This window comes from Ranitomeya variabilis, chromosome 2, assembly GCF_051348905.1.
Source record: "Ranitomeya variabilis isolate aRanVar5 chromosome 2, aRanVar5.hap1, whole genome shotgun sequence".
NCBI classification, from domain to species: domain Eukaryota; kingdom Metazoa; phylum Chordata; class Amphibia; order Anura; family Dendrobatidae; genus Ranitomeya; species Ranitomeya variabilis.
The window spans coordinates 255539530-255661763 of NC_135233.1; the positions used below are offsets into that span (position 1 = coordinate 255539530).

The 122234-nt window shown below is 46.8% G+C and overlaps 2 protein-coding genes across 7 annotated transcripts; one reads left to right on the plus strand and one right to left on the minus strand.

Annotated features, from left to right (window-relative positions):
* Positions 1-35981: 35981 nt before the first annotated feature.
* FAM78A (family with sequence similarity 78 member A) lies at positions 35982-116799 on the plus strand. Of its 6 annotated transcripts, XM_077284689.1 has the most exons (4): positions 35986-36177; positions 85791-85827; positions 110537-111019; positions 114793-116799. In XM_077284689.1, the coding sequence occupies exons 3-4, from the start codon at positions 110592-110594 to the stop codon at positions 115319-115321; spliced, it is 957 nt and encodes a 318-aa protein (XP_077140804.1). In that variant the 5' UTR covers positions 35986-36177; positions 85791-85827; positions 110537-110591; the 3' UTR covers positions 115322-116799. The 6 variants fall into 6 exon arrangements, with proteins under 6 accessions (XP_077140809.1, XP_077140810.1, XP_077140808.1 ...); XM_077284694.1 differs by lacking the exon at positions 110537-111019 and having other exon boundaries at positions 35982-36163; XM_077284695.1 differs by lacking the exon at positions 110537-111019 and having other exon boundaries at positions 35983-36177; positions 85791-85831.
* PLPP7 (phospholipid phosphatase 7 (inactive)) lies at positions 56213-87634 on the minus strand. Its single transcript, XM_077284696.1, has 2 exons — positions 87085-87634; positions 56213-56823 (listed from the first exon to the last, which is right to left on the minus strand). Exons 1-2 carry the CDS (start codon positions 87557-87559, stop codon positions 56459-56461), a joined length of 840 nt encoding a protein of 279 aa, XP_077140811.1. The 5' UTR covers positions 87560-87634; the 3' UTR covers positions 56213-56458.
* Positions 116800-122234: the final 5435 nt, after the last annotated feature.

Sequence of the window (122234 nt, forward strand, 5' to 3'; positions counted from 1 at the left end):
AGTTGACATACAGACAAGGACCGTCATTTCATTCGCTCAGGCATGCACTTTGTTTGACTATATACGCGCACACCCTTTCCACTACATGCAGCTGCAAAGCTACGCACATAGTGTCATACACGCTTTCAATGACAATGACTGGCAGGACGAATTACTGAGCAAGTTGAATACAGGCACTCAGACTAAGGGTCTGGTCTCGGAGTACTATACATTCCTCCGTCCTTTGTTACAGTATGATACCGTAGGGGTGGGAATTACAAAATGGCAGGTGGATGATGTCTCCTTTACACCATCTCTTATCTTGCGGGCATTACAGAAAGCACTCAAATATATACCTTCTGTCTCTTATTGGGAAATGGCGTTACAGATCCTGCACAAGACCTATGTTTCACCAAAACGTAGTTATCTGATGGGGAATCTGGCGAGCCCGGCCTGTTCTAGATGTGGGGAACCTGAAGCGGACCATTATCACTGCTTTTGGGCTTGTCCACAAATTCAATTGTTCTGGCAACGTATATATACCTTCGTGTCGACGCACACCTCATATAACATCACACTTACTCCAGCCTGGGCTCTCTTTGGTCATATTACGGATAGTGATGTCCATATACCATACCATGGTAAAAAATTCCTTTTTATTATCTCAGCTGCAGCTCGTAAGACAGTTCTGCAAAACTGGTTAGCGCCTAAAGTGCCCACACTGCGACTTTTCCTGGAGAAACTTGCTTTTCTGTTTAGAATGGATTGGATAGACGCTTCCCTCCAAAAGGAGAGGAGGACTCAAACATTCTTTGACACATGGGAACCATTTATAGCGATCCTTCCGACTCACACTAAGCAAGGAATTAGAGATTGTTTTAAGATGACTACTTGGTTCTTGGAACAAACAATAGCAGGTCGTCCGCCTCTGTGAGGATGACTCGCGGATTGGGGCATATAAACCCGAGGATGTGGGAGTGGAAGCCGTGTGCTCTCCCCCCTTCCCCCTCCCTTCATTTCCCCAGAAGTTTCCCCCCCCTCCCTCCCCTCCCTCCATTTTCCTAAGTATTTTCCTCATACTTCTCTGTCTTTCTGCCCATTCTGGCATAACGTCAAAATATGGCAACGATAGTTAATAAAGACCAACAACAGACCTTTTAGATTAGCCATTCTACTTATTTGTTATGTCTATGTAAATTATTTTATTTACTTATTTCGTATTGCTCGAAATGTGACGTAACATTGTCTGATTGATACAAGAATGTGCAGATTTTATATTTGTATTGTCAAAAAAAAAAAAAGTTTAATAAAAACATTATTGAAAAAAAAAAAAAAAATACCATCCTGAAATTACTTTAAGACTCTAGTATTAACTCATAACATCAGAGTGGCAATTTCAGATCACAAGAGCTTTCCAGACACAGAAACGAAACTACAGCTGTGAACTGGAACAAAATGCAAAAACAAACAAGGACTAAGTCCAACTTAGCTGGGAGTTGTCTAGCAGCAGGAACATGCACAGAAAGGCTTCTGATTACAATGTTGACCGGCATGGAAGTGACAGAGGAGCAAGGCTAAATAGCGACTCCCACATCCTGATGGAAACAGGTGAACAGAGAGGATGATGCACACCAGTTCAATTCCACCAGTGGCCACCGGGGGAGCCCAAAATCCAATTTCACAACAGCCATGCATACAAGATGGGACGGGGGGAGCAGAGCCATGCATACAAGATGGGAAGGGGGGAGCAGAGCCATGCATACAAGATGGGACGGCGGAGCAGAGCCATGCATACAAGATGGGATGGGGGGGAGCTGAGCCATGCATACAAGATGGGATGGGGGGAGGAGAGCCATACATACAAGATGGGACAGGGGGAGCCGAGCCATGCATATAAGATGGGACGGGGAGCCATGCAGACAAAATGGGACAGGGGAGCCATGTATACAAAATGGAACAGGGGAGCCATGCATACAAGATGGGACAGGGGGAGCAGAGCCATGCATACAAGATGGGATGGCGGGAGCAGAGCCATACATACAAGATGGGACAGAGGGAGCAGAGCCATGCATACAAGATGGGATGGGGGGAGCAGAGCCATGCATACAAGATGGGACAGGGGGAGCAGAGCCATGCATACAAGATGGGATGGCGGGAGCAGAGCCATGCATACAAGATGGGACAGAGGGAGCAGAGCCATGCATACAAGATGGGAAGGGGAGAGCAGAGCCTTGCATACAAGATGGGACAGGGGAAGCCGAGCCATGCATACAAGATGGGATGGGGGGGAGCTGAGCCATGCATACAAGATGGGATGGGGGGAGGAGAGCCATACATACAAGATGGGACAGGGGGAGCCGAGCCATGTATACAAGATGGGACAGGGGAGCCATGCATACAAGATGGGATGGGGGGAGCAGAGCCATACATGCAAGATGGGACAGGGGGAGCAGAGCCATGCATACAAGATGGGACCGGGAAGCTGTTGTGGATTCTGTTGGTGGGCTCCCTCTGGTGGTTACTGCTGGTACTGGGTGACTTTGGTGGGTTGCGGCCTTTGGTTTCCACCTGTCCATCAGAGGCTGGGTGTTTCCTATTTTACCTGGCCTTTCTGTCATTTCCCTTGCCGGCTATCAATGTGTTCAGATGTGCTCTGTTTGGTTCCTGCCTACCTGCTCCCAGATCTTTCAGGATAAGCTAAGTGCTGATTTTCAGTTGTTTGGTTTTTGGTCCAGCTTGCTTAGAATGTCTCTATGCTAGCTGGTTGCTCTAGTGGACTGAGGTTCTCCCCATGTGCCATGAGTTGGCACATGGGTTCTTGTAATCTCAGGATGGTTTTTTTGATTAGGGTTTTTTGCTGACCGCTCAGTCCCCTTTTGTATCATTCTGCTTTCTAGTTTTTAGCGGGCCTCTATTTGCTAAAGCTATATACATCATCTCTATGTGTGTGCCTTCCTCTCATTTCACCGTCAATACATGTGGGGGGCAACTATACCTTTGGGGTTAATTCCTCTGGAGGCAAGTGAGGTCTTGTTTTCTCTGCAGTACTAGTTAGCTCTTAGGCTGGTGCGTGGCGTCTAGAACCAACGTAGGCACGCTCCCTGGCTATCTCTAGTTGCGTTTGTCAGGCGTAGGGCAGCGGTCAGCCCAGGTTCCATCACCCTAGAGCTCGTCCGATATTTTGTTATACTTTGCTTGTCCTGTGCTATCCCTAGCCATTGGGGATTCATGACAGGAAGCAGAGCCATGCATACAAGATGGGACGGGGGAGCAGAGCCATGCATACAAGATGGGAAGGGGGGAGCAGAGCCATGCATACAAGATGGGACGGGGGGAGCAGAGCCATGCATACAAGATGGGACAGGGGTAGCAGAGCCATGCATACAGGATGGCAAGGGGGGAGCAGAGCTATGCATATAAGATGGGATGGGGGGAGCAGAGCCATGCATACAAGATGGGAAGGGGGGAGCAGAGCCATACATACAAGATGGGACAGGGGGAGCCGAGTCATGTATACAAGATGGGACAGGGGAGCCATGCATACAAGATGGGACGGGAGCCATGCATACAAGATGGGATGGGGGAGCAGAGCCATGCATGCAAGATGGGACAGGGGGAGCACAGCCATGCATACAAGATGGGACAGGGGGAACAGAGCCATGCATACAAGATGGGACGAGGGGAGCAGAGCCATGCATACAAGATGGGAAGGGGGGAGCAGAGCCATGCATACAAGATGGTACGGGGGAGCAGAGCCATGCATACAAGATGGTACGGGGGAGCAGAGCCATGCATACAAGATGGGACAGGGGGAGCAGAGCCATGCATACAAGATGGGAAGGGGGGAGCAGAGCCATGCATACAAGATGGGACGGGGGGAGCAGAGCCATGCATACAAGATGGGAAGGGGGGAGCAGAGCCATGCATACAAGATGGGACAGGGGAGCACAGCCATTCATACAAGATGGGAAGGGGGGAGCAGAGCCATGCATACAAGATGGGATGGGGAGCCATGCATACAAGATGGGATGGGGAGCCATGCATACAAAATGGGACAGGGGAGCCATGTATACAAAATGGGACAGGGGAGCCATGCATACAAGATGGGATGGGGGGAGCAGAGCCATGCATACAAGATGGGACAGGGGGAGCAGAGCGATGCATACAAGATGGGATGGGGAGCAGAGCCATGCATACAAGATGGGACGGGAGAAGCAGAGCCATGCATACAAGATGGGACAGGGATCCATGCATACAAGTTGGAACGGGGAGCCATGCATACAAGATGGGACAGGGGAGCCATGCATACAAGATGGGACAGGGGAGCCATGCATACAAGATGGGACAGGGGAGCCATGCATGCAAGATGGAATGGGGAGAGGAGAGCCATGCATGCAAGATGGGACGGGGAGCAGAGCCATGCATACAAGATGGGACAGGGGAGCCATACATACAAGATGGGATGGGGGAGCCATGCATGCAAGATGGAATGGAGAGAGGAGAGCCATGCATGCAAGATGGGACGGGGGAGCAGAGCCATGCATGCAAGATGGGACGGGGGAGCAGAGCCATGCATACAAGATGGGACGGGGGAGCAGAGCCATGCATACAAGATGGGACGGGAGGAGCAGAGCCATGCATACAAGATGGGACGGGGGAGGAGAGCCATGCATACAAGATGGGACGGGGGGAGCAGAGCCATGCATACAAGATGGGACAGGGGGAGCAGAGCCATGCATACAAGATGGGACGGGGGAGGAGAGCCATGCATACAAGATGGGACGGGGGGAGCAGAGCCATGCATACAGGATGGGACGGCGGGAGCCGAGCCATGCATACAAGATGGGACAGGTGTCACGGGGAAACTAGGTGAGCAAGAGCTAATAACCCGGGCCCCTGCAATTTCCCTCAGATTAGGGAAATCCTGACTGACCCTCTACCTAGAGTTTACACTGATGGTGTGCATGTCTAGGCCTCGACCCTCGCCCTGTCTCCTGTTTCAACCCTAGGCTGACACCAACTGCCCACCACCCAGTGAAGAGGTAATACACCAATACCCACAGTTAGCACAGACAAGGATAAAGGAAAATATACACCACGCCGCAGTCACTCAGGAATACACTATAAATGTGCAGGGCAAAATAAATACAAATATAGGAAGGAGTAAATAAGACTAAGGAAAATACACCACCAGCAACGAATCTCCAACAACCAGCTCTCCACTCTGGACCAAGATAACAACGCACAAGACAGAAGCTATAATCGGCGACGCCCAATGATCCGGAGAACTATTTAAAGGCCATGGGCATGGCCCAGCTTCCAATCCGAGGATCAGGTAAATTAACCCTGGAACAGCTGGACAAAACCTAGCCGACGCCAATGAGCAAATAGTGGTCAAAAGCAGAATTACCGCTGTCTGTCGAACGACCTGGTCTGAACAGCGTCCGACATGACAGTACCCCGCCTTCTACGAGGGACCCCAGGGCCCTCACGGCTTATAGGACCCGGCTGGACCCAGGACCTCTCCTCAGGCCCATAACCATGCCAGTGTACCAAGTACTGTAAAGTGCGACGCACTACACGAGAGTCAACCACCTTGGAGACTTCAAACTCCAAATTACCATCCACCAAGACTGGAGGTGGCATAGGCGCCGCGTCCACAGAACCCACCACCTTCTTTAGAAGAGACCTGTGGAACACGTTGTGTATCTTATACACTGTAGGGAGCTCCAATCGGTACGCTACTGGGTTAATGACGGCGGTGACCCTAAATGGACCAATAAACCGTGGACCCAATTTAAGGGATGGTATTTTGAGTCTTATGTTTTTTGTGGATAACCACACCCAGTCATCCACACTCAGGTCCGGACCTGGCACACGCCTACTGTCAGCCACACGTTTGTACCTAGCACCCACACTCAACAGGCACTGTTTAACTCTCCTCCAGACTGATGATAATTGTGCTCCTAACAGATCCTCCTCCGGAACGCCGGAAGAGCCCCTCTGAAACGCCGGAAGAGCCCCTCTGACTCAAGGTACAAAATTGAGGATGTAGCCCGTACGCACAAAAAAACGGAGACTCCCCAGACGACTCCTGCCGGTGATTATTGATGGCAAACTCAGCCAAAGGAAGAAAGGTAGACCACTCCTCCTGGTTATCAGAGACAAAGCAGCGTAAGTACTGTTCCAAATTTTGGTTCATACGCTCAGTCTGACCATTTGACTGAGGATGGAACGCCGAAGAATGAGACAACTTGATCCCCAGCCGTGAGCAAAATGCTCTCCAAAATTTTGCCACAAACTGAGACCCCCTATCAGACACGATGTCAGACGGAACCCCATGAAGTCTGACCACCTCCTGCACAAATACCTGAGCCAGAGTCTTAGCGTTAGGCAACGAAGGCAAAGGCACAAAGTGCGACATTTTTGAAAACTGCTCAACAATCACCAAGATGACCGTGTTCCCAGCTGATGAGGGCAAATCAGTGATGAAATCCATGGAGATTTCCGTCCATGGCTTACTAGGTACTTCAAGAGGAAGTAGTGTGCCAACAGGACGGGAGCGGGGCGTCTTAGCCCTAGCGCACGTGGTACAAGCTGACACGTATGAGACCACATCCTGTCGGATCTTGGGCCACCAAAACCGACGTACCTCTAACCCCTGGGTGGCCAGCCAGGACAGCATCATGATGCTCCGCCAAAACCTTTAGGCGGAGATGAAGCGGTACAAAAGATTTGTTGATGGGAAGCTCAGATGGTACCTCCTCCTGGGCCTCGGCAATCTCAGCCTCAACCTCGGTAGTGAGAGCCGAAACCACAACACCCTTTTGGAGGATGGGTACTGGATCCTCCCAAGGTTCACCCCCCGGAAAACACCTGGACAGAGCATCCGCCTTAGTGTTTTTAGACCCCGGTCTGTAAGTGACAACAAAATTGAACCACGTGAAAAACAATGCCCAGCGAGCCTGCCTGGGGGACAGACGCTTGGCTGACTCCAAATACAGCAGATTCTTATGATCGGTAATAACAGTAACCTGATGTACCGACCCCTCCAAGAAGTGTCGCCATTCTGCAAAGGCCAACTTGATTGCCAACAACTCCCTGTTGCCGATATCGTAGTTACGTTCGGCGGATGACAGTTTCTTGGAGAAATAGGCGCACGGACGCAAATCACTCAAGGATGAGCCTTGTGACAGCACCGCCCCCACACCAACCTCAGACGCATCGACTTCCACAACAAAGGGTTTTGATACGTCTGGCTGCACAAGAATGGGGGCTGAAACAAAACTGTTCTTAAGAAATTCAAATGCGCGCACAGCAGCCTCAGGCCAAACGGAAAAATTGGTACCCTTTTTAGTCATGTCAGTTAGCGGTTTAGCAATGATGGAAAAATCCTTGATAAATTTTCTATAGTAGTTAGAAAACCCAAGAAACCGCTGAAGTGCTTTCAGGTTATCAGGACGTTCCCAGTGCAGCACCGCTTGCATCTTAGCGGCGTCCATTTTAAAACCAGAAGCAGACACAGTATAACCCAAGAAAGGCAACTCTTCAACAGAAAATACACATTTCTCAAGTTTAGCATACAGCTTATTCTCTCTGAGAAGCTGTAACACCTGCCTGACATGATCTAAATGAGCATCACGGTCGCAAGAATATATGAGGATGTCATCTAGGTATACGATAACGAATTTCCCCAAAACATGCGAGAACACATCATTGATGAAATGTTGGAACACTGCAGGTGCGTTAGTCAACCCAAAAGGCATCACCAAATTTTCAAAATGACCCTCAGGGGTATTAAAAGCCGTCTTCCACTCATCACCTTGACGGACTCTTATGAGGTTGTACGCCCCCCTGAGGTCAAGCTTGATAAACCACTTAGCACCCGCCACCTGGTTGAACAAATCTGGTATCAGTGGCATCGGGTATGGATCACGAATCGTAATCTGGTTCAACTCCCTGAAGTCAAACACGGGCGTAATCCGCCATCTTTCTTCTTCACGAAGAAGAACCCTGCTGCCACCGGCGAGGATGACGGCCTGATGTGCCCTTTGCTCAAGCTTTCAGCAATATAATCTTTTAACGCTTGTCTCTCCGGACCGGAGATGTTAAACATCCTTGCTTTAGGCAACTTGGCCCCAGGTTTAAACCTGATAGAACAGTCATAGGGACGATGTGGCGGCAACTCTGAGCAACCCTTTTCAGAGAACACATCCACAAAAATCCAGAAGTGACTCCGGAACGCTTGAAGTCACCGCAGCCACACATGTGGCCAGGCAATTCTCCTGGCAGAACTCGCTCCACTGAATTATGTCCTGAGTTTTCCAGTCAATTACCGGGTTGTGCATGGACAACCAAGGAAAACCCAAAACCACCTGAGCAGGAAGATTCCTGAGCACCTTACATGTAACCCGCTCGGAATGTAGAACCCCAATGTGGAGTTTCACCTCAGCCACAAATTCAGTAATCTCCCCCTGAGAGAGAGGAGCAGCATTGATGGTGACCACACGGATAGGATGAGACAGTTTTTCAATCCTAAAACTTGCTGTGCGCGCAAACTCCTCATCAATGAGATTTGTGGCTGAACCACTATCCACAAATACAGTACCGTATTTTCCGGCGTATAAGACGACTTTTTAACCCCTAAAAATTGTCCCAAAAGTCGGGGGTCATCTTATACGCCAGGTACGGCATGTGCAGGGAGCGATCCTGGATGTTCCCAGGGTCTGAAGGAGAGGAAACTCTCCTTCAGGCCCTGGGATCCATATTCATGTAAAAAATAAAGAATAAAAATAAAAAATATGTATATATGCAGCGCCCCAGAGTCCTGGTCGTTGCAGTACTGTGGCTCCGCCACTAAGGGGAGCTATGGTACGTCTGATGGCACTGAAGGAGTTCATCTGATCAGGTATCACAGACACCAATACATTTCACAGTCGGGCCTCCGGGGGGAGCTAAGGGTTCTATTCACTAGGCCACTCCCCACCATAGTGGGTAAACTGGGGGTCAGGCAGGAAGTTAGATCAGAAAGCTGACTGGGTTGGAACCAGGCAACACCTTGTGGCAGAGGGTGTTGTGGGGGAAGATACAGTAGGGTCTCTGTCAGGGGTGGGATCCTGACAGAGGCTTGGCAACTTGAGCGAACGTAACGGGACCGTGCCTGCTCAGGATAGCGGCGGTGCCCAAGGAAGGACGAGAAGCGAGATAGATTGTGCTGAGTGAGAAACGAGATCAAGGCAATAAGGAGAATACCAGTAGGGGTCGTGCCGTAAGACCGAGGCAACACCCTACTGAGGCGCACTACCGGTGGCCGGAACGCCGAGGGAGTATTACAACATCCAGCTTCAAGCGATACTCTAAACAGCGGCAGGACAGTCAGTCTAAGGCTGGCTGTCTCACTTAAATCACCTATGCAGTCTTGGGGGGCAACTTGTGGAGAGGGGCGACTCTAGGGTCCCGGAAGAGCTCCGAGCCTACCCGTCAAACGGGTGCCGTCCCAACCGTAACATCAGGGAGGGACGGAGGATTAGCAGAACATCATCTAATCGAGTTGTGAGGGAACTTAAGAAACAGACACAACAGTTGTGGGGACTTTCCGTAAGCACAGCAGGGAAGGACCGCAACACATAGCGCTAGAAGGAAGGCACAGATTTCCACCTGCTAAGAGAACTCTGGAGGTGCCATTGGACCGGCCGGACTTGCGCAGCCTGGTTATCCAGATTCTGGACTGAGGACCCAGAGATCTTCAGTAAAGAGGTAAAGAGACTGCAACCTGGTGTTCTCGTTATTTACTGCACCGCACCACTACAGCCTCACCACCACCATCATCCGTCACATCATTCACTGTGCGCCCCTCGGCAGGGTCACGGATCGGGCCTAGCCACCGTGACAACCCCAGAGCAGAGACTCAGAGGCCCGGTACCGGGTACCCCTCGGCCCTGCGGCAGTGGGGGCGCTACATATACTCATCCCTCCGAGGAGCCTGGCTGTCACCGCTGCAAGCGTCTGCCTCCGTTCCTAAGAATTGCAGAGCGTGAAGGACCTTCGATGACGTCCTGGTCAGGTGACCGGTCACATGAGCGGTCACGGACCAATCACAGGACTGCGACGTCATCGAGGGTCCTTCATGCTCTGCAATTCTTAGGAACGGAGGCAGACGCTTGCAGCGGTGACAGCCAGGCTTCTCGGAGGGATGAGTATATACATATTTTGTATTTTCATTCTTTATTTTTAACATGAATATGGATCCCAGGGCCTGAAGCACAGTTTCCTCTCCTTCAGACCCTGGGAACCACACGCCGTATAAGATGACTGGGCGTATAAGATGACCCCCGTCTTATACAGCGGGCATATCCCAAATTCCATATTTTATATGGAAAAGTTGGGGGTCGTCTTATACGCCCAGTCGTCTTATACACCAGAAAATACGGTAATTGGCAGCTCACTGCCAGCGATAAAAACCTTAGCAGGGAGCATGCATTGAGAAACCACCATGGAGGATATACATAAGCTCAGATTGGTCTCCTCCACACCACCTGAGCTTAGAAGTTTTCCGCCGTTGCGTTTTTCTTAGACAGCAGAGGACAGATGTTAATAAAATGACCAGTTTTACCACAGTAAAAACAGGCTCCCTGCTTCCTGAGCTCAGGAGCTCGATTCTTAACATGTGATACCCCTGCGATTTGCATAGGTTCCGTGGGCTCACCTGCAGCAACCTCACGTGAACCCAAACCCTCTTCCATAGGCGGTGTCTCATGCTCCCCCTGACGCAAACGGCGATCAATGCGGACAACCAGACTCATAGCGGAATCTAGAGAAGCAGGAGTCTCGTACATCAGAAGGGCTTTTTTAACCCTTCCAGAAACCCCATGAATAAACTGACTCCGCAATGCTGGATCATTCCATTGTGTATCGATCGCCCAGCGACGAAATTCAGAACAGTAATCCTCTGCAACTCGCTCCCCCTGGCGAATAGTGCGTATCTTAGATTCTGCTATAGCCATTCTGTCAGGTTCATCGTAGATTTTCCCAAGAGAAGAGAAAAAACACTCCAAAAAAACGCCCTTGCTTGGGGATCCCCGCTTAACAATGACAACACCAGGCCCACACACTGAGCCTCATTACCCGAGGAGATCGGGCGCATACGGAAATATAGTTTGCAAGCTTCACGAAAAGAAACAAATTTACTGCGTTCCCCAGCAAATTTTTCAGGCAAAGAGAATTTAGGCTCAGCAACTCTTCCTGTCGCTCCAGCTTGCACATTAGATACTGCTAGTCCCTGTTGCTGAACTGCCCCCCTCAACTCAGTGACCCGTAGGGACAGCGCCTCCAACTGGCGGGTTATGGAAGTCATGGGATCCATGACAAGAGAAAAAAAAAAAAAGAGAAACCCCTTTTTTTTTTTTTTGTTGTTGGGCCGATTATAATGTCACGAGGAAACTAGTTGAGCAAGAGCTAATAACCCGGGCCCCTGCAATTTCCCTCAGACTAGCGAAATCCTGACTGACCCTCTACCTAGAGTTTACACTGATGGTGTGCATGTCTAGGCCTCGACCCTCGCCCTGTCTCCTGTTTCAACCCTAGGCTGACACCAACCGCCCACCACCCAGTGAAGAGGTAATACACCAATACCCACAGTTAGCACAGACAAGGATAAAGGAAAATATACACCACGCCACAGTCACTCAGGAATACACTATAAATGTGCAGGGCAAAATAAATACAAATATAGGAAGGAGTAAGTCTACGTTCACATTAGCGTTTGGCGCCGCAGCGTCGGGCGCCGCAGCGTCGGGCGCCGCAGCGTCGCCGCATGCGTCATGCGCCCCTATATTTAACATGGGGGCGCATGGACATGCGTTGTGTTGCGTTGTGCGACGCATGCGTTTTTTTGGCCGCAAGCGTTGGGCGCAGAGAACACAGCAAGTTGCATTTTTTTTGCGTCCAACTTTCGGCGAAAAAGGACGCATGCGTCGCAAAACGCAGCGTTTTAGCGTGCGTTTTGTTGCGTTTTTGTTTGCGTTGTGCGTTGCGTCGCCGACGCAGCGGCGCACAACGTAAATGTGAACGTAGCCTAAATAAGACTAAGGAAAATGCACCACCAGCAACGAATCTCCAACAACCAGCTCTCCACTCTGGACCGATATAACAACGCACAAGACAGAAGCTATAATCGGCGACGCCCAATGATCCGGAGAACTATTTAAAGGCCATGGGCATGGCTCAGCTTCCAATCCGAGGATCAGGTAAATTAACCCTGGAACAGCTGGACAAAACCTAGCCGACGCCAATGAGCAAATAGTGGTCAAAAGCGGAATTACCGCTGTCTGTCGAACGACCTGGTCTGAACAGCGTCCGACATTTCAACAGGGGAGCCATGCATACAAGATGGGACGGGGAGCCATGCATACAAGATGGAACGGGGAGGCCATACATACAAGATGGGATGGGGGAGCAGAGCCAAGCATACAAGATGGGACGGGGGGAGCCGAGCCATGCATACAAGATGGGACCGAGGAAGCCATGCATACAAGATGGGACAGGGGAGCCATGCATACAAGTTGGGACAGGGGAGCCATGCATACAAGATGGGACAGGGGAGTCACGCATACAAGGATGGGAGGGGGGAGCCGAGCCATGCATACAAGATGGGAGGGGGGGAGCCATGCATACAAGATGGGACAGGGGAGCCATGCATACAAGATGGGACAGGGGAGCCGAGCCATGCATACAAGATGGGATGGGGGAGCCATGCATACAAGATGGAACGGGGGAGCTGAGCCTTGCATACAAGATGGGACAGGGGAGCCATGCATACAAGATGGGACAGGGGGAGCCGAGCCATGCATACAAGATGGGAGGGGGGGGAGCAGAGCCATGCATACAAGATGGCGGGCATGTATGAAGAAGCAATATGGGACAATGAGGGCATGTATGAGGAAACAGTACAGGGGAATGGGGGCATATCTGAGGAAACAGTATGGGGGAATGGGGGGCATATATGAGGAAACAGAATGGGGGGCATATATGAGGAAACAGTATGGGGATGGGTGCAGACAGTATGAGGAGCGAATGGGGGAATGTATGTGGACACAGTATGAGTAGCGATGTGAAAAATGTATGTGGTTCAGGGAATGAGGGAGATGGGATGTGTGCAGACACAGAATGTGGAGTCGGGGGGTATGTGTGAGCGGGCAGTATAGAAAGTGAGGGGGTAAATATATGAGGAGACAGTATGGTGAACAGGGGGATGTGAGAGGAGACAGTATGAGGAGGGAGGGGAAGTGTGAGGAGACAGTATGGGGGGAGAAAAGTGAGTGGGCACAGAATAGAAACTGAGTAGTGGGGGTGTAGCATGGAGGGACAATGTAAGGGCACAGCCAGGAGGGGACAGTATACCAAGGAGGGGGAGTGTGATGATAGAGTACAGTATAGAAACTGAGCCCTATAGGGGGGACACAGTGTGAGAGGACAGTGTGAAGAGGGGGCCGGTATGGAAAGGAGAGGTCAGTGTGAAGAGCATGTACCATAAGAGGGACAGTGTGGGGGTCCTATTTTGTGCAGACAGTATAGTGAGGGGCAGTTTTTTATTCCGGAGCATTTTAATGACACTTGTATCTTTAACCCCTTAATCCCATATGACGTACTATCCCGTCAAGGTGACCTGGGACTTAATTCCCAGTGACGGGATAGTACGTCATATGCGATCGGCCGCGCTCACGGGGGGAGCGGTCGGGAGTCAGCTATCGCAGCTGACCGGTCACGGACCGCCACCGGCACATTAACCCCCGGCACACTGCGATCAAACATGATCGCAGTGTACCGGCGGTAAAGGGAAGCATCGCGCAGGGAGGGGGCTCCCTGCGTACTTCCCTGAGACGATCGGTACAGGGTGATGTACTCACCTTGTACCGAGCGTCTCCTCCCTGCAGTCCCCGGATCCAAAATGGCCGCGGGGCTGCATCCGGGTCCTGCAGGGAGTACTTCCGGGTGCAGACCAGGCTCTGGTAAGCCTGCACTGCTGTATGTCAGAGTGCTGTGCAAACTGTCAGATCGGAGATCTGTGATGTCCCCCCCGGGACAAAGTAAAAAAGTTAAAAAATAAAATTTCCACATGTGTAAAAAAAAAAAAAAAAAAATCCTAAATAAAAAAATATATATATATATTATTCCCATAAATACATTTCTTTAAAAAAAAAAAAACAATAAAAGTACACATATTTAATATCGCCGCATCCGTATCGACCCAACCTATAAAAAACTGTCCCACTAGTTAACCTCTTCAGTGAACACCGTAAGAAAAAAAAAAAGAGCCAAAAAACAACGCTTTATTATCATACCGCCAAACAAAAAAGTGGAATAACACGTGATCAAAAAGACAGATATAAATAGCCATGGTACCGCTGAAAACGTCATCTTGTCCCGCAAAAAACGAGCCGCCATACAGTATCATGAGCAAAAAAATAAAAAAGTTATAGTCCTCAGAATAAAACGATGCCAAAATAATTATTTTTTTCTATAAAATAGCTTTATATAAATGAGGTATCGCTGTAATCGTACTGACCCTAAGAATAAAACTGCTTTATCAATTTTACCAAACGTGGAATGGTATAAACGCCTCCTCCAAAAGAAATTCATGAATAGCTGGTTTTTGGTCATTCTGCCTCACAAAAATCGGAATAAAAAGTGATCAAAAACTGTCATGTGTCCGAAAATGTTACCAATAAAAATGTCAACTAGTCCCGCAAAAATCAAGACCTCACATGACTCTGTGGACCAAAATATGGAAAAATTATAGGTCTCAAAATGTGGAGACGCAAAAACTTTTTTGCTATAAAAAGCGTCTTTTAGTGTGTGACAGCTGCCAATCATAAAAATCCGATATAAAAACGCTATAAAAGTAAATCAAAACCCCCTTCATCATCCCCTTAGTTAGGGAAAAATAATAAAATTAAAAAAATGTATTTATTTCCATTAGGGCTAGGGTTAGGGCTAGGGTTAGGGCTAGGGTTAGGGCTAGGGTTAGGGTTAGGGCTAGGGTTAGGGCTAGGGTTAGGGTTGGAACTAAAGTTAGGGTTAGGGTTGCGGCTAAAGTTAGGGTTAGGGTTGCGGCTAAAGTTAGGGTTAGGGTTGCAGCTAAAGTTAGGGTTAGGGTTGGGGCTAAAGTTAGGGTTAGGGTTTGGATTACATTTACGGTTGGGATTAGGGTTGGGATTAGAATTAGGGGTGTGTCAGGGTTAGGGGTGTGGTTAGGGTTACCGTTGGGATTAGGGTTAGGGGTGTGTTTGGATTAGGGTTTCAGGTAGAATTGGGGAGTTTCCACTGTTCAGGCACATCAGGGGCTCTCCAAACGCGACATGGCATCCGATCTCAATTCCAGCCAATTCTGCGTTGAAAAAGTAAAACAGTGCTCCTTCCCTTCCGAGCTCTCCCGTGTGCCCAAACAGGGCTTTACCCCAACATATGGGGTATCAGCGTACTCGGGACAAATTGGACAACTTTTGAGGTCCACGTTCTCTTGTTATCCTTGGTAAAATAAAAATTTGGGGGGCTAAAAATCATTTTTGTGGGAAAAAAAAGGATTTTTTATTTTCACGGCTCTGCGTTGTAAACTGTAGTGAAACACTTGGGGGTTCAAAGTTCTCACAACACATCTAGATAAGTTCCTTATGAGGTCTAGTTTCCAATATGGGGTCACTTGTGGGGGGTTTCTACTGTTTGGGTACATCAGGGGCTCTGCAAATGCAATGTAACGCCAGCAGACCAATCCATCTAAGTCTGCTTTCCAAATGGCGCTCCTTCCCTTCCGAGCTCTGCCATGCACCCAAACAGTGGTTCCCCCCCACATATGGGGTATCAGCGTACTCAGGACAATTTGGACAACAACTTTTGGGGTCCAATTTTTCCTGTTACCCTTGTGAAAACACAAAACTGGGGGCTAAAAAATAATTTTTGTGAAAAAAAAAGAATTTTTATTTTCACGGCTCTGCGTTATAAACTGTAGTGAAACACTTGGGGGTTCAAAGCTCTCAAAACACATCTAGATAAGTTCCTTAGGGGGTCTACTTTCCAAAATGGTGTCACTTGTGGGGGGTTTTAATGTTTAGGCACATCAGGGGCTCTCCAAACGCAACATGGCGTCCCATCTTAATTCCAGTCAATTTTGCATTGAAAAGTAAAATGGCGCTCCTTCCATTCTGAGCTCTGCTATGCGCCCAAACAGTGGTTTACCCCCACATATTGGGTATCGTCGTACTCAGGACAAATTGCACAACAACTTTTGTGGTCTAATTTCTTCTCTTACCCTTGGGAAAATAAAAAATTGGGGGCGAAAAGATCATTTTTGTGAAAAAATATGATTTTTTATTTGTACGGCTCTGCACTATAAACTTCTGTGAAGCACTTGTTGGGTCAAAGTGCTCACCACACATCTAGATAAGTTCCTTAAGGAGTCTACTTTCCAAAATGGTGTCACTTGTGGGGGGTTTCAATGTTTAGGCACATCAGGGGCTCTCCAAACACAACATGGCGTCCCATCTCAATTCCAGTCAATTTTGCATTGAAAAGTCAAATGGCGCTCCTTTCCTTCCGAGCTCTGCCATGCGCCCAAACAGTGGTTTACCCCCACATATGGGGTATCAGCGTACTCAGGACAAATTGTACAACAACTTTTGGGGTCCATTTTCTCCTGTTACCCTTGGTAAAATAAAACAAATTGGAGCTGAAATAAATTTTATGTGAAAAAAAGTTAAATGTTCATTTTTATTTAAACATTCCAAAAATTCCTGTGAAACACATGAAGGGTTAATAAACTTCTTGAATGTGGTTTTGAGCACCTTGAGGGGTGCAGTTTTTAGAATGGTGTCACACTTGGGTATTTTCTATCATATAGACCCCTCAAAATGACTTCAAATGAGATGTGGTCCCTAAAAAAAAATGGTGTTGTAAAAATGAGAAATTTCTGGTCAACTTTTAACCCTTATAACTCCCTAACAAAAAAAAAATTTGGTTCCAAAATTGTGCTGATGTAAAGTAGACATGTGGGAAATGTTACATATTAAGTATTTTGCGTGATATATCTCTGTGATTTAAGGGCATAAAAATTAAAATTTGGAAAATTGCAAAATTTTCAAAATTTTCGCCAAATTTCCGTTTTTTTCACAAATAAACGCAAGTTATATCAAAAAAATGTTACCACTAACATGAAGTACAATATCTCACGAGAAAACAATGTCAGAATCGCCAAGATCCGTTGAAGCGTTCCAGAGTTATAACCTCATAAAGGGACAGTGGTCAGAATTGTAAAAATTGGCCCGGTCATTAACGTGCAAACCACCCTCGGGGCTTAAGGGGTTAAGGGCATGATGTGGAAATTTTCTGCAAAAAAGCGGAGAAGATGGAAGTCTGCAGAGACGGCTGTGGATGAGAAAACTCATCTGGACAAGATGAAGAAAAGAAGGTGAACAGCTGCAGAGACGACGTCATCTATAAGGTACCTAGATATAAATGTTATTTCTGATACTAACTAACTCTCATGTTTTATTTATGTTAGGAACATTAAAGGGAATGTCCAGGTTTGTAATGCGTCTGCAGTCATTCTTTGTGACTGCAGACTTCTGAGTTCTCACAGTGCGCACTGCACACTGTCAGGATTCTCTCGTGCTGGCGATTTGCATACATGCGGTCACGTGCTGACTAGACATGTGTGGCCTCACTCAATGAAAATGAACTGAGCGAAGCCGGGCATGTCTGGTCGGAATGTGTGGTCAGAAGTATACAAATCACATGCTTGTGCTGACATGACTGTCCACCGGCCAGGGAGAATCCTAAAAGTGTGCAGTGCATTTGTTGTGAGAATTCAGAAGCTGCAATGTCAGGATTCAGCTCTGCAGGTTCCAGTAGTCGTCACATGGACACGTCACTCACATGTGATTTTCACACTTATGGTCCTGTGACAATGAGCTTCTCTTCAGCTTCTCTCAGTTTTTCATTGAACATTGAGAGCATTAGGGAGAGGAGCTCGTGGGTACATGACTGAGTGTGCAAATCACATATGTCCTGGGGGGAGGGCACCAAAATGAATTCTTGCCCCGGGTGCCAGAAACCCTAGGTACACCTCTGCCGGTATGCTACTGCGAGCGGTGATTACGGGGTCCGGTGGAGGGATGTCTGTGCACAGGCAGTGAGGCAGGGACTGAGGGTGTGCACAGAGAGAGAATGGAGACCCGGAGACTGCCCGTCCCAGTCTACGCCGTAGCCTGGAGCCCTCATTATCGTAGGAATATGTCAGGTAATAAGTTGTTTTTCTAAAGCTTTATAGTGTAGTTTTAGGTCAGAGAGGGATGGATAGGGATGAGCTAGCAAGGTGCAGGGACAGGGAGTGATGGCTACTTGCGGACATGTGCGGCACTTGCGGTTTTGCACTTGCGGTGAGACAAAAACACTGCTAGCAGCGTTTTTTTTCCATTGCTGCAAATTCTGCATTTTCCACATGTCCGCAAGTCACATAGGGAATGAATGAGGCCGAACGCAGTGTTGCCGTAAGTGATCCATTACACGGCAGATGCGGAAAAACTGCCAGATCTGCTGCAAAAGGCGACTTTCACATCAGTGATTTTTGCCAACGTCACTGCCGATAGTGTCATACTCAACAATGGGGGAAGCAGCAATAAAAGTGCCTAGGACAGCAGAAACTCTAAATACGGCCCTGCCTGAAGGGGAAAATTAAGGGGTTATTACTGACAGAAGTGAGGTATTATTTTAAGGGCTCCTTTTCACTTGCGAGACATACGTCTGAGTCTTGCAGGTTAAAACCCTCCTCTGGGGCCGGCACTCCAGAGCGGAGCGTGCGGCCGCATAGCAATACATGGAGCTGCACGCTCCGCTCCCAAGTGCCGGTGCCAGAGGAGGGTTTTAACCTGCGAGACTCGGCTGTATGTCTCGCAAGTGAAAAGGAGCCCTAAAAGTGAGAGCGGCATAGGAGAAACCATGTCCTGACGTGACTATACCTCTGCCCACTTTCTGAGTTAAATCAACAGTAGTCTCTACACAGGCACCACGTGAGTCAGTGTATTACAATCTGGGCTGGTGTGTTCAGTTTTGGTGCATTTGTATTAGGCTGCCGTCACACTTGCAGTATTTGGTCAGTATTTTACATCAGTATTTGTAAGCTAAAACCAGGAGTGGGTGATAAATACAGAAGTGGTGCATATGTTTCTATTATACTTTTCCTCTACTTGTTCCACTCCTGGTTTTGACTTACAAATACTGATGTAAAATACTGACCAAATACTGCTAGTGTGACGGCAGCCTTAATAGTTTAATGTTTTTCTTTTAGTATTAATGCTGATTTTAGTTAAAACTGTAACTCTTACTACACAGTGTAGAGGACTGAAAATCTCCATTTTTATTACTGTGTTACTGTAGAACAGGGGTCCCCAACCTTTCTCACCTTGAGAGCCACATCCAGCTCTCGCCCCCTCACAGTAGTGACACCCAGAGCCCGTATTACTGGTATAATGACAGCCCACAGAAATTTTTTTACTAGAGTATAAAACATGATTAGGATGAGACTGTATTTAGAAAATCACACTTAAAATTATGATCCCAGGGATAGCCCAACTTCAATCATTGTACAAATGTAACCAAGAACTCAAGTCACGATATCAACAATATATCATCACGATATCATAATCTTGCGACATATCAAATTAAAGCCTGTACCATTCTAAACAAACGGTGCTTCTCCCATCTCTTTATCTTATTCCTAACCCGAGATATGTTAAAAAATTAACATCATACAAGCAGAAAATTCAGACTTTTTCAAACTTTAGAAATCTATAAAAAAATTAACTAATGAAGATAAAAATGCAAAAAATGTTTGTATTCAAGTTTGCCTTTGCGACGCAAACATGACTTCTCTGCATAAGTAGCAAAAACTATACGCTTTGTTAATTCCAGAACAAGGCATATCTGAAAACACATATAGAAACATGTCACTAAGCTAAGAAATCCTAAAACTGTATACCTTACACAGAGAGCATTTATAAACATAGGTGGATTTGAATGAAATTGAAAGCTTGCTATACAATCCTCCAGAACTCTCCAGATCTGACTTCAGATCGGTTCTCTGTTATCAGCCGCCATTGTATCGCACAGGTAGGAGCATATTACTTTTTTTTTTCTAAAAATGCTCTGAAGTAAAAGGTAAGAAGCCCCTTATAATCTGCAATCTACAGTCTAGGATTGCGCCATTACAGATTTGGTTTTACAGTCTCTAAGTGTTTGGAAGATGTGTTTTTTTTAAATACTTTGTGGAGAAAATGTATCTTCACCTTTATGCCAGAAAACTGGTGTAAAAAAATCCCCCAAATTCCTCACAAGTGGCATTTGCAACAAATTGTGCAACTTTTTGCCCCAACTTTTGACACTTTTTCATAAAGTCCCATAACTAAAATCTACCTATAGATTTCATTCTCTGGCACAAGGGGCGGCCAAAAGCTGAGTCGGATTTATAATGAAGAGTGCGACCATTAATAAATTTGGCGCCTCAGACCAGCATACCAGAGGATCAAGAGTGCAAAACCTGATCATTTTCCCCCATGTGTTCCATTTTCTGAGATTCATAACTTATTATTTTTTCCATTGGTTTAGGTACCGCATACGGGTGCTTGTTCGTCATATGCCAAGGTGTAGGGTTTTTTTATATTTATTTTGGAGTTCATACATTTTGATCACTTTTTTAAGCATTTTGGGGGGAATTGTGTCTACTGAACTACTCCAATTCTAGAGTTTTTCTCCATTATTCACCTTATGGGAAAAGTGTTTAGATTGGGATATTTTTCAATTTTATATTTTATTTTTAGTCCTTTTGTCACCTTTTGTCATGATAGTTTGTTATATGTCACCTCTTGTCCTGATAGTTTGTTTCAGTGGAGATATATGATGCTAGAATTTTTTTTAAAGGGTGCACTCCCTTTTCAGCCTGAAGATGGTGGAAGCGAGTAAAATGAGAGCCATAAAACATATGCATATGGCGCCACCTTTTGGCTACTAGTGGAAATAAAACATTCACTGCATAATAAAGTTTAGAATTGAGAGTCCTCAGTGGTTGATACCTTTTAATGGCTAACTGAAAAGATGGTAACAAATTGCAAGCTTTCGAGACTACTCTGGTCTCTTCATCAGGCATAGACTAATACAAATTCTGAAGAATCACATATTTATGCACAACATAGCACAGAAAAAAAAAAAAAACACGGATAAGACAGGTGGCATGAAGCAGAATAACCATGAGTGATTAACAGTTATGTCCATAAATGTTGAGCCAGTTCTTAGATAAGGAATGTTTTATTGTCCTGTGATTGGGGTCTCTGTTGTGATGACCCCTCATAGTCTGGGGGGCAAGTTCCTTAGTTGATGTAAAAAGACATAAATCCATGTGACACATTCATTCCACCACTAAGACAGTCAAAGGTCGCCATCAGTTTATATTCCCAGACTCTTCTGTCTCTCTGAGCTTTGAAGTTACCTTTCAACACAAGTAATTTCATGTCCATAATGCTATGATTTGGGAGACAGAAATGTATTGCCACAGGTAGATCCATTCTTTTTTCTCTTATTGTATGGCTGTGAGAATTCATTCTTGTTCTCAGTTTCTGCCCTGTCTCCCCTACATATAGACCCCCAGTTGGACATTTAGTACAAATAATTAGGTACACCACATTAGAAGTGATGCAGCTGAATGTACCTGGTATCTTGTAGTCCTGATGTGAATTGGGGATCTTTATCTTGTCCGTGGTCATTATAAATGGACAGGTTTTACATTTTTTCTGATTGCAGGGAAAGGTTCCTGCAGCTGTTGGAGAGGACAGGGAGCTCTTGACAATGATGCTTCTTAGATTTGGGGGCTGTCTAAAACACAGTAATGGGGTGTCTGGAAAAATGGATTGTAATCGGGCATCTTTTTACAGTAAAGGTTGTAATTTCCGTGCAGCTCCCCTTAGCGCCTCCAGATTTGGATTGTAGGTAACTACTAGAGGTACCCGATTGTTTTCTTCTTTAGCTTTGTAATGTAGCAGGTGATTCCTTGATATTCTGGTGGCTCTTGTAATCTGGTTTTCAATTGTTCTTGGATGGTAGCCCTGATTCAAAAAGGTCTTTCTGAGGCGACCAAGGTGTTCATCCCTATCCATTGGGTTGGAACATATACGATTGTATCTGATGGCTTGGCTGTAGACAATGGAGTTTTTTATGTGTTTTGGATGGAAACTGTCCCATTTAAGCACCTTGGAGAAAGGAGAAAATAACCGGGTGCCTCTAGTAGTTACCTACAATCCAAATCTGGAGGTGCTAAGGGGAGCTGCATGGAAATTACAACCTTTACTACAAAAAGATGCCCGATTACAATCCATTTTTCCAGACCCCCCATTACTGTGTTTTAGACAGCCCCCAAATCTAAGAAGCATCAATGTCAAGAGCTCCCTGTCCTCTCCAACAGCTGCAGGTACCTTTCCCTGCAATCAGAAAAAATGTAAAACCTGTCCATTTATAATGACCACGGACAAGATAAAGATCCCCAATTCACATCAGGACTACAAGATACCAGGTACTTTCAGCTGCATCACATCTAATGTGGTGTACCTAATTATTTGTACTAAATGTCCAACTGGGGGTCTGTATGTGGGGGAGACAGGGCAAAAGCTTAGAACAAGAATGAATTCTCACAGCCATACAATAAGAGAAAAAAGAATGGATCTACCTGTGGCAATACATTTTTGTCTCCCCGATCATAGCATTATGGACATGAAATTACTAGTATTAAAAGGTAACTTCAAAACTCAGAGAGACGGAAGAGTCTGGGAATATAAACTGATGGCGACCTTTGACTGTCTTAGTGGTGGAATGAATGTGTCACATGGATTTATGTCTTTTTACATCAACTAAGGAACTTGCCCCTCAGACCATGTGGGGTCATTGTAGCGCCCCCACTGCCGCTGGGCCGAGGGGTACCCGGTACCGGGCCACTGAGTCTCTGTTCTGGGGTTATCACGGTGGCTAGACCCGGTCCGTGACCCTGCTGAGGGGCGTGCAATGAAGGTGGAGGTATGGCGATGATGTTATGATGTGGTGCAGGTCGCAGTAAATAACGAGGACACCAGGTTGCAGTCTCTTTACCTCTTTACTGAAGGCTTCGAGTTAGCCAATCCAGAGCACTGTTAACCGGGCTGTCTGAGACCGGCCGGTCCAAAGGCACATTAGAAGTTCCCTTGACAGGTGAGAATCAGCGTCTACCTGCTAGCGCCTATGTGTTGTAGTCCTTCCCTGCTGAGCACCCCGGGATAGTCCTCGCAACTGATTCTGTCTGCCTCCGATGTTCGTTCTCTCTCCGTCCCCCAGATGATATGGCAGGACGCACCCGTATGACGGGGTAGGCCTGGAGTTCTTCCGGGACTCTAGAGTCGCCCCTCTCCCACAGCTGCCTCCGTTGTCTGCTTAGGTGTTTAAGTGAGACAGCCAACCTATAATTGGCTGTCCTGCCGTGGTTTGAAGTAATGCTTAAAGTCTCTTACTTTCTCGGCGTTCCGGCCACCGACTGTTTGCGCCTCAGAAGGATGTTGCCTCGATCTTTCAGCACGACTCCTTCTGGTCCTATTGCCTCTTTGCTGTATTCCCGTTGCTCACTTGTTGCGTTGTTCTCTCTTAGGAGTCTGCCAGGATCCCATCCCTGACAGGTCCTCTCTCTAGCTCTTCCCAGTTACTTCTCTCTGTCTTGTTGTCCAACCCCCAGTTTTACCAGAGTGTGAGGAGTGGCCTACTAGATAGAACCACCCCCCCTGGTGGCCGGAGTGTGAAGTGTAGTGTGTGATACCTGGTCAAGTGAACTCCCTTAGTGCAATCAGACGCAACATCACTCCCCTTAGCGGCAGGGCGACGTTACTGCAACGACCAGGACTCTGGGACGCTGCACTCCCCCCCGGCTAAATCCAGTACTCCCGGACTGGGAAAATAAGAACAACAATACATGTTAACAGAAAACACACAAAATTTTGAAACATCATAAACAATTAAACATAACAGTGCTTCCCTTTATGGGAGGTGAGGACTCTTGAACGTTGCAAAAGTTAGGTCATGCACAGTTTATGACTCTCAGTTCAGTGGTTGAAACAGCGGGGACCCCGGGTAAACAAAGGGGTCCCCTTTTAGAAGTTTTTTGGAGTAATTCACTGTCCATTACTCCGTTGTCCATTTTAAAACCTGTAACAAAAGATATGCACACAAACAATTGTTAACTAAATAGCAGCCCTCACTAATACCTCCAAGTTTTGTAGCGGAGGGGAGTTTGATTCTGAGTGCTGCGCGTAGACCTTCGCAGCGCAGGGGTTGCTACTGGCCTAACAGGGCCCACTATGCTTGCTACCGCTGGTGTAGTGCACTGCCTTCTAGCTACACTTCTAGTGAGTCTGGGTAGCACTGGCAGGCTGGAGCTCTCAGGGCTGCTGCTAGCAACAGTGGGTACGGCAGGCTCACCGATAGCAGAGGGAGGATTTGCCAGTTCAACGGTCGGCACGGCATCTTCAGGTAGGGCTTGTTGAGGCTGTGGGGCCGGATGATCTGGTACCACCATTGGTTCTGGTGGGTTCGGCTGGTGGAACGTTAGAACAGGTACCACGATGGCCTGATTTATCTGAGTCCAGGACTGGGGAAAGTCACCAAGGACAGTGTGGATCATCTTCTCCTTCTCTACAGGTGGGGAGGTTCCTGGATCCATCTCCCTCACTCTCAGCTTATCAGGGCAGGCTTTAAGGTGATCCCTGGATATCACCGTCGAGGTCTCCCCTCCATCCTTGCTGATGAGGCAAACCTTCGTGTTGTCAAAATCGGATGGCAGGACGGTATACGGTTCCGCTTCCCATTGGTCGTCGAGTTTGTGTAGCCTCCTCTTTCGTTTGAGTACGTGCTCACCAGGTGGCAAAGGAATTGCAGGGGCATGCTGGTTGTAGTCCCTTTCCTGTTTTTGCCTGGCCAGAGCAAGGCTTCTTTCCACGCATTCTTGTACCTTGCGGTACCTTTGCCGCCTCTTGGTATCCCAATCGGCATCCGGCGATGTATCTTCGGGGGTTAGGACCCCCATGTCCAGATCAACGGGTAACTTGGTAGACCTTCCTCGCATCAGGTACGCTGGAGTGCAGTTGGTGGAATTTACTGGGATGTGATTATATATGTCCACCAAGTCAGGCAACTTCGTTGGCCACAGGCTCCGTTCCTCTACGGGCAAGGTCTTTAGTAAGTCGATCACCACCTGGTTCATCTTTTCGCACATCCCATTGGTTTGGGGATCATGAGTAAGACTTCATAGTTGAAATGCGTTGATCCTCCTCACTGGTGTGCCAGGTGTTTGCTATGTAAAGATTTTTCATTTTGAAGAACTATTTATCGGTTTAGTTGTCTAATAAAGTCTCACAAAGTTTGAACTGCCTCCACCTCCAGCTGGATCATTTCTCTTTTTGTCTTCATTGGTTTGGGGATGGTACGGTGTGGTTCTGATCTTCTTACACCCGTACAGTTGGCAGAACTCTTGGAACACCTCCGCTTCGAATGCTGGTCCCTGATCGGTCAGTACCTTCTACGGGTAGCCATGGGGCCTACAAAAGTACTGCTGGAAAGCCTTGGCGGCTGTCCTGGCCGTTAGATCCTTGACAGGCACAACCACCAAAAATCTGGAGTAGTGATCCACGATAGTAAGAGCGTAGACATAGCCTGACCGGCTAGGTGTCAGCTTCACATGGTCCAGCGCGACCAGTTCGAGCGGCCGCCTGGTGATGATAGGCTGCAAGGGAGCCCGTTGGCTGCCACGGTCCCTCCTGCGTAGGCTACATGGACCGCACTCTCGACACCACTTCTCAATGGCTCTCTTCATGCCCATCCAATAGAACCTCCCTCGGAGTAGCCTCTCCAGCTTCTTCCATCCGAAGTGTCCGGCTCAATCGTGGTAGGCTCCCAGAACCATGGGCGCATCTTGCCTTGGCACTACTATCTGCCATACCAATTCGTGAGTACGTGGGTCGATGCTTCTCCGGCACAGCTTGCCATCATGGATAAACAGTTTGCTTCTCCCCTTCCACAGCTGTTGGGTCTCCTGTGGATCATCTGGGCCGGGATGCAACCCTGCCTGCGTCAAGAGCTCTTTCACCCGACGGACCGCGGGGTCATCATCCTGGGTCTCCGCCCATCCGAGGTGGGGCAGGGGATTCAGCATGGCATCCGGTTGATTCTTGTGCCTGTTCTTCACATGATGGGAGTTCTGCGTGGCTTTGGGGCGATGGAATGCAGGCAGCTCCACCTCTTCAAGTGCCTCCGGGTCTTCTCCCGTTTCTTGCAAATTGGGCATTCGGGACAGGGCATCGGCATTTGCATTCTTGCGTCCTGCCCGGTACTTGATGGTGAAGTCGTAGTTGGACAGTCGGGCCATCCACCGCTGTTCCAAGGCCCCGAGTTTGGCGGTATCCAGATGCGTTAGCGGATTGTTATCCGTGAAGACGGTGAATCTCGCTGAGGCCAGGTAGTGTTTGAACCTCTCTGTCACTGCCCAGACGATGGCAAGGAATTCCAGCTTAAAGGAACTGTAGTTGTCAGGGTTCCTTTCCGTGGGACGAAGCTTCCTGCTGGCGTAAGCGATTACCCTCTCCTGGCCTTTCTGGACCTGGGACAGCACGGCCCCCAATCCTACATTGCTGGCATCCGTGTACAGCACAAATGGTTGGTCGTATTCGGGGTAGGCCAGTACCTCTTCTCCCGTCAGTGCCGACTTTAAGCAAGTGAAGGATCCCTCCAGCCCCTCGTTCCAATCAAATGGGGTGTTCCTCCCCTTGGTCTTCTTCGATTGGCCCACCAACAGGTCTTGCAAGGGCGCGGCCTTCTTGGTGAAGTCCTTAATGAACCTCCGGTAATAGCCTACCAGCCCGAGGAACTGCCGGACTTCGTGGAGGTTGCTGGGCTTTGGCCAGTCCTGGATCACCGTGACCTTGTCGGGGTCTGGGGCCACTCCTTCGGCGCTCACCACATGGCCCAGGTACTGCACTTTAGGTTTCAGCATATGACATTTGGACGGTTTCACCTTTAAGCCAAAGTTGGACAGGGCTTCAAACACCTCAGCCAGGTGCTTCAGATGGTCTTCGTAGGTCTTGGAGAAGACAATGACATCATCCAAATACAGCAGTACGGTTTCAAAGTTCTTGTGCCCCAGGCAGCACTCCATCATCCTCTGGAACGTCCCCGGGGCATTGCACAATCCGAAGGGCATGTAGTTAAATTTGCAGAGACCCATCGGTGTCGTGAAGGCCGTCTTCTCTTTGTCCGCCTCCGCCACGGGAACCGGCCAGTACCCACTGGTGAGATCTAAGGTAGAGAAGTAGTTAGCAGATTTTAAGGCAGCCAGAGACTCCTCTATCCTGGGCAGTGGGTATGCGTCCTTATGTGTAATGCGATTCAACTGCCTGTAATCAACACACATCCTCATTGTACCATCTTTTTTTTTAACAAGGACTAATGGAGCTGCCCAGGGGCTACAACTGTCTCTCACCACCCCAGCCTCCTTCATTTCTCGCAACATGTCCTTGGCACACTGGTAATGGGCTGGGGGTACAGGGCGATATCTCTCTTTTATGGGTCGGTGATCTCCCGTGGGGATGTGATGTTGGATCCCTTTCACCTGTCCAAAATCTAAGGGGTGTTTGCTGAATACCTGCTCGTACTCGTGAACCACCCTGTAGGCCCCCTGTTTCTGATGGGATGGGGTAGAGTCAGTGCCCACATGCAATTCCCGACACCAATCTTTCGAGTGCCCTGCAGAACCGTTGTCCTCCGCCACGTTTGACGGGACCAAGGGTTCAGGTGTCTGTATCACACTATTATTGACAGCGAACAGTTTGGCGAGCGTGGCATACTTGGTGAGGTGAACCTCTTCCTCCCCACAATTGAGGACACGTACGGGCACCCTCCCCGGGCGGACGTCGACCACCCCCCGGGCTGTCAGGATAGTAGGCCTATTGTCTGAATATACGGGTTCTACCAAGGCCTGGTAGTCCTTACCCCTGAGGCCTATGGCTGCCCGACACCATATTAACATCTCACTCCTGGGGGGTATCGCGATGGGGTTTGAATCACTCACAGTGACACGACCAATCTCACCACCAGTCAGCTCTACCTGCTGTCTCTGCATCAGAGCTCTGATTTCTTTTTGCAGGGCGCGTTGTTCACTGTGGCCAGCGGTTTCTGCTACCTGTTGCAACAAAACAATAACTTCTGCAAGACAATTTTCTATAACATTAGTACCGATAGTCATCATGGGATTACATTCTCGTCGATCAATATCAACAATCACAATCCCTTGGGCTTTCAATTCCACCCGCCCCACCTTGATGGTGACCTCTTTATACCCCACTTGTGGCAACGGCTGACCATTACTGGCTATTATGGTGAAATCGTCATCGGGGCCACGAGTAATATCGGTGTCCTCCTAATACCGTTTATAAAGCACGTAAGGCATAGTCATCACCTGAGAACCGGTGTCCAGCAAAGCGTTCATGGGGATACCGTCAACCACTACAGGAAGAACTGGTCACCCTCCAATGCATTTGGCTCTCCAATGCTGCGGGCCTGACCGTCCTACTCCTGGGGGTTGGCCCTTTGCCCCAGGGGTTGCTCGTTTAAAGGACAGTACCTTGCAAGGTGGCCCACCTGATGACAGCGGCGGCAGATGGGTCGTCCGTCCCGATGGAAGCGATCGTCGTCCCGGCCTCTGGTCGGCGGAGTCCTCCTCTGTCGCATCCAAGGGACATCCTCTGGTCTGGAGGCCAGCTGGATCTTCTCCTTGGGGGCCTCCTGTAGGGACTGCACCGTCCGGGCCAGGGCAGCAACGCTCTTGGTCAGCTCCTGCATCTGGAGGCGAAGTCCTGCAGGGGAGTCGTCCTCTAGGCTCTGGGCATCGGCCTCGGCGGCGACTGGGGCATCCGACGCCACCTCCTGGTGGTATGTGAGAGCGGGACACCTGGGAGGCGCTGCACGGCTGGGCTGTCGCTCCTGCAACGCCTGGATAGCTTTATCCTTTAATTGCACAAAAGTCAAGTCTGGATTTTGCATGGCCAGGAAGTGCAATTGGCCCCGTTGGTGACTGCACAGGAGCCCCTCAATGAACCGCTCCTTCAGGAGTTTATCCTCATCCTGCATGCTGTCGGGATCACTCTGCTTAATAGCCCGCAGCGCCTCCTGGAGATTAAGGGCATAGTCCCGTAAGCTATCCTGCGGTCTCTGTTTGCATCCATAGAAAGTCAGTTTAATTTCTGTAGCAGTGCGGGTATCGAAGGTGGCTTTAAGCTTTGCAAAAACCTGCTGTGCAGTTCCCTTATCCGCGGCGGGCCAGGACTTCACTTCTCTCAGAGCCGCCCCGAAGAGTTGGCCGATTATCATATGGACCTTCTGAGGCTCCGTCAGGGGATAGAACTCGAGCAGGCTGCAGATTCCCTCTTTAAAATCATTTAATGTGTGCGACTCCCCGGAGTATCGCGGGAGCCAGGCCGCTCCGGGCAGGTACGGCATAGAGAAGGGCATTATGGCCTTTGTGTTAGTGGCAGTGTCCGACTGGCTGATGGGGGCAGCGGGCTCCGTGGCCACCAGTGGTGGTATTAGGGCCGCGGCTACGTCCGCTACGGGGACCGGAGCTGCCTCTGCGTTCACGGCTGCGACCGCCGCCTCCGCTTCCCCTGACTCAGACATGGCTGTCCCTTCCTCCCACTAACCTGCTGGAGGTCGGAGTTCCTCTTCCGGGGTTGGCACCTTACCGCGCTTTCTCGTTCCGCGCTTCTTTTTGACCGGTTCCGCCCACGAAGCTAAGGCTCCTCCCTCCGTGCGCGGCGATGGCAAATTGTGGCGGGAACTCTTGGTGCAATAACAATGCACAGTCTTTGCAATAAAAGTCACAGTCCAAGCACAACAAATCACAGTTCCAAGGCACACATGACCTGATTCCTCAGGCTGAAGTAGATCCTGTTCGTGACGCCAAATTGTAGCGCCCCCACTGCCGCAGGGCCGAGGGGTACCCGGTACCGGGCCTCTGAGTCTCTGTTCTGGGGTTGTCATGGTGGCTAGACCCGGTCCGTGACCCTGCTGAGGGGCGTGCAATGAAGGTGGAGGTATGGCGATGATGTTATGATGTGGTGCAGGTCGCAGTAAATAACGAGGACACCAGGTTGCAGTCTCTTTACCTCTTTACTGAAGGCTTCGAGTTAGCCAATCCAGAGCACTGTTAACCGGGCTGTCTGAGACCGGCCGGTCCAAAGGCACATTAGAAGTTCCCTTGACAGGTGAGAATCAGCGTCTACCTGCTAGCGCCTCTGTGTTGTAGTCCTTCCCTGCTGAGCACCTCGGGATAGTCCTCGCAACTGATTCTGTCTGCCTCCGATGTTCGTTCTCTCTCCGTCCCCCAGATGATATGGCAGGACGCACCCGTATGACGGGGTAGGCCTGGAGTTCTTCCGGGACTCTAGAGTCGCCCCTCTCCCACAGCTGCCTCCGTTGTCTGCTTAGGTGTTTAAGTGAGACAGCCAACCTATAATTGGCTGTCCTGCCGTGGTTTGAAGTAATGCTTAAAGTCTCTTACTTTCTCGGCGTTCCGGCCACCGACTGTTTGCGCCTCAGAAGGATGTTGCCTCGATCTTTCAGCACGACTCCTTCTGGTCCTATTGCCTCTTTGCTGTATTCCCGTTGCTCACTTGTTGCGTTGTTCTCTCTTAGGAGTCTGCCAGGATCCCATCCCTGACAGGTCCTCTCTCTAGCTCTTCCCAGTTACTTCTCTCTGTCTTGTTGTCCAACCCCCAGTTTTACCAGAGTGTGAGGAGTGGCCTACTACAGAGGTCCCCAACCGCCGGTCCGCGGACCAGGACCGGGCCGTTGGGGTTTTTCAGCCGGTCCGCGGCGCCCCTGTTCAGCGGTCACGTGGGACCGCTCATTAGAGAAATGAATAGGCGGCTCCACCTCCCATAGGGGCGGAGCCGCATAATTCATTTCTCTAATCAGCGGTGCCGGTGACCGCTGACAGAGGAAGAGGCTGCGGCACCGAAGACCAGCTGTCCGGAGGAAGGAGCGGGACGCCGGGAGCAGGTAAGTATCGCATATTTACCTGTCCTCGTTCCACACGCCGGGCGCTGTCTCCATCTTCCCGGCGTCTCTCCGCACTGACTGCAGGCAGAGGGCGCGATGACGCATATAGTGTGCGCGCCGCCCTCTGCCTGATCAGTCAGTGCAGAGAGACGCCGGGAAGATGGCGCCGAGGAGCTGCAAGCAAGACAGGTGAGTATGTGTTTTATTATTTTTATTGCAGCAGCAGCAGCACAGCTATGGGGCAATAATGGACGGTGCAGAGCACTATATGGCACAGCTATGGGGCAATAATGGTGCAGAGCACTATATGGCACAGCTATGGGGCAATAATGGTGCAGAGCACTATATGGCACAGCTATGGGGCAATAATGGTGCAGAGCACTGTATGGCACAGCTATGGGGCAATAATGGACGGTGCAGAGCACTATATGGCACAGCTATGGGGCAATAATGGTGCAGAGCACTGTATGGCACAGCTATGGGGCAATAATGGTGCAGAGCACTGTATGGCACAGCTATGGGGCAATGGTGCAGAGCACTATATGGCACAGCTATGGGGCAATAATGGTGCAGAGCACTGTATGGCACAGCTATGGGGCAATAATGGTGCAGAGCACTGTATGGCACAGCTATGGGGCAATGGTGCAGAGCACTATATGGCACAGCTATGGGGCAATGGTGCAGAGCACTATATGGCACAGCTATGGGGCAATAATAAACGGTGCAGAGCACTATATGGCACAGCTATGGGGCAATAATGGTGCAGAGCACTGTATGGCACAGCTATGGGGCAATAATGGTGCAGAGCACTGTATGGCACAGCTATGGGGCAATAATGGTGCAGAGCACTATACGGCACAGCTATGGGGCAATAATGGTGCAGAGCACTGTATGGCACAGCTATGGGGCAATTATGAACGGTGCAGAGCACTATATGGCACAGCTATGGGGCAATTATGAACGGTGCAGAGCACTATATGGCACAGCTATGGGGCAATTATGAACGGTGCAGAGCACTGTATGGCACAGCTATGGGGCAATAATAAACGGTGCAGAGCACTGTATGGCACAGCTATGGGGCAATAATAAACAGTGCAGAGCACTGTATGGCACAGCTATGGGGCAATAATAAACGGTGCAGAGCACTGTATGGCACAGCTATGGGGCAATAATGGTGCAGAGCACTATATGGCACAGCTATGGGGCAATAATGGTGCAGAGCACCAGGGAAACAAGCATGGTGCTCCCACTCATTCTGAACCTATGGTAAGTTGAATCACATTCTCATTATAAATGTCATAATTATATGATAAGTATGCACTAAGCTCCATCCCTCCATAACCCCACCCCCATATGACCAAAGCCCCGCCCCTGCCCCACCCCCACCGGGCCATGGAAAACTGGTCTTGCTTAAAGGGAACCTGTCACCCCGTTTTTTCGGTATGAGATAAAAATACCGTTAAATAGGGCCTGAGCTGAGCATTACAATAGTGTAGTTTGTGTACCCTAATTCCCCACCTATGCTGCCGAAATACGTTACCGAAGTAGTCGTTTTCGCCTGTCAATCAGGCTGGTCAGGTCAGATGGGTGTGGTGTCCTCCCCCAGATCTTGCGTAGTTTTCCGTTGGTGGCGTAGTGGTGTGCGCATGTCCAAGTCCCGAATCCTCTGCCAGGGGTGTAAAAACAACAGCGATGTCCGTTATTCCATTGGTGGTCGGTGGGCGCGGCCATCTTGCTTTGGCCGCAGAAGCGGCGCTCTACTGACCGCGGCTTCAGGAAAATGGCCGCGGGCATCCGCGCGTGCGCAGATGGCTATCGCGGCGGCCATTTTCGTGAAGCAGAATTCGCATCTCAGCTTCACGAAAATGGCCGCCGCGATAGCCATCTGCGCACGCGCGGATGCCCGCGGCCATTTTCCTGAAGCCGCGGTCAGTAGAGCGCCGCTTCTGCGGCCAAAGCAAGATGGCCGCGCCCACCGACCACCAATGGAATAACGGACATCGCTGTTGTTTTTACACCCCTGGCAGAGGATTCGGGACTTGGACATGCGCACACCACTACGCCACCAACGGAAAACTACGCAAGATCTGGGGGAAGACACCACACCCATCTGACCTGACCAGCCTGATTGACAGGCGAAAACGACTACTTCGGTAACGTATTTCGGCAGCATAGGTGGGGAATTAGGGTACACAAACTACACTATTGTAATGCTCAGCTCAGGCCCTATTTAACGGTATTTTTATCTCATACCGAAAAAACGGGGTGACAGGTTCCCTTTAAAGCCGGTCCCTGGTGCAAAAAAGGTTGGGGACCTCTGGCCTACTAGATAGAACCACCACCCCTGGTGGCCGGAGTGTGAAGTGTAGTGTGTGATACCTGGTCAAGTGAACTCCCTTAGTGCAATCAGACGTAACATCACTCCCCTTAGCGGCAGGGCGACGTTACTGCAACGACCAGGACTCTGGGGCGCTGCACTATCACAACAGAGATCCCAATCAGAGGACAATAAAACATTCCTTATCTAAGAACTGGCCCAATATTTATGGACATAACTGTTAATCACTCATGGTAATTCTGCTTCATGCCACCTGTCTTATCCGTGTTTTTTCTTTTTTTTTCTGTGCTATGTTGTGCATAAATATGTGATTCTTCAGAATTTGTATCAGTCCAGCCTGATGAAGAGACCAGAGTAGTCTCGAAAGCTTGCAATTTGTTACCATCTTTTCAGTTAGCCATTAAAAGGTATCAACCACTGAGGACTCTCAATTCTAAACATTTTTCTATCTACTGGCTAACTCGGTACCAAGATATATATCTTTCCTGTATAATAATAAAGTTAAACCTTACTCGAAATGTCTATTTCCTGGTGTAATATACAGTAGACGTGTGATGTGTGCAATATCCGGTATATTGTGCATATATGGGTTTATTATTGCTAATAATGCCATTACTTGTAATGGGCTTACGATACGGCGCTGCTCTGAGGCTGTTTTGATATATTACAGGATTGCTATTTAGGTAATACCCACTCTGTAAGTGTAGGTTTACCCCTGTAGTAACCTGTCTATTCCAGACCTTTCCACTAGAGAGACTAGTGCCCCTTACCATAAAGTTTCATTACTGTGAGACCATGCAGGGAAGGTGGCGAGACGTCATCTCGTCTGTGACACCACTTACATATAAGGGAGCCTGTGGGATTACCCTCCCTGACACCATTGCTACAAGTGTAAGGCAATGTTCACAAGTTGTGTTTTTGATGATAATAAAGATTAATGCAAGGAAAAATCTGATCCAACTTCATCAAGTTTTGGCACAAAAAGGCTGCAAGGCCCAATGCCTGCGTTTTTTGCAGTGATTTTGCAGCATTTTCTCACCACTCATTGATTTCAATGGGTGAAAAACGCTGAAAAAACGTTGAATGAAGTGACACAATCCATTCTGCTAAACATCAGGTTTTACACAAAATAGTGAGGACAGAAAACAAACTGTGCGCATGAGATTTCTGAACTTAGGAATAGATACACGGCTCAGCAGACAGTATCACACAGGATAGGATTAGATACATGGCTCACCAGACAGTATCACACAGGATAGGATTAGATACAAGGCTCAGCAGACAGTATCACACAGGATAGGATTAGATACACTGCTCAGCAGACAGTATCACACAGGATAGGATTAGATACACTGCTCAGCAGACAGTATCACACAGGATAGGATTAGATACACTGCTCAGCAGACAGTATCACACAGGATAGGATTAGATACACAGCTCACCAGACAGTATCACACAGGATAGGATTAGATACACTGCTCACCAGACAGTATCACACAGGATAGGATTAGATACACAGCTCACCAGACCTGTTACTCTTCTCTTTGGGATCATACGGAATTTGTAATGGGGCTACTAACGCTGCATGAGCTGGAAATGGAGACTCTGCCTCCTGTGATGACTCTGACACAGTTCCCTAATGCACCTGCAGCAGTATGTTGCACTATATGACACTACTATGTAGGTGATTGTGATGGTTTTATATTAGCTCTGTATGACACTACTATGGTGGTGTTTAGCTGTGTTATTTGTGCTCCACTGTGATGGTGATACACTTTCCATTGCGCCTCATCCACCCCACATATTTATAATGTAAGGCCACTTCCCCATGGACAGCACTAGCGGCAGTGGCCTGGTAATTTGTACATTTTGTGACGTCATCTCCAGCAATCAGACATCTGCGAGAAATCACAATGCTAGCTTAGAGAAGTGTCTCTCAATCACCTGCACTACCACTGACCACCACTGCTAATGACAATATTTTACATATACTGTAACACAACAGCGCCCCCTTCTTATTACTTGGCTTTTTCTATTTTTCTATTTAACATTTTAAATAGTTTTCACATTTGTTTGACCTCACTAGCTATCATCCATTCCAGATATCGGAGGTCACGGGGAAGGGGCATTATATACATGTACAACCAAAGCTTTGGACTCGCAAATAATTTATCATTTAATTATCTGCCCAGCAACCAAATAAGCCGCTTGCGGGCAGAAAGCGAGGTTGGCGGCAGCGCCATATGTCAGGGTTTGCAATCCTGCTTCTCTCTGTAACTGTAAGCTGCTTACTGGTTCATGATCAAGAAGGGGTTAAATGTGCGACCTCTGAAATCATTTGTACCCATCAGGGTCATGTCAGAATCACTGGAAAAGGAAAACCTGCAATTCTCCCATTTATCTTGTGTATCAATTATGTACCACTTTGACTACATCTGCTTGCGTCAGTGAATAGGAACAATCTTGTTTAAACCCTTTACTGGCGGCTCGGGGATTGTTCCACTGTGGAGTTGTGGAGCCCAGGAGGTGCTAAAGGGCATCCTATGATGTCACAGGGCATCCTGTGATGTCACAATACTGATTTATGTGATGACGGAATTTGTATGTCAGGACACAAAGGCGGGACGTCACATGAACACTGGTTATTTCATATCATCATGAATTCCCCCACCAAGAACATAATCACCCAAGGTTAATATCAGCAGGTAAAGGACTCTGTGCTCAGGAGAAGGGATATTAGAATGTGAAAGCATGGCTGACAGCAGTACTGACAGGTAGATAGATACACTACATGGAGAAAAGTATGTGCCCCCGCCACCTCCATCAGCTTTTCTATCCTCCCATTATACATCCATAAACATTAGTATGCCTCGTCCATCAGACGTCAGATAGAGAAGTGCGATCCGTCACTGCACAGAACACGTTTCCTCCAGAGTCCAGTGATGGCGACTAGGGTTGAGCGAAACGGATCGGTCATTTTCATAAGTCGCCGACTTTTGGCAAAGTCGGCGTCTCATGAAACCCGACCCGATCCCTGTGTGGGGTCGGCCATGCGGTACGCGACTTTCGCGCCAAAGTCGCGTTTCAATGACGCTAAAAGCGCCATTTCTCAGCCAATGAAGGTGGACGCAGAGTGTGGGCAGCGTGATGACATAGATATCAGTCCCCACCATCTTAGAGAAGGGCATTGCAGTGATTGGCTTGCTTTCTGCGGCGTCACAGGGGCTATAAAGGGGCGTTCCCGCCGACCGCCATCTTACTGCTGCTGATCTGAGCATAGGGAGAGGTTGCTGCCGCTTCTTCAGAAGCAGGGAGAGCGTTAGGCAGGGTAAATAAACCCCAAACCGCTTGTGCTGTAGCGATTCCCACTGTCCAACACCACCTTTTGTTTGCAGGGACAGTGGAAGCTACATTTTTTTTCCCTCAGCGCTGTAGCTCATTGGGCTGCCCTAGAAGGCTCCCTGATAGCTGTATTGCTGTGTGTACGCCGCTGTGTAAACCAACTGCTTTTTTCAAAGCACAAATCCTGTTGTTCCTTCCTTTCTGCACAGCTATCTTGTTTGTTTGTCCACACTTTTGTGTGCAGCAGTCCTTTTTATAGCTGCCTGCCATACTTTTCTGAGATTACTGCAGGGAGATAAAGATTGGCAAGTCTGCCTCTGTGCCAGTGCTGTGTGTGGCATCTGTCTCTCATTGTGTGCCACAGAAAACCTAGTGTGTAATACTGGGCCATTTTTTTTTTTTTTAATTCTCCCTGAAAAAAAAAATAAATAGTGGGAGATAAAGATTGGCAAGTCTGCCTCTGTGCCAGTGCTGTGTGTGGCATCTGTCTCTCATTGTGTGCCACAGAAAACCTAGTGTGTAATACTGGGCCATTTTTTTTTTGTTTAATTCTCCCTGAAAAAAAAAAAAAAAATAGTGGGAGATAAAGATTGGCAAGTCTGCCTCTGTGCCAGTGCTGTGTGTGGCATCTGTCTCTCATTGTGTGCCACAGAAAACCTAGTGTGTAATACTGGGCCATTTTTTTTAAATTCTCCCTGAAAAAAAAATAAATAAATAGTGGGAGATAAAGATTGGCAAGTCTGCCTCTGTGCCAGTGCTGTGTGTGGCATCTGTATCTCATTGTGTACCACAGAAAACCTAGTGTGTAATACTGGGCCATTTTTTTTTTTTTAATTCTCCCTGAAAAAAAATAAATAAGTAGTGGGAGATAAAGATTAGCAAGTCTGCCTCTGTGCCAGTGCTGTGTGTAGCATCTGTCTCTCATTGTGTGCCACAGAAAACCTAGTGTGTAATACTGGGCCATTTTTTTTTTAATTCTCCCTGAAAAAAAAAAAATAAATAGTGGGAGATAAAGATTGGCAAGTCTGCCTCTGTGCCAGTGCTGTGTGTGGCATCTGTCTCTCATTGTGTGCCACAGAAAACCTAGTGTGTAATACTGGGCCCTTTTTTTTTTTTATTTTTTTTAATTCTCCCTGAAAAAAAAAAATAGTGGGAGATAAAGATTGGCAAGTCTGCCTCTGTGCCAGTGCTGTGTGTGGCATCTGTCTCTCATTGTGTGCCACAGAAAACCTAGTGTGTAATACTGGGCCATTTTTTTTTTTTTTTTTAATTCTCCCTGAAAAAAAAAAAAAAATAGTGGGAGATTAAGATTGTCATTTCTGCTTGAGTGCCGGTCCTGTGTGTGCCATCTGTCTCAAATTATTGGGGCACAGAAAACCTAGTGTGTCATACTGTTAATTTTTTTTTTTTTTTTTAAATTCTCCCTGAAAACAAAAAATAGTGGGAGATTAAGATTGGCATTTCTGCTTGAGTGCCGGTCCTGTGTGTGCCATCTGTCTCAAATTATTGGGGCACAGAAAACCTAGTGTGTCATACTGTTAATTTTTTTGTTTTTTTTTAAATTCTCCCTGAAAACAAAAAATAGTGGGAGATTAAGATTGGGATTTCTGCTTGAGTGCCGGTCCTGTGTGTGCCATCTGTCTCAAATTATTGGGGCACAGAAAACCTAGTGTGTAACATTGGGCCTGATTTTCCTTTCAGTGTCAGCCACCTATAAAGGTATATATAAATCCTACAGAAGTTTGAGTTCACCTTATAAGTTGTTTTACAGTAACAAATACCGTTACTTTGGTTACGTTTTGCAAACAATGAGGAAGTCTGGTGGAAGAGGTCGTGGCCGTGGGCGGTCATTGTCAGCTGGTAATGATGGTAGTGGTGGTGGAGCATCAGGTGGTCGTGGTAAAAGCAGTACAGCACCTAAGTCTCGAGTTGTTGAGCTAGGTTCATCGTCTGGCTACACAAGGCCTCGAACGCTCCCTTTTCTGGGAGTCGGAAAACCGCTTTTAAAGCCGGAGCAGCAAGAACAAGTTTTGGCTTTCCTTGCTGACTCAGCCTCTAGCTCTTTTGCCTCCTCTTCGGAAAGTGCTAAATGTAAAAGCAGCGCGTCGTTAGTGGATGTTCACGGTCAGGGACAAGTCGCTTCCTTGTCTTCTTCACCCAGAACAAGAGAGAAGGATGCGTCGGGAGACACAACGGGTTACTCCATGGAGCTCTTTACACATACCGTTCCTGGGTTAGACAGTGAAACAGTTAACAGGCCATGCCCATTAGAAGTTGAATCGGACATGGAGTGCACTGATGCACAGCCACAGCCAGATTACTATGCTGTTCCTTTGACTCAGACCAGAATATTGCCCTCGCAGTGTACTGAGCCAGAATCAAACCCAGCTGAGACTATGGTGCCCCGTCACGAACGCTATACCACCGGCTTACACGGTGACACAGACGAAGTTGCACACGAGATAGAAGAGGAGGTCATAGATGACCCAGTTGTTGACCCCGATTGGCAGCCATTGGGGGAACAGGGTGCAGGCGGCAGTAGTTCTGAAGTGGAGGAGGAGGAGGAGCCGCAGCAGGCATCAACATCACAACAGGTTCCATCTGCCGGGCCCGTATCTGGCCAAAAACGCGTGGCAAAACCAAAACCAGTTGGAGGACAGCTGTCATGAATCCCAATGGCTAGGGATAGCAAGGGACAAGCAAAGTAATACAAAATATCGGACGAGCTCTAGGGTGATGGAACCTGGGCTGACCGCTGCCCTACGCCTGACAAACGCAACTAGAGATAGCCAGGGAGCGTGCCTACGTTGGTTCTAGACGCCACGCACCAGCCTAAGAGCTAACTAGTACTGCAGAGAAAATAAAGACCTCACTTGCCTCCAGAGGAATGAACCCCAAAAGGTATAGTTGCCCCCCACATGTATTGACGGTGAAATGAGAGGAAGGCACACACATAGAGATGATATATATAGGTTCAGCAAATTGAGGCCTGCTGTAAACTAGAAAGCAGAACGATACAAAAGGGGTCTGAGCGGTCAGCAAAAAACCCTAATCAAAAAACCATCCTGAGATTACAAGAACCCATGTGCCAACTCATGGCACATGGGGAGAACCTCAGTCCACTAGAGCTACCAGCTAGCATAGAGACATAATAAGCAAGCTGGACAAAAAAAACAACAACTGAAAATCAGCACTTAGCTTATCCTGAAAGATCTGGGAGCAGGTAGGCAGGAACCAAACAGAGCACATCTGAATACATTGATAGCCGGCAAGGGAATGACAGAAAGGCCAGGTAAAATAGGAAACATCCAGCCTCTGATGGACAGGTGGAAACCAAAGGCCGCAACCCACCAAAGCCACCCAGTACCAGCAGTAACCACCAGAGGGAGCCCATAAACAGAATCCACAACAGTACCCCCCCCTTGAGGAGGGGTCACCGAACCCTCACGAGAACCCCCAGGGCGATCAGGGTGAGCTCTATGGAAGGTGCGGACCAAATCAGTCGCATGAACATCGGAGGCGACCACCCAGGAATTATCCTCCTGACCATAACCCTTCCACTTAACCAAATACTGGAGTTTGCGTCTGGAAACACGAGAATCCAAGATCTTCTCAACAACATACTCCAATTCTCCCTCCACCAGCACCGGAGCAGGAGGCTCAACCGAAGGAAAAACGGGCACCTCATACCTCCGCAACAACGACCGATGGAACACATCATGAATAGCAAACGATGCTGGGAGATCCAAACGAAAAGATACAGGGTTAAGAATCTCCGAGATCCTATAAGGACCGATGAACCGAGGCTTGAACTTAGGAGAAGAGACCTTCATAGGGACAAAACGAGAAGACAACCACACCAAATCACCAACAAGAAGTCGGGGACCCACGCGGCGACGGCGATTAGCAAACTGCTGAGTCTTCTCCTGAGATAACTTCAAATTGTCCACCACCTGGTTCCAAATCTGATGCAGCCTGTCCACCACCACGTCCACTCCAGGACAATCCGAAGACTCCACCTGACCAGAGGAAAAACGAGGATGAAACCCCGAATTACAAATAAAAGGAGAGACCAACATGGCAGAACTAGCCCGATTATTAAGAGCAAATTCGGCCAGTGGCAAAAAAGCAACCCAGTCATCTTGATCAGCAGAAACAAAACACCTCAAATAAGTTTCCAAGGTCTGATTAGTTCGCTCCGTCTGGCCATTCGTCTGAGGATGGAATGCAGACGAGAAAGACAAATCAATGCCCATCTTGGCACAAAACGTCCGCCAAAATCTAGACACAAACTGGGATCCCCTGTCAGAAACGATATTCTCCGGAATCCCATGCAAACGAACCACGTTCTGAAAAAATAAAGGGACCAACTCAGAGGAGGAAGGCAACTTAGGCAAGGGCACCAAATGAACCATCTTAGAAAAGCGGTCACACACAACCCAGATAACGGACATTTTCTGTGAAACCGGGAGATCAGAAATAAAATCCATGGAAATGTGCGTCCAAGGCCTCTTCGGGATGGGCAAGGATAACAACAACCCACTGGCCCGAGAACAGCAAGGCTTAGCTCGAGCACACACTTCACAAGACTGCACAAAGGTACGCACATCCCTAGACAAGGAAGGCCACCAAAAAGACCTGGCCACCAAGTCTCTAGTACCAACTATTCCAGGATGACCAGCCAACACAGAAGAATGGACCTCGAAGATGACTCTACTGGTCCAATCATCCGGAACAAACAGTCTTTCTGGTGGACAACGATCCGGTTTATCCACCTGAAACTCCTGCAATGCACGTCGCAAGTCTGGGGATACGGCGGACAATATTACCCCATCCCTAAGGATACCAGTAGGCCCAGAGTCTCCAGGAGAGTCAGGCACAAAACTCCTGGAAAGAGCATCTGCCTTCACATTCTTTGAACCTGGCAGGTATGAAACCACGAAATTGAAACGAGAAAAAAACAACGACCAACGAGCCTGTCTAGGATTCAAACGCCTGGCAGACTCAAGGTAAATGAGATTCTTGTGATCAGTCAAGACCACCACACGATGTTTAGCACCCTCAAGCCAATGACGCCACTCCTCAAATGCCCACTTCATGGCCAAAAGCTCCCGATTACCCACATCATAATTGCGCTCGGCGGGCGAGAATTTTCTAGAGAAGAATGCACATGGCTTCATCACCGAGCCATTAGAACTTCTCTGTGACAAAACCGCCCCCGCTCCAATCTCGGAAGCATCAACCTCAACCTGAAAAGGAAGTGAAACATCTGGTTGACACAACACAGGAGCAGAAGAAAACCGGCGCTTAAGTTCCTGAAAGGCCTCCACGGCCGCAGGAGACCAATCAGCAACATCAGCACCCTTTTTAGTCAAATCAGTCAAAGGTTTAACAATACTGGAAAAATTAGCAATGAACCGACGATAAAAATTAGCAAACCCCAAGAACTTCTGAAGGCTCTTAACAGATGTAGGTTGTGTCCAGTCACAAATCGCCTGAACCTTGACGGGATCCATCTCAATAGTAGAAGGAGAAAAAATGTACCCCAAAAAAGAAATCTTCTGGACTCCGAAGAGACACTTTGAGCCCTTCACAAACAGAGAATTGGCCCGCAGAACCTGAAACACCTTCCTGACCTGTAGAACATGAGACTCCCAGTCATCAGAAAACACCAAAATATCATCCAAATACACAATCATAAACTTATCCAGATATTCACGGAAAATATTGTGCATAAAGGACTGAAAGACTGACGGAGCATTGGAGAGTCCAAAAGGCATTACCAAATACTCAAAATGGCCCTCAGGCGTATTAAATGCGGTTTTCCACTCATCACCCTGTTTTATCCGCACCAGATTATACGCACCGCGAAGATCTATCTTAGTGAACCACCTAGCCCCCTTAATGCGAGCAAACAAATCAGTCAATAATGGCAATGGATACTGATACTTGACTGTAATCTTATTCAGAAGGCGATAATCTATACAAGGCCTCAGGGAACCATCTTTTTTTGCCACGAAAAAAAAACCTGCTCCCAGAGGGGACGAAGATGGACGAATATGTCCCTTTTCCAAGGACTCCTTAATATAATTCCACATAGCAGTATGCTCTGGCAGTGACAGATTAAATAAACGACCCTTAGGGAACTTACTGCCAGGAATCAATTCTATAGCACAGTCACAATCTCTATGCGGAGGGAGCGAATTGAGCTTAGGCTCCTCAAAAACATCCCTATAGTCAGACAAAAACGCAGGGATCTCAGAAGGAGTAGATGAAGCGATTGAAATCGGAGGTGCATAATCATGAACCCCCTGACATCCCCAGCTTAACACAGACATTGTTTTCCAGTCCAGGACAGGATTATGAGTTTGTAACCATGGCAGACCAAGCACTAGTACATCATGTAAATTATACAGTACAAGGAAGCGAATCACCTCCTGATGAACGGGAGTCATGCGCATGGTCACTTGTGTCCAATACTGCGGTTTATTCATAGCCAATGGTGTAGAGTCAATTCCCTTCAGAGGAATAGGAACTTCCAGAGGTTCCAGACTAAAACCGCAGCGTTTAGCAAATGACCAATCCATAAGACTCAGGGCAGCGCCCGAATCCACATAGGCATCGACGGAAATGGAAGACAGTGAAAAAATCAGAGTCACAGACAAAATGAACTTAGGCTGCAGAGTACCAATGGCAAAAGATTTATCAACCCTTTTTGTGCGTTTAGAGCATGCTGATATAACATGAGCTGAATCACCACAATAAAAACACAATCCATTTTTCCGCCTATAATTTTGCCGTTCACTTCTGGACTGAATTCTATCACATTGCATAGTCTCAGGTGCCTGTTCAAAAGACACCGCCAACTGGTGCACGGGTTTGCGCTCCCGTAAACGCCGATCAATCTGAATGGCCATAGCCATCGACTCATTCAGACCTGTAGGCGTAGGGAACCCCACCATAATATCCTTAATGGCCTCGGAAAGACCATTTCTGAAGTTTGCAGCCAGGGCGCACTCATTCCACTGAGTAAGCACTGACCATTTCCGAAATTTTTGAAAATCAATTTCCGCTTCATCATACCCCTGAGAGAGGGCTAATAAAGCCTTTTCAGCCTGAATCTCCAGGTTGGGTTCCTCATAGAGCAATCCCAATGCCAGAAAAAACGCATCCACATTGAGCAATGCAGGATCCCCTGGTGCCAATGCAAATGCCCAATTCTGAGGGTCGCCTCGCAGGAAAGATATTACAATCTTGACCTGTTGAGCAGGGTCTCCAGAGGAGCGAGATTTTAAAGAAAGAAACAATTTACAATTGTTCCTGAAATTCAGGAAGGTAGATCTATCTCCAGAAAAGAACTCTGGAATAGGAATTCTAGGTTCAGACATGGGAGTGTGAACAACAAAATCCTGTATGTTTTGAACTTTTGCCGCGAGATTACTCAGGCTGGAAGCCAAACTCTGGACATCCATGTTAAACAGCTAATATCAGAGCCATTCAAGGGTTAAGAGGAGGTAAGAAGCAGCTAGACAGCAATTAAGGGCTAGGCAGCAAAACTCTGAAGGAAAAAAAAATAAAAAAAAATTTTTTTCCCTTAAACACTTCTTTTTCTCCTGCTTCAGCCCAAACAATTAACACTTTGTGGGCCGGCTATACTGTCATGAATCCCAATGGCTAGGGATAGCAAGGGACAAGCAAAGTAATACAAAATATCGGACGAGCTCTAGGGTGATGGAACCTGGGCTGACCGCTGCCCTACGCCTGACAAACGCAACTAGAGATAGCCAGGGAGCGTGCCTACGTTGGTTCTAGACGCCACGCACCAGCCTAAGAGCTAACTAGTACTGCAGAGAAAATAAAGACCTCACTTGCCTCCAGAGGAATGAACCCCAAAAGGTATAGTTGCCCCCCACATGTATTGACGGTGAAATGAGAGGAAGGCACACACATAGAGATGATATATATAGGTTCAGCAAATTGAGGCCCGCTGTAAACTAGAAAGCTGAACGATACAAAAGGGGTCTGAGCGGTCAGCAAAAAACCCTAATCAAAAAAACATCCTGAGATTACAAGAACCCATGTGCCAACTCATGGCACATGGGGAGAACCTCAGTCCACTAGAGCTACCAGCTAGCATAGAGACATAATAAGCAAGCTGGACAAAAAAAACAACAACTGAAAATCAGCACTTAGCTTATCCTGAAAGATCTGGGAGCAGGTAGGCAGGAACCAAACAGAGCACATCTGAATACATTGATAGCCGGCAAGGGAATGACAGAAAGGCCAGGTAAAATAGGAAACACCCAGCCTCTGATGGACAGGTGGAAACCAAAGGCCGCAACCCACCAAAGTCACCCAGTACCAGCAGTAACCACCAGAGGGAGCCCACAAACAGAATCCACAACAGACAGCGTGGCCATCCGGTTAAAGAAGCTCAGTCTGCAATGCCTGAAAAGGTATCCGATAGTAGAAAGAGTGCAGTCTGGCATTTTTTTAAACAACATCCAAATGATCAGCGCAAAGTCATCTGTCAAAAATGTTCAACTACCTTAAGCAGAGGTCAGAATCTTAAAAGTCTAAATACAAGTTGCATGCATAGACATTTAACCACCATGCATTTGCAAGCCTGGACTAACTACCAAACGTGCGTAAAGGTTGCAGCACCCTCGGCCAATGAAGCTAGTCAGCAACGCTGCATCCCTTCCCTCACTGTAAGCCCACCATTTCCCGCACCACCTGCAGTATCTGTGCAGCTTTTGTCTCCAGGCCAAATCAGTCAGGGAATCACCAGGTTCGTAGTAGGAAACACTGCATGTAGGGCACCGGCAAGAATACCATCTCCAACCCTCTCTCAGTCTGCCATGTCCACCGGCACCACCGCTAGTGCCACGATCTCCAGCTCTCCAGTCCAGCTCACCCTACATGAGACTCTTGTTAGGAAAAGGAAGTACTCATCCTCGCATCCGCGTACACAGGGTTTGAACGCCCACATTGCTAGACTAATCTCATTAGAGATGATGCCCTACCGGTTAGTTGAAAGCGAAGCTTTCAAAGCGCTGATGGACTATGCTGTACCACGCTATGAGCTACCCAGTCGACACTTCTTTTCTAGAAAAGCCATCCCAGCCCTCCAACAGCATGTTAAGGACCGCATCGTCCATGCACTCAGGCAGTCTGTGACTACAAAGGTGCACCTGACAACAGATGCATGGACCAGTAGGCATGGCCAGGGACATTACGTGTCCATCACGGCACACTGGGTGAATGTGGTGGATGCAGGGTCCACAGGGGACAGCAATATTGGGACAGTTCTGCCTAGCCCACGGTCAAGGAAACAGTTGGCTGTAGGCGTTCGCCCCCCCTCCTCCTCTTCCTCCTCCTCCTGCAGAAGCGAGAGCTCGTCCACAGACCGCAGTCGCACATCCACTCCATCCGCAGCTGCCACTGTTGCACACCAGGTGTGCCATTATGGGACAGCTAGTGGCAAGCGTCAGCAGGCTGTATTGGCAATGAAGTGTTTGGGCGACAACAGACACACCGCGAAAGTTCTGTCCGAGTTCTTGCAGAAAGAAACTCATTCATGGCTGGGCACTGTACATCTTGAGGCAGGCAAGGTAGTGAGTGATAACGGAAGGAATTTCATGGCTGCCATAGCCCTTTCCCAACTGAAACACATTCCTTGCCTGGCTCACACCTTAAATCTGGTGGTGCAGTGCTTCCTGAAAAGTTATCCTCAAAGTGCGCAGACTTTGCTCGCATATCCGCCGTTCGCCCGTACACTCCAGCTGTATGCAGAACTATCAGCGGTCTTTGAACCTTCCCCAGCATCGCCTAATCATCGACGTTGCAACAAGGTGGAACTCCACACTGCACATGCTTCAGAGACTGTGTGAACAGAGGCGTGCTGTTATGTATTTGTGGGAGGATACACGGGCAGGCAGTTGAATGGCAGACATGGAGTTGTCAGGTGTGCAGTGGTCGAAGCTACAAGACCTGTGTCAAGTCCTTCAGTGTTTTGAGGAATGCACACGACTGGTTTGTGCAGACAACGCCATAATAAGCATGATCATCCCCCTAATGCGTCTGCTGATGCAAAGTTTGACGCACATAAAGGAGCAGGCGTCTGCAGCCGAGGAAGAGGAAAGCCTTGATGACAGTCAGCCATTGTCTGGTCAGGGCCGTGTAGAGGACGCGGTAGCGGGCGAAGAGGAGGAGGAGGACGAGGAGGATGATGGGGATGAGTACTTTTTTAATGAGGAAGCTTCTCCTGGGCCAACAGAAATTAGTGGCGTTGCAAGGCCGGGTTCTGTTTTTTTAAGGGAGACAACAAGTGACGTAGATTTGCCTGTAACTGCCCCTCAAACCAGCACAACCGCAGATTTGACAACTGGAATTTTGGCCCACATGGCGGATTATGCCTTACGTATCCTCAAAAGGGACCCACGCATTATTAAAATGATGACCGATGACGATTACTGGTTGGCCTGCATCCTGTTCTCCTCCTCCTTGGTGTTCTCCTCCTCCTTGGTGTTCTCCTCCAGGTTTCCTTGTCTGAGCTTCAACCTTCAGGCTCTCATTAAGTATTTTTAAATGTAACACTACAGTTGCCATACTACTTGGGTTGGGGCCTAGTAACGGTGTTCTCCTCCTCCTTGGTGTTCTCCTCCTCCTTGGTGTTCTCCTCCAGGTTTCCTTGTCTGAGCTTCAACCTTCAGGCTCTCATTAAGTATTTTTAAATGTAACACTACAGTTGCCATACTACTTGGGTTGGGGCCTAGTAACGGTCTTCTCCTCCTCCTTGGTGTTCTCCTCCTCCTTGGTGTTCTCCTCCAGGTTTCCTTGTCTGAGCTTCAACCTTCAGGCTCTCATTAAGTATTTTTAAATGTAACACTACAGTTGCCATACTGCTTGGGTTGGGGCCTAGTAACGGTGTTCTCCTCCTCCTTGGTGTTCTCCTCCAGGTTTCTTTGTCTGAGCTTCAACCTTCAGGCTCTCATTAAGTATTTGTTGGTAAAAATTGGTGGTTGGGGCCTACTAACGGTGTGTGCCGCTCCCTGGTGTTGTCCTCCACTGTATAAAGCTGAGCTTCAACCTTCTGGCTCTCATTAAGTATTTGTTGGTAAAAATTGGTGGATGGGGCCTACTAACGGTATGTGCCGCTCCCTGGTGTTGTCCTCCACTGTATAAATCTGAGCTTCAACCTTCAGGCTCTCATTAAGTAGTTGTTTTTAAAAATTGGTGGTTGGGGCCCTACTAACGGTGTCTGCCGCTCCCTGGTGTTGTCCTCCACTGTATAAAGCTGAGCTTCAACCTTTTGGCTTTCGGCCTATAGTAGCAGATATTAAACTGCATTTGGCCTTCAACTTTGGTTGGGCCCTACTAACGGTGTCTGCCGCTCCCTGGTGTTGTCCTCCACTGTATAAAGCTGAGCTTCAACCTTTTGGCTTTTGGCCTATAGTAGCAGATATTAAACTGCATTTGGCCTTCAACTTTGGTTGGGCCCTACTAACGGTGTGTGCCGCTCCCTGGTGTTGTCCTCCACTGTATAAAGCTGAGCTTCAACCTTCTGGCTCTCATTAAGTATTTGTTAGTAAAAATTGGTGGTTGGGGCCCTACTAACGGTGTCTGCCGCTCCCTGGTGTTGTCCTCCACTGTATAAAGCTGAGCTTCAACCTTTTGGCTTTCGGCCTATAGTAGCAGATATTAAACTGCATTTGGCCTTCAACTTTGGTTGGGCCCTACTAACGGTGTGTGCCGCTCCCTGGTGTTGTCCTCCACTGTATAAAGCTGAGCTTCAACCTTCTGGCTCTCATTAAGTATTTGTTGGTAAAAATTGGTGGTTGGGGCCTACTAACGGCGTGTGCCGCTCCCTGGTGTTGTCCTCCACTGTATAAATCTGAGCTTCAACCTTCAGGCTCTCATTAAGTAGTTGTTTTTAAAAATTGGTGGTTGGGGCCCTTCTAACGGTGTCTGCCGCTCCCTGGTGTTGTCCTCCACTGTATAAAGCTGAGCTTCAACCTTTTGGCTTTCGGCCTATAGTAGCAGATATTAAACTGCATTTGGCCTTCAACTTTGGTTGGGCCCTACTAACGGTGTCTGCCGCTCCCTGGTGTTGTCCTCCACTGTATAAATCTGAGCTTCAACCTTCAGGCTCTCATTAAGTAGTTGTTTTTAAAAATTGGTGGTTGGTGCCTACCAGGGCCGGACTGGCCATAGGGCACTTCTGGCAAATGCCAGAAGGGCCGGTGCCAGTGGTGGGCCGCTCAATCCGCCGCCCCCGCCGTCGCATTCAACTATACCGGCGTATAGACGCCGGTACAGTTGAATGCAATGATGGAGGAGAGAGCGTCTGCAGACGCTCCTCTCCCATCATTCCCCGCTCTGCCTCTGACACTGCGGGTGCGCGATGATGTCATATCATCGCGCACCTGCTGTGTCCCGGGCAGACTGCAGCTGCTGAGACAGGAGCAGGAACCAGGAAGCAACGCTGGGCACGAGGAGAGGTGAGGAGAGTTTTTTTTTTTCTGGACTGTGGGGCCATTCTCGGAGGAGGTGAGGGGAGGAAGAGAAGAGATGTGGGCTGTATATAGTTCTCTGTGGGCTGTGCTCTGTGCTGTATACTGCTGTGGGCTGTATATAGTTCTCTGTGGGCTGTGCTCTGTGCTGTATACTGCTGTGGGCTGTATATAGTTCTCTGTGGGCTGTGCTCTGTGCTGTATACTACTGTGGGCTGTATATAGTTCTCTGTGGGCTGTGCTCTGTGCTGTATACTACTGTGGGCTGTATATAGTTCTCTGTGGGCTGTGCTCTGTGCTGTATACTACTGTGGGCTGTATATAGTCCTCTGTGGGCTGTGCTCTGTGCTGTATACTGCTGTGGGCTGTATATAGTTCTCTGTGGGCTGTGCTCTGTGCTGTATACTACTGTGGGCTGTATATAGTTCTCTGTGGGCTGTGCTCTGTGCTGTATACTGCTGTGGGCTGTATATAGCTCTCTGTGGGCTGTGCTCTGTGCTGTATACTACTGTGGGCTGTATAGTTCTCTGTGGGCTGTGCTCTGTGCTGTATACTACTGTGGGCTGTATATAGTTCTCTGTGGGCTGTGCTCTGTGCTGTATACTGCTGTGGGCTGTATATAGTTCTCTGTGGGCTGTGCTCTGTGCTGTATACTGCTGTGGGCTGTATATAGTTCTCTGTGGGCTGTGCTCTGTGCTGTATACTGCTGTGGGCTGTATATAGCTCTCTGTGGGCTGTGCTCTGTGCTGTATGCTACTGTGGGCTGTATATAGTTCTCTGTGGGCTGTGCTCTGTGCTGTATACTGCTGTGGGCTGTATATAGCTCTCTGTGGGCTGTGCTCTGTGCTGTATGCTACTGTGGGCTGTATATAGTTCTCTGTGGGCTGTGCTCTGTGCTGTATACTGCTGTGGGCTGTATATAGCTCTCTGTGGGCTGTGCTCTGTGCTGTATACTACTGTGTGCTCTGTGCTATATATAGTTCTCTGTGGGCTGTGCTCTGTGCTGTATACTGCTGTGGGCTGTATATAGTTCTCTGTGGGCTGTGCTCTGTGCTGTATACTGCTGTGGGCTGTATATAGTTCTCTGTGGGCTGTGCTCTGTGCTGTATACTACTGTGGGCTGTATATAGCTCTCTGTGGGCTGTGCTCTGTGCTGTATACTACTGTGGGCTGTATATAGTTCTCTGTGGGCTGTGCTCTGTGCTGTATACTGCTGTGGGCTGTATATAGCTCTCTGTGGGCTGTGCTCTGTGCTGTATACTACTGTGTGCTCTGTGCTATATATAGTTCTCTGTGGGCTGTGCTCTGTGCTGTATACTGCTGTGGGCTGTATATAGTTCTCTGTGGGCTGTGCTCTGTGCTGTATACTGCTGTGGGCTGTATATAGCTCTCTGTGGGCTGTGCTCTGTGCTGTATACTACTGTGTGCTCTGTGCTATATATAGTTCTCTGTGGGCTGTGCTCTGTGCTGTATACTGCTGTGGGCTGTATATAGTTCTCTGTGGGCTGTGCTCTGTGCTGTATACTGCTGTGGACTGTATATAGTTCTCTGTGGGCTGTGCTCTGTGCTGTATACTACTGTGGGCTGTATATAGCTCTCTGTGGGCTGTGCTCTGTGCTGTATACTACTGTGGGCTGTATATAGTTATCTGTGGGCTGTGCTCTGCTGTATGCTACTGTGGGCTGTATATAGTTCTCTGGGCTGTGCTCTGTGCTGTATATAGTTCTCTGTGGGCTGTGCTCTGTGCTGTATACTACTGTGGGCTGTATATAGTTATCTGTGGGCTGTGCTCTGTGCTGTATGCTACTGTGGGCTGTATATAGTTCTCTGTGGGCTGTGCTCTGTGCTGTATATAGTTCTCAGTGGGCTGTGCTCTGTGCTGTATACTACTGTGGGCTGTATATAGTTATCTGTGGGCTGTGCTCTGTGCTGTATGCTACTGTGGGCTGTATATAGTTCTCTGTGGGCTGTGCTCTGTGCTGTATATAGTTCTCTGTGGGCTGTGCTCTGTGCTGTATACTACTGTGGGCTGTATATAGTTCTCTGTGGGCTGTGCTCTGTGCTGTATACTACTGTGTGCTGTATATAGTTCTCTGGGCTGTGCTGTATATAGTACTCTGTGGGCTGTGCTCTGTGCTGTATACTACTGTGTGCTGTATATAGTTCTCTGTGGGCTGTGCTCTGTGCTGTATACTACTGTGTGCTGTATATAGTTCTCTGTGGGCTGTGCTGTATATAGTACTCTGTGGGCTGTGCTGTATATAGTACTCTGTGGGCTGTGCTGTATATAGTACTCTGTGGGCTGTGCTGTATATAGTACTCTGTGGGCTGTGCTGTATATAGTACTCTGTGGGCTGTGCTGTATATAGTACACTCTGGGCTGTGCTGTATATAGTACTCTCTGTGCTGTGCTTTATATAGTACTCTGGGCTGTGCTGTATATAGTACTCTGGGCTGTGCTTTATATAGTTCTCTGTGGGCTGTGCTTTATATAGTTCTCTGTGGGCTGTGCTGTATATAGTTCTCTGTGGGCTGTGCTGTATATAGTTCTCTGTGGGCTGTGCTGTATATAGTACTCTGTGGGCTGTGCTGTATATAGTACTCTCTGGGCTGTGCTGTATATAGTACTCTCTGGGCTGTGCTTTATATAGTACTCTGGGCTGTGCTGTATATAGTACTCTGGGCTGTGCTTTATATAGTTCTCTGTGGGCTGTGCTGTATATAGTTCTCTGTGGGCTGTGCTGTATATAGTTCTCTGTGGGCTGTGCTGTATATATTACTTTGTGGGCTGTGCTGTATATATTACTTTGTGGGCTGTGCTGTATATATTACTCTGTGGGCTGTGCTGTATACTACTGTGTGGACTGTGCTGTATACTTCTACGTGGGCTGTGCTGTATACTACTGTGTGGTCTGTGCTGTATACTACTGTGTGGTCTGTGCTGAATACTGCTGTGTGGGCTGTGTTATCTACTACGCGAGCTGTGCTATAGTATGCAGGCTGTGCTGTATACTATGCGGTTTGTGCTATATAATATGCGGGCTTTGCTATATACTATGGGGAGTATATTATATTCTATGGGGGAGGCCATGTTATGTACTATGTGGCTGTGTTATATACTATTGTGGGGGTATATTATATTCTATGGGGGAGGCTGCGTTATATACTATGGGGGGCTGCATTATATTCTATGGGGGGCTACATTATATATTATGGGGAGGTGGGCTGTATTATATTCTATGGGGGTTACATACTCTGGGGTGGCTGCATTATACTCTGGGGTGGCTGCATTATACTCTGGGGTGGCTGCATTATACTCTGGGGTGGCTGCATTATACTCTGGGGTGGCTGCATTATACTATATGTGGGCTGCATTATACTGTATCGAGGACTATGGGGAATACGTTATACTATATGAAGAACTATGGGGTGCATTATACTATGGGAAGTGAATTGTACTACATGGATGACTGTGGCGGTGCATTATACTATATGGAGCACTATGAGGATTGTATTATGCTATATGGAGGACTATGAGGAGTGTATTATACTATGTGGAGGACTGAGCAGTGTATTTTAATATATGGAGGACTATAGGGAGTGTATTATACTATATGGAGGACTATGGAGCACATTATAATATATGGAGGACTATGGGGTGTATTTTACTAAACAAGTAAAATGCTGCATATTCGGATTGTTTTTGCTGGAACAAAAAGCCTTGTTGTCAGCAGCACATTGCCAGTGTTAACTGTAGATGTGCTGCTGAAAACATGATACTGTATGGTGATCTATTAGTGATCGTTCTGTCTCATCATTATTCCTCAGCTGGTGGAAAGAGGCCGGGAAACAAGCGTTGAACAACTTCAGTATTGTCGATCAAACTCGTTTAGCGGCCTAAACTCAGCGCACGTAAATACAACAGAAAGGCTTCTGTGTGATGTGCAATATGTTAGCATTTGGGGACCCATTTTAAACTTTACCTAGGGCCCCACTTTGCCTAAAACCGGCCCTGCCTACAAGTGTACAAAGATATTATACAGTCACCATGTGACAAGTGGGCCTGTGTAACTTCAAATGCCAGGGCTGAATTTTAGTCCCAGTCCGGCCCTGGTGCCTACTAATGGTGTGTGCCGCTCCATGGTGTTGTCCTCCACTGTATAAAGCTGAGCTTCAATCTTAAAGCTCTCGTTAAGTAGTTGTTTTTAAAATGTGTGGTTGGGCCCTTAAAACGGTGTCTGACGCTACTGGGTTTTCTCCTGTTTTGTTGTCCCGACCTTCAATGTTCAGGCTTTCGGCTTACATTTTAAATAATTAAACTGCAGTTGGCCTACTACTTTGGTTGGGCCTAGTAACGGTGTGTGCCGCACCTTGGTGTTGTCCTGTGTTATTTTCATGACCTTTAATCTTCAGGCTTTCGGCCTTCATTTGTAATATTAAACTGCATAGGGCCTACTAGTGTGGTTCGGCCCTACTACTCCACTGAACTAAGCAATGCCACCTGGTTAGTCCTGTTACCAATTTTGACCTGCATTTTACCCACTTTATTATTTGGGCCTATATCAGTGTTTCCGCCTCATCCTGCCCATTGCCCAGCCGGTGCTAGATGAGTCTTATGGTACTTTGACCCAGACCACTACATTCCCCTTGCACGCTACACAGCCACAATCTGACCCTGCTGAAAGTCAGGTTCCCCTTCCCGCATACTATACCACCTTACACAGGGACAAAGAGGAAGGTGCAGATGAAAGTGCAGGTTTCTTCAACAGGTAGGGGGGCATACTCGTTGGCGACGTCACAGGCACAGGGCCCCTCAGAGTACGCAAAAGTGTCGCTGCCGGTGGGAGGCGCCCCCGCCGTGCAAACACACCACCGTACTTTGAGGGGCCTGTGCCAGTGCCAATGCGAACGAGTGGGCCTCCCTGCTTGCTCAGGATCACAGCACTTGCAAAGTTGAAATACTTACCTCTCACTGCTCCACCGCCGTGACGTACTCCACGTATCCTGGGGCCAATAAAACCTTGAACCAGCCCTACTCCCCACAACTTTTGCCAAATGACCCCCAATTTCCAATGCCCAACTATTATTATAAAGTTAATTAAGATTGACAAGCTTCAGAAACAAGAATGGATGTTTTTGGCATTAAAATGGGCACGGTAGGTGTTTTCCTGGCCTCCAGTCACTGCCGACTATGGTTCCCCATTGACTTGCATTGGGTTTCATGTTTCGGTCGATCCCCAACTTTTCGCGATAATCGGCCGACTTCACTCGACTCGACTTTGGACAATGTCGGGTTTCGCAAAACCCGACTCGATCTTAAAAAAATGAAAGTCGCTCAACCCTAATGGCGACTTTACACCACTTCATCCGACACTTTGCATTGTGCTTGGTGATGTACGGCTGCATGCAGCTACTCGGCCATGAAGCTCCCAGCGGGGGCGCAGTGTTTGTGCTGTTATACCAGAGGAGGTCTGGGATCTATAGTTATGGGGTCAGCAGAGCGGTGGTGACTTCTGCCCCCTGCTCCTCAGCACTCGGCCCCTGCTCTGTAATTTTATGTGGTCTGCACTTCGTGGCTGAGTTACTGCGGTTCTTTACACTTCTTAATAATTTCCCTCACAGGTGATGGGTAAGATTCAGGAAGAAGAAATGTCAGGAATGGACTTGTTACCCTAATGTGTTCCTATTACAGCACCGCGCTGGGGTCTGTGAGCTCTGCACCACCAGCCGTTCTGTCATGTTAGTAAAGGGAGACAGCATGGCGGGGGGCAAGAGGTGATACACCTGGGCTGATTGGTCCGGATGTTATACACCGGGGGTGACGGGGCCGGATGTTATACACCTGGGGTGATGGGTCCGGATGTTATACACCGGGGGTGACGAGGCTGGATGTTATACAGCGGGGGGGGGGGGGGGTGACGGGGACGGATGTTATACACAGGGGGTGACAGGGACGGATGTTATACACTGGGGGTGACGGGGCTGGATGTTATACACCGGGGGTGACAGGGGCAGATGTTATACATGGGGTGACGGGGCCGGATGTTATACATAGGGGGTGACGGGCCTGGATGTTATACACCTGGGGTGATGGGTCCGGATGTTATACACCTGGGGTGATGGGTGCGGAAGTTATACACCGGGGGTGACAAGGCCGGATGTTATACACCGGGGGGGTGACGGGGACGGATGTTATACACAGGGGGTGACGGGGCCGGATGTTATACACTGGGGGTGACGGGGCCGAATGTTATACACCGGGGGTGACAGGGGCGGATGTTATACACGGGGTGATGGGGCCGGATGTTATACACAGGGGGTGACGGGCCTGGATGTTATACACCGGGGGTGACGGGCGGATGTTATACACGGGGTGACGGGGCCAGATGTTATACACAAGGGGTGATGGGCCTGGATGTTATACACCTGGGGTGATGGGTCCGGATGTTATACACCGGGAGTGACGAGGCCGGATGTTATACACCGGGGGGTGACGGGGATGGATGTTATACACTGGGGGGTGACAGGGCCGGATGTTATACACCGGGGGTGACAGGGGCGGATGTTATACACGGGGTGACGGGGCCAGATGTTATACACAGGGGGTGACGGGCCTGGGTTTTATACACCGGGGGTGACGGGGCCGGATGTTATACACTGGGGGGGGGGGGGGACGGGGACGGATGTTATACACTGGGGGTGACAGGGCCGGATGTCATACTTTGGGGGACATAGATATAAATAGATATGACATATTGGATAGTTTTTCCTTCTGTTTTATTCCCTTCCATTAGATGATGTATAGTAGTTTTGGATGATGGGGGTTGTCTTACACCATCTAGCATATATAAATGTAGACTGTCACAGACTGTCTTGGTGCGTGGTACATGCCTGGTGGATGGGGCAGGTCTTAGTTCACCATACATTTTATTCCTACATGCCCCACAAACATAGATCCATCTGGGGCGGTGTGTTATGGTTACTTTGGGTCAAAAAACATCAGAACTGGATATCTGGAGATGAATTAAGACAGCCAAGACATTTAATCGCTTCTATTCCAAGACAGAAAATATAACGTCACCCCAAGTCCTTGTAGACTTATTTGTCATGAAGTCCAATGTCTCTATGTTCACCATAACGAGGACAACATCTGACAAGTACTTGATGAGAGCCAAAGTATCTCCACAAAGTTAAACTGCAGAAGACCGATGACAAATCCGCCCATGACATCACTGATGTGGTGCCGGCCAATCATAATACGAGAAAGTCCAACGATAAAGGCCCAGAGGACCAGGAGAATCCGCAGAGGGATGGCAAGAACTAGATGGTTGAGGAAGAACTTGGAGACCATGGTGGCTCGACTAGCGTGTCCAGCTGGGAAGGCATAGACATCAAGAACCAGGTAATCCAAGATACCAGGCGTCACCTCGTACGGGCCACGACGTTTCATCAACTTCTGTAGTCCTGCTACGGTGAGGATGTCAAGAAGAAGCGCTGCCGGAAAAAAGGAGAATATGATTAATGCTGACCTCTATAGATCCATATACAGTATACATGTATAATAATTTTATTTATTTAGCACCAACATATTCCGCAGCACTTTACAATTAAGCGAGGACACGTACAGACAATAAAGACAATAGGAAGTAACACATTTCACCAGTCACAGGAGAAGTGAGGGCCCTGCTGCTTACAAGCTATAAGGATATGGGAAGACACAATAGGTAGAACGTGCTGTTATGTTCTGTCCGCCATCATTATAATAAATAAGGGTTTTCATATAAAGCTGTATGATCCGGTCATCAGCCAGGATCTAAGTGCAGTTACCGTGTGCTATTAGGTGCATGAAGGATGTGAAGACAGATAAGTAGGAGGGAGCAGATTAAGATTAACCCCTTTATGGCCTTGGACATATAGATACGTCCAAGGTTGTATCCCTGCATTTTATGCGGGCTTCGGCGCTGAGCCTACATCTTTCCCGGACATGACAGATGATTTAATCATCTGTTATGTGTATCTAACAGCCGTGGTTGGAATCACCATCCACCCGCGGCTGTTAAAATGTTAAATGCCGCTGTCAATCTCTGACAGCGACATTTAACACGCACTAACCATAAGCACCAATCGGCGCCACTGTCACACAATCGCAGGGCACCAATGGGTTGCCATGACAGCCGGGGTTTTGCAAAAGACCCCCATACCTGTCACTAATCACCTATGAGCGCTGGTCAGTGGAGATCATGATTTATGCTATGCAGCTCTGTTATGTATAGCATAGCCGATCAACTGATCGCAGCATCAAGTCAAGTAAAAAAAAATGTTTTAAAACAATATTTCAAAAATTAAAAAAACATAAAAGTTCAAATCACTCCCCTTGTGCCCTATTCAAAATATTAAAGTAATAAAAAAAATACATAGTATTGCTGCATTCAGAAATGTCCACTCTATCAAAATAGAAGGTAAATTAATCTAATCAGTAAATGGGGTAATGAGAAAAAGAATCAAACCACCAGAATTACGTTTTTTGGTCACCAGAACATTGCAATGAAATGCAATAATGGACGATCAAAACATTGTATCTATCCCAAAATGGTATCAATAAAAACGTCAGCTCGGCACGCAAAAAATAAGCCCTCACCCAGCCCCAGGTCACTGGTCTCAGAAGATGGGACTTTTTTTTTTTTTCTTACAAACTGTGGATTTTTTTTGTCACCACTTAAATAAAAAAAGAACCTATACCTGTTTGTTATCTACTGTACATGCACGTACTGACCTGCAGAATCATAATGGCAGCTCAGTTTTAGCATTTAGTCAACATGGTGAATAAAAAACCCTAAAAACAATTGTGGGATTGCACTTTTTTTGAAAATTCACCACACTTAGAATTTTTTCCCCATTTTACAGTATACTGTGTGGTAAAATCAATGATATCATTCAAAAATACAGCTCGTCCCGCACAAAAAGCCCTCACATGGCTATATTGATGGAAAAATAAAAAGTTATGGCTCTGGGAAGAAGGGAGCAAAAAACGGAAACACAAAAGCGGAAAACCGCCTGGCTTGAAAAGTAATAGTAAAATTACTTTATAAGAGTTCAATCAAAATATCAAACCACAAATACACCCCTAAAGAAGTACCATAGGGTGCCAGGAAATATATAAATGGTTAAGTGCCGCAGTATGTGCAAACCAAAGCTGAGAAATAGCACCAAAAACCAAGAATAATAAAAATATATAAATTTTATTGCATCACATTAAGACATAATTAAAATAGAAAAATACAAAAATACAGGAAAATGATTAAAATAATTAAATTACTTTATAAGAGTTGCAAAGTTGTGAGATATGCTCTTCTGTGACCCTGACGAATATTATTTTATTTTGAGGTGCGGCCTAATTCGAACTTCTGCTATGGCGCCCCATGATTTCTATGTACGCCCCTGGGCTCTGGTTACAATGTGTCATCAGTGCAGGTAACATGTATCTGCTGATTTCCCCTCTTCTGTGCACTCTGCCTCACATACCGGACATCATCTATGTGCTCTTAGTGAACACTTTGTCTTGTGATTCAGCAGCAGAAAATTTTGAGGGTGTCAGCACTTTAGGCGCTCAACCCCCCAAAAATAGCTGCAAGTGGTGCAGTCACTCACAGATCTCCTAATCCCACTCCTGATCTGCTGTAACCCAAATAACCAGGATCAGGGGAGGTTGTTGGGGGTTTCGCCGTCATCATCGCAGCCTGAGCTTGTGCAGTGAACTGCTGGATGTGATGGTATAAACAGAGGCGCCCTGACATGACGATGAGTCTGCTCACTGTCACACGGGGGGATGTCGCAGCTCAGGACGGAATGTTCTACAAAACAAGAGCTGTTGAAAAAGGGGGCTGCTGAAGAAAGAGGAACACAATGTATATGCATAGGATCCAGCTGTGCAGGGACCCTCTACTCATGGGGCACCTGTCACTAGAGCAGCAAAGGATCCTTCGGGATTACAAACTTTTGTTTTAAGTTCTTTTCCTTTTTCAAAACCTCTGCTTGCTGTCAGTGAAAGGGGACATTCTTGTTTACACCCAGAGGCTTTATCATATTCTCTGATCTATCAGCGTGATCTATTTCATGTGTTTATTTCTGTTAATGTTGATGACTATGGCTTACAGCCAATGAAAACCCAAAAGTCATTATCTCAGTAAATTAGAATAATTAACAAAAACACCTGCAAAGGCTTCCTAAACGTTTAAAAAAGATCCCTTAGTCCCTTAGAGTTGCATCCAAAGAACACCATACCTACTGTGAAGCATGGGGGTGGCAACATCATGCTTTGGGGCTGTTTCTCTGCAAAGGGACCAGGACGACTGATCACTGCTCTAGAGGAGATCTGCATGGAAGAATTGACCAACATACCACCAACAGTGTGTGCCAACCTTATGAAGACTTACAAAAAAACTTTTGACCTCTGTCATTGCCAACAAAGAATATATAACAAAATATTACGATAAACTTTTGTTAATGACCAAATACTTATTTTCCACCATAATTTGCAAAATAAATCTTGCCAAATCAGGCAAGGTGATTTTCTGGATTTGTTTTCTCATTTTGACTCTCATAGTTGTGGTCTACCTATGGTGTCAATTACTGTCCTCTCTCATCTTTTTAAGTGGGAGAACTTGCACAATTGGTGGCTGACTAAATACTTTTTTTCCCCACTGTATCTAAACAATTTATAGAACTGTTATATGAGCACTTTAGTTACTCTATACAAGTATACATTTTGTGTCCACTGGCTCTGGGGAAGTGTCTTGTTCTGTGTCTAGGTGGTAGGCTCGCATATAGTGTAGACATGACTGTTGTGCCGCTCTGCTGCGATGTCACAGACACCAGGATGATGTAATTGCAGGATGCTGACATAAAGGGGCAAGGCAGATTTACAGCTTATGCTGGATTCACACTAAACATATGAAAAATCATTCCGAGTCTCCCTGCCGAGAGTCGCACGAGTGTAATGCGAGTACAATCCGATTTTTCACACCTAGCATTCGATTTACATGCGAATGCAAAGTGATTGCTGTCCGACTGCAATGCGATTTTAACATGAGCTTTTTACATACAGAAATTCTCTATGTTATTTACACATTGTTTTCAAAGGAAATATTCTTCCAAACACGCACACATATATATATATATATATATATATATATATATATACATATATATATATATATATATATATATACAGTGTGTCCATAAAGTCATGGTGCACTTTTGACCAGTCACTAGAAAGCAACAAAAAAAAACAATAGAAATTTGAAATCTGCTTGAAATAAAAGAAAAACTCTCCCAGTTTCATACCTATTCAGTGCAGTTCGATGTGGGCTCCATTTGTTGCCCTACACACATCCAAACGATAGCATAAGCTTGTGGTTGCATGATGTCACAGACCTGGCAGTGTATTAATCAGAGTTCTGTTTATCAGGGGTTAATCTGACTGGGGGCTCAGCAACAGCTTAAATGAGTTTGTGTTGTTTGATTGGTTCTTGTTACCTCTCCTAATGAACAGGTCTGATATGATTAGAGGAGAGAAAGGGCACCTAAATGTAAACTATAAAAGTGCACCATGACTTTACGGACAATCTGTATATACTAGCTGAAGAGCCCAGCGTTGCCCGGTCATAGTAACTAACTGTGATTAGTTATAGCACCTCACTTCTCTCATTTTCCCATCACACCTCTAATTTTCCCCCCTCACAGCTCTCATTTTCCCCTCATTCCTCTCATTTTCCCTTTCACATCTCTCATTTTCCCCGTCACATCTCATTTTCCTCTCACATCTCTAATTTTCCCCTCACTCCTCTCATTTTCCCACTCACACCTCTCATTTCCCCCCTCACACCTCTCATATTCCCCTCACTCTCATTTTCCCCTCACACCTCTCATTTTCCCCCTCACTCCTCTCATTTCCCCCCAACACCTGTCATTTTGACCTCACACCTGTCATTTTCCAATTACTCCAGTATTTTCCCCTCACTCTTCTCATTTTGCAGTCACACTTCTTCATTTTCACCTCACATCTCTCATTTTCACCTCACACCTCTCGTTTTCCCCTCAGTATATACCTGTATGTCATCTCCCCTGTATATAGTATATACCAGTATATACCAGTATGTCATCTCCTGTATATAGTATATACCTGTATGTCATCTCATCCTGTATATAGTATATACCTCTATGTCATCTCCCCTGTATATAGTATATACCTATATATCATCTCCTGTGCATAGTATATACCTGTATGTCATCTCCTCCTGTATATAGTATATAGCTGTATGTCATCTCCTTCTGTACATAGTATGTATGTCATCTCCTCCATTATATAGTATATACCTGTATGTCATCTCCTCCTGTATGCAGTATATACCTGTGTTATCTCCTCCTGTATATAGTATATACCTGTATGTCATCTCCTTCTGTATATAGTATATACCTGTATGTCATCTCCTTTATATAGTATATACCTGTGTGTCATCTCTTCCTGTATATAGTATATAGCTGTATGTCATCTCCTCCCCCCATTTTCCCCCTCACATCTCTCATTTTCCCCTCACTCCTCTCATTTTCCCACTCACACCTTTCATTTTCCTCTCACTCCTTTCATTTTCCCCCTCACACCTCTCATATTCCCCTCACTCCTCTCATTTTCTCCCTCACACCTCTCATTTTCCCCCTCACTCCTCTAATTTTCCCCCAACACCTGTCATTTTGACCTCACACCTGTCATTTTCCAATTACTCCAGTATTTTCCCCTCACTCCTCTCATTTTGCAGTCAAACTTCTTCATTTTTACCTCACACGAGAGAGAGAGAGAGAGAGAGAGAGAGAGAGAGAGAGAGAGAGAGAGAGAGAGAGAGAGAAGGTCGGGTTTCACAAAACCCACCTCGATCCTAAAAAAGCTATGGCAGCCATTGGGGTTGGAAGAACAAGGTGGCTACTATTGACTGGCCAGCTCAGTCCCCGGACCTCAATCCAATTGAAAATTTGTGGCACAAGGTATCATTAGAGATATCTAGAAAACAGCCAAGGAACAAGAGTGAGTTGATTGAGGCTCTGATACAGGCCTGGAACCACATCATCACTCATGAACATCTGCAGAAGCTTGTTCACTCAATGCCACAGAGATGCAAGCTGGTGCTCAAGAGCAAAGGCTGGCCAATAAAGTATTAGAAGCTAAAGATGCACTCAAAAGGCCCTTTTCAGCACTCTGAATTAAATAAAAAATAATAAATCTTAAAAAGTAAAATTTAAGTCTGTGTGAACTTGAATTGGAAGTTAATGAACTTAGAAACCTGTTCACCATTCTACACACTGTACTGGTGTAGGTATGGTTATGCTGTAAAAAAAAATATCAAAAATGCACATACCATAACAATTTATACACTTGGGACATTCAAAAATGAGTATGGCATACAATGAGGGATTACAAAAACATATATGTTCCACCAGTTTCACTGTAGAGATTCAGAAGTATGAAACATATAGTTTTCTTCACGCCTATGCAGGACTTTTGAACACCATTGTATGTCATATCCCCTGTATATAGTATATACCTGTATGTCATCTCATCCTGTATATAGTATATAGCTGTATGTCATCTCCTTCTGTACATAGTATATACCTGTATGTCATTTCCTCCTTTATATAGTATATACCTGTATGTCATCTCCTCCGGTATATAGTATATACCTGTATGTCATCTCCCCTGTATATGGTATATACCTATATGTCATTTCCGCTGTATATAGTGTATACCTTTATGTCATCTCCTCCTGTATATAGTATATACCTGTATGTCATCTCCTCCTGTATGTAGTATATACCTGTGTCATCTGCTCCTGTATATAGTATATACCTGTATGTCATCTCCTGTATATAGTATGTAACTGTATGTCATCTCCTCCTTTATATAGTATATACCTGCGTGTCATATCTTCCTGTATATAGTATATAGCTGTATGTCATCTCCTCCCCCCATTTTCCCCCTCACATCTCTCATTTTCCCCTCACTCCTCTCATTTTCCCACTCACACCTCTCATTTTCCTCTCACTCCTTTCATTTTACCCCTCACACTTCTCATATTCCCCTCACTCCTCTCATTTTTCCCCTCACACCTCTCATTTTCCCCCTCACTCCTCTCATTTTCCCCCCAACACCTGTCATTTTGACCTCACACCTGTCATTTTCCAATTACTCCAGTATTTTCCCCTCACTTCTCTCATTTTGCAGTCACACTTCTTCATTTTCACCTCACACCTCTCATTTTCCCCTCAGTATATACCTGTATGCCATCTCCCCTGCATATAGTATATACCTGTATGCCATCTCCTGTATATAGTATATACCTGTATGTCATATCCCCTGTATATAGTATATACCTGTATGTCATCTCATCCTATATATACTATATACCTGTATGTCATCTCCTCCTGTATATCGTATATAGCTGTATGTCATCTCACCTGTATATAGTATATACCTGTATGTCATATCCCCTGTATATAGTATATACCTGTATGTCATCTCATCCTGTATATAGTATATAGCTGTATGTCATCTCCTTCTGTACATAGTATATACCTGTATGTCATTTCCTCCTTTATATAGTATATACCTGTATGTCATCTCCTCCGGTATATAGTATATACCTGTATGTCATCTCCCCTGTATATGGTATATACCTATATGTCATTTCCGCTGTATATAGTGTATACCTTTATGTCATCTCCTCCTGTATATAGTATATACCTGTATGTCATCTCCTCCTGTATGTAGTATATACCTGTGTCATCTGCTCCTGTATATAGTATATACCTGTATGTCATCTCCTGTATATAGTATGTAACTGTATGTCATCTCCTCCTTTATATAGTATATACCTGCGTGTCATATCTTCCTGTATATAGTATATAGCTGTATGTCATCTCCTCCCCCCATTTTCCCCCTCACATCTCTCATTTTCCCCTCACTCCTCTCATTTTCCCACTCACACCTCTCATTTTCCTCTCACTCCTTTCATTTTACCCCTCACACTTCTCATATTCCCCTCACTCCTCTCATTTTTCCCCTCACACCTCTCATTTTCCCCCTCACTCCTCTCATTTTCCCCCCAACACCTGTCATTTTGACCTCACACCTGTCATTTTCCAATTACTCCAGTATTTTCCCCTCACTTCTCTCATTTTGCAGTCACACTTCTTCATTTTCACCTCACACCTCTCATTTTCCCCTCAGTATATACCTGTATGCCATCTCCCCTGCATATAGTATATACCTGTATGCCATCTCCTGTATATAGTATATACCTGTATGTCATATCCCCTGTATATAGTATATACCTGTATGTCATCTCATCCTATATATACTATATACCTGTATGTCATCTCCTCCTGTATATCGTATATAGCTGTATGTCATCTCACCTGTATATAGTATATACCTGTATGTCATATCCCCTGTATATAGTATATACCTGTATGTCATCTCATCCTGTATATAGTATATAGCTGTATGTCATCTCCTTCTGTACATAGTATATACCTGTATGTCATTTCCTCCTTTATATAGTATATACCTGTATGTCATCTCCTCCGGTATATAGTATATACCTGTATGTCATCTCCCCTGTATATGGTATATACCTATATGTCATTTCCGCTGTATATAGTGTATACCTTTATGTCATCTCCTCCTGTATATAGTATATACCTGTATGTCATCTCCTCCTGTATGTAGTATATACCTGTGTCATCTGCTCCTGTATATAGTATATACCTGTATGTCATCTCCTGTATATAGTATGTAACTGTATGTCATCTCCTCCTTTATATAGTATATACCTGCGTGTCATATCTTCCTGTATATAGTATATAGCTGTATGTCATCTCCTCCCCCCATTTTCCCCCTCACATCTCTCATTTTCCCCTCACTCCTCTCATTTTCCCACTCACACCTCTCATTTTCCTCTCACTCCTTTCATTTTACCCCTCACACTTCTCATATTCCCCTCACTCCTCTCATTTTTCCCCTCACACCTCTCATTTTCCCCCTCACTCCTCTCATTTTCCCCCCAACACCTGTCATTTTGACCTCACACCTGTCATTTTCCAATTACTCCAGTATTTTCCCCTCACTTCTCTCATTTTGCAGTCACACTTCTTCATTTTCACCTCACACCTCTCATTTTCCCCTCAGTATATACCTGTATGCCATCTCCCCTGCATATAGTATATACCTGTATGCCATCTCCTGTATATAGTATATACCTGTATGTCATATCCCCTGTATATAGTATATACCTGTATGTCATCTCATCCTATATATACTATATACCTGTATGTCATCTCCTCCTGTATATCGTATATAGCTGTATGTCATCTCACCTGTATATAGTATATACCTGTATGTCATATCCCCTGTATATAGTATATACCTGTATGTCATCCTGTATATAGTATAGAGCTGTATGTCATCTCCTGTATATACTATATACCTGCATTAGGAAAACGGTCAGCATGCACATCAAAATATAGCATACATTGATTCACAAAGCCACGAAATTTGTCGAAATCACCATTAAATCTGAATGGGGGCAGCTTAGGTGGGCTAGCTGGTGGCGGTTGCCCAGAGGGAAAAGTCGCTTGTGCTGATATTTGCGTGCTTATGTCCTGAAAAGCCCGTCCATACTGGGACTCTATGCCAGCAAGTTTGTTTTCCTGGGCTGCCATGCGGGTGCTTAAGTCCTGCAAAGTCTGTCCAAACTATTGCTGATTGTGTTCAAAGCTTACAAACTTCTTTTGCAGACCTTCCACATCTTTCTGCAGTGATCTAATTATGGAAAACACCTGCTCTAGTCTGCTTTCTGCAGTCATTGTTCCAGCAGTCTCCTTTTTTTTTTAGGCTAGAGTATCCTGTAATAATTATAGGGGATAACTCAGGAGACTCTTTGCGTGGAACAAGACAACTACAGGACACAGTTTTATAAGTGGTAAAGTCTATATTATCACACGGTGATTGAAACTGGTGCAGAGAGAAACTCAAGTCCACAACACTTGGAGTAAATATTAAATGCAGCTTAGCAGTCTATAGGAAACTTCAGAGGAAAATGCAATCACGCAGAAAGTCTATGAAGCACAATTATTCTTGAGGATACTTGACACAAATAAGTCCTTGCTTAGTCCAAAATACAGATAGATATGCTTATAAGGCAGTTCAAATAATATCTTAGCTCAACAAGGGAGGCCTGGGTAATAGTCTCAGGTTCTTGCAGAGCAGAAACAGCTTACATGTCCAGCAAATGCAGATGGAAGTAAATACGAGCAGCAGATGAAGGAGGATTACTGGAACTTTTGTATGCAGCAGGAACTCAGAGCAGAGTAGCAGGATAACCCCACAGGTTCACAGGAGCAGGTATATAGCCAGGGAGTCACCAGAGGTCAGGAGCTGGATGAAAGGCAGAATACTCTAGCACAGACTGAAGGCTGAGGTGGAGTTTTATAGCAGGAAGACACAGTGCACACGAGACCAAAGACGCCATCTTGGAAAAGGGCAGTAATGCACAAAAGGTAATAAAAAAATGTTCAGAGTCCTGACATTACTCCCTCCTTAGAAGCGACCTCAGGACGATCCTGGACCTGGTTTCTCAGGGAATCTCTGATGAAAACGAGAAATCTTCTGTTGGGCATTGATGTTTTCCACAGGTTCCCAAGAGTCTTCCTCAGGGGGATATCCCTGCCATCTTATCAGATATTGGAGCCGATTCCGGCAAATCCTGGAATCAACAATTTCCTCCACCACAAATTGTTCTTGCCCATCAATCACCACAGGCTGTGGAGGTGGCACAACAGGTCCCTGGAAGGTATTACGAGATACAGGCTTTAGTAAAGATACATGAAAAACTGGGTGTACCTTCATAGTCCTAGGCAGCTTCAGCCGGCAGGCCACAGAGCTCACAATACCGTTGATCTTGAAAGGGCCAATGAATTTCTGTCCCAAGTTTTTGTGAACTTTTAACTTCAGATTCTTAGTTGCTAACCACACGAAATCTCCTACCTTGAACATGGGTGCAGGTTTACGGAATCTGTCAGCAGATCTCTTATAACGTTCTTGAGCTGTGGTCAGGGATTCCTTCAGAACCTCCAGATTTTGCCTCATCGCAGTCAGCCTTTCCTCCACTGCCGGAACCGGAGAATTAATTGGAGACCTAGGTAAGATACACGGATGATAACCCAGATTGGCAAAGAAAGGTGTAAATTTAGTGGAGGCGCTCTGAGAATTGTTATATGAAAATTCGGCTAACGGCAGCAACTCCAACCAATCAACCTGGAGATGGCTGACATAGCATCTTAGATATTGTTCCAGCATCTGGTTGGTACGCTCAGTCTGACCATTTGTCTGGGGATGGTAAGCGGAAGAGAGACAGACATTAATATTGAGTGCAGAGCAAAACCCCTTCCAGAATCTTGAAGTGAACTGCACTCCACGGTCAGAGATGATCTCATCTGGAACCCCATGCAACCGAAAGACATTCTGTATAACCAAGTTCACTGTATCTTTAGCTGAGGGGAGGCCGGTGCATGGAACAAAATGAGCATCTTTAGTCAGGCGATCAACTACCACCATGATTTATTCATGTCCCCCGATGTAGGCAGCTCCACAATAAAGTCCATTGATATAGACCCCCAAGGGCGGGACGGAACAGGTAATGGTTGTAGAAGACCCGTATGTGCCACATGAGGAGTCTTGTAAGGAGCACATACCTCGCAAGAGAGAACATAGTCCTTGGTATCCTTCAGGCAAGTTGGCCACCAGAAGAATCGGCTCAGGAACTCTTGTGTCTTCTGTACCCCCCTGTGACCAGCCAACTTGGAGTCATGTACCAACTTGAGGATTTGCAGACGGACGACCTCAGGGACGTAGATACGTCGATCTCTGAACCACATGCCACCCTTAAAGACAAGATTAATATCCACAGGTGGGTTGGTCAGAAATACATCACCGTCATAGGCCTCCCTGCACTCCTTCCACAAGTCCTGATTGTGGATAACTCCGATGAAATTGGCATCAGATAGAATGGTCTTGGACGGGGCTCCAGGTACGGAATCCACAGCATGGATTCGGGATAAAGCATCGGCCTTCCCATTACGAGAACCTGGACGGTATGAGATAACAAAGTTAAATTGATTTAAAAATAAGTTCCAACGAGCCTGACGAGGAGAAAGACATCTAGCGGATCTAAGGAACTCTAAATTGCGATGGTCAGTTAGCACTATGATCTGTTGTGCAGCTCCTTGCAGATGATGCCTCCATTCTTTGAAAGCCGCAATAATAGCCAGCAATTCCTTGTCTCCCACGTCGTAATTCTTCTCTGCTGAGGTTAGTCTATGGGAAAAGAAAGCACAAGGATGTAGCAGACCCTTCTCTCCAGTTCTTTGGGAGAGAATAGCCCCCAAAGCATTATCAGAAGTGTCCACCTCCACAATGAAAGAAAGTGTTGGATCTGGGTGTATCAACAGCGGTGCTGATGTGAAACAGATCTTAAGCCGATCAAAAGCTTCTTGAGCCTGTGATGACCACTTAAAGGGCTTTTCCTTCCTTGTCAAGGAAGCAATGGGACGGACAATATCACAAAAATTTCGAATGAAGCGTCTGTAGAAATTTGCAAAACCAATAAATGTTGGACCTCCTTAACATTCTTGGGTACCGGCCAGTCAAGGATAGCCTGAATCTTACCAGATTCCATGTTCAGCTCCTGGGGAGAGAAGATATAACCTAAAAACTGTATCTCAGAATGATGGAACTCGCATTTCTCCGGCTTAATATACAGATGGTTCTCTTTCAGACGTCTTAAAACAGTTTTGACATGTTCTTCATGTTCCTGTAGAGAGTCAGAAAAGATTAGTATATCGTCCAAATAGATCACTACAAACTGGTCCAACAAATCTCTGAAAATGTCGTTTGCAAGGTGTCGAAACGTTGCAGGGGCGTTACAAAGCCCGAAGGGCATCACAAGAGATTCAAAGTGTCCATACCGGCATCTGAATGCTGTCTTCCACTCATCCCCTGGACGAATACGCACCAAATTATAAGCCCCACGAAGATCCAGTTTACAGAACACCTTAGCATGGTGGACTCTTTCCAGTAATTCGGAAATCAGAGGCAAAGGGTAACGGTTTCGTACGGTTACCTTATTGAGTTCCCGATAGTCAACACAGGGTCTCAGGGTCCCATCCTTCTTCTTTACAAAAAAGATAGGTGCCCCTGCTGGTGAGGAAGAAGGACGTATGAAGCCTTTGGCCAGATTTTCATCAATATACTCCTTTAAGGCTTGAAGCTCAGGTGCCGCCAAAAGGTATACGTTACCAAAAGGAATAGCTGCCCCAGGAAGCAACTCAATGGGACAATCATAATGCTTGTGTGGAGGAAGCTGATCTGCATTCTTCTTGTCACAGATGTCAGAGAACTCTTTATATGCTGGAGGTAAAGAAAATACCTGTACATGTGGTTCCGTAGCCGTGGACTCAGGGACAGCTTCTGTTAATGCTGAGTTGCTCCTTGTTGGAAAGATAATCTCCTTGGTCTCCCAGTTGATAATTGGGTTCTGAGAACGCAACCAAGGAATGCCTAAAATCACAGGAAAATGAGAAGAAATTAGCAAGAAAGAAAGTTGCTCCTGATGATTAGGCTCCAACAAAATTTCAAGGGGTACGGTCTCCTGATCCACAGGCCCAGAGATTAAAGGTGACACATCCACTGTTTCCATGGTAATTGGAGAGGCTCTTTGCTGAATTTCAATACCATGTTCCTTGGCAAATGCGATATCCATGAAATTGCCTCCTGCACCAGAGTCAATCATAGCTGCACTTGAAATCCACTGTCCTGAACACAGGATCTTAATAGGGAGAGAACAGTGAGAGTTCTTTTCCTTAAGCTCCTTGGGGGGTGAAGTCATAGAAAGTGAATGGAATACAGCGTTTAAAGGCAGGCTACATTCAGAGATGTCAGATTCATCATCACAGTTGTCATACTCCCCTACTGCTGCTAGCATCTTGTTAGGCCGTCTAGGACACTTAGGACAATTGATCAAGAAGTGGTCAGACTGGCCGCAGTAGAAACATAGACTTTCACGAAGGCGATGCTCCCGGCACTCATTGATCTCGCGCCTCTGAACGGAATCAATTTGTATGGGCACCTCCTCCACCTCCCGAGATGTTTTACCTGCAGGCTCTTTGGAAGGAAGGGAAAAGTTAGAAATACGGTTATATGCAGCAAACTTCTCCTGGCTATGCTCAGTAAGGCGAATGTCAATGTGCACACAATGCTGTATAAATGTCTCTAGCTCTTGTGGTGACTCAGAGCGAGCTAGTTTATCTTTTACAATACTAGACAGACCCCTTTTAAAAATAGGCAATTGTGCATAACTGTCCCAATTGGTATCTACCGCTAATCTCTTGAATTCAGTAGCATACTCAATAACAGTACGTTTTGCCTGGCGTAAAGACAATAAAGCAGATTCAGCGGTTGCACGGCGATTAGGATCATCAAACATTAATGCCATAGCGACCAAGAAATCATCCAAGTTATTTAACCGTGGGTCACGAGACTCAATCATCGGATTCGCTTAGGCGAGCGCTCGTGCGGTCAGCAGCATTATTACACACAATACTTTGGATCTATCATTAGGAAAACGGTCAGCATGCACCTCAAAATATAGCATACATTGATTCACAAAGCCACGAAATTTGTTGCGATCACCATTAAATCTGAATGGGGGCAACTTAGGTGGGCTAGCTGGTGGCGGTTGACCAGAGGTAAAAGCCGCTTGTGCAGCTATTTGCGTGCTTATGTCCTGAAAAGCCCTTCCATACTGGGACTCTATGCCAGCAAGTTTGTTTTCCTTGGCTGCCTGCATATGGTATATACCTATGTGTCAGTTACGCTGTATATAGTATATACCTTTATGTCATCTCCTCCTGTATATAGTATATATCTGTATGTCATCACCTCCTGTATGTAGTATATACCTGTGTCATCTCCCCTGTATATAGTATATACCTGTATGTCATCTCCTGTATATAGTATATACCTGTAGGTCATCTCCTCTTGTATATAGTATATAGCTGTATGTCATCTCCTTCTGTACATAGTATATACCTGTATGTCATCTCCTCCTGTATGTATTATATGCCTGTGTCATCTCCCGTGTATATAGTATATACCTGTATGTCATCTCCTGTATATAGTATATTCCTGTATGTCATCTCCTTCTGTACATAGTATATACCTGTATGTCATCTCCTCATTTATATAGTATATACCTGTATGTCATCTCCTCCGGTGTATAGTATATACCTGTATGTCATCTACCCTGTATATGGTATATACCAATATGCAATTTCCGCTGTATATAGTATATACCTTTATGTCATCTCCTCCTGTATATGGCACATACCTGTATGTCTTCTCCTCCTGTATATATATATACCTGTGTCATCTCCTCCTGTATATAGTGTATACCTGTATGTCATCTCTTCTTGTATGTAGTATATACCTGTATGTCAGCTCCTCCTGTATATGGTATATACCTGTGTGTCATCTCCTCTTGTATATTGTATATACCTGTGTGTCATCTCCTCCTGTATATAGTATATACCTGTGTCATCTCCTCCTGTATGTAGTTTATACCTGTATGTCAGCGCCTCCTGTATTTAGTATATACCTGTATGTCATCTCCCCTGTATATAGTATATACCTGTGTGTCATCTCCTCCTGTATATATTATGTACGTATATGCCATCGTCTCCTGTATATAGTATATACCTGTATGTCATCTCCCCCTGTGTATAGTGTATACCTGTATGTCATCTCCTCCTGTATATAGTATATAGCTGTATGTCATCTCCTCCTGTATATAGTGCATACCTGTATGTCATCTCCGCTGTATATAGTATATACCTGTGTGTCATCTCCCCTGTATATAGTATATATCTGTGTGTAATCTCCTCCTGTATTAGACCTCATTCACACGTTATTTGGTCAGTATTTTTACCTCAGTATTTGTAAGCTAAACCTTGGAGTAAAACAGTCAGAGGAAAAGTATATTAGAAACGTGTCACCACTTCTGTATTTTTCTCCCACTGGTGGTTTTGGCTTTTAAATACTGAGATAAAATACTGACCAAATGCTGAACGTGTGAATGTGGCCTTATACACCGCCTCCACCTGCAGCGCCTCACTCTTCTCTATACACAGCCTCATACTGCACAGCACCTCACTTCTCTCATTTTCCCCCTGACAACTCTAATTTTCCCCCTCACATCTCTATCCATGAGGCTCCTCCCTTTCCCTTGATGCCATGCCTCACAGAAGCAACTTAATTCTAGACAGGATGGAGCTAGATGTCTGCTATGTGGAGCGGGTGCGGCTATGTGGAGTGGGCGTGGTGTGATATATACGCACACACATACACTCAACTTTTATATATATATATATATATATTATATATATATATATATATATATATAATAGATAGATAGATAGATAGATAGATAGATAGATAGATAGATAGATAGATAGATAGATAGATAGATAGATAGAATAACGGCCGGCAATTCATCTACCGCACGTACAGTAAAATCACACTGAAAGGCAGGTACGGACTGGGGCTGAAATTCAGTGCTGGCATTTGGAATCACACAGGCTCATGTTGTCCCCGTCCCCATGAACCAGATGGGATATATCACTAATTTTACACTGGATGGAGGAAAGGAAGATTTACTACAAAACCAATATTTCTAGTGATACCCGTGGCCTGCTGGGGAAAGTGACGGAGTCAGCGACTTTCTGCTCCATCACAACTCTTAATAGTATGGGTATCTTCAGAACACCAATTCTGTTAACAATGTAGCAGACAAGGCGGCCCATGACCGGACAGGCCCTTCTGGCATTTGCCAGAATTGCCAGATGGCCAGTCCGGTCCTGCTGACAGGTTAGAATAGAATAGATAGAATAGATATATACACATAGAATACATAGATATATAGATGTCAGTGACGCACACACACACACACACACATATACAGTATATGTCCAAGAACATGCGCACCCCCGCAGAAACCTTGCACACCTAGACTCACAAACGCTCTCTGACTCTATCCTACCGCTGGCATCCATATCCTCACTCCACGACACAGACACTGCCACAGCTTTCTACAATGCCACTCTCGCATCAGCTATTGACACGGTCGCCCCTCTTGTTCATGGCAGAGTGCGACGTATCAATAGACAATCCTGGCACAATAACACCACTAAAAGGCTCCGGCAACTGTCCAGGGTTGCATTGGAAGAAAACACATTCGCAAGACAACTTCACTGCATTCAAACAGGCAACACTCGCTTTAAGGCTATGTGCACACGTCAAGATTTTCTGCAGAATTTTCCTGAACAAAATCGGACTTTTTCTGCAGGAAATCCGCATGCATTTTTTTTTTACGGTTATTTTTTGCGCGTTTTTGATGCGTTTTTTGCTCGTTTTTTTCCAGAGCTTCCCAATGCATTAAATAGCGGGAAAAACGCAAAAAAACCCAGCAAACTTAATGAACATGCTGCGATTTTTACCGCGATGCGTTTTTTTTCGCGGAAGAAACGCATCATGTGCACAAAAATTGCAGAATGCATTAAAAATGATGGGATGCTTATGTATGCGTTTTTAAAGTGTTTTTACCGCGGAAAACGGCCAAAAAACGCAAAAAATCCTGAACATGTGCACATCGCCTTAAATCGGCTCTCACCTCTGCTAAACAGGCCTACTTCACAACCCTCGTATCCCCCGATCTTCCAACCCCAAACAGTTATTCAAAACCTTTAACTCCCTCCTCCGCCCCCACTGCCCCTTCCAACCTCCCTCATCTCTGCTGAGGACTTTGCCACACACTTTAAAACTAAGATGGACCAAACAAGGCAAGTCTTCATTGTTCAACCACAACCCCTTTGTATACCAGACCCAGGGCCGTATTTAGAGTTTCTGCTGCCCTAGGCACTTTTAGCGCTGCCTCCCCCTTTGGTGAGTATGACACTATCGGCAGTGACTTTGGCAAGAATCGCTGATGTGAAAGTCGCCTTTTGCAGCAGATCCAGCAGTTTTTCTGCATGTGCCGCATAACGGATCACTTACGGCAACACTGCGTTCGGCCTCAATCATTCCCTATGGGATTTGCGGCACTTGCCATGATCTGGCGAATGCGGTACCATACTGCCCAACTTTTGAAGAAGGGAAGGAGGTATAAAGTTTGCGGCGCGCGTAGTGCGCCGCGGCAAATTTTAGGCCATGCCTCTGACCACACTGATTTCACAACTAGTCACACCCATATCCACGTCCCAACCACAGACATTTAGCACTGCTGATCACACTGTTTTATATACAATAATTATAAACAAAAAAAAATATGGCCACACAGTGCTCCATACTGTATAATGGCCACACATGATGCTCCATACTGTATAATGGCCACACATGATGCTCAATACTGTATAACGGCCACCACACATGATGCTCCATACTGTATAATGGCCACACACAGTTCTCCATACTGTATAATGGCCTCACATGATGCTCAATACTGTATAATGGCCACACATGATGCTCCATAGTGTATAATGGCCACACATGATGCTCCATAATGTATAATGGCCACACAGTGCTCCATACTGTATAACGGCCACACAGTTCTCCATACTGTATAATGATCCCACATGATGCTCAATACTGTATAATGGCCACACATGATGCTCCATACTGTATAACGGACACACATGATGCTCCATAGTGTATAATGGCCATTGGCCACACATGATGCTCCATACTGTATAACGGCCACACATGATGCTCCATACTGTATAATGGCCACACATGATGCTCAATACTGTATAATGGCCACACACAGTTCTCCATACTGTATAATGATCCCACATGATGCTCAATACTGTATAATGACCCCCCCCCCTCCTGTATGCATGGCTCATCTCCCTCCCATCCCGTATGCATGGCTCATATTCCCCCTCCTGTATGCATGGCTCATATTCCCCCCCTGTATGCATGGCTCATAATCCCCCCCTGTATGCATGGCTCATATTCCCCTCCTGAATGCATGGCTCATATTCCCCCCCTGTATGCATGGCTCATATTCCCCCCCTGTATGCATGGCTCATATTCCCCCCCTGTATGCATGGCTCATATTCCCCCTCCTGTATGCATGGCTCATATTCCCCCCCCCCTGTATGCATGGCTCATAATCCCCCCCTGTATGCATGGCTCATATTCCCCCCTGTATGCATGGCTCATATTCCCCCCCCTGTGTGCATGGCTCATATTCCCCCCCCTGTATGCATGGCTCATATTCCCCCCCCTGTGTTATGACCCCAATGGCAGAGGGTCTCAGGAATAAATACCAAGTCTGCAAACACAAAAACCAGCTCATAGGGCAGTGGTAACTGGCTGACCATATATCTAATCCTAGCACCACAAATAGAAGTAGCCGGGGAACGTGCCTACGTTGGTTCTAGACGTCTTGCGCCAGCCGGAGAACTAACTAACCCTAGAAGGGAAAAGAAAGATCTTTCTTGCCTCCAGAGAAAAGACCCCAAAAGTTGGATACAAGCCCCCAACAAATAATAACGGTGAGGTAAGAGGAAAAGACAAACATAAGAATGAGCTAGGTATTTAGCAAAGAGAGGCCCACTAGCTAATAGCAGAATATAGTAAGATGACTTATATGGTCAGCAAAAACCCTATTAAAATATCCACGCTGGATATTCAAGAACCCCCGAACCGTCTAACGGCCGGGGGGAGAACACCAGCCCCCTAGAGCTTCCAGCAAGGTCAGAAATCACATTTAGTACAAGCTGGACAAAAATAGTAGCAAAGCAAGTAACTCAAAAAACAAAGAAGCAAGACTTAGCTTAATTTTGCAAGAGCCAGGACCAGCAGACAGGAGCAACAGAAGGATCTGATTACAACGATGCCAGGCACTGGACTAAGGATCCAGGAAGTTAATATAGCGACACCCCTGGACTAACGACCCAGGTGAGTGCCAAACAGAAAAAAAGACAATCCCAGAGTCATACCACTAGTGACCACAAGAGGGAGCCAAAAAGTCTAATTCACAACAGTACCCCCCCCTTAAGGAGGGGTCACCGAACTCTCACCAAGACCACCAGGGCGATCAGGATGAGCAGCGTGAAAGGCACGAACTAAATCGGCCGCATGCACATCAGAGGCAACCACGCAGGAATTATCCTCCTGACCATAGCCCTTCCACTTGACCAGATACTGAAGCCTCCGCCTGGAGAGACGAGAATCCAAGATCTTCTCCACCACGTACTCCAACTCACCCTCAACCAACACCGGAGCAGGAGGCTCAACAGAAGGAACCACAGGTACAACGTACCGCCGCAACAAAGACCTATGGAACACGTTGTGAATGGCAAACGACACAGGAAGATCCAAGCGAAAGGACACAGGATTAAGGATTTCCAATATCTTGTAAGGACCGATGAAGCGAGGCTTAAATTTTGGAGAGGAGACCTTCATAGGAACAAATCGAGAAGACAGCCATACCAAATCCCCAACACGAAGTCGGGGACCCACACTGCGGCGGCGGTTGGCAAAACGCTGAGCCTTCTCTTGTGACAACTTTAAGTTGTCCACCACATGATTCCAGATCTGCTGCAACCTATCCACCACAGAATCCACCCCAGGACAGTCAGAAGGCTCCACATGTCCCGAGGAAAAACGAGGATGGAAACCAGAGTTGCAGAAAAATGGCGAAACCAATGTAGCGGAACTAGCCCGATTATTAAGGGCAAACTCAGCCAACGGCAAGAAGGTCACCCAATCATCCTGATCCGCAGAAACAAAACACCTCAAATAAGCCTCCAGAGTCTGATTAGTTCGCTCCGTTTGTCCATTAGTCTGAGGATGAAAGGCAGACGAAAACGACTACTCAATGCCCATCCTAGCACAAAAGGATCGCCAGAACCTGGAAACAAACTGGGATCCTCTGTCAGACACAATATTCTCAGGAATGCCGTGTAAACGAACCACATTCTGAAAGAACACAGGAACCAGATCGGAAGAGGAAGGCAGCTTAGGCAAAGGTACCAAATGGACCATCTTAGAAAAGCGATCACATACCACCCAGATGACAGACATGCCCTGAGACACCGGGAGATCTGAAATGAAATCCATGGAAATGTGTGTCCAAGGCCTCTTCGGGACAGGCAAGGGCAAGAGCAACCCGCTGGCACGCGAACAGCAAGGCTTAGCTCGAGCACAAGTCCCACAGGACTGCACAAACGACCGCACATCCCGTGACAAGGAAGGCCACCAAAAGGACCTAGCCACCAGATCTCTGGTGCCAAAAATTCACGGATGCCCTGCCAACACCGAGGAATGAACCTCGGAAATGACTCTGCTGGTCCACTTATCAGGAACAAACAGTCTGTCAGGTGGACAAGAGTCAGGTCTACCAGCCTGAAATCTCTGCAACACACGTCGCAAATCCGGAGAAATGGCTGACAAGATAACTCCCTCTTTAAGAATACCAACTGGTTCTGCGACTCCCGGAGAGTCAGGCACAAAGCTCCTTGAAAGAGCATCAGCCTTCACATTCTTTGAACCTGGTAAATACGAGACCACAAAGTCAAAACGGGAGAAAAACAATGACCAGCGGGCCTGTCTAGGATTCAGGCGTTTAGCAGACTCGAGATACATCAAATTTTTGTGATCAGTCAAGACCACCACACGATGCTTAGCACCCTCGAGCCAATGACGCCACTCCTCAAATGCCCACTTCATGGCCAACAACTCCCGATTGCCAACATCATAATTCCGCTCAGCAGGCGAAAACTTCCTCGAGAAAAAGGCACAAGGTCTCATCACAGAGCAACCAGGGCCTCTCTGCGACAAAACGGCCCCTGCCCCAATCTCAGAAGCATTCACTTCAACCTGAAAGGGAAGTGAGACATCAGGCTGGCACAAAACAGGCGCCGAAGTAAACCGGCGCTTCAACTCCTGGAAAGCCTCCACGGCTGCAGGAGCCCAGTTAGCAACATCAGAACCTTTCTTGGTCATATCCGTCAAAGGTTTAGCAATGCTAGAAAAATTAGCAATAAAACGACGGTAGAAGTTAGCAAAACCCAAGAACTTCTGAAGACTCTTAACTGACGTGGGTTGAGTCCAATCATGAATAGCACGAACCTTGACTGGGTCCATCTCCACCGTAGAAGGGGAAAAAATAAACCCCAAAAAGGGAACCTTCTGTATTCCAAAGAGACACTTTGAGCCCTTAACAAATAAAGCATTCTCACGCAAAACCTGAAACACCATCCTGACCTGCTCTACATGCGAGTCCCAGTCATCAGAAAAAAACAGAATATCATCCAGATAAACGATCATAAATTTATCCAGATACTTCCGGAAAATATCATGCATAAAGGACTGAAACACTGAAGGAGCATTAGAGAGCCCAAAAGGCATCACCAAGTACTCAAAATGACCTTCGGGCGTATTAAACGCGGTTTTCCGTTCATCTCCTCGCTTAATGCGCACAAGGTTGTACGCACCACGAAGATCTATCTTGGTGAACCACTTGGCACCTTTAATTCGGGCAAACAAGTCTGACAACAGAGGCAAAGGATACTGAAATTTAACAGTGATTTTATTCAAAAGCCGATAGTCAATACAAGGTCTCAGAGATAGAAACAATTTACAATTATCCCTGAAATTCCTAAACTTAAATCGGTCTCCAGAAAACAGTTCAGGAATAGGTATTTTAGGTTCAGACATAGGACTACTGGTAACAAAATCTTGTATGCTTTGCACATGAGCAGCAAGCTGGTCCACACTTGTAATCAAGGTCTGGACATTCATGTCTGCAGCAAGCTCAAGCCACTCAGAGGTAAAGGGGAAGAAGAGAGGAAAAAAAATAAAAATTCAGAATTTCCTTTCTTATATCCCACTTCTGCAATGCATTAAACATTCAATGTTGGCCTGGCATACTGTTATGACCCCAATGGCAGAGGGTCTCAGGAATAAATACCAAGTCTGCAAACACAAAAACCAGCTCATAGGGCAGTGGTAACTGGCTGTCCATATATCTAATCCTAGCACCACAAATAGAAGTAGCCGGGGAACGTGCCTACGTTGGTTCTAGACGTCTTGCGCCAGCCGGAGAACTAACTAACCCTAGAAGGGAAAAGAAAGACCTTTCTTGCCTCCAGAGAAAAGACCCCAAAAGTTGGATACAAGCCCCCAACAAATAATAACGGTGAGGTAAGATGAAAAGACAAACATAAGAATGAGCTAGGTATTTAGCAAAGAGAGGCCCACTAGCTAATAGCAGAATATAGTAAGATGACTTATATGGTCAGCAAAAACCCTATTAAAATATCCACGCTGGATATTCAAGAACCCCCGAACCGTCTAACGGCCGGGGGGAGAACACCAGCCCCCTAGAGCTTCCAGCAAGGTCAGAAATCACATTTAGTACAAGCTGGACAAAAATAGTAGCAAAGCAAGTAACTCAAAAAACAAAGAAGCAAGACTTAGCTTAATTTTGCAAGAGCCAGGACCAGCAGACAGGAGCAACAGAAGGATCTGATTACAACGATGCCAGGCACTGGACTAAGGATCCAGGAAGTTAATATAGCGACACCCCTGGACTAACGACCCAGGTGAGTGCCAAACAGAAAAAAGACAATCCCAGAGTCATACCACTAGTGACCACAAGAGGGAGCCAAAAAGTCTAATTCACAACACCCCTGTATGCATGGCTCATATCCTCCCCCCCGTATGCATGGCTCATATTCCCCCCTGTATGCATGGCTCATATTCCCCCTCCTGTATGCATGGCTCATATTCCCCCCTGTATGCATGGCTCATAATCCCCCCTGTATGCATGGCTCATATTCCCCCCTGTATGCATGGCTCATATTCCCACCGGAGTGCATGGCTCATATCCCCCCCTGTATGCATGGCTCATATTCCCCCCCCATATGCATGGCTCATATTCCCCCTTGTATGAATGGCTCATATTCCCCCCTGTATGCATGGCTCATATTCCCCCCTGTATGCATGGCTCATATTCCCCCCTATATGCATAGCTCATATTCCCCCCTGTATGCATGGCTCATATTCTCCCCTGTATGCATGGCTTATCTCTCCACCCCTCCGCTCCCGCTCCTGCTCCTGCTCCCATCTTGCATGGCACGCCGGCTTATGTCCTCCTTCATCCCCCCGTCCCCCGTCCCTCATACTCACCTGTCCCACACCGCGTGGCCGCGCCGACATCCCTCTGGCTCTGTCCCGACTCCCGGCGCAGCACCTTCTTCCTGCGTGAGCGGTCATGTGATACCGCTCATTAATGTCATGAATATGCACATATTCATGACCTTCATGAGCGGTACCACGTGAAGGCTCACTCAGGACGAGCTACAGACGCCGAGACCAGGCATCGCTGGAGCAGGGTAAGTATCGTCTTCAAGGCGGGTTGGCGGCTGGGGGGGGCGCGGGGGTGGTCGGTCGGGAGGTGACCCAGGACTTATTAAAAAAAAAAAAAAACTTGTTCAGGTGCCGCCCCCTGCATTGTCCCCGCCCTAGGCACGTGCCCTCAAGTGCCTAGTGGCAAATACGGCCCTGACCAGACCAATGCCCAAACCCCATAACCTCCCTATCCAACATCACTGAAGGGGGGCTTAATTGTCTCCTCTCCAAATCAAACCTCACCACCTGCGCGCTCGACCCCATCCCATCCCACCTCCTCCCCAACCTCACTACCACACTTATCCCATCCCTAAGCCACCTCTTCAACCTATCACTAACTTCTGGAACCTTCCCTTCTGCTTTCAAACATGTCACAATCACGACTATCCTTAAAAAGCCAACCCTCGATCCAACTGCTATGTCCAGCTATCGCCCAATATCGCTGCTCCCATTCGCTTCCAAACTCCTGGAGCAGCACGTCCACGCTGATCTTTCCTCCCACCTCTCATGTAACTTGCTCTTTGACAATCTACAATCTGGTTTGCGCCCCTATCACTCAACTGAGACAGCCCTGACCAAAATGACTAACAACCTACTTACAGCCAAAGCTAACGGACAATACTCTGTACTCCTCTTTCTAGACCTGTCCTCTGCTTTTGACACAGTTGACCACTGCCTCCTACTACAGATCCTCTCCTCCTTTGGCATCAAAGACCTCGCCCTATCCTGGATCTCCTCATACCTTTCCAACCACACATTCAGAGTCTCCCACTCCCAGACTACCTCCTCATCCCACCCACTCATCATCTTTCCTCCATCTCATAGATCCTCCATACCTGACCTATCTATCGCAAATAACGACATCACGCTTTCCCCCGTAACGGAAGTCCGCTGCCTCGGAGTAACCCTTGACTCTGTCCTGTCCTTCAAACCGCTCATCCAAGCTCTTTCCACCTCCTGTCGCCTCCAGCTCAAAAATATCTCCAGAATCCATCCTTTCCTCAACCGTCAATCTACTAAAATTCTTGTGCATGCCCTCATCATCTCCTGCCTTGACTACTGCAGCATCCTTTTCTGTGGCCTCCCTGCTAACACCCTTGCACCTCTCCAGTCCATCCTTAACTCTGCTGCCCGACTAATTCATCTCTCTCCTTGCTACTCTTCCGCTTCCCCCCTCTGCAAATCTCTTCACTGGCTCCTATTCCCTCAGCGTATACAGTTCAAACTACTAATACTGACCTACAAGGCCATCCATAACCCGTCTCCTCCATATATCTCTGAACTAATCTCCCGATATCTTCCCTCATGTAATCTCCGGTCCTCCCAAGACCCCCTCCTCTCCTCCACACTTATCCGCTCCTCACCCAACCGCCTCCAGGACTTCTCCAGAATATCCCCCATCCTCTGGAATTCCTTGCCCCAACACATCCGACTATCAACCACATCCAGATCCTTCAGACGGAACCTGAAAACCCACCTCTTCAGGAAAGCCTACAGCCTGCATTGACCTTGCTGCCTCCTCACCACTACCAAAGCTACCGCCTCACCAACGCTGGATCTCCTACAACCCTCAACCTATTGTCTCCATCCCCACCATCCTGTAGAATGTAAGCCTGCAAGGGCAGCGTCCTCGCCCCCCTGTATCAGTCTGTAATTGTTAGTTTGCTTACCGTAAGCGATATCTGTAATTTGTATGTAACCCCTTCTCATGTACAGCACCATGGAATCAATGGTGCTAAATAAATAAATAATAATAATATGTATGTATATTACATAGATAGATGAAAAGCCAGAATTTCATCTGCCATATTCTGCAAAATCACTGCAGGAGCTGACAGGATAGAAGAGGTGGATTACATACAGTAAATACACATAGAATAGGTAGATATACAGATGTCAGTGACAAATACCATTAGTACAGTGTGTGTGTTTCTCTGCTGGATGACAGGCTGTATGGTCTCATCATGCAGCCTGCCAACTACGTAGATGTAGCAGTACTAGACCGACCCGTCATGGTGCAAATGGATTAAAGGCATCTCTACGGAACGGTGAGGAATATTGTTGTTTGTTTTTTTACCTCTTTTGCAGATGACGAGGGCATCGGGGGAGTTGGCGAGGTTGGAAGTATGGTTTAATTAAGAATATTAAAGGAGTCTGTGTCTTTCTTTCAATTAAAGGACTTTTTTCTGGGTGTCTGTGTTTTCTTACAATGTGATGTGACTATGGGGTTAGTAACAGGGGGGAGTCCTATTGACACCTCTTCATTACTAACCTCAGGGCTTTATGTCACCTGACGGTGACATCATCTCTCCCAACTATCACCCCACTTTACAATACTACAGGGCAAGTGGGAAAAGCAAGGCAAAGTGGCAGAATTGGCGCATCTAAGGCCGGTTTCACACGTCAGTGGCTCCGGTACGTGAGGTGACAGTTTCCTCACGTACCGGAGCCACTGACACACGTAGACCCATTAAAATCAATGCATCTGTGCAGATGTCATTGATTTTTTGCGGACCGTGTCTCCGTGTGCCAAACACGGAGACATGTCAGTGTTCGTGGGAGCGCACGTGTTACACGGACCCATTAAAGTCAATGGGTCTGTGTAAAACACGGACCACACACGGACGTTGTCCGTCTGCAGTCCGTGTGCGTGCAGGAGACAGCGCTACAGTAAGCGCTGTCCCCCCCACATGGTGCTGAAGCCGCGATTCATATGTTCTCTGCAGCAGCGTTTGCTGCAGAGAAGATATGAATAATAGTGTTTAAAATAAAGATCTATGTGTCCGCCGCCCTCCCACCCCCTGTGCGCCCCCCCGCTGTTCAGAAAATACTCACCCGGTCCCTCGTTGGCTGTCGGTGCTTCCTGGTCTGGCCGCGCCTCCTACTGTATGCGGTCACGTGGGGCCGCCGATTACAGTCATGAATAAGTGGCTCCACCTCCCATAGGGGTGGAGCCGCCTATTCATGAGTGTAAATGAGCGGCCCCGCGTGACCGCATACAGTGGAAGCCGCGGCCAGACCAGGAAGCACCGACAGCCAACGAGGGAGCGGGTGAGTATTTTCTGAACAGCGGGGGGGCGCACAGGGGGTGGGAGGGCGGCGGACACATAGATCTTTATTTTAAACACTATTATTCATATCTTCTCTGCAGCAAACGCTGCTGCAGGGAACATATGAATTGCGGATTCAGCACCAGATGCTGGTAGTACGTGTGGTACCCAGCACGGTGCGTGTGGTACCCAGTGGGCACACGGGCGGCACACGTGTGCCGCACTGATGTTCACCAGAAACGCAGGGGCACACGGACACGGATAACTCCGGTACCGATTTTTCCGGTACCGGAATTATCTGGACGTGTGGGACAGCCCTTAGAGATGCTCCTTTTCTGGGGCAGCTGATGTTTTTAGCCTGGTGGGTGCAGTATCCATGGCCCCTTCCTAGGCTATTAATATCAGACCACAGCTGTCTGCATAGCCTTTGCTGGTTATTAATTATAGGGGCACCCTACGCCATTCTTTTTTGGGGGTCCCCCATTTTAATAGACAGTAAAAGCTAATTATACAGCTGTGAGCTGACATTAATAGCCTGAGAAGCTCCATGGGTATTACACCCATTACATGGTACTTCCCTACCAGGTGCACTAAATACTAAAACTGACCTGCCATTATGATTCTCCAGGTCATTTCAAGTTCATAGACACTAAACATGTCTAGATTATTTTTATCTAAGTTGTGATAAAAATGTCCAAACTTTGTTAAAAAAAAAACTGCTCCATTTTCCGATACCCGTAGCGTCTCCATTTTTCATGATCTCTGGTTGGGTGAGGGCTTATTTTATGTGCACTGAGCTGATGTTTTTAATGATACCATTTTGGTTCAGATATGATATTTTAATTGCCCATTACTGCATTTTAATGCAATGGACAAAAAATGTAATTCTGTCATTTTCACTTTTTTTCTCATTGCGCCATTCAGCGATCAGGTTAATTCTTTTTTTATTGATAGATCGGGCGATTCTGAACATGGCGATACCTAATATGTATATGTTTTTTTTGTTTTATGGGGCGAAAGGGGGGTGATTTGAACTTTTATATATTTTTTATTTTTTTACATTTTTAAATTTTCTTTTTTTTTTTACTTTTGGCATGCTTCAATACTCTCCATGTGAGACTATAAGCTGCCACAACCCGATCGTCTCTGCTACATAGAGGCGATGATCAGAATGCCTCTATGTAGTATAACTACTCACTCACTTACTCACTCACAGAAAGACGGCACTGACAACCATAGAGGTCTCCAGGAGACCTCTGGTTGTCATGCCAATTAACCGGTGACCCGCGATCACGTGATGGGGGTCATTGGTGGGCGGATTTCCGGAAGCACGTCTTAAATGCCGATGTCAGCATTTGACAGTGGCATTTAACGGGTTAATATCCACAGGTGGATCTCCATTCCACTCACGGCTATTCCGGGCACATGTCAGCTGTTCAAAACAGCTGACATGTGTCGGGAAAGATGTGGGCTCACCGCCGGAGCCCACATCAAAGGGAGTCCGACATCTACGTACTATTACGCCCGATGTCGGAAAGGGGTTAAATACATGTCCAGTATTTTGCACACACACTGTACTAATTGTATTTGTCACTGACATCTATATATCTATCTATTCTATATGTATTTACTGTATGTAATCCATCTCTTCTATCCTGTCGGCTCCTGCAGTGATTTTACAGAACTCGGCAGATGAATTGCTGGCTTTTATTCTATCTATCTATGTAATATATATACATACATATGTGTGTGTTATCTATATATCTATGTATTCTATGTGTATATATCTATTTTATCTATTCTATTCTAACATGTCAGTGTGATTTTTACAGTAGCCGCACATGAATTTCTGCTTTTCAAAGGACACCGGTGAGTAAGTTCAGACAACACTCTCATGGTCCATGTGCTGTGCGATTTTTTTTTACTTGCACCCATAGGCTTGCATTGGCGAGTCTAGGAAGATATATGCGCACAATTGTAGCATGCTACTATTTTACACACACACTGGATCCACCCGAGAACATAAACAATGATATGAGCTGCCCCATAGATTAACACTGGTCCGAGGCTATGTGATGTTTTCTCGCCTAGCACTCGTCCGTATTGTACGCCAGTGTGACCCCGGCCTTACTCTGTGATCAGTCAGCGCCAGCCGCACGAGGATGGACACAGATATTACATATGAGGCTGAGGCTTCTGCTCCCCTCGAGATGATCGGAGGCGGAGGTGTGCGGCTGACGCTTATCTCCTCTCCCCCATTAATATAACATACAAGGTGGAGAGGTGCCCCGTGTCTATGATCAGAGGGATGGCACAGATCACAACGCCAATTTGTGGATACTCCTCTCTATTCACATCTAGAGCTGCCCCCATTGTAACTGTCATCTGAGCTTCCACAATGCACTGCTGTAAATGCAGCTTGGGATGTGACAAGAGTATAAAGCATTCTGATGTGCAAATCTATTACTTGACAAGCAGCTGCTCCGGCCCCAAAGCTGTAGTGCTAAGGCTGCCAGGCTCTGTAGGAGATGGCATGGTGGCAGCCATATTTTTTGTCAACCAACTTTTTCCAAATCAGAAGAGGGCGACGCCTGAATTACTGAAAAATAAAAAATTCTGTAACTTTCTGTTTAAATTCTATAATATTATTTAGATTTCTGCTTGCCGTCAGTGAATAGGAACATTCTAGTTTACAGTGAGATCTTTAAAACATATGCAAACCTAATACTTCTCACAGCTGAAGGTGTTTTCCAGTAGTATCCAGTGTATATAATCCTCTGTGGACTCCACACAGATACATTGTAACAAACTGTTGCACTGGTGTTTTCAGAGGGTTATACAGACTGCATACATTGTAACAAACCCTCAGCTGAGAGCAGGACTAGTTCTGTATGTAAATGACAAATGTTCCCATTCACCGCCAGCAAGCAGAGGTAGATCTGGAAGCAGATCCATAGCTCGAGCTTTTCCACCTGGGGCAAAGGACAAGTTCATTGCTCTGTATCTGCATCTAAATATACCGGTCGAGGCCAAGTGGCTGGCTGACACCGCTGGCACCGAGTATCCAGAGCACATGCCCCGATGCCCACCATGCCCACTCTTCAGAGGTTGGATGCCACATCTTACCCAGCAGCAGGTTCACCAGGACCTCTTGACCGGCCAACGTATTGCTATTCCACAGGCAGATCATCGTTCCCAGGATCCAGGGGAAGCCATGGCTAGTTATCCCGATGAGTTTCACCATAGAGCGGGCGCTGCCCCATGAAGACGTGCTGTGGGCACAGACACCCAGACTCTTGGACATGGCTATATCAATTGCCATGAGCGAGTTCCAGGCGATGCCTTTGAAGGATGGGTTGAGCTGCATGCAGTCTTCCTCTGGTAGCTGCTGGCTCTGCCGCCTCTCGCGGGCACCCTCTGTGGCGTTACCCCCATACTGCCCACTCTGCTTTCTGTTAAAGCTCCTGCCCTCCTGGGGTGAAGTTGTCGGCTGGTTCAGAGACATGAACTCCGGTCTGGCCAGCACATTGTTCCGGTCCCGGGCTCTAGGCCGTCTCTGGGGGGCTGGCATCTTCACAGAACCCCCCAAAGCAGTGGGCATAAAGAGGCGGTGTGTACTAGAGACACTTTGTTGTATGAGAAGGGTAGTGTGACTGCTCCCTGCCACATGTCCCGGGTTATATTTAGTGAAGGCAGAGTGCCCTGTGTGTTTATCCACAGTCCTGACGGCCCCTGACACATCTGCCTATCACAGGGGCCCCGGCGGCTGAGCCGTCCAATGGGGAGTGAGACACTTGTAAAGTAACCTGAGGCCAGACATGGCCCCCTGGGTTATTTAAACCCTCGGCACAAGGATTCTGGGATTTGTAGTCACTGGTTGGTGCCAGCGCTGCAGCTCATATGACGTGCTGATGAACAGAAGCAGCTGCCCGGCTCAGCGAGGGTCGTGTTAGTTCAGGGTTTAGCTTCGTCTTATTTTGGGGAAAGCTAGGTGACAACCAATATGGCCGCCAGGATGACATCTTGCGGGGCGAGTATACCCAGGGAGCTTTCATAGCTCCTGAAGGTCAGATCTCCATATTAGTTGTCACTCAGCTTTCCAAGAAGCGGATAGAACTAAAAGGATGACTTTATAGAACAGAAGACCCCAGGACATTGGAGATGAATGCAGCCAGCAACTATACAATGTGACCCAAAAAACGAGGCCCAAATTGATCAACTAAAGGGCTAAACTATAAAACATGAAGGCTCCAATGAAGCTTAAGTGATAAAATCTCCCAGCTTGCCCTGCTTGTTTAGTGTCTCGTCAGAGCCTGTCCTTGTGATTTTGATTTAAGGTAAAGTCCAATTGTCCACAAGCTTGCTGAAAGTTTCTAATAGTAACCAGCAGAATAGTGAGTGCAGCTCTGGAGTATAATAAAGGATGTAACTCAGGATTAGTGATGGGTGAACCCATGGATGTTTGGGTCCAGCGGTTAAGATGACAACTTCCAGCTAAGATACATTATGGGGTGCTCTTCCCCGTTCACCTCTTGAGATAATACAGCGCCCAGCCCGACATCTGAGTCGTCCGTCTGGACCACGAACTCCTTGGAGAAATCGGGTGCTACCAGCATCGGCTGTTTGCAAAGGGCCAGCTTCAGTTCCTGGAAGGCCATCTCAGCTTCGGTAGACCACGTAGCCATAGCCAACTTCGTCCCTTTAAGGAGATCCGTCAGAGAGGCAGCTACCATGGCGAGGTTTGGGATGAACCAGCAGTAGTATCCCACAATGCCCTGGAACGCCCTGACCTGTTTCTTTGAGAGAGGTTGTGGCTAGCCCTGGATCGCCTCCACTTTATTTATCTGGGGCTTTATTTTGCCCCTGCCTACAACATAGCCCAAGTATGTCACTTCCTCCATTCCCAAGGCACACTTCTTCGGGTTTAAGGAAAACCCCGCCTTCCGTAGAGCATCAAATACCGCCTGGACCTTGCTAAGATAGCTTCCCCAATCCTGGCTGAAGATTATAATATCATCCAGGTAGTCTACTGCATAACTCTTGTGGGGAGGTAGGATCCGGTCTATGGCTCTCTGGAACATTTCTGCAGCGTCTTGTCACATAAACAGCATCCATCCCTGTGTATTGAGAACGCAGTCTTTTCTTTGGCGCCCTGGGACATGGGGATTTGCCAATACTCTTTTGTAAGGTCAAGTGTAGTAATATACCGAGCCGGTCCTAGCCTCTCAATTATTTCATCAACCCCAGGCATCGGGTAGGCATCGGTCTTAGAAACCTCATTCAGATTCCAATAGTCATTGCAAAATCGCCATTCCCCATCTGGTTTCGGCACTAGGACTATTGGGCTGGATCAGCCACTCTTGGATTCCTCTATAACTCCCAGGCTCAGCATCCACTTCACCTCCTTGGAGATCACCTCTCGGCGTGCTTTGGCAATCTCGTATGGCTTCAAGTTGACCCCGACATGAGGCTCCGTCAGGACGTCCTGCTCTTACAACCTTACAACCTGGAAGATCTGAGAACAGGTCTCTGTTACGCTGTAGCAACTCTCGGCACTGCTACTTCTGCGAGCGAGATAAGGTGTCTGCCACGTTAACATCCTCCGCACCGACATTGGACTTGGCCATCAGACAAGGAGCTTCCACGGGTTCTCTGTCCTGCCACGGTTTGATCAGGTTCACGTGGTACACCTGGTAGGGCTTCCGCTTTCCTGGTTGGTGGACTTTGTAGTTGACCTCACCAACTTTCTCCACCACCTCATAGGGACACTGCCACTTGGCCAGGAATTTGGTCTCCACCTTGGGTACCAGCACAAGTACTCGATCCCCTGGGTTGAACGGTCTTACCCTGGCTGCCCTATTATACACCCTGGACCGGGCTTCCTGAGCCTTGAGGAGGTACTCCTTCACAATGGGCATCACGATGGCAATCCTCTCTTGCATCTGGGTGACATGCTCTACCATGCTTCTATAAGGGGTGGTTTCAGCCTCCCAGGATTCCTTTGCCATATCCAGGAGCCCTCAAGGGTGTTGTCCATAGAGCAGTTAAAAAGGGGAGAAGCCAGTGGAAGCTTGGGGAACTTCCCGGATAGAGAACAACAGGTAAGGAAGCAGACAGTCCCAGTCTTGTCCATCCTTCTCCACTGCTTTCTTCAGCATAGCCTTCAAGGTTTTGATAAACCTCTCCACCAGCCCATCAGTCTGGGGATGGTACTCTGAGGTTCTGAGCTGGGAAATTTGCAGGGTCTTGCACAACTCCCTCATGACTTTCGACATGAAGGGGGTCCTTTGGTCTGTCAGTATCTCCTTCATCAGCCCGGTTTGGGAGAAAATATGGATCAGCTCCTTAGAGATACATTTAGCAGAGGCATTTCTTAAGGGTACCACCTCTGGGTACCAGGCAGCATAATCCAGGACCACGAGAATGTATTAGTCTCCTCTTGCAGACTTTACCAGGGGTCCCACCAGATCCATGGCTATCTGCTCGAATGGCACCTTGATGATGGGCAACGGTACCAGAGGACTGTGGAAGTGAGCTACTGGGGAGGTCAGCTGGCACGTGGGGCAGGAAGAAAGACAATAGTTCAGGATTTCTCTGTAACACCCAGGCCAGTATAATCTCTACAGAATGTGCTCCTGGGTCTTATCTGCCCCTAGGTGACCACCCAACACATGGGAATGAGCCATGTCTAACACCCTGCGTCTATAGGGCCCTGGCACCAGTAACTGCTCTATCACCTCACCTCTTGGCTTGGTTACCCTGTAAAGTAGATCCCCAATCACAGAAAAATGAGGGAACCGACTGTCGGCCCCTGGCTCCTGAGGCACACCATTTAACACAGTAACATTTTCAAATGCCCCTTTAAGAGTTAGGTTCCTGAGTTGGGCGGTTCCAAGGTTTCCGCAGGACACCTCTAGCTCAGGGACGTTGTCTTCAGTGGATGCTACCCCATCCTCATCGCCAACCAGCACACAAAACGGAAACCTGTCATCTGCAGCCTGCGACGAGGTTTCTTTGGGAGCAACCGGGCTGTTGTCCAGACAACGAGACGTTCTCCCTTTCCCCCATAAGTCCCAAAATAATACAAAGTCTCACCCTAGTATAATAGGGTGCAATAGGTCCTTGACCACGCCAACCTCATGGGACTCTGTGCCACAGTTTGTGTTAATGACCACTTGGGCCACAGAATAGTCCTTAGCGTCGCCATGGATACAGCGGATGCCCACCCTTTTTCCAGGAATCATCCGATGGGGAATGGTAGCACACACTAGGGTTACCAAACTCCCTGAGTACAGCAGACCAGTCACTTGCACTCCATTTACTGTCACAGAGAATGCCTGTGGTCCTTCTCCTGTTTGAGGGACAGCACTGCAGGCAGAGTATGCAAAATACGAGCAGCGCCATCCTGTGCTGCAGTCCATTGGCTCGATGGTCATGGGACAATGGGCGGCTATGTGGCCAGGGGTATGACACCTCCAACAAATTACACTATTGGAAGGGACCTTGGGGACTAACTCTGGTACTCTTGGCTGCCCTGCTGGTGGGGCTCTAGCTCCCCACTTTTGGGTGTCAGGACCGCTTTGGGAACCCCAGTACGGGGAGCCTTCGCCCCCTTGCTTCCCACAGAACTTTAACCTCTTGGTACCTCTCCACCAGGTTCACTAGGTAATCAGCATTACTGCGATCTCCCTGGGCAAACCAGTATTGCATCGGCCTCGACAGGGAGTGTATTAACCTGACCATAATGACCCTCTCTACCATCTGTACTGGGGAGGAAAATTCAGGTTGCAGCCATTTTTGGACCAGTTGTAGAAGGTCAAAACTTTGGGATCGGGGAGGTTTGTCACTGCTATAGGCCCAGTGGTGCACTCACTGCGCCCTGATAGTCAGAGTCACTCCTAAACGTGCCAAGATCTCAGCTTTCAACGTGGCATACTCTTTTGCAGGGCCGGACTGGGCATCTGGCAAATGCCAGAAGGGCCTGTCTGGTCGTGGGCCGCCTTGTCTGCTACGTTGTCAACAGAATCAGTGTTCTCAAGATACCCAAACTGTTAAGAGTTGTGAAGGCGCACAGTCGCTGACTCCGTTACTTACCCCAGCAGGCCACGGGTATCATTAGAAATATTGGTATTGTAGTAAATCTTGCTTTTCTCCATCCAAGGTAATATTAGTGATATATCCCATCTGGTACTTGGTGACGGGGACAACATGGGCCTGTGTGATTTCAAATGCCAGGGCTGAATTTCGGCCCCAGTCCGTACCTGTTGTTTAGCGTCCTGCAACGCCAGGTCATAAAAGGCCTTCTGTGGATCACCTGTTAAATATGGTGCCAGAACCTCTGCTCACTGATCCAGAGGCAATTTCTCCGTTCTGCCACCCTCTCGAAAACCGTCAAGAACGCCTCAACGTCATCCCCTGGTGTCATCTTTTGCAATGCTTTTCTTACCGTCTTCCTGGTGTACGAGTTGTCACCTGGAGTTGAGAAGGAGACCGCTGGCCTCCCACGAACTGCCTCTGTGAGGAGTTCTATCTGCCTCGTTAGCGCCTCCTGCTGCTGCTGGTGTTGTAGCTGCTGTGCCAACACCTTATTTGTTTCTAGCTGCGCCAATTGCTGCTGCTGAATGGCGAGCTGTTGCTGTTGTTGCTCCTGGAACAAATGCTTTACAAGCTCCTCCAGGCTGTCTGCTGTCGGATTTCCCTCCTGCAGCCGCTTTCACTCAGGACATGGGGCATCGGCAGTCATACTGCCTCTTGGAATTCGTGCCCGCATTCTCCACCAATTGTAGAGATCTGTACTCACTCGGCTGCGGTTGAGGTAGGTACAGGAAGCAGTATTATTGAAATGTCCCAGCAAGTTTATTAAAAACTGCATAAACTGCTCTATATAGGAAAAACAAACAAACAGCCTTTTCCATCACAAACTGAAAAAACAAACAGAAAAACAATCCATATAGTACTGCGGGTCCGCTCGCTCATGTCAGTGCCTTTAGCAAAACACACTGGAGGTTCTCCACTTCTCCAGCCACAGACACTGAATGAGCCATTTGGCCTCCATTTTATTAGCCAAACCACACCCCTGGGGTTGGGATATGTGAACGGTCATTCCCACCGATCTCTTATGACCGCTCGTAAAACCCGGCCCTGGAATGGCCAAATAACTCTTTCAGCACTATACGTTCTGGAGCATACTACCAAGCTCACATAACTGCAGCTAAGGCTACTTTCACACATTTTCGCAAATTTTGAAAAAAAAAAAACTATTCCGGAACAAATTGTGAAAAACTAATGCGACGGATCCGTTTTTTTGCTGGATCCGTTTTTTTGTTGTTTTTTTTTAACCCAGGGATAAAGTTTGGACCTTCTGTTCCAGGGAGAGAGAGAGAGACCAGAATGGAAAATTCATGATTTTAATGGAAAATGCATGATTTGTGTAAAAACTGGATTCGGTCATTTCACCTCACATTTCATAAGTTTTTCGCCAGACCCATCATTGGCCGTTTTTTTCGCCAGACAGAAAAAACGTTCCTATGTACGTTTTCTCCGGCCACCGGAAAACAAATTTTAGACGGATCCGGCAAAAAACGGATGAAACGTGAGGCCATCCATCGCAATCTGGCGCTAATACAAGTCTATGAGAAAAATACTCATCCGGAGGCATATTTTGCCAGATCCGTTTTTTTCAAAATTCGCTGGATTGTGCCTGACGGCAAAAAATTGATGTGTGAAAGTAACCTTATAGCTGCAATGACGCATATCTCCCCTCAAGGACTTGTCCGATGGCCATCTTACAATGTACACAGTGACTGCACCACCAGAATAGTGAATGCAGCTCTGGAGTATAATACAGAATGTAACTCAGGATCAGTACAGGATAAGTGATGCAATGTATGTACACAGTGTCTGCACCAGCAGAATAGTGAGTGCAGCTCTGGAGCATAATACAGGATGTAACTCAGGATCAGTACAGGATAAGTGATGTAATGTATGTACACAGTGACTGCACCAGCAGAATAGTGAATGCAGCTCTGGAGTATAATACAGAATGTAACTCAGGATCAGTACAGGATAAGTGATGTAATGTATGTACACAGTGACTGCACCAGCACAATAGTGAGTGCAGCTCTGGAGTATAATACAGGATGTAACTCAGGATCAGTAATGTAATGTAGGTACACAGTGACTGCACCAGCAGAATAGGGAGTGCAGCTCTGGGTATAATACAGGATGTAACTCAGGATTAGTACAGGATCAGTAATGTAATGTATGTACACAGTGACTGCACCAGCAGAATAGGGAGTGCAGCTCTGGGGAATAATACAGGATGTATCTCAGGATCAGTAATGTATGTACACAGTGACTGCACCAGCAGAATAGTGGGTGAAGCCCTGGGGTATAATACAGGATGTAAGTCGGGATCAGTACAGCATCAGTAATGTAATGTATGTACACAGTGACTGCACCACCAGAATAGTGAATGCAGCTCTGGAGTATAATACAGAATGTAACTCAGGATCAGTACAGCATCAGTAATGTATGTACACAGTGACTGCACCAGCAGAATAGTGAGTGCAGCTCTGGGGTATAATACAGGATGTAACTCAGGATCAGTACAGGATAAGGGATGTAATGTATGTACACAGTGACTGCACCAGCAGAATAGTGAGTGCAGCTCTGGAGTATAATACAGGATGTAACTCAGGATCAGTAATGTAATGTATTTACACAGTGACTGCATCAGCAGAATAGTGAGTGCACCTCTGGGGTATAATACAGGATGTAACTCAGGATCAGTACAGGATCAGTAAGGTAATGTATGTACACAGTGACTGCACCAGCAGAATAGTGAGTGCAGCTCTGGGGTATAATACAGGATGTAACTCAGGATCAGTACAGCATCAGTAATGTATGTACACAGTGACTGCACCAGCAGAATAGTGAGTGCAGCTCTGGAGTACAATACAGGATGTAACTCAGGATCAGTACAAGATCAGTAATGTAATGTATGTACACCGTGACTGCACCAGCAGAATAGTGAGTGCAGCTCTGGGGTATAATACAGGATGTGACTCAGGATCAGTACAGGATCAGTAATGTAATGTATGTACACAGTGACTGCACCAGCAGAATAGTGAGTGCAGCTCTGGAGTACAATACAGGATGTAACTCAGGATCAGTACAAGATCAGTAATGTAATGTATGTACACCGTGACTGCACCAGCAGAATAGTGAGTGCAGCTATGGGGTATAATATAGGAAGTGACTCAGGATCAGTACAGCATCAGTAATGTATGTACACAGTGACTGCACCAGCAGAATAGTGAGTGCAGCTCTGCAGTACAATACAGGATGTAACTCAGGATCAGTACAAGATCAGTAATGTAATGTATGTACACAGTGACTGCACCAGCAGAATAGTGAGTGCAGCTCTGGAGTACAATACAGGATGTAACTCAGGATCAGTACAAGATCAGTAATGTAATGTATGTACACCATGACTGCACCAGCAGAATAGTGAGTGCAGCTCTGGGGTATAATACAGGATTTTAACTCGGGATCAGTACAGGATCGGTAATGTAATGTATGTACACAGTGACTGCACCACCAGAATAGTGAATGCAGCTCTGGAGTATAATACAGAATGTAACTCAGGATAAGTACAGGATCAGTAATGTAATGTATGTACACCGTGCCTGCACCAGCAGAATAGTGAGTGCAGCTCTGGGGTATAATACAGGATGTGACTCAGGATCAGTACAGGATCGGGTAATGTAATGTATGTACACAGTGACTGCACCAGCAGAATAGTGAGTGCAGCTCTGGAGTACAATACAGGATGTAACTCAGGATCAGTACAAGATCAGTAATGTAATGTATGTACACCATGACTCCACCAGCAGAATAGTGAGTGCAGCTCTGGGGTATAATACAGGATGTAACTCGGGATCAGTACAGGATCAGTAATGTAATGTATGTACACCCTGACTGCACCAGCAGAATAGTGAGTGCAGCTCTGGAGGTTTTCCTGCTCCTCAGTTTGCCTCTTACAGTCCATCTGATCCTGGCAGCGATGTTACCACAGCTCAGCTTCTCCCCTCATTTTAATCACATTGGCATAATCCACTGGTGATTACTTTCTGGATGTTTTTATAATGCTGTATCTGTATGTGCGCTGCACATGAGGATGCAATGACTGCTATCTTTATTGGAGTGGGCACAGTTCAGGTATCGATTATAAGAGACAGCGACACAAAATATTCAGTTATTTGTTGGTTTGTGTAATCTTTTGCTTGCTGTCAGTGAATGAGACCATTTGTGACCGTATCTAGAGGCTGTAAACCCCTGAAGCACACAGCGTATTCCCTAGCTGGGATTGGCTGATAACAGAGAGCAATGTACATAATTCCAATATATCTTGTCAGTGATAATCTGATTAGTCCTGCTCCGACGGGTATGTGATTGTAGTGAGGAAATCCAGGGATCTCCGGACATTATATAATTATACAGCAGCTGACTTATTATAATGGCGTATAACTGCATTAGCCACCATTATCTGCCCAGTCGTCGTTAGCTGTAGTAATCAGCGGTGAATCTGGTATATAGGTGAACACCGCGAGTTCCAGCTTCTTATGTAGAAAATGGGAAGAACCAATGGTCTTTTATCTGATACCATTGCGTTGGGGAGGGGCACACTGCAAGGATGTCCATTGTCTCCCCTTCTTTTCACAATGGCCATTGAACCTTTGGCCTGTATGTTACGTTCCAACCTGGATATAGTGGGTTTTCAATATAGTAATTTAGATATATGCAGATGATTTGTTGATATACATAGGTGATGTGCAGAAATCTATTGAGCCTATTATGAATATCATCGATGAGTTTGGTAAATGGTCGGGCCTATCAATTAATTGGGATAAGTCAATTCTTCTACCAATTGATAGTCCCCCTAGCTCGGTTATACTGGAGCCTACTCAGATACAAAGAGCGGAGGAATTTAAATACCTGGGCATAAATATTACAAAAAAACTCAGGATTATACAGTGGGGCAAAAAAGTATTTAGTCATTCAGCAATAGTGCAAGTTCCACCACTTAAAAAGATGAGAGGCGTCTGTAATTTACATCATAGGTAGACCTCAACTATGGGAGACAAACTGAGAAAAAAAAATCCAGAAAATCACATTGTCTGTTTTTTTATCATTTTATTTGCATATTATGGTGGAAAATAAGTATTTGGTCAGAAACAAACAATCAAGATTTCTGGCTCTCACAGACCTGTAACTTCTTCTTTAAGAGTCTCCTCTTTCCTCCACTCATTACCTGTAGTAATGGCACCTGTTTAAACTTGTTATCAGTATAAAAAGACACCTGTGCACACCCTCAAACAGTCTGACTCCAAACTCCACTATGGTGAAGACCAAAGAGCTGTCAAAGGACACCAGAAACAAAATTGTAGCCCTGCACCAGGCTGGGAAGACTGAATCTGCAATAGCCAACCAGCTTGGAGTGAAGAAATCAACAGTGGGAGCAATAATTAGAAAATGGAAGACATTCAAGACCACTGATAATCTCCCTCGATCTGGGGCTCCACGCAAAATCCCACCCCGTGGGGTCAGAATGATCACAAGAACGGTGAGCAAAAATCCCAGAACCACGCGGGGGGACCTAGTGAATGAACTGCAGAGAGCTGGGACCAATGTAACAAGGCCTACCATAAGTAACACACTACGCCACCATGGACTCAGATCCTGCAGTGCCAGACGTGTCCCACTGCTTAAGCCAGTACATGTCCGGGCCCGTCTGAAGTTTGCTAGAGAGCATTTGGATGATCCAGAGGAGTTTTGGGAGAATGTCCTATGGTCTGATGAAACCAAACTGGGACTGTTTGGTAGAAACACAACTTGTCGTGTTTGGAGGAAAAAGAATACTGAGTTGCATCCATCCAACACCATACCTACTGTAAAGCATGGTGGTGGAAACATCATGCTTTGGGGCTGTTTCTCTGCAAAGGGGCCAGGACGACTGATCCGGGTACATGAAAGAATGAATGGGGCCATGTATCATGAGATTTTGAGTGCAAACCTCCTTCCATCAGCAAGGGCATTGAAGATGAAACGTGGCTGGGTCTTTCAACATGACAATGATCCAAAGCACACCGCCAGGGCAACGAAGGAGTGGCTTCGTAAGAAGCATTTCAAGGTCCTGGAGTGGCCTAGCCAGTCTCCAGATCTCAACCCTATAGAAAACCTTTGGAGGGAGTTGAAAGTCCGTGTTGCCAAGCGAAAAGCCAAAAACATCACTGCTCTAGAGGAGATCTGCATGGAGGAATGGGCCAACATACCAACAACAGTGTGTGGCAACCTTGTGAAGACTTACAGAAAACGTTTGACCTCTGTCATTGCCAACAAAGGATATATTACAAAGTATTGAGATGAAATTTTGTTTCTGACCAAATACTTATTTTCCACCATAATATGCAAATAAAATGATAAAAAAACAGAAAATGTGATTTTCTGGATTTTTTTTTTTCAGTTTGTCTCCCATAGTTGAGGTCTACCTATGATGTAAATTACAGACGCCTCTCATCTTTTTAAGTGGTGGAAGTTGCACTATTGCTGACTGACTAAATACTTTTTTGCCCCACTGTATATCCCTGAACTTACACCCTCTTCTGGAAAGGGTTAAAAAGAAAATAGAAACATGGTGTATACTACCGCTATCCGCTGTGGGGAGAGGAAACTTGTTAGAAATGATATTGATGCCCCAACTTCTATATATTCTGCAGAATGGCTCTATAAGGAAATACCATTATTTCTGATATTTACAGACTTCTTCCAAATACCGTATTTTCCGGCGTACAAGACGACTTTTTAACCCCTGAAAATCTTCTTAAAAGTCGGGGGTCGTCTTGTACGCCGGGAATCGCCTTGTACGCCGGGTGTATATGGTGGGTGGGGGGGGGAGTGATCCTGATGACGACGAGGGGGCGTCTCACAGGAAAGTGAGTATCCCCCATTACCTTATCGTAGCGCTGCAGCGTGGGGTCTCTGTGCTGGGAGCGGCGGCTGCTGTGCTGTGCTGTGGCGGCTCCTCTTCTGCAGTGTGGGGCCTCTGGTGCTGTGGGGCGGTGGCGGCGGCGGCGTATCTTCATGCAGTCGGGGCTCCTCCGGCATCTCAGCCTGGAAGCCCCGCCGGCAACTCCATCGGTGTAATGCGCTGGCCTCCGGGAAAATGGCCGCTGCTTAGATTCAGATCTCGTGTCCCGAGATTTCGGGACGAGATCTGAATCTGAGCATGCGCAGCCCCCAGCGGCCGGGCCACCGCATCGCACCTATTGAGCTGCCTCCGGGAAAATGGCCGCTGCTCAGATTCAGATCTCGTCTCCCGAGATCTCGGGACGAGATCTGAATCTGAGCAGCGGCCATTTTCCCGGAGGCCACCTGACCGCATTGTACCGATGGAGTTGCCGGCGGGGCTTCCAGTCTTTGAGATGCCGGAGGAGCCCCGACTGCATGAAGATACGCCGCCGCCACTGCCCCACAGCACCAGAGGCCCCACACTGCAGAAGAGGAGCCGCCACAGCACAGCACAGCAGCCGCCGCTCCCAGCACAGAGACCCCACGCTGCAGCGCTATGATAAGGTAATGGGTGATACTCACTTTCCTGTGAGACGCCCCCTCGTCCTCATCAGGATCACTCCCCCCCCCCAAAAGGCACATATTCACCGGCCCTATAAGACGGCATACGGTGTATAAGAAGACCCCCAACTTTTAAGAAGATTTTATTTTTTAACTGGTAAAGTTGGGGGGTCGTCTTATACGCCCAGTCGTCTTATACGCCGGAAAATACGGTATTTGTTTTTAAAAAAAACTTCCCTTCATTAGCCAGACAAAAATGGGAGGAAGATATAGGGTCGATTTGAGAAGATCAGTGGAGCCTGGCATTCGAGTTGATACCTCAATTATCTTTAAATAAGGCACAGAGATTTTCTCAAATTATATTAATGCATAGGCAATACAAGACGCCCAGATTCTTATTTAGTATAGGGTATAGAACTGATGCCGAGTGTCCAAGATGTAAAACGGGATTGTTACTTATGATGTGGGAATGTTGGGAACTGGGAGGATACTGGAAAGGAATTCTGTCTATCATAAAGAAAGTCTATAAAACTGTTATTCAACCAGATCCCAAAAAATGTCTATTGGGAATATTAGAGGACGACATGGAATTTGATCCAGTAACTATAGGAATTTCACACATTTTATTCCAGGCCGGGAAACATATTGCATCCAAATGGGTTAATCCCCTACCTCCATTGATTAGTGATCTGAAAAATGAGATAAATAATATTATTAGACTGGAAAAGGGTAAATACAAAAAGCGAAACATAATGAATAAATCTGAGATAATATGGGGTCCATGGTTGGATACTTCTGGAATGCCATCAAGAGGATTGTTGGTGGAGAGGCAATTTGACGAAGCTGGCCCTGATACCTCACTATAATATGTGTAGATATGTAATATGTATGGGTGATGGTATATATTTAGTTCTATAATAGAAATGTTTTATATAAGAAAGTTCTCTTCTACACACTGTTTTGATTGTAGGGTATAATGAATGGGAATGGCTGGACAACGTTGAGCTAGATTGTTAGCTATGCTGAAATGATCTATGTTTGCTCTCCGTAGGTTATTAGGTCTGTATGTGGTTCTTTATGTGAAGGTTGCTAATGATGTTTGTAACAAAACCAAATGATCAAAAATTGTTTAAATAAAAATGATTTGATTTAAAAAAAGAAAAGCAAATGAGATCAGACCGGAAACTGTGGGTTCCTCATCTGCCCTACGGAAACATCATGAGTGGGGATTCACACTAGCTATACTGACACGTGAGACAGATCATAGAACCAAGTGGTCCGGCCACACCCAGGAAGCTTCAGAGCTGCGCTCACACTCCCTCAGCCATAGTCAGCCATTTCTCTAGCTGTGCAGTTAGTCTTCTGGGCACTGACAGCTCCCTCTGAGTATCTGTAGTGTCATTCTGCACCTATGTACTACCACGTGTATGGACACTTGGGCTAGTAAAGAAGATTAGAGGCCACATAACAGCCCACGTGGTCTTCCAGGGCTAAAATTGCAAAGTGCCTGTAAAAACAAGCAATTTTCCTCTTATTAAAAGTCATCTTCGTTCTGAATACTGGAGTGATTTCTAATTTTACAACTTACTACTAGTTGCCTATGTTATTGGCCACTTCTGCAGTCTGTCAGCGGTGGTCGGACTCCTAGGCAAACTGTTAGCTATACAGCTTGTAAGCGCAGCTCTTCAGTGCCCCTGCGCTCCTCCAGTAGTGCGAAGGAAAAGCTGCCTCTGCTTGCAGCATGGTATAGCTGACAGTTCAGACCAGGGGTGCAACCACGCGCTGGTTCAAACGGTCAATCTTCAAGAGCCCGTCGCCCACTGAAAAGTAGGAAGTCGGAGGAGCAGTGAGCTACTGAGAAAAAAATAACATTTAGATTACCACTATAAGATATATCAGATTGGTGAAGATCCAATCAGCAGGCTGGAAGATGACCTTTCTTTATACTGGGCACAGCGCCATACATTTGGTAGTGGCTAAGTCTGGTACTGCAGCTCAGTACTGATCCCTTTGGTGGGTAGTTGAGAACTGCCCCTTCCATTGATCCCAGATTAATGGGACTTTACTGCAAATCATGAGTCATTTACATGTATATGGCGTCATTCAGGAAGACATGAGATGATACAATCGTCCTACAAGCCATGTTATATCAACCTCTTAAAGTGACACTCACTGCTTGAGTGATAACTCATCATCATCATCATCTCTTTGTTTATATAGCGCCAACATATTCCGCAGCACTTGACAGTTTTTTGCACACATTATCATCGCTGTCCCCGATAGGGCGCACAATAACTATGCCTGTTCTCCAGGTGGAACTTACAGAACAAGTCTCCTTCCCTGTCTGTCAATCCCAGCCCTCCGGGAGTCATATATCAAACTGTGTCCCATTAATGAATCCCATCGGGCGTATTATAGAAGAAGTTTATGAAGATGACTGAGGCACCTAATGCCATTCCTGTCACCGTTATGCACATTCTCAGGGAGCGACGCGCTGCTGTCGCAGGAGGATGCCACCATTATTCTTGGCGATACATGATTTGACATTGCAACTCATTATCCGTCCTCAAATTACTGTCTCCCATCCAGAACATACAAAGTGACTGAATGGATTACAACTCCCATTTGTGTCCCCCGGCTTATCTTGGCTCTAGATACAGGAGATTGATTTGCCATTCAGAGGCTGCAGCACAAATGGCTCCCCCCTCGGGCCCTGATTGCAGCCCCCAACTCATCTAGGTTCTGTTTTTGTTGACACAGATGTATAGGAAAACCTACACAGATTTACAGTTCAGGAATCTGAAAAAGCTGGGTGACAAGTTCTAGTGATGAGCAAACGTCAGATAAGGTGTTATCTGAGCATGCTCGTGTGCTGACCGAGTGTCTTTGGCGTTCCCGAAAAATATGTTCAAGTCCCCGCACCTGCACCTCTCATGGATGTCCGACAGCCGCAGCACATGCAGGTATCGCCTAACAAACAGGAATTCCCTGCTTGTGCTGACAACCCATAGGGGCTCTATTACCTCTCCTAGTTGTGTCTTGTGGTGTACATAAGCTCCAACTATGGAAGAGGATGATGTATATGGATAGTTTTGGCATTCAGGAGTCAGGAAAAGCTGGGTGATAACAGCTACAACCCCATTCCCGCTCCTAACAGGCTTATCTGGCATCTAGATTGAGGTGAGGATGACTGCATAATGTTATGTTTGCCATTCAGGGTTGTGGAAAAGCCAGGTAACTACTCATATAGACTGCATTATAGCTCCTAATTGTATCCCCCGGCTTATCTGGCCTTTAGACTTGGGTATTTTATTGTGTATTTTAAATTTTTGTGGAAAAAAACTGAAAAGTGGGGCGTGCAATATTATTCTGCCCCTTTAACTTAATACTTTGTTGCGCCACCTTTTGCTGCGATTACAGCTGCAAGTCGCTTGGGGTATGTCTCTATCAGTTTTGTACATCGAGAGACTGAAATTCTTGTCCATTCTTCCTTGGCAAACAGCTCGAGCTCAGTGAGGTTTGATGGAGATCGTTTGTGAACAGCAGTTTTCAGCTCTTTCCACAGATTCTCGATTGGATTGAGGTCTGGACTTTGACTTGGCCATTCTAACACCTGGATACGTTTATTTGTGAACCATTCCATTGTAGATTTTGCTTTATGTTTGGGATCATTGTCTTGTTGGAAGACAAATCTCCGTCCCAGTCTCAGGTCTTTTGCAGACTCCAACAGGTTTTCTTCAAGAATGGTCCTGTATTTGGCTCCATCCATCTTCCCATCAATTTTAACCATCTTCCCTGTCTCTGCTGAAGAGAAGCAGGCCCAGACCATGATGCTGCCACCACCATGTTTGACAGTGGGGATGGTGTGTTCAGGGTGATGAGCTGTGTTGCCTTTAAGTCAAACATATCGTTTGGCATTGTTGCCAAAAAGTTCGATTTTGGTTTTATCTGACCAGAGCACCTTCTTCCACATGTTTGGTGTGTCTCCCAGGTGGCTTGTTGCAAACTTTAAACAACACTTTTTATGGATATCTTTGAGAAATGGCTTTCTTCTTGCCACTCTTCCATAAAGGCCAGATTTGTGCAGTGTACGACTGATTGTTGGCCTATGGACAGACTGTCCCACCTCAGCTGTAGATCTCTGCAGTTCATCCAGAGTGATTATGGGCCTCTTGGCTGCATCTCTGATCAGTCTTCTCCTTGCTTGAGATGAAAGTTTAGAGGGACGGCCAGGTCTTGGTAGATTTGCAGTGGTATGATACTCCTTCCATTTCAATATGATCGCTTGCACAGTGCTCCTTGGGATATTTAAAGTTTTGGAAATCATTTTGTATCCAAATCCAGCTTTAACCTTCTCAAAAACAGTATCACGGACCTGCCTGTTGTGCCCCTTGGTCTTCATGATGCTCTCTGTGCTTCAAACACAACCCTGAGACTATCACAGAGCAGGTGCATTTATACGGAGACTTGATTACACACAGGTGGATTATATTTATCATCATTAGGCATTTAGGACAACATTGGATCATTCAGAGATCCACAATGAACTTCTGGAGAGAGTTTGCTGCACTAAAAGTAAAAGGGCCGAATAATATTGCCCGCCCCACTTTTCAGTTTTTTAATTTCCCCAAAAATGTTAAATAACCAATAAATTTCATTCAACTTCACAATTGTGTTCCACTTGTTGTTGATTCTTCACCAAAAATTTACATTTGGTATCTTTATGTTTGAAGCATGATATGTGGGAAAAGGTTGAAAAGTTCCAGGGAGCCGAATACTTTCGCAAGGCACTGTATCACTGGCCACACTCACACGCTTAGTATTTGGTTAGTATTTCTTATCAGTATAAGAACTACTGACCAAATATCAGAGAGAGTAAAAATAATCCCAAAATAGTCTTTAACTACGTAAATAGTAAGAAACTAAAAAATGATAGTGTTGGCCCCCTTAAAAATAGTCTGGGTGAAATGGTGGATGAGGATGAGGAAAAAGCCAATATGCTAAATGACTTTTTTTCATCAGTATTTACACAAGAAAATCCCATGGCAGACAATATGATCAGTGATAACAAAAATTCCCCATTAAGTGTTACCTGCTTAACCCAGCAGGAAGTACGGCGGTGCCTAAAGATCACTAAAATTGACAAATCTCCGGGCCCGGATGGGATACACCCCCGAGTACTGCAGGAATTAAAGGAACTCTGTCACCTGAATTTGGAGGGAACAATTTTCAGCCATAGGGGGCGGGGTTTTCGGGTGTTTGATTCACCCTTTCCTTACCCGCAGGCTGCAATATTGGATTGAAGTTCATTCTCTGTCCTCCGTAGTACATGCCTGCACAAGGCAATCTTGCCTTACGCAGGCGTGTACTATGGAGGACAGAGAATGAACTTCAATCCAATATTGAAGCCAGCATGCAGCCAGCGGGTAAGGAAAGGGTGAATCAAACACCCGAAAACCCCGCCCCTATGGCTGAAAATTGTTTCCTCCAAATTCAGGTGACAGAGTCCCTTTAATTACACTCATTGATAGACCATTATTTTTAATCTTTAAAGAGTCCATAATAACAGGGTCTGTACCACAGGACTGGCGTATAGCAAATGTGGTGCCAATATTTAAAAAGGGGACAAAAACTGAACTCGGAAATTATAGGCCAGTAAGCTTAACCTCTACTGTGGGTAAAATCCTGGAGGGCATTCTAAGGGATGCTATACTGGAGTATCTGACGAGGAATAACCTCATGACCCAGTATCAGCACGGGTTTACTAGGGACCGTTCATGTCAGACTAATCTGATTAATTTCTATGAAGAGGTAAGTTCCGGACTGGACCAAGGGAACCCAGTAGATGTAGTGTATATGGACTTTTCAAAAGCTTTTGATACGGTGCCACATAAAAGGCTGATACATAAAATGAGAATAATGGGGATAGGGGAAAATATGTGTAAGTGGGTTGAGAGTTGGCTCAGGGATAGGAAACAAAGGGTGGTTATTAATGGAGCACACTCAGACTGGGTCGCGGTTAGCAGTGGGGTACCACAGGGGTCAGTATTGGGCCCTCTTCTTTTTAACATATTTATTAATGACCTTGTAGGGGGCATTCAGAGTAGAATTTCAATATTTGCAGATGACACTAAACTCTGCAGGGTAATCAATACAGGGGAGGACAATTTTATATTACAGGATGATTTATGTGAACTAGAAGCTTGGGCTGATAAATGGCAAATGAGCTTTAATGGGGATAAATGTAAGGTCATGCACTTGGGCAGAAGTAATAAGATGTATAACTATGTGCTTAATTCTAAAACTCTGGGCAAAACCGTCAATGAAAAAGACCTGGATGTATGGGTGGATGACAAACTCATATTCAGTGGCCAGTGTCAGGCAGCTGCTACAAAGGCAAATAAAATAATGGGATGTATTAAAAGAGGCATAGATGCTCATGAGGAGAACATAATTTTATCTCTATACAAGTCACTAGTTCGACCACACTTAGAATACTGTGCACAGTTCTGGTCTCCGGTGTATAAGAAAGACATAGCTGAACTGGAGTGGGTGCAGAGAAGAGCGACCAAGGTTATTAGAGGACTGGGGGGTCTGCCATACCAAGATAGGTTATTACACTTGGGGCTATTTAGTTTGGAAAAACGAAGGCTAAGGGGTGATCTTATGTTAATGTATAAATATATGAGGGGACAGTACAAAGACCTTTCTGATGATCTTTTTAATCATAGACCAGTGACAGGGACAAGGGGGCATCCTCTACGTCTGGAGGAAAGAAGGTTTAAGCATAATAACAGACGCGGATTCTTTACTGTAAGAGCAGTGAGACTATGGAACTCTCTGCCGTATGATCTTGTAATGAGTGATTCATTACTTAAATTTAAGAGGGGACTGGATGCCTTTCTTGAAAAGTATAATGTTAGAGGTTATATATACTAGATTCCTTGATAGGACGTTGATCCAGGGAACTAGTCTGATTGCCGTATGTGGAGTCGGGAAGGAATTTTTTTCCCCAATGTGGAGCTTACTCTTTGCCACATGGTTTTTTTTTGCCTTCCTCTGGATCAACATGTTAGGGCATGTTAGGTTAGGCTATGGGTTGAACTAGATGGACTTAAAGTCTTCCTTCAACCTTAATAACTATGTTACTATGTATGTATAAGCCAAAACCAGGAGTGGAACAATCAGAGGAAAAGTAGAATACAAACACGTCACCACTTCTGGATTATCACCCACTTCTGGTTTACAAATACTGATGTAAAATACTGACCAAATACTGAACATGTGAACATGACCTATAACTAAGTAGATTTGCCATTCATACGTCTGGAAAAGCTGGGTGACAATCCATTGCCTACATAACGTGGCTACAGAGGCCTGAAAGCACTGGAGACAGATGACAAGTGTGTGAGGCCAGATGGAAAACTACATTACCCAGAAACCCCCACAGCACTCATGTCATGCATCATCCAGCAGCTGTACAGGGATTTAGTGCAGCAGCAAAACAAAGGTGGCAGCAATGACATGCTGTAGTGTGGACCTGGCTGTCACCAGGAGGACCATTACAAACTTCCACCTGCACTGGGCCTGCTCCTGCCTGCAGAGCACAGACAGATGGGCAATAAGCTGCACTGCAGAGCATCACCCAGCAGGAGGAGGGGACTTACACCATGAGAGTTATGTATGAGCAGATTGCTTCTGCAGGAGGAGAAGCTGTGATTGTGCCACCCCAGCCATGGCTGCCTAATTCTGATGGGTGGAGTAGCAACCTGCACTGCAGAGTCCCTCAAGGAGAGGATGAGGAGGGGCACAGAGGGCTCCTGGAGACTAACTTATCACTAGTACTACTTCAGCATCTGGATGGTGACTGCTGCTGCCCTCGTACAGCTGAGACCCTGGATGATGACTACTCCAGCATCCTACAAATGAGACTCTGGATGATGACTACACCAGCATCTTACAGCTGAGACCCTGGATGATGACTACTCCAGCATCCTACAAATGAGACTCTGGATGATGACTACTCCAGCATCCTACAAGTGAGACCCTGGATGATGACTACTCCAGCATCCTACAAGTGAGACCCTGGATGATGACTACACCAGCATCTTACAGCTGAGACCCTGGATGATGACTACTCCAGCATCCTACAAATGAGACTCTGGATGATGACTACACCAGCATCTTACAAGTGAGACCATGGATGATGACTACTCCAGCATCCTACAAGTGAGACCCTGGATGATGACTACTCCAGCATCCTACAAGTGAGACCCTGGATGATGACTACTCCAGCATCCTACAAGTGAGACCCTGGATGATGACTACTCCAGCATCCTACAAGTGAGACCATGGATGATGACTACTCCAGCATCCTACAAGTAAGATCCTGGATGATGACAACTCCAGCATCTTACAAGTGAGATCCTGGATGATGACTACTCCAGCATCCTACAAATGAGACTCTGGATGATGACTACACCAGCATTCTACAAGTGAGACCCTGGATGATGACAACTCCAGCATCCTACAAGTGAGACCCTGGATGATGACTACTCCAGCATTGTACAAGTGAGACCCTGGATGATGACTACTCCAGCATCCCACAAGTGAGACCCTTGGTGATGACTAGCATCCTGCAAGTGAGACCATCTTTGATGACTACTTCTGGATGATAACTGCTTCAGTTTCTCGCATATGAAACCTTGGATGATGACTACGCAAACCTCTTTTAGCTGAGACTCTGAATGAATACTCCTCTAGCCTCTTGCACCTGAGACTGAGTATGATGTCTACTCCAGCCCCTTGTGTCTGAAACCTTGGATGTGACTACTCCAGCCGCTTGCAGTTGACACTGAGGATGATGACTACTCCTGCACTCCTGGCTGTGCAGGCTGATGGGTGACCTGCACTGCAGTTTCTCCCCAGCAGGCAGAGGACAGCTCTATATGGACCCTGGAAGGTGACTGCTGCAGACCTGTGCACCCTTGCCCCAGTCTAGAGGAGCCCCATCACTCCATAGTAGGGGCAGCCTCCTGCTGTGGACTCTCCCTGTGCTGACAGTCGGGGGGACTTCTCTCCTCCGCAGGGTCCCTCCCCAGGGAGGAGGGCCGGGGAGCTCCCTCGGGTGCTTCTTGTAAAGTTTCCTGTGCTTGTTGCAGGGTGGGGAGGTCAGAGCGCTGGTGACAATGACACGCGGTGACAAGGACACAGCAGCGCCACTCTCGTCCTGACCGCTGGGCAGGCATGGCGGGGGAATCCCTGCTCACCCCTGCCTGGCAAAGCCGGGAATCCCTGCTGTACCCTGCGGCGAGCACAGGAGCCTGCTGACTGCAGCTGGGAGCATGCCAGGCTCCGGGGAAAGTGCCAGCAGGTAGCCCCCCAGCCACAGAGCGGCAACCCCCCAGCCACAGAGCGGCAGCCCCCCAGCCACAGAGCGGCAGCCCCCAGCCACAGAGCGGCAGTCCCGGGAGACGAGGCTTCTCTTCCCCTCGCTCAGGTATTTACTATTCCATCTTTTATTCACGGCCCCGGGGTCAGCGGTGAAGCCTCCGGTCTCTGCTTACACCCAGCAGCATCCCATGACTTGTGTGGGCGCAGACCCCCATAGATTAACCCCTTGTGTCTGCCCCCCTTAGTACTGCAGATCCTGGCCGATGCTCCCGCTATCTTGGTGCATTATGCTACAGCAGACGTTGCACAGTAACGCTGGTTCCCAGTGAGCTCAGCAGCAAGTGAAGGGGTCACATACTAATGCACCCTGCTGTCACCTCAGGTGGTGGTGCTAAGAGGCACCAGGAAGGGGTTAATTCGGGTCTGCACGTGCAGGAACTCGGCGCTTAATACCACGCACGATATGGAAGATGGGACCAAGATTTTGCAAAGAAATGAATTTTGGATCAGATTTTTGGAAAACTGGGTGCTGTGTTTTTCCCTAATCGTCACCCAGCTTTTCTAGCCTCACAGACAGCAGCAGCAGCTTACATCACGCACTCCAGCATTGCTGCATAACCTCAGACAATCAGGAGTGTAGGAAAGCTGGGTTACAGCACATGTGGGAGCTACACCTACTTCAGCATTGCTGCATAACTAGATAGACAATCAGGGTGCAGGAAAGCTTAGTACAACTGATGTGGGAGCTGTAATGGCAGACCGCTCGGTTATCACCCAGCTTTCCTAGGCTCTAGAATGTCCACATCACCCTCTCCTACATTGCTGCATAACTTGATATACCATCAGCCAACATTTCCTAAGCGAATGGCTGTTCTATCCGACTCTAGGAAAACCAGTTGCTGACTTTTCTTCTGTCGTTACCCAGCTTTTCAAGTCTCCAGAACAGCAGCAGTATACCTCACCTGCTCCAACATTGTGGGATAATCAGGGGTGCAGGAAAGCTGGGTGACAACGTAGGTGGTAGCTCCTGAAAGACGAGAGTATACATCGCCAACGTCAATACTGTTAGGCCTTTGGGATAAATGGCTGACAACCTACTTGGTAGCTGTGTAAGAACTTGTTGGTTGTCAACGTCACTCAGCTTTCCCAGAAACTGATCTAACAGATCATGAAAGGGTTGGAAATCCAGTTGATTAATCAGGTCGCTGTCACTTTCCCATGATACGGGAACGTCTCAGTCCTCTGCTTGCTGTCTGTGATGTGACGGTTTATAGCCGGGGGATGGCTGCTCCTTCATTTCTAATTCCGTGTGATCGCGGTGTATGTCAGGACTACCTGACGCTGATGTCGCTTTGATGCCAATCCAGGCGGTAGAAATCCTCGGCAGTTCTCCCACCCAGGAATATCCGCCCTGCCTCTGTGTGCACCGCAGAAATAGCAGCTAGCAGCTTTAAGGAAAAGAAGGAGTCGCCTCCAATTGGCATTTCAACATCTCTGTTTTCTGTCAATGAGTAGAGTTTGGTGGATTTTAATGGCAGGTTCTTCTCTGCAGGTACCCAGGACTGCTCCGTAGGCTGCAGCACTGAGATGCTCCTCAGTCCATCTCTATGGATATAGCAAAAGAAATCTACCATCTGAGCTACAGCCGTCGGGACGAGGTATCACCTGGCCGCGGCCTGCAGGGACCCGGCAGGAGAAACGCGCAGGTCTTCATGCGTCGGCGCCCTCAGGACTGCTTAAGCCTGCTTGAGATTGCCCTGGTGTTAAATACTATGGGGTGCATCCATAGCTTAAGCTGCAAACCCAAAGTCTTCAGAGAGTCCATCGCCGTGCTGGACATCAAAGCCTCCATTGACTCCACCCCAACCAGCATCGATGAGTCCTCCAGCGTCGTCCTCCGGTACAGGACCCCGCATTTCCGAGCCAGCGCCCAAGTACTAGTGCCTCCGATCTCTGGGAAAGACTCGTGGAGGGTTGGCTGGATCCAGGCCTGTAACCACATGGAGTTCTACAACCACTATGGAGACCTAGGAATGTAAGTGTGTGCTGGGGGCCTCCCTGTTATTTGTCAGTATAATTCCGATAATCTGGCATCACTGAATTCGCTGGGGTCATGTCACTCACAACAAGTGACCTCACGGTGCATCCACCCCATCAGGTGCAATAACCACCTCTATGGGGTAAACTTCTTATCCGGAAAGGGATTCTGCCAAATTTCCAATGAAATGTTACTGTAATACATTAGAAGGGAGCGTTATCACTCATATCTGCTCACTGACTACCAATATGGCTGCCGCAGGTTGTCATCACGCAGTGTTCCTGCAGTCCTGAATGCTTGTAAGGGTGGTGGGCTAGCTGCATGCATATGCAAAATTGTCCCTCAGGCACCTGGGAAAGCTGTGTTACTTGACCCAAGTTTATTAGACAGTGCAGCTTGAAGTTGACAAACGGGTAAAATTAATGGATTATAAGTATGATCTCGTGTCCAGGAAGTAACCCTGCGGCCTACCACCGCTTCCTGACTGTGAATTGTGGGCTTACACTCCAGTCTTGGCAGGAGGTGGTGGATAGACACCCTGCAGAGAATATCCACTGAGTATCCTAAATGAAAACTGCTCAGAACATGATGTAAATTGGTGGCAAAGGGGGAAGTGGTTAAGTTTGTTGAGTGGGAGTGATCCTTTAATTTTGTCAAAGTAAAATGGCAGAGCTGTGACAACATTCAAAAAATTATCAGATCTGTTACCAGCAAGACCCCCTCAGTGCCACCGGCTGCTGGAGGATGGAACCAGTGACCCGACCATCTGGACCAGCCCTGATTACATTAGTCACATTGAAGGATCACAGTAATATACGTGGTCGATATATGAAACAGAATGTGGAGTTGTGGGATGTGAGTGAGTGCTGGAACTGAATCCTCTGGATCATATTCTCATCATCTCCTCCATTGATATAAGCTGCTTCTGGGAATTTTCTTTTTTTTTTCCTCGACCTTCCAAGGCATTGTAAAATATTAATCTTCTAACTTCCTACAGTCGGCGTTTTTAACGGTGCTTAAGTTTCTTCTGGTGTAATATTTCATGGCATCCAGCGTTATCTATGAGAATATTAGAAATGACTGATCTCTTCACTAAGTGTTGTAGTGAGAGCAGGGCGCGTCCTTGTGAAATGAGATAGAGAAGGACAGGGAAGAATAAAAAAGGCATCGCCATGGGTACCTCACTCACCCCAGCAACTCCATGTTCTGTGTATTTGGGTATTCTGTTTGCACTTTATTTTTCTAATATTTCACCAATAAACATTACTATGTCATTAATTAAAGTGGTTGTCAAGTGAAAATAAGTTATCACGTATCATAACTTACTGATTGGTGGGTGTCTAATTGCTGGTACCTGCATTGATTGTCAAAGCAGGCACTCCCTGCTAGGATGGAGCAGCAGTACACATTTTCTATGGGCCTGTCAGAAAAGTTCCCCATTCTGCCGATCCCTAGCAATCAATAACTTATAACTGAACAGCCGTATACAACCTAGTATCTTCGTTGTTACTTCAGGAACTACATGTAAATCCCTGTAACTCATTGGCTCCATGCATACCCCAAGTCTTTGTGTCAATCTGTTTACCCTAGCAGTAACCCCACGTTCTCTTACTGTTCTGGTGTCACCCTAGTGACCCCATTGTTATTCTATCTACACTCCACAGCGTCAATCACACTGCAGCACTGAAGAAAGGTATGTGGTTGCTGTGGCTTTGCTTCCTGTGTCCTCCCAGCACTTTTCAGCTTGGCGTGGGGTCATGGTTTGCCTTTGAGTCAGTCCATAGCACTAGATATCTGTAGACCTGGTTTCCTGGTGGAAATTCCATGTGAGCAGCTTCCTTTCCTGCAATGATAATTCCAGATTTCAGGGGTCCCCCGCACTTCCCTGCCATTGTATACACACTAGCTATTTTTGAACTTCCAGGACATGGAGATAAAGTGTTTTTTTATTTTTGTCACTTTATGATCTGCGGATCCGGCATCAATTATGTTTTGTCTGTGTCAGGAGTTATGAAGGATGTGACGCTTTGTGCCACTGATACAAGGCTTTGAGTCCATGAGTGTCATAAGATCACCATCCACATCAATATCTCCATCCTAGCTGGCTTAGATATTGAACATGTCTTCAGGATGTCTCAGTGGTGCAGCCTCATGACAAGGTTCATCCTATTCTCCTGCGTCTGCTTGCCCCATGGTTGTCCTTACTGACTCTGTTCTTACAATACATTGATGAGCCCTCTCCTGTGTGTGCACCGCAGCTGCCGGACCCTCCGCTCAAAGGTCCCGTTGTAATCTCCTCCAGTCAGAGGAAGACCCTCCTGTCTGCGGAAGCGTCCTCTATGCCGCTGAAAACAGGAAGATCGTTCGGGGGCGAGAATAAAAGATCAGAATACAATGTCCTCCTCTGCACAGAATCCGCCTTTGATACACCAGGAAGTTCACAGACAGATAAACCCCATGTGTGAGAGCGATCCGATCATCGCCGGCACAAGATCGCTACCGTGCCGAGGAAATAATAACTGGCGCACGGCCCTGGTCATTAGATCTGCACAGTATTCTACTCAGAGCTGCAGTTTGTTTTCCAGAGCTGCACTTCATACTGTAACAGCCGTTGGAGCTATTGGAGAACTCTTGTTTGGTCTCCTGGTCACTTGCAGAGCCCTACCCCTCTTCTCTTTCCATCTCTGTCTTGTGTGTTATTAGTCCTATTCTGTCCTTCCTGTATCAACTGCTTATGGCCACCACTGTAGGAAGCATGGTGAGACACACCAGGGGATGCTGGGAGATTTGTATGCTATTAATCTTGGTCTTACAAATAATTGCTATCTCTTGAGCCCGTGTGGGAGAGATGCAACTGATAATGGATTACGACCCTTCCATGGTCAGCGATTATTAATTGGGATCTGCGGAGTATTTGGCCTCTGCGCACGTTTCTCTCGGCTGACGATTAATTATCCCGATACCTGATTATGTGGCACGGATGGTTAGAGCGATCGGCAGCGGCTTGGGAATTGATGTCCACCTGCACCGCTGAGACCATATCCTGGGTGGAGTTTTTTTTGCAGATTCTTGGTCACTTGAGTAGCTGGTTTCCATTGAACTGTTTTTGTATTTTTTTCCCAAAATAATAAGTAGAAAGATGACTTCTCCTCCACTAGAGTTCCACTTCTGTTTTTATTTTAAGATGTGTGAGGGTTTGTTACAATTGCATCCAGACTGGACAATCCTCAGAGTGGAATAGTTGGATTTCAGACTGATACACTGCATCAAATGATCAGAATGGGGGTGGGGGAGAGATTTGTGCTGCTGATGGGTTTAGCTCACAGAGGATTGTCTACACAGGACGCAACAGTAACAAAACTTAGGGATGTAAACAAGAATGCTCCTATTCACTGACAGCAAGCAGATACTTGATTCACAAGGCATATGTGAAAATATTGAATTTATTCAAGGAGTATTCCCATTTTAATATGTCTCATAGATGAGCGCCCCACCAGGAAATGAGAGGTGTCTGTGCATGTGTCGCTCTCTATATCCACTTGTTTGGGGGTACCAATAATTGCTTGCCAATTTTTGGAATACCCATACAAGCGAATGGAGAGAGCCACGCATGCACAGTCACATGTCTACTGATAACAAGGCGAGTGGCGTGACCTGAATCTATCGGACATAGTTACCATAGATGTCCCAGATGGGACACCCCTTTAATAAAGACCCTGTATATAATATGTCTCAACCTGTTCGGCTCTGATTTATGTTCTCGTCTTCAGGTCTAGTTGGGAACTTCCGGACCTCCTGAATGGTAAAATCCCCGCCATCAGCGACTCAGACGGCGTCAACTATCCCTGGTATGGCAATACTACCGAGACCTGCACTGTTACCGGCCCAACCAAGCGGGACACAAAGTTTACCGTCAGTATGAATGATAATTTCTACCCGAGCGTGACATGGGCAGTGCCTGTCAGCGATTCCAATGTGCCTATGTTGACTGGCATCCAAAGGGACCAAAGTTTTACTACTTGGCTTGTGGCCATCAACATGGTGAGCGGAGACCTCGTCATTCTGCACACCATCAAGTGGAGGATGAAACTGGAGATTGAGATCAAGCCGACCTTACTGTTAGGTCAACGAGCCAAACTACAGGAACCTTTTGCACAGGAACAGCCCCAAGTCCTTGACAAAAACGAGCCCATACCACCGAGCGCGCTCGTAAAGCCGAATGCCAATGACGCACAGGTGCTGATGTGGAGACCGAAAAACAAACCGGCCGTGGTCGTTATACCCTCCAAACGCCGGTGAACATGGCAAACCAGGGAATAGCTGCTAATAAAGACGTACGAATCAACCAAAAGCATTGTCTGAGGTCCTGCTGTTGTTTCCTTCAGACCTTGGGACATCACTGTTATTTTTTTATGCTGGTGGACCATGGTTTGGGACTCATTGACATCACCAAACATGGGGTTAGACAGTGAAAAATGTTTTAAGGCAATTTCTGTAGACCCTCATCCGGGGTTTATCATCCTGCCCGTCCACCGCACAGATCCTTTTTCATGTCAGGCTGGGTGTACAGTCTTTGATTATCCATGACGCATGAAGTTGGAGACATTCTCTGGAGATTCTTGTTTTTCTGAATTGTGTGTTATTTATGTCGCTTTATTGACTCCGAAAATGTTCTTCTTAGGCTACGTTCACATTTGCGTTGTTGGGCGCAGCGTCGTCGACGGATACCGACGCATGCGTCATGCGCCCCTATGTTTAACATGGGGGGCGCATGGACATGCGCCGGTATGCGTTGTAATGCGTTTTACGACGCATGCGTCATATTGACGCACAAGACAGGGCGCAGAGGACGCTACTTGTAGCGTTTTCCCTACGCCGAAACTCCTGATCTTTACTATCTTATGACAACGCATGCGTCGCAAAACGCTGCGTTGTGTACATGCGTTGTTGGTTGCGTCGCCGACGCTGCGCCCAACAACGCAAATGTGAATGTAGCCTGATTGTCAAAAAAATTGCCAAAGGATCATCAACAAAAGAGGTATGAAGTGGACTTTATGTAGTTAACAGTGGGCTTTATTGAGGTCATAATATGAGATGGGATTTATTGAGGCCATAGTATGAGGTGGGCTTTATTAAGGCTGAGATTTGAGGTGGGATCTATTGAGGCCGAGGTTTGGGTGAGCTTTATTGAAACCATGGTATGAGGTGGGCTTTTTCGAAGCTGAGGTATGAGGTGAGATCTATTGAGGCCGAGGTTTGGTGAGCTTAATTGAGGTCGTGGTATGAAGTGGGCTTTATTAATGCCGAGGGTCAAGGTGGACTTTATTGAGGTCGATGTTTGAGGTGGACTTTATTTAGGCCATAGTATGAGGTGGGCTTTATTGAGGCTGCTGTATGAAGTGGACTTTATTGAGGCAGAGGTTCGAAGTGAGCTTTATTGAGACTGAGGTTTGAGGTGGGCTTTATCGAGGCCGAGGTTTGAGGTGGGCTTTATTGTGGCTATGGTATGAGGTGGGCTTTATTGAGGCCATGGTATGAGGTTGGCTTTATTGAGACCATGGTATGAGGTGGGCTTTATTGAGGCAGCTGTATGAGGCATACAATTGCTGTAATTCTATTGATACTCAGGGGTAATATAGTCCATAGGTAGTAGGGGGTGGTGAGCCTTGCAGGGCATTGCTTCCATGTCCCTTATTTAATGCAGCTGCTTTTTGTTCCTTAAAAATTTTGAACAATGGTACAAATAAAAACTGCTGATGAAATGCTGGAGCCGTCACCACGAGACTACCTACTAATTATTAGAAGTATGCTAGTAACGGGCACACATGAAGAAATAGTCCTAGAGATGTTTTCTGTAAAAATGGTAAAAGTTCTAATTCTAAGGGCTTGTTTCCACTTGCGAGAAATACGTCCATGTCTCACATGTGGAAACCAAGCTCTGGCGCCGGCACTCCATGTGTTGCTATGCGGCCGCACGCTCCGCTCTGGAGTGCCGGCGCCAGAGCTTGGTTTTCACATGCGAGACTCGGACGTGTTTCTCGCAAGTGGAAACAAGCCCTAAGTCATATAATCAGTATCTGGAAAATGGAGTCAATCTATTATGGCCACCACTGCAGTTTTCACTGGGTTATTTTCTATACTTCAAAGATCACGCTACCTCAAATCAGCCAAATTACTGGAAGAAGTTTGGAGATAACCCCTGTGGGATCTTATGTTGGCAGCCATATTGATTTGTAGCCCTGATCATGGACTATAAGATTGCCATGGTCCGGGGAGGCTTCATTATCCTTACGCTTTCTACTAGATTGCTCGCTGATTGGGGGGTAGCTTGCACTGTTCCCTCCCAGTCAGACTCCGGGAGATAAGCAGAAGGAAGTTATCCCCAATCCGGCCAGCAATGCCAACAACCCAGAAAGTGGGACACATATGCCCCCATCTTGCTGATGATCCCTATAAAAATGGGATGGTTCATAGATTGGATAAAGTCTGGGTTTCTAATTGCAAAATGTTGTTTTCCTTTGTACCTGTACTGTCTCTTTTCATCACAGTCAGCAGTCAGATATGTAAGGAATGGAGTCCGTCTGCAGCAGCGGCACCACTTCTCTGGACCCTTGCTGGGCTTGTCTACTTGACTCTGAAGCAGGGGCTCTCCAGCTGTTGGGATACAGCCCACCCTACCTTGCCCTGGCAGTATACTGGGAGTCGTAGTGTCCCAATAGCTGGCAAGCCACAAGTTGCAGAACCCCACTCCAGGTGCATCAAGATGCCACATTGATCATTTATGCAGAAAAATTGAAATTTTGGTGTTGATCCGGAATCTTAGAGCTCGCTCACACGAGTGTATAACAAGGCCAAGTGCCATGAGATGTTTTACCGGATATCGCCTAGAACAGGGTAATTCTCAATGGCAGCTCAGATCAACGATAACTTTCTCATGCCGATCTGAGAATCGATACAAGTCTATGGGTGCATTTAAAACATTGGACTGCACTCGAATGTCATCTGAGTGTAGTGTGATTACCATGGATGTTAGCAATGGAGGATATGAAGATATTACTTTCTCCGTCTCCTCCGCACCTGTGCTGCGATTCTCTCATGTGAGCACGGACACTATACGCTAATGTGAATCCAGCCTTAAAATGGTTACAAAATGGATAGGTTTAGGGTTGGGATATTAGGGCTGTAGTGGTAAGTATAATATGTAAGGACAGCAATTATTAGATGCCCGTCAGCTGAACGATGATTCAGTTGATCTTTAATCCGGCAGCCATCTTGGCCATCCCTCAAATACACAGGAGCACTTATACAGCCAAACGTTCTGTGTTCTCTATGAGAAAGTCGCCGACTGACATCTCTGATGGCGACTTATCTCCAGGAGAATAATGGGATGCGCAATCCAGAATCGGACATAAGCGATCAACATTTCCCCAACAAGTTGGCTGGAACCCCCACATACATTAGCGGATCAGCTGAACCCATTGATGGCTGTGGGATCAGCTAACATTAGTCTAATGTGCATGGAGCATTAAGGCTTAGGGGTTAAGGTTGGGATGTTGGGCTTAGGGGGTTACGGTGGAAGGGTAGGGTCAGAGATGGCTCAGATTATGCTGCGGATCTGCGGTGATCTCGGCTGCGTCCTTGCGGATTTAGTGGCTTGTATTCAGTGGGAGGATCCCCCAGTAATGCAGCTAACAATGAGTGGCTGCGGCCTCCGCGTCTGGTCCCACCGAGGGGCTCAGGACTGATGGCGTTTTGGCAGTCCCAGCCAAATAGATGCATTTAGGTGATTGCTCACTTATGGGGGCTCCACTATTCATGGATGCAGACATTTTTCAGGCATTGGATTTGGGTCTCACATCTGCACTATACAATGAATTGAATTTTGTGGTTTCCATTTTTTTAGTTCATTGAATGAGAACGTGAAATGACAGGATTGCATAGCAATCGTGAGATTTACTGGAAACCTAAGTCCCTGACATTGTGTCATCCGTCATCTTCTCCAGCGTCAGTCTTCACTGAAGTCCTCTTCATAAACCAAGAGGCTCGGGCTGAATAATGGCGCAACGCATGGAATTGAGATAAGCCATTTACCTTCCGACATACATCCAAGGGTGTCATCGCTCTGGTTATTAAAGATAATGGTTGCCAGGTTCTCCATAGCAACCAATCAGACTTCAACCTTCATTTGCTAATCCGCACTATTAAAAGGTGAACTAAGTTCTGACTGGTTGTTATGGATGATCAGCATTGTTCAATCATATTGAGCTCGATTGTCTCTTAACAGCCAATCAGACTCTAGTTATTCTTTTTCCAGTGCTTGTTGGAGATGTAAGGAATGATCTGATTGGTTTGCGGCTGTTAATTCTCCATCTTCAGTCTGCGCTTTTACTTCTACACAAATCTCATTCCACCTCACCAAACCATTACCAAAATCTCCAGGACATTGCACTGCTGAGCGGCTGTATCGAAGCCTGTCCCGTGCAGCCATGTCTTGGGGTACTTTGTGTTGGGTCAGGTATCTAAGCCTACTGTGTGCTACACTCAGTACCACAGCACTACCCCCATCACTATATAAGCTACTTCCTTCTCTGTAGCCCTTGTGTGGTTATAAATGAAGAGGAAGTCGCCTCCATCTCCTCTAAGATCATTGGGCAGGAAATCCTGAAACAACATCTGCACAGAGGAGGGAAACCGGGGAGAAGGGGCAAAAACAGCCGAATATACGTGTGCTTGTATTTATAGTATCAATGTGTGATACTGTCTGCTGAGCCGTGTATCTAATCCTATCCTGTGTGACACTGTCTGATGAGCCGTGTATCTAATCCTATCCTGTATGATACTGTCTGATGAGCCGTGTATCTAATCCTATCCTGTGTGATACTGTCTGCTGAGCCGTGTATCTAATCCTATCCTGTGTGACACTGTCTGATGAGCCGTGTATCTAATCCTATCCTGTGTGATACTGTCTGATGAGCCGTGTATCTAATCCTATCCTGTGTGATACTGTCTGCTGAGCCGTGTATCTAATCCTATCCTGTGTGACACTGTCTGATGAGCCGTGTATCTAATCCTATCCTGTATGACACTGTCTGATGAGCCGTGTATCTAATCCTATCCTGTATGATACTGTCTGATGAGCCGTGTATCTAATCCTATCCTGTGTGATACTGTCTGCTGAGCCGTGTATCTAATCCTATCCTGTATGATACTGTCTGATGAGCTGTGTATCTAATCCTATCATGTGTGATACTGTCTGCTGAGCTGTGTATCTAATCCTATCCTGTGTGATACTGTCTGCTGAGCCCTGTGTCTAATCCTAACCTGTGTGATCCTGTCTGCTGAGCCGTGTATCTAATCCTATCCTGTGCGATACTGTCTGCTGAGCTGTGTATCTAATCCTATCCTGTGCGATACGGTCTGCTGAGCCCTGTGTCTAATCCTAACCTGTGTGATCCTGTCTGCTGCGCCGTGTATCTAATCCTTTCCTGTGATACCTTTTGCTGAGCTGTGTATCTAAACCTATCCAGTGTAATACTGCTGCTGAGCTGTGTATCTAACCCTATCCTGTGTGATACTGTCTACTGAGCTGTGTATCTAATCCAATCCTGTGTGATACTGCCTACTGGGCTGTGTATCTATAACTATCCTGTGTGATACTGTCTGCTGCGCCGTGTATCTAATCCTTTCCTGTGATACCTTTTGCTGAGCTGTGTATCTAAACCTATCCAGTGTAATACTGCTGCTGAGCTGTGTATCTAACCCTATCCTGTGTGATACTGTCTGCTGAGCTGTGTATCTAATCATATACTGTGTGATACTGCCTACTGGGCTGTGTATCTATAACTATCCTGTGTGATACTGTCTGCTGAGCTGTGTATCTAATCCTATCTTTTGATACTGTCAGCTGAGCCGTGTATCTAATCCTATCCTGTGTGATACGGTCTACTGAGCCGTGTATCTAATCTGATATGGTCTGCTGAGCTTCTGTATCTAAACCTGTTTGTATCAGCCAAAGCTGGAGGGAAGTAGCCGGGGTCCGATGCTTGCAGTGCGGCCCCCTGGCTGTCAGGGACGAGCTGTAGACACTCCTGTTACTATCCCACCATATATATAGAAAGACTATTTATATTCGGCTGTGGCCGGTGTCACAGATGATAGCGCGGCCCCGTAGTCTCTGCGCTGGGGGCGGGGGCATCTGAGCACATGTAGCAGTAATATTTACCTGCACAGGGTGGCAGTAACAAGCCTTCCCAGGCATTATGCCTCCTGGGATGAGCTCACTGCTTGTGCAGTTGCCTGCGGTCTGGTTCCTGCCATGAGACGCTCTCGGCCTTTGCACTTTTCCGTGTGGTTCTGCACCTGTGGCTGAGAATTTGCACAACAATGAAACTGAAACCAGAATGACGCACGTCAGCCGGATGGTAGAAGGAAGTGAGAGCGGCCTTGAGAGATGTTGCGGCTTCAGCTTGGTATCACAACCTCATTATCGGCCCAGAACATGGCTGTGATGAAACAAGAAACCATGCCACAACCCGGGAGCACCACAGCTCTTGGTCAATATGGCGAGTGTCGCAGCACACGGGCAACATGTTAAATCTCATGGCATGTGGGCAGCATGGCAAGTCTCGCAGTGGGCAGGCAACATGGTGAATCGGCATATGGGCGACACTGTGCAAGCGACATGTCTAGTAGCGCACAAGAAATAACAGGAGTTTTACAGTAGGTGGGCTAGTTTAGAGTTTCACAACATGTGCGCGACACAGTAAGACAGCTCCCGGGTGAGTCTCGAGGGCGACATGGCGAGTCTCGCTGCTCACGGGCGACAGGGCGAGTCTCACGACGCACACTGCGGCTATGGAATTGGGTTAGAGTAATGTGAAATTTCCCCAGTGCTGCTCTCCTCACCTCCCCGCAGCGCTGCGTCCAGCACGGCCGGATCAGCCTCGTTTCATAATGGCGTGGGGATTACACAGTGGCTGAGACACAGAACATTCCCCGTGCATGATAATAATGGCGCAGACCCAGACACCGCTACAAGGGCATTGCATCCGTCCTTGTCCGGCGGCTGCGTCCGCGCTGATTAGACCCGATAAGTAATCCGAGGACACCGCTAATAAATAGATATTGAGCGGGCGGCTGGTAACTGTGTCATCCCAGCCCGGTGATGAGAACATTTCCCTGGGCAGAGGCGTAGCTGGGTATTAACCCTTCC

Bases quoted from the DNA above. Each gene is read 5' to 3' on its own strand.
- FAM78A (XM_077284693.1), top strand. From the start codon at position 110,592: ATGGATATAGCAAAAGAAATCTACCATCTGAGCTACAGCCGTCGGGAC. The intron at 111,020-114,792 runs GTAAGTGTGTGC...TCTCGTCTTCAG, and splicing joins CACTATGGAGACCTAGGAAT to GTCTAGTTGGGAACTTCCGG.
- PLPP7 (XM_077284696.1), bottom strand. From the start codon at position 87,559: ATGCCCACTGCTTTGGGGGGTTCTGTGAAGATGCCAGCCCCCCAGAGA. The intron at 56,824-87,084 runs GTAAGATGTGGC...TTTTTCCGGCAG, and splicing joins CCTGGTGAACCTGCTGCTGG to CGCTTCTTCTTGACATCCTC.